Genomic DNA, 144,179 nt, shown 5'->3' with positions numbered 1-144,179 from the left:
TTACAGCACTGGTGCTCTGCAACTAATGGGGCCCAGATGGGGCCAAGAACAAACAAAATGATCTTGGTAGGACAGGACTGATTTATAGTCCTATTCATTCTCCTCCCCCTCCAAAATAAACAAACCTAGGAAAAAACAAACCCACTCAGCTGCCAGAGAAATCTTCAGCCCACATGACATGCGACCACTCTTAGAGGTCTCAAAATAGAGCAAGAAAATTAGTCTATCAGATGTTTTCTTCCTGACAGGGTAGTTTTCTTCCTGACAGGGCAGGGTAATTTGTAACTACTACAGCTGCTGTATATTTTTTTGGAGTTGTTGCCATGGAGGAACATCTGGCCTAAGATGGATAGTAGAAAGTCAGGTAAGCTGTGTGTGATATTTCAACCAAATATTATTTATTTTCTGTGTGTCTGGTAGGGCTTAGGCTCTCCAAGGACCATTGCATCTTCAAAATCTGGTATAGCAAAAGATCAAACTGTTTGTGTACTCCTGCTGGCTCGTACATATTATCTACAAAAATATTAATTCCAGTACATGATGACTTACTAGACAATGCATAAAATCAAATATTTTTCCTTTAAAATAACTCAAGTCTAGATGTAAAAATAAATCTTTCACTCATGCATGAAGCTTTTTATATTTAACGTTTGCAGATTCCACAACTCTTTTCTTTGTACAGAAAAGAGTAGATTTTGTAACTGGTAAATAAGACTCTTGTGTAAGTCACTTTTTATAGGGCATGTTTTTTTTTAATCTGGCCTTCTTCGTGTTTGTAGTGAAGTCTAGTGGTGATCCAAGAGCAATCTCCTGCAGATAAATTGTTTTATATGTTAACAAGACAGCCTGATTGCTTTTACTACATCTCCACTTACAAATTAGGATATAGGATTAAATCACACTTTAAGACTGAGCAGAATGATAAGTAATAAGGGTGGTGAGCTGTCTTGAGAAGAATTTTAAATATATTTTCATACCTCCTGACACTCCTTGATTAATCATAATAAATATTAATCTCTGGTAATCTTTAAAAGTCATCAAAAAATGGTTATGATTTGGAAATCAAATGCATATTTTAAATACTGTTTTTAGCCTCAAACACAGAACTCTGAAAATGCTGGCACCAGACCTGTTCTCTGCAAATTCCAGGAGCACGTGGTAAAACACATCTCTGATATTCTTGAAGCTGGGTATGTGGCAAGTTGGCTCTGATTTCACCAAAATAATGCCACGTAGCTCTCGGGCAGTGATGGCTGTGAAGCTTCAGCTCTGGGCTGAAGCTGGCTTCCTAATTGTTTGCAGAACCCACTGACGTGTTAGACAAGTAAGAAGTGCTTCTGAATGCACACTTGAATGTCAAGTTCAATGTGTTAACAATATTTAACTCTTTCATGTGCAATGTAATCTTGTGTCATTGATGTGCTTTAGTGTGCTGTATTCACGTTGTTTTGTTCAACTTCTTAATTTACCCATGAGTCTTTGTAACAAGCAGCAAGAACCAGCCATGGTTTCATGAACTTGCTCTTAGGAAAATGAACTTCCTCATTAGCAAGTGCAAGATTTTGGAGGAGAGGGGAACCTGGCAGGCCAGGAAATTTGTCTCTGAACATTACAAGAACAAAAAAAGAGTGCTGAGGGAAAAAGTCCCTTTTAAGCTTAATGAACAAACTAATGATTTCCTGTTTTAAAAATTACTAGCTGCTAGTTGAGTTGTTTAATAATGTTTGAGAGCAAAGAAATGTAAACATACCCTAAGGGTATTCATACTGCCCTACTATGGCAGTGGAATGACTGGTAACAAAAGAACAATTCCACTGCAGGAAGAAAGGAAGACCCATCTTCCTCAAGAATCTCTCTAGTTCCCCAAAATCATCCTGTTGAGGGTGGCATTTCATATTGCTATATGCATAAACCAGCAGTGACTATTTTGTAACTTAATTTTGCATTCTTGTCACTAAATTAGAATATGAAATCTTAGAGCTTACATTTCAATATTTTTAAAAAGGGAGAGATGCTCTTTAAATGAAAGGAAAAAACCTCACTGAAGGTAACCCTTCCACAATTGGTTCCCAGTTAAGATGCTACTAACCTTCCTAGGCTGAAGCTGCTGACAGCAAAAGGGGGACTTGAATCAGAAGCACAGCCATGTGATTGCTGCAGAGCCTGAGGAGTGCAAGAATGACCTGGGAACCAGGGAGGAAAAGAGGTTGCATATGAGACTGGGAGAGGAGAGAAAACCACAGCAGGGAGACTCACCTAACCTATGAACCACTGTGTTTTAGCCCAAAGTACATATTGATTTGAGGGCTAAGGGACAAAATAGTTAACAGCAGGTGTGTATGTCTTATAAAAGAACAGTTTACCATGTTGCATTTTTACTGACCTCATTTCCTTTACTAGGGATAATCTCACACAGAAAATCACAGCTGCCCTCCTCATTTAAAACAGCAAAGCACCGGGCTAGGGCTAAAGATGACAAAGTATTTCCTCTGCAGAAGTACCAGGATTTTTCAGCACGTGTCCCACTCTGTGGGGGATCTTTAATAATCTTTATTCTACACTGACTACTTTACAAAAGAAGACAGTGAGAGGGTCCGATGGCTTCTCTTTGCCCTTCCACATCTAAGGCCAGCAGCAGTCAGTGTAATATTTCATGTTGCCTTGAGCTGGTTCTGTTTGTGGCACAAATGTGAAACAATATCATTAAGGATGAGTGACCTAGCACGACACTGCTCATCAAAACATTTTCACACTCCGAAGGCTATAGATCTATCGATGTTACTGAGTTTTGCGAACAGTTGCTGTGGAAGTGAAGAATATCCACATAATTTTACTTGACATGCAAACTGCACTACGTGTTCCAAATCTGTCACTGCAGTGTTTAAATCCACTCTTGACACTAATTTGTACAAATAGCAGGTCACTCGAAGAGGAAAATATTTTTTTCTGGAAAGCAGTGCAGTTTGGTTTTTCAGGAGACAAATCTTTGAAGGGCTCTTTGCCAGTCATAAAGCCACGGCTGTCAGCTAAATCTGTTTCCCATGTAAATAACTCTTTCCGCAGTGTATTTTCTCCTCCTTCCAGTGTTTTGTTTGAATACTGTTTACATTCATTTGTGATTACATTTCATTAAAACAGGGGAGGAAACCTCATGAAGATTGTTAGGAAGGAGGGCTGGCTTTCAAGAATTTTGAAATTTCAGACAGAGTTTTAAAATGTTTAATAGCTGGATTTTTTTTCTTTTCTTTTAATAGGCTTTTTGGGATAGAAATGCATTGCTCTATTCACAGTATTCAGAAATAAACAAGCAGTTAAAGGCAAAGCCAACTTCAAACCTGGATAACTTCTGTGTTTTCTTAAACAGCCCATGCCACAATTCATTTCCTTAGAAAGAGACATTGGTGAAACATAATGCTTTATGCATAAAATATAACGAAGAAAACACTGTACCTTGAATAATTTTTGAGGAACTGCAAAATTCTGGAATTGCCAAACATTCTCCACACATTGATTTCTAAACCTGACAACATTAGGCCCTGAGTATTTTAAAATGGGTCCTAAGCTATCCAATAGTCTCATGTCCTGTCCTGAAGAAAACCCAGCTCACTTATGAATCAACTCAGTGCCAAGTATATCAACATCTGGAAGAGTTCCCATAAGATTTTTATTCCAAAATGCAAAGAAATGTCCTTTCTGTCATCCACACTAAGTTTTGAGTGGCAGTTCTCAAACCCTTGGCCGTGAAAATAGTGGAAAAATCTAATTTCCATATTTACAATGTTTTTAACTCTCACCCCAGGCACGCAAAGTGAGTTCGCACACTGAGCACCTCAACACTGACTCTGATTATTTTAGTGTAATTATATGGCCATGCTGGACTTTAAACAGGCCAGACAATAAGCAAAATTTTGAATCCTGCTCCCTGACTCTCTTCCTCTACCCACCCCTCCATTTTAGGCTCAAGAATATCAAACCTTTTTCCCAAATATAGTTTAAAAGTTCTCCCATCTAACTCCTTTTATTTTGTTCATAAATAGAAGTATTACTTAGCTGGGTTATACGCCTAGTTATCATTTAATTCCAAATTAAGATCATCCTTCATTACCTGTAAAGCTGGAATGTTAGTGAGACTGCCATACATGAAAAGTAGCTTATTTTTACAAGGATTGTTCCTATTATCAGGCTCTTGCTTGACTGGAATAACAACAAGCACAATCACCAGAAATCCCAAACCTCTCACTCCTTGCAAACTGCTAAAGTTCTTTGTTGTTCTTTCACAAAAAAAGCCCACCTTCTACTTTTCATCATGCTGTCACACCACAAAGTCAGTAGGAAAAAAGTCTGAAAAGCAGATAGTGTTTCATATTCAAAGACTCAGAAGTCTTACTTTCTCATAACTCCAAAACCCCGTTATGAGACACTGGACTCGTGCTAACATGGCAGAGCTGCTCAGGTCAAACATGAAGTAACAGACGTTGGTTGACAAAGCCAGTAATACTAAAAGAACTAAAAGAATTTGTTGATATTCATATTACTTGCTTAATGCACTTATTTGTGTACAGTTCCACAAATTGGATGGTAGTTATCTGTACTGAGGCTGAATCGCAGCACCTCCTCTGTGCTCTCTGGCTTATAAGTTCCCCAAACAAGTTTCTGTGTGACCTAATTTTTTACGCAAGTGTCAGTCCAAGAATACATAGAAAGCAGAAGGAAAATTACTTTAAAAGTCCCCAAGCATTACATTCTTCTGTATACAAGAAATTGCTAAGGGATATTATAAATGGCTGCTGCCTTTTGCAGTGCTGGAGCCTGGGAGACCCTATCCTGTTCTGCTCAGGCTGAGGGATGTGGCTGCCAGACAATAAAAGCCATGTTTCTCCTTAAGCTTTTAGGGAAGTCAGAGCTCCAGGGTTTCTTACAAGGACCAGACACAGGACTTGGGACCGGAATAATTAAATTAATTAATTCTTGGACCATTTGCCAACATGCTGCCCCTGACCCTAGAATTAAAAAGAGAGACTTCAAAAATTTCCATGCATTTGCTAGAGGGCTATCTTATGGTGGACTTCAATAAAGCCACTTTATTCTGAACAACAGCATTTAGAGACTGAGCAGAAAAGCAACAGCACACTACAGATGAAGCCAGCTTTTGCTCTATCTGTTCCTCCCCATGACTGCCAGAGACAACTCACTTTCTTATACCTTTCTAGAGAAAGTTCCAGAGACTGAATAAGGCAGCTGAAGGTGTTTCTCCATTCAGACTGCAGCCTCATCAGTTTATTCATTTACCTTAGATGTTCTTTTATTTCAGGAACACCCCATAAAATTCTGCTAAAGAAGATCCATGCCCTGATGGACTCTGTTGTTCATAGGCAAAATGACTGGTAGCTCACAGGTACTGGACCAGACGGCAGAAAGCTAGACATGCAGCAACCCATACTAAGCCTTTTCAGTTCTGAGAACTCACAACATAGCCATCCTACCTTACCACCATACTACAGCACTACTACTACATTCTTCTGCCTTTAAGAAATTTCTCTTGAAGGAAAATATAGTGAAGGAAGCTCTAAAATTTACTTGTATCAACAAGCACTTAGAAGTGTTATTTCAGCTAAAAGGTGTGAATATTTTTCTTCCAGTTCTTAACTTAAAAACCTGAACTAGTTGCACATTCATTTCCATAGTTATTCCAACAGCAGGACCTGCTTGTCTTACAAACGTTTAACACATCCGTTACAAAAATGTACTGTAGATCATTTCCAGATTATATGTTTTATTCATGCCACATACCCTTCTTATCCCAGATGAAGAAGACATTTATGTCTTTAAAACAGATTAATGAAAAGAAATGAAAATTAATAAACTGTGCCAATTATTGGTAAGAAGATTTAATTAATAGTACAATCAAAAGCCACAAAGTTGCAAATTCATTTAATACCAGTTAGCTGTGGGAATAATCAATATGCTTCTTCTAGAAAAAAATCTAAACAGGCATTGCAAATTAAACTAAGCTTTAGGATACCTACTTAACATAATTGTATTATAAAAATTCACTATTCTGGCAATAAGTGAGCAATAAATCCACAATCTTGTGTATCAATGAGTCTAATTTAAGTCAACTGACTAGTTACAAAAAAAGGTAACTGGCTGTTAACCTAAAATTAGTTTACTAAATCCTTCCAGTGCTCTGTTTCAACCTCGTTCTTCGTTTTCTGCTTTTAATTTATATACTGTTTTTAATTTCTTCCTCTTTAATGAAGAATTTTCCAAGCAGTTTGCTCAGCATGATAAAAGAACAAAATACAGTCCCTGATCAAAAAGCCTTCCAGTCAACAAAAGTGTATGTAATATTCATTTGTCATATTGCTTTAATTTTCTCTTCTCCCCAGAAAATAAACATAGCATCTTGACAGAGTAATTTGAAATAATATGAAGGAGGTAAGAGTAAGAAGTGCGTTCTTTTTTTCATTATCAGATAATAATCTCTGTCTTGGATGTTAAACCTGTTCATGAAGAATGCCAGGGTGAAGGACAGAAGCTTGCATATATTGTAACTTAATTTTAAAATAACACATGCTGAACTCAAATTGGCATAATCAAAGAACTTTTTTAAAAAATACTTCCCATTCAACACAGGGAATGAAATAAATTTTCCAATTTTTTTTTTTTTAAACCAGAAAACTCTGCCTCTCTCTCTATCTCTCTCTCTCTCTCTCTCCTTTTTCATCATTTTTTCTCCCTTCACTCTCATTTGGTCATCCACCAAAAAATATCAAGGCTTTTTCAGGATGTAGAATAGGTAAATTAAAAGCCTTGCTTTTCCCAAATATATTTTTTGGAAATTGATGTCTCCATGGTTGACTTTACTTTTTTGAGAAAAAAAATTAACACTGTAGCATTGGACAATTCTGTGAAAAATCTTCTGTTTCATTACATTTTTGAGTTTGTCTTCCAGTCTTTTGTGAAATACTGTAAAATTTTCTTTTCTTGGGACATTCACACAATTCCACTATCCTTCCTACAGTGCCAGAAATGGAAAAATATTGTAATTTGGTTCTTGAAATAAGATTTATAAAGAAGAAAGTTGTTCATTTGTATTTACCACTCTTTTTTGCACTTGTAGGTAGAACAGGCCTTGGGATTTCTTGATTTCCTTGGAGCAAGAAGATCATTTGATCTCGTCTTTGGTGTTTGTTTTCTGCAGGGATGCAATGAATAGTATAGCATCATCAAGAAAATCAAAGATCAAACTTGTAATCTTGCTAGCTTAAATCAATAGGTTAATAATAAATCTGTAGTGACTTAATATGTATTATAGGAAGACAGTAAAATCCTACAATTCCCCATGGAAATGTGGGAAGCAGGTTAATCAAACTGAAAAATAAAGAAGTGACTGGTTGGCTGGGCAGTTGTATAACCAGTGACTGTACTAGATAAATTAAGGCTTTTGTTTTGAAAGATATTGAGATGCTCAGCATGAACCACTTCCCATCAAGTAATGAAATATAATGGTACCCCAGAACTGCTGAAGAAGATGCTCGGTATACACCAAGTGGGTTTACTATTTCCTTCCCTGGAAAATATTACTTGAAAAAGCTGATCTCTAGCCAGTTTGGAAATAAAAGAATATTGGAAGGGAGGCAGAGGAGCAGGTCAGCCCTATGTGCTGAGCACAGGCTCTGAAGTTCTGGCTCTGCTAACTGCGAGCAGATGGTTTTTCAACAGCTCTTCTTTGAAAGGGTTGTTAGTACCATAGATTCAGCAACAGAATTGTTCATCGTGATCAAAACAGCAATAGAAAAATTTTCAGCAATAGTCGTAAAGGAGACAAGTGCAGAAAAGAAGGGGAAGTAAGTTTGCCATCACCTCTGTATAGTTCATTCAGAAGATGTGAAGTGACTTATCTCTAGCTTTACCTGCTGCACCCCTGTTTTTAATTATTACTTTAAAAAAAAATAATTTCAATATAACATTACATTGGCCAGTGACTTAAAAGAGATAGGATTTTGTCAAGTTTTCCACTGTAAGGGTCTATTTTCAGAAGTCTAAGCTAGAACTTGGTAGGGAGGAAAAATTTTCCAGGGCATAAAGGGATAAAAATTGGCTTACAAAAAGTTCAGTCCCTGAGGCTTTTTTTGCCTATATTTTCCTAACCATTTCTTAAATGCAGGGATAGGAAAAAAAAGTAGCTTAAAGACTAGATATACAGCCAATTTATTATGCCACCGTCTCAACTCTGTTAACACCTGCCAAGCAAAAGCAATAGGTTCTGGTATGATCAATAAGCATGGTTATTTGGCACATAACATGTTTTTAATGTATTTTGGGCTCAGTTTTTTGAGGTAATGGAATTTGGATTTCCCAGAGAGCTGGATTGGGATCAGATCCAACACATTCTGATTCATTAGCAGTGATTTTGTATCCCAAGGTAACTCTTTGGAAGAAAACAAATACATCTGGATTTCACATAGATTGTAATGCAAAGCTGCAAAAGGAAATGCTAAAGTAACTCTTTTGTTGTTTATGCAGTAGACCCGAAGCCTAATCAAAGTTAAATAGAGTCTGATGCAACTTGGAGAATTTAGGTAACAACCAGACTGTTCACAATATGTTACAGTGAAGAGCTTATTATTCTTCTTTAAAATATTGCTACAGATCATGAGATAATAAGAACCATACAGCCTTTTCCAGATGCATAAGTTGTGTATCTTTTCTTTAGAAATACCTTGACATTCTATCTCCCTCTCCATCTACACCCCCATCCCAAACCACAGAGAAATTTAACTGAGCTAAAAATCCTTATTTCTTATACAGAATTTCTATATTCAAAGTCAGAAATCAGTGTCTACCACAAAAAAAAACATTTAGTAACATCTTTCTGTGAAAAGGCCATGAAGTTGTGCAGCCACGTACGCAATACAAGCTTTTTAAGGAATGATTCTCGATTATCCAAATCTTTAAGTTTTCTCAGCATACTTGGGAAGAAAAACAAATACGCTTATTTCTCTTTTCTGCTGCTTTGTAAATGTGAAACCTCTAAGGTCTGTCTCCAAGGGGTGCACCTTGAAGTAACTTTCCTTTAAATTAGCCATGGTAAAATAGTCTTTTAATATTTGTGGAGGAGGCAGGAATTACTTTTTCCCTCTGTAGTATTTATTGGCATACAGCTTTGGCAGTTAAATTTTTCAGTTGCCTTGGAGCAGAGGTAACGTTTCATTTTTAATTTGGTGGATCTATAGCCAGTATAAAGTCCAGCTATCACAGCTGCTACACAGGTGTGATAGGTGAGGAGCCTGCCCAGAGTTAGCTGTCTCACTGCCACCTGTGTCTTAGAGGTGCAGGATTGATTTGGGCCATAAAGAAGACATGCCTTTCCAGCTCCTGGCAAAACCAGCACTAAGGCTCTCTGGGCATGGCAGGAAATGTGCTGTAGCCCCTAAGCATATATACACTTGTCAATGTGTAAGATCCACAAGGTCAGACAGCACACAATCTTGTATTTTGGATCTTCTCCCTCCAAACAGGCAATATAACCTAACTCCTCATCTTTGCCTGGCCGCAGTTCTATCATACAAATTCATGGATAAAGAATTATACAGCATACTCGAGCAAATACAGCATCAAACTCTCACACATTCAGAAATAGCTTAGAAAAAGAAGATAAAATATCTTAAACCCAGCCAGATTTATTTATGAAAATCTGACTTTTGGCTGTGTACCTTTTACTTAAGATATTTAAGAAATGCCTCAGCTTTTAGACCTGCTCTATGAGCAGAAGCAGCTCATAGAGCAACATTTCCTTTCTGCTTAAAGTCTTGAAACTTTTCAACTTCTATATCAAAAGTTATCTTTGGGAAGCAAAGACTTAGTGCCACTTTTTCTATTGCAACTTGCACCATCATTTTTCTGATATACTCTCTCCTCTTCTCACTATAACACATCATTGTAACTGTGGCTCGTGTCATCACTGCATCAGTTTATACGTCAGCTGTTTATCAGCATATAGCAGCCAAGACTGTAATTGGTTCATTTGTGGTCCCATTTTGCACAAGTATCAGTGAGCATGGGCATTCTTTTATCCCACCTTTTATTACATTTGCATTAAATTGCATTATATTAATAAGCAGAAAACGTTACTATTCATCATTATAATGTTAATAATTAATATTATTATAATGCACATTTAACAAGCTTCACTGCCTATATCCACAGTATTTAATAAAGTGAAATAAATTTCTTTAGCTTTTTTGTAGTTTGTAGTATATCATTTATCGTCCTGGTTTTGGATGGAATAGATTTAATTCTATTCTTTGTAGCTGCAGCATTTTGAGTTCAGTGCAAGCATAGTTTTGATAATACCTATTATTTACAGTTGTTACCAAGCTATGCTTGGCTGGGATAGACTCATTTTTTTTTCTCAGCAACTGCTGTTTCTCTAGATTTTGGTACAAGAAGAATGCTGAAAATTAACTGAAGTTTTGGATTGCTTTTTAAAGAAACCAGGGGCTTCCTCAGTCTCCCATGCTTCCTAAGTGGGCAGGTTTATAAATCTGAGAGGAGCAAAGCCAGGACAGCTGACTCAAACCAGCCAACAGCAGTACACCACATATAAGTAGGAATTCTGCCAGGGATGGTTCTTCTTCCTTCTTGGTGTTTGTCACCGCTTGGGATCTCGCTCACCCTCAGCACTCCTCAGTGTCGGCTTTCAGTGTGCTGTGAATTCAGTTTCACATTTAGTGATCTCCACGCTGGTTGTGAACATAGAATTACAGAATAGTTTAAGTTGGAATGGACATTTAAAGGTCATCTACTCTGACTCCCTGCCATGGGCAAGGATATTTTTCACTAGCTCAAGTAGCTTAAGGCACTGTCATACCTGACCTTGAACATTTCCAATGACAAGGCATTTAGAAATTCTTTAGGCAACTCATATCAATGTTCACCACCCTCAATGTAAAAAAAAATACTTCCTTATTTTTAATCTAAGTCTATCCTCTTTCAGCTCAAAACCATTGCCCCGTGGCCTGTCACTACAGGCCTTGGTAAAAAGTCTTTTTTATAAGCCCCCTTTTGAAAGGCTGCAATAAGCTCTCCTTGGAGCTTTCTCTTCTCCAGGCTGAACAACCTCAACTCTTTCAGCTTTTCTTCACAGGAGAGGTGTTTCATTCCTCTGACCAGTTTCATGGCCCTCCTTTCTACTGGCTCCAGCAGGCCCATGACATTCTTGTGCTGGAGATCTCACAGCTGGACGGTGTACTCTGGGTATGGTCTCACCAGAGCAGAGTAGAGGGGTAGAATCACCTCACTCATCCTGCTGGCCACATTTCTCTAAATGCAGCTCAGGACATGATTAGACACCTGGGCAATGAGCGCACATTGTCACCGCATGTCCAATTTTCCTTCCATCAGTATCCCCAAGCCCTTCTCAGCAAGGCTGCTCTCAAACCCTTCATCCTCGAGCCTGTATTGATACCGGGGATTGACCTGATCCATGACCTTGCACTTGGGTGTTTTGAAACTCATGAGGTTCTCAAGGGCCCACTCCTTAATCCTGTTAATGTCATGCTCCTTTATTTTGTTGCTTTTTACCTGAGCTGTAGATGCTTTGCTGATCATCACACGTGCGGCATTCACTAGGCACTCAAAATAAAGCTGAATAATGATTCCCCTCCCTTCTCCCATACTTCAATTTCACTGGCATCAGACAGTACTAAAACACATAAAACAGTAGGGAAAGACAAACTGTAAATGTATCAATTCTCAAAATTACAGCATTTCTCTTTTGAGCATTATTTTTCCTCAGCCACACGTGGTTACTAATTTGCTCCAATGCTGCAATGACCAATAGTAGCCTCCTTTAGGTAGCTAGTAGTGTCCTTTAGCAATAGTCCCTCTGCACACAGGGGAGCTCCCTCTTCTTTGGGTTCAGGCCGACTCTCACTCTCCAAGCCAAGACACAGGCTTTCAGAGCTCACTGTTTCAACTGCAGCAACTCTTCTCCAACAGCAGTACTTTTTTCCAAGAGCAGGGAGAGAACAGTCGTTTTCTGTATGCTTCCAGAACAGGGGTCCCTATTTTCACTTCTGTTTGGACAGACAAAGAGGAAAAACAGTGCTGATGCTCTGTGCCTAATAGCACATTAAGAATTATTAAGCTGATTTTAAAACTATAGGAATGCATATGAATCTGCAATTGGCTATGCATTTTCAGAGATATCAAAACCCACTTTTTTCTGGACAGTTACATATATTTGCAAAAAAACTAAAGGTCCAAATTGCAAATATATTTTTTTCATGTGCCCTTTAGCAAAGGAAGATCTATAAATCTTTTAAGCAACTCTGATGGCAGCTGTTTGTTTGTCTCGTGGCAAGAGTGTCCTATTTTGTGCCACAGAAGCAATACTCTGATGATAGATAAATCTTCTCCCTTAAGATTTTCTTTACTTCTTCCTCCTTCAGTGGCATGTACTGAGACATAAGCTAGAGAACTTAATGTAATTTTTTGCTGCCAGACTTTATTCACAATTGATTTTTTTTCTGATTCTTTAATACCTCTGAATACAACTTTAAAACTTATGATAGTCTTAATAATATATTAACTAACTTTGGTTAGGAGAATGGAAAGAACTTGCTGTGTCCTAGATCTTCATTGTCTGCCTTTATGGACAGTTATGTCACATAAAATAATAATAAAAAATAATCTCAACATATCTTTAAAGTACTAACAGGTCTCATTGCTGTGGGAAGGTTGTTCCAGAACCTACCCTCCTAAAGCCAGCTTCTAACCTTTTGTTCCTGGGAGATCATTGTCCTTAAATCAGAAATTGATTTTCACTGCCTACCTACCCAAAATATTTATAGACAGAATTTATTAATGATGCCACTCTTTGTTTCATTATCTTTATTGTAAGTTCTAGAAACATATGTGTTCTTATCACATATGATTTTTGGCCGGTTTGTAGATGGAAAGAGAAATGGTCTCATCTGGGCAAAGGAAACACAAATTGCTGGTCTAATGTGTGTAGCATTATAGAATACAGTGGAGTACACTGGTGAGGTTTAGCAAACACAGAACCATAGAACAATTCACATTCAAACACTCCTTTGCCCTCCACGTATGCCCGTCATGGAACCCCCTCACAGCTGGGCTCTAAGCATATTAAAGCTGACTCTTCTAATCCTGATCCTGAAAAGAAAATTTCCATTTAAAACATCAACCACACTTTATCTACAGACAATGATACTCAGATATAAGCATTTTCAGATCTGAATAAATAATAAAATTACCAATCTCCCACTTTTATTACGTTTAAATATCTTGCAAAGAAACAGAAAATATTGTCTTGTGCACCTTGTCTGTGTTTTTCTATAGCTGCACAGAGATTCTGCATGTTCAACTGCTAAATGAAATACCATAAAATTGAAATATTTGATGCTTTGACTAGAGTTATTCATCATTTTATATATATTTTTAAATGAAAATTCTGATGTAAACATAATTAATTGCAATAATTTGAATTAACAAAAAACCCTAGAGATCTGCATATACTATCTGTCAATTAAAATAATGAATGTGAACTCTTTAACTACTTATTTAATAACACAGACTTTTAATTATCTTTAGGTAATCAATCTTGATTATAGAATCATAGAATGATAAGTACTCTATCTTGATTATCATAAAATCTTTTTTTCACAACAGTATTGCACAGATTAGAACAATGGGTTTCCTTTTAAGAAGCAAAATACAGATGAGTGTAAACATCTGCCAATCAAATATCCTTTTTCATCATTCAAATATCCTTTTTTACTGTAAAAGATCCCAAAACTATTCATAAATATTGTTCGTGCAGGAAATACGTTATCATTCATGCATATCCTTCTAGGAATAAAGGAGGGCAGGAGTGTTATAAAACAGGTTAATACTTGCAGTACAACAAGACAGTTGAGGTTAGAGGAGGAACAGGGGGAGAATGAAAAGAGTGCTGACAAGATTACGAGGACTAACACAAATACCCATCCAAAAGGGGATGGTAGCATGCACTTGTAGTGGGCAAGTGAATGCTAAAGCACACTGACCTTGACTTCCTGCACTTCAGTTTCACCATTCAGTGAAACACCAGACCAAAGTCCAGCTTAGGGACTGCAGGAAAACTTACATTGATTTGACTCCTATAGCCACTGTACATATATATCTCAGGGCACGGTCATTTACAGTTATCAGTCAAGATTCAAAAAGGGAATAACACGCAGCTTGTGAATAAAGCACTAAATTCACATGAAAGATGCATTTAGAATACTAAAAAATATAGTCAATATTATTCATACTTGTTACCAGAGCCTATTGGCCTACTGTTGCCCGCTAGATATATCTTTGTTTCTGTTGAATTTTTGTCTGCAAGAGCCCAGTAACATATTTAAAGTGTCATCTTTAGATGTTGCACAGGCGCACACACACTATATATATACACATATCTCCTCCCCTGACCTTTGTTTGGAATTGTTGGGTCCATGGTCACAACACAAAGTGCTACATTGCCTGGGCTTTCATGAGCTTTAAGAAAATGCCAGCATCTCACCCCTACCAAACTTCATTGCCATGTTAGCCCTGGAGGCTGTGGGGGCTACCCATGGTGGGTCAGAGCAGTGTCAGGCAGCCAGGACCCATCACAGTCAGGAGCAAGGAAGTTGGGAACACCTGGGCAGCCTCAGCCCTAGGCATTGGGTATTTCCCTGGGGAAAGTCATAGGTCGAGGCTGGGACGTGTCTGTGGTTGGGTCTGGCTCAGGCAGGGCAAGGCTGTGGGGAGCTGGAGACCAGCCCTGCTGTTGCTTTGTTTGGGCAGGTGCTGATGGCCCCAGAGAGGCAATGTGAGATCCTATGCCCTGGGCAGGATAGGGGAGCCTTAGAGGGCTGACATGGGGTTCTGGGCCTTCAGCAGGGTGAGGGAAACCAAGATGACTGGGCAGGGATAGTCAGGACAATAAGAAGACTCAAAGACGTCACAGCTACAACACATCCTGTGTTCAGAGGAAAAAAAACCCTCTAATCTACTAACAGTACTATCTTTGAAAACTAATTTTTCCTTGGTTATTTTGGGAATCCTGACACACTGGCTGGGTGTGCCTGTGCCTAAGACTATACCTACCCAGTTGGGTGCAGATAAGCCCAAATGCACCCGGTCCATCCCATGCTCCAAGGCTGCTCAGCTTGAGCGAGTTTTGACCCAAATGTCGTGCAGTTTGGGACAGTTTTGAAGCTGTCCAAATTACTTGTGTTGAAGGACCATAGCCCTTCCAGAACCCACTGTCATGCTGAGGCAGCCGTCTGCCTCTGAGATGGGTTTGCGCAGCCTGGATCACAAGCAGGACAAGCTGGAATTCATTAAGCCCCGCCTAAGCACACTTGCCAAAAGTTTTGGTCTAAAGTTGGTAGCTGCTTTTTAGACGCTTCTAGACTAGTGTAATTAAGAGACAAGCTCATTTTACTAAGGGTTTTTGGTTCAATGGACATTATAAAAAGCAATGAAAGAATTCACAGCATAAGATTGCCATCCTTATCAAGTCTTTTTTCCATATATCCCCAGGTTACTAAGTGAGCACATCAGAAGCTGCAAGTATGTTGTAGCTCTGAAACAATAATGTTTAGTATTGATTTAGAAATGTCTCCTGTGCAATAAAGGATATAGTGTTTTGCTACTTGCAAGAACTACATTCTCTTGTATTGCAGCTATAAATGGATCAGGTCATGCTTTTGCTTTTAATGGATATGTCTACTCTTTTGAAACAATTCCCTTTTTTTTTAATTATATGTGCTTTCATGTACATGAGGCATCAGTTCGTATGGAGGAGTTAGGGAGCTGGCATGTACAAACTTGATTTCTTCCAGGTGAAATTTAACAGAAAGATGAATTGCAGAACAATACCTGATGTACTCCAGTAGCTCCAGCATTCAGTCTCAGGGACAAGTCTGAGGTTAGGCTGAAGTAAAGTCTCTCAAGTGTGTTGTGAGACTGTAGCACCAACTGCTTCACGCTGCAGCAGTATGTGCATTGGTTCCTTACCCCTGCTAATGTAGATAGCGCCTATACAAATTTACAGTTAGGGTTTTGACTGAACTTCAGCCTTTGTGCAAAGATACTTTTCATACAGAAACATGTAACATGATATATTTAGAATTCATATTACCACACTGATTGTTCTGGCTTGAAGTAAAGCAGAACCAATTATGTAACTTTTCAGCTAAGCCTCTTCTAAGTAACTTCAGCTTCTGAAAGATAAAATGTTCTTCAGTGTCTGCCTCTAGAATTGATAATGCCTGATATTTATTACCCAGGTAACAGGGCACTGGCATGTACAGAGGTCATTGTAGATACTTTCTCCTATGTAAATCAAGACCGTCCTAGAGCTGGTAGAATGCTGTAAGCTGAAGAGTGAAAAAAAAAGGATCATATTTGCAGGGAGGAGCAGACAGGACGGGTTACCCCAAAGTGACCAATGAAGTATTTCATTCTATATACATCATACTCAGTATAAAGCTTAGGGATCACAAGGCTTAAGTCCTGCTTCTTCAATGGCCGATGTCCAGTGAAGAGCATATCCATCCGTCTGCCTCTGATCCTGATTGGCATGTTCCTGAATCCAATTCCTGAATCCAGTTTCTGTATCCAGCACCTGTCTGCCGTCCAATACAAGACTTTCTCTGCACCTCTCCTGCAGCATCAACGGTGACATACAGTCATTGGGGAAGCCTGATTTGCTTTTATGTACTTCTGTATATTTTATTATTCTCTTAAGAATGTTATTTTCTTTTTTATTATGCTCTTATGAATGTTATTTTCTTTTTTTATTACTATTGTTCCAATAAAGCTCTTTTAGTTCTAGTTTCCAACCCACAAGTCTCTCACTCCTCTTTCCGCTGTCCCTGTTTGGCGGAACTGCCCAGTTTAGCTGCTGACCTGGCTTGGGGAGACTGAACTGGGACAACAATATTGCAGGATGTGTGTAATTTTTGCTCTTGTAAAATGGCCTTACACGATGCTGTATTCTACTGCCTGGCCATCTCATATGGCTATTTTGAAGAATACAATTCACGTTCTCTTATTTATCATTTTAGATTCTTTGCTGCATTCATCTTTTATCTCTTTCAGTATTCCTCATAGTATTTCTAGAATTACAAACAAGAAACTACCAAATGATTAGTGTATTACTTTCAGCAGTAAGGAAACAACAGATTTGGTAGGTAATTCCCTGAAGAAGGTGGGATGAATGTGCTGTAAGACCTTTGGCACCGCATACTGTCTGAGCTGAGAGTTTAAGGTGATATAATGCATATTTCCGTGTAAATGCAAGGAAGAAAGAAAACCACAAAGGAATCTAGGTCTCTTACATTCTGTCACAAAGTCTGGTAAATACATTAGCTAAGGGCAGTGATTAATTCAGCACTCATTTAAAAAAAATGTGCTGTCATTTTTAGTGTTAGTCCAAGTATAACTTTATCATCAACTGTTTGTAACATGTCACTTTCTAATTTCAGTTATTTCTCATCCTTATGCTCACTAACATATTAATTACTCTACATTCTCACAATAAGGTATCTTTTAATACAAATGTATCTGTTATTTCTTAACAAGACCAAAACATTTTCTAGTGGCAATGTATTTCTCAGATATGATCTCACAACTGAATTATTTCTGACTTGCTGCCACGTACATCCCTAGGTCATACATGTATTTTTCTTAATGGGTGAACGTAAATTCTACCATATGGAGAGAAGTAAATTACGTGTAATAGGGACGAAAACACATCGCTTGATGGGATTGAGGCAGGAAAAGGAATGTTGCTCCATTACTGCCTTCTTTCCCCTGTCTCTCATTTATCTTTGTTCTTTTTTCATATAATTATATAAGACAAACAAATGAAGTACATTTCTAAATAATGTATATTGCAACAGCATATAGGTAGAACAAAATAAGGAAAATAATTTTCATGATACTTAAAAACAAGAGCTCAATAAAAGACAACTATTGTCACAGAACAACGAATGTGAGCCATTCCAGGACTGACTTACTTGAAAGTAGGGAAAAGACAGTACACATAAGCAAGGACATCCTCGTAAGGCACAGAGGCCTCATCATGTCATTTGTTTCCATTAGCTTGGTTGAGACACAAATGACCAACTCCCTCTACCTTGTGCGCATTACCATTCTTCAAGAATCTTTGCAGAATGCACCTATTTGATTGTTAGGCTGCAAAGATATTTTTCACATCTCAAATTCAGAATGTGGCAGTTTGCAAATTGTGGGATAGCTCTCTGTGTTCTTCGTTCCAGCAAGAACATTGCTAATGTGGTGTGAGCACTCAAATGGCAAGAACAAACCTACAATTTAATGCATTCTCCTTGTTTTGCTACTGAGAACTCCTCTGGGGGTCAACATTATCTTTGGGGAAAAAAAGAACTAACAAAACAACAAAGGGATCCGAGATCTACAGTTTGATAGTTAACAAATAGTAAAGCATCTGGCAAAACACTGGCTGGAATAGTGGAACCTGTGTGGTGCGTGGGAGTATTATTTTTCTCACCAAGACTTATTTCCAGACAATGCTTCAATCAGACAAACCATTTATATGTTTTCCCTGCTAACTAGATCACGGGCTCAGACTTCCATGCAAATTTTACTTCATAGCAACATTGCTGTGATAGAAACTGCTACTTCTAAATGGGGAAGAATCAGCATATGCAAGTGTTGGTGCTATCAACAGTGTAGCAGAGGTACAGAAGGCTTGTTTTTGAAATGACATAGGGATTGTTTTGCAACATCAACACCAACTGGAGGTGCAAAAGCTCCTGACCTCTGACAACTGAACTGTTTGTTCAGTCAGGTGCCTAAAAAGAAGCAGACGTTAAGATCTGCAAGCATTTAAATTCGAGGGTTGTTTGGAGTCTCTAATAATAACCCGCCAGATACTTGCAGTCATGTGAAATGGCTCAGCATGTCAGACAGACTAATGGCTCAGTGGCATCAGTCTACATTTCTGTTTGTGCATTGAGATTTTCCCTAAGAATATACTGCATGAAACTTGCAGAAAGAAATGCTGGTTAGAGGACTCAGGGTCTGGAGGAAAGCCAAGGAATTATTTTAGCCAGTTAGACGCCTAAGTAAAGTTGCAAAATCTGGGCAAATAAGGATTAGTATAAGAACTGGATTATCATAAGAAATATGGAGTCCCTTTGTACAATGTCTTTACATCAGCACAATACATAAAGCTGTAACTGTGCTTGCATTTTATATTTGCAGATGGCTGAAAGGCAGAAAGGTTATGTCAATTTCTCTATTTACAGATACAAGTCTAGTACTCACATTGAAAATAAATGGAGGATTTAGACTTATAAGCCCTGAAAAAAATTGCATTCCACAAAAAGATCTTATTAAGAAAGTCTTAGGCTCTCAGAATTTAGGAATTCAGCAGCATCAACTATAAAGTCAGTATATCCCGTTCTTGAGTAGCCCCGAAAATCTATTGCCAAAATGATTTTTAAAAGATAACATATAACAGGATTTGCAGTTCCTATAAGGTCACACTTGAAAAGATTCACTATGATTTTCCTATGCTGGATAATATATAAAAAAAAAAATAATATAAAAGAGAGGGTAAGAAAGAAATTAGAAATTTTCTTTTAAACCAAAACTGCAGATATTTGTACTAATCTGCAGAATCAATCTTGAGGAAGGGGTAGATTTTATGAATGGAGAACAAAATATACACTGTTTTAGTAGTGAACATTTTGTATTGGCAAGAGGAATGTGGGTAATTGTTTTCTCATATGCTCAGGAAGAAGCCACAATTGACTTGACTGAAAAAAGTACAGTAAGTTGGAAGAACAAAATGAAAACTATTTCAGAAGAGCAGCAGCTTTCAATTGCTCCCTCACTAGACAACACCTTACTTGTTATTTAGAAATTATTATAAGCCTGCCAAGAGCAAACAGTCCAAGAAGGTCATTCCTTCCTTAAAGCCAGTTTGGCTTTTCTCCTGTACTGAACGACTGGGTTTTATTTTATATTGAAAAGGTGTCCTGCAAAACTGACTAAAAGCACTGTTTTGTAGTGTGTGCTCCCGTCTACACTGTCTTGGCTACACTGAACTGCCTGAACACGTTGGGTAACATCATTTTCTGAGACTCATAGAACTGTATGTCACTAGGGACCATTACATCATCTAATCTGACCTACACGATATCAAAAGACCTTACATTTTATCCACGTATTTCTGTAGTAAGCTCAATAATCTATGTGGCTAAAACTTTTTTCCAGAAAGTCATCCAAGCTTGTGCTGAACATTTTAAGAGACAAGTTTACGTGTTCTTCTATAGTTTATTCCATTCTGAAATCAAGAATGGTGGCTCATTTCCTGTTTTCAGATTCTGCTGCCAACCACTGGTATTTGTTAAGTCTTCCACCATTAATATATCAGTGACTCCAGTAGTCACGATCCCTCTCTCCTTAAGAAATCAGCATATTCGTGCGAAATCACCTCTTTAATCGGGTCTTTTTAAGCCTCTCACTGTATGTTGTGTTCTGTGACCCTAAACTTACTTTTCTGTACCTCTTCCATCATTTCAAATGTCCTTTTGAGAAACAAGATACCAGAAGAACAGCATCCTAGCACTCCACTACTCCTCCTTTGTGTGTATAAACTCAACAACCACACAATACACTCTTTATACTCCCATTCTGGCAATTCATGACAAGTTAAAAGGATACTATCAGTAGCCCCTTTTCACAGCCACTCTTTCCAGGATATACTCCCTACTTGATAGCTTGCCTTTCACAGTCCAGCATGTGAATGCCCTGGCTTTGTTGAAAGGGCCTATCTCATCAAGCAATCCAGATTCCAGACTGCCTTATTCATAATACACCAGGTAGGTTATTCTCAACCCATTTAATGCATGTTTTGTTTTACTGTGGAGTATTTACTTTTTTAAACTAGAATTCATTCTATGTTATACAAAGGATTTCAAGTCTGTAGGTAGATTGCAATCCTGCAATTACCATTACCTCCCAAACTAATAATTGCAAAGGAAAATATCAGGTTTGTTTGACAGGTAATGTTAGTGCCGCTAGCCTACATTTGCTTACGTCAGTCTTCTTGCATTTTAAACATCACCACCATATCACCATTCTCCTACTTTCTGAATTTCCCTAGTATTGCCAGTATTTATTTAAAAGTGTGGCATTAGGCCAAAGGTCTCCTTTTGACACTCAAGTATGAAGCAAATGCAGCATTCAGTTCAAGACAGACAGAAGACACGATGTCTCTGCATAGCTTTCTCATTCAGTTTGGGTAATAATTAAGCTGCCCACTTTGTAAACCACCTACAGATAAGCCCTGCTCGAGAGCTGTTAGTCCTCTAGCATTTCCCACAGTTTCAGTGTGATCTCAGAAAAGTGCACTTCCTCCACTACCACCACCCCACAACGCAAACGGATCAGTTCACGAACTGTATATCAGAGAATTAGAGGATATGTCATCTAGAGGCATAAACCCATGAAAGGGATGAAGCCAAGAACATACCATTAACGAGAAAACAGTAACTGAAGCAAAGACTAATATGTGCTCTCTGAGCTGGATGCCAGTCTCGCAAATGGTGCCTGCAGAGAACACACACCCTTCACAAGCACAGCATAGACCAAATCCTCAGCTTTTTCTGAGTCCATCTCCTTATTCACAGGCTCAGACTTCAAGGAAGCCAAAAAGACTTTTGCCTTCCTTACCAAACATCCTCTGTGTCACCCTCCTTTTCTTCATTTCCAGCAGAATTAACACACCTGGCACAGAGCAACCACTTTCTTCTAACTCTGCTTCAATGCAGCTGACTGAACCCAGTAGGTGGGAATAAACCTTTCCCCAGAGCTGCGGTAGGTTAAAGCCACCCTTTCTTCTCCAAAGCATGTAGAGCCTGGGCTCTATAAGGGTCACTAAGTGCTAGGGCAATAGGCGGGGGTCTGGCTGTAGGTAGTGCTCCGTACACAGAGGTTTGGGCTGTTAGACTTCCCTTCCCCCTCTTATCAGAGAGCCTGTGCCAAGAAGTGAGGAATAAACAGGGTTCAGACCATTTATTCACGCTGGGCCTGTGCCTGCTCCCATTTTGTTTTTCTTTGCCTCAGCTTGAGCTGAAGCAAAACTGTTGATGTGTATGGCAGAAGGCAATGAAAGGTGACTGTTTCAAGGAGGAATTCTTTACAGCAGATGTTTTTTAAATAAAAGTAGTTTTTTTCATCTAATCCTTTTAGCAAACTCTAAGGAAGTCAAAATCTGTTCTGAATGTATAAATGTATATTCAGCTTCACGAAAAAAATGTATTTATCTTCTGATTCTCTTCTATTTTACATATAATGTGGGGATATTTTTTTCTGTCTTTTCTAGCTACAGGGCTGCTTCTAAACCAGGATTTACTGGTTGCTAATGTTTCTTATCTGGGAAGACAGATAGCAGTTAAAGACTAGTGGGAAATGTTATTTTTGAGCAGATTTTACTCCACACAGAAAACAAATCAATGAAAGAAAAAAAAAAATATATCTGCAGTTACTGTATCTTACCGAAAGATAATAAATTTCTCTTGACAGCCTAATCATTTATATCTATTCTTCATTTTTAGAGTAGGTTTTCATATCTGAGGTGGTTGAGCTCCCCTGGAGTGCCTAAATCTCCTGCAGAACACTACCAGAGCATCCTACTACAAATTCTATCAGAGAGAAGTACAATGCTGCTAAACACCAGTGATGGTGACAAGTGTTCTAGCAGTAGGCTACTGCAAGTGGTGTCACTGAGAATTGTAAAGCAAAACTTATGGAATATCTGAAGTCTTTTTTTTTTTGCAAATGGTATTGCACTTCAAACTGCTTCAGGAAAGGGAATTAATTTAGTCAGAAAGTCAAGTGAGGATTTTAATTCTGCAAAATAATAATTCAAATCATAATGTACCCGGTACACCAGAATTAGTGCCCTTCCAATTGGTGAATGAACAGAAACACGTATAGATTGAAATTAAAAATCACTAATAAACCCTGAGTCTGGGGATTCCACCTAAAGATCTGTACATCATTTACTTCTCTAAAGAGTTAAGGAATCTGTTACAGTTAGAAAGATCTTCTGAGAGGCAAAGAATATACATAAACATCCCCCATTTTGTGCATTTTGTTTCTGCTGTGTAAAGTCAAAAGAAGTTGTCTTAGAATTTAATTGTCTAGTTTGTAACTTACAGGTGTTCTAATTTCAGCATGTAAACCTTCAGATAATTTTAACCAAGAAACTGAGTTTAAATTTGAGACTACAGTGATATATTGCTCCACATACCATATTTTAATTATATCAACAGATGGTTAGAAACCAACGCAACTGCATTTTAAACACCTGCCTGTTCCCAGATGTTGCATTGTTGTATACAGATAAATTCTCTCAAAGGGTTTTCACACACATGACAAAAATGCCATAACAGTTTTGGATCGAAAATTGCAAATCAGAGATACAGAGGACAAGGACTCATCAAAAATCCTTAGCCTTATGAAAAATAATCAAAAGCCTTATGAAAGTAGGCTTATTAAAATACTTGTGCACTTCAGTAAGTAGTTTAGGCTAACAAATGCATAGCGAGGCTTTAGATTTTCAGATTTAGAGAATGCTTAGGCTTGGCGTTACAAACTTTAAACTCAGGTTGAAGTGAACCCTGGTATTCAAAGGCACTGGCAGAAGATAGTTTGTGTGCAAGCAATCAAGGTAAATATATGGGTTTGAATCACCTCTTGCCTAAGAATGATATTCTGTTAACTGAACAGTTGTGTTGAAACGATGGAAGAATCTCTGGATCCTAAAAACAACAAAGTAGAGTTATTTTCTTTGTGTATCAGGTCCGTTTTACTTGCTGGCCAGTGCTGTGTTTCTATACCCTCTAGTGGTGAAACCACACTTCCAGAAAACAACTTCTGTAAGTTTTAAAAACATCACCAAGATTTTAGCCAGAAGATATTTAAGCATTTGGAAGTTCTTAATGAAAGACAAAGTTACTTTTTCTGTTGAAATGGGACATCAAAGCACTTAAGGCACCAAAATGTAGTAGGATTTCATAGGTACTGAAGTGTCCAAGTTAAAAAAACGCAACCTGGAATGAGGGCTGCAGCATGTGCATTTGTAATAGAAAATGAGGCACGACTTCAAGAACTGCTTGTTTTAACTAAGAGTTTTAACTAAGAATCTTGGGTTGAAAGTGTAACAACTTGCTAGCAAAGTCAGGAAAAGTTAAGGCTGATGCAAGGACTGTGACTTCTAACCATATCATTCAAGCATATGTTATATTTCAACCCAATAAAGGAAAAAATGCAAACTTGTTTCCTATATTAAAAGCTTGTTTCCCACAAGATTATGTATGAGGCTTTTTTCCATTCATCATCTGAAGAGTTTCAGTTTTGATGTACCAGTAGTTGGATTTATAATATATTTTGCATAATTTAAATCCCTACTGACTTTCTGGCTAAATTAAACAAACAAGCTGGGATAACTGAAATAGCTGCTATGCACATGCTGTATACCCAAAATGTGTTAAAATACTTAAAATGTATAGGATTGCAGAAATAATTTTATTTTAACAACTTTTCCATCTTCTTCGGGTGTTGCCCTATTAGATAATTTCTGCCTTAGAGTCTGCAGTGTGTTGCAATAAATGCAATAGTGTTTAGTTAATATCAGAGCTTAAAGAAGTAATAATATTTCCTTATTGGTCTGAGCATGTGGAAGCTGCCACCACATTATGGGTCACGATTGTTACATTAATGAATGCCTGAAACTTGCATATAAAAATAATGCCAAACCCTTCTCCTCAGTACAGGAAATTATTTGGCTCTGATAATAAGCATTTCTTCTTCAGATATATTTTCCATACTTATTTGCAAACTAGTTAGTTCTCTAGCATAACAAATATTCTTCTAATTACTATATCTGGACCTGTTTTCACTGCTAACAGTCTGCTTTTAATTTTCTGTGTGCATAGATAGAGAAATACTACTCATACACATATACCATAGTGAAATATATATGAAAAATAATTCACTCTCATAAACACATAAGAAATGTAAACCAGCTTAGAGCTGCAAAGATGTAATTTCCCTAATGCTGACACTGTAAAGGACAGAACTGAATAGTTGCATCATTCAAAACCCCATCTTTGCAGCCTTCTGATTGGTCTCCAGAAATTACTTGGGGAGCTGTAGACATCAGAGCTGAGTCTTCTGAAATTAGAGTGACACTTACAGTATTTTTAGGTTTGTCTACTATCTGTGGTTTTACGTCTGTCTAAAAGAAGTTGAGCTTCAAACGCCAGGACAATTCTCTTGTTTCTTAACTATACTAGAAGAGGACGGATGAAAGCAGAGAGTATCCTGCTATCTGAAACAGAAGTCCGCGTCAGGAGACATAGTGGGGTCAGATCCCACACATATTGGCAAACACTGGGACAGATCTGAGCAGGCAGCCCAAGCTGTCTGAAAGACCAAAATCTCCCCACACTGGGAAGAGAGCTCAATAAATGGCTCTATTCAGGGAGCACGTGACTCTGCAGGTTTTCTGCAGCAAAGTAAGCATTTAGGATTGGTAAAGACACTGAAACAAGGGGGCTTAGGTCAAGGTGTGCTGTGGGGCTGTGCTGGGGCCGGAGGGGGAGGGTTTGCAGGGAAAAAAAATCTGGGAAAGAAGGAAAGGCCTGGAGCCTCTTTGTTTCCTTGGTAAACCTGGAGGTAGATGTAGCCCATATTGCTGATGATGAAAAGGTAGGAGAGCCCAAGAGACAAATGTTGACTTTGGCAGAATAGCAGAAATCAAGTACCTGGTATTGCTGGTTGGAGACCAGTTAAGTTATAAAATTGCAGGGGAAACTCTTGGTTTGTTTAATATTTTGGAACTGGCCAGTGTCTGTAACACAGTATGGGAAGGAAGGAAGGAAGTCTGCATTTCATGAGAAATCTGATCTGCTTCACTGGTAATCCCGAGATGGTAAATTCCATGATAAAACTAAAAATAAAGAGACTTTTAAATGAGTGCTATAGTTCGTAAATATGTCACATGTAAAATACAAGGAAATTATATTTGTTTTTTTTGTAGAAGTATTTTACCAAGTATTAGACTTGTTCCTTTTTAAAATGAAAGGAAGGAATTCTAGATCTTCTTCTGAAAATCTGCTTAATGCAATGCCAGCTGTAAAGTCACTACTTAAAATTCTGTAACATGAAAATGAAAGAGAATTCACAATTTCAAAGACATTTCTTAATGACTCAATACACACCTAGAGAAGGAGAAAAATGTAAAACTTTCCAGTTACATTTGTGGTTATATCCTGTAGTGGCAACTTTCCCCAAGCTGCACTAGCAGTAGAATTTAATTCTCTGGCCCTTACAAAGGAGGGTTTACAGTACTTAATTACAAACCACAAAAAGCCAAGAAGGAGGGAATAGGTAGGAAAATCAGACATATTAAAATAAAATGTACACAGGGGGAAAAAGGAATTAAATATCCCTGCGATTAACTTCCATGTCTCCTTTCTGCAGTTCTGGAGCTGTTTGGGCGCTCAGCTGTTGTGACTGCAATGGGTAATTTACATGACTTTTGATTTTAAATAGGCAAGAGGACTTAGTCTCTGAAGTCCATCCTCAATTGTGAACAAGTACTCCTCTTCACGATTTGTTCTCTCTGTTGTTTTTTCAGTCGTAATGTCACAATTAGTAAGCTTGAAATCAACATGTCATGTCTTTTGAAATACTGAATGCAGAAACTGCAGTTTGTGGCAGTTGCCAGAAAAATAATGAAGATAGTTTTAAGTTGACTTGTGAACAGTAGTAATAACGAGCAAAATGACTATAAATCTAGAATAGTAACAATTACAAAAAGGTACTCCAGGGTTTCTTTTTCACTTTGCTACTGGGGTTTGCAGACAAACATTAACATAGTCCTGTCTCCTGCAAGTCACTTGCAATCTGTATTAAATACTTGTTCTATGGTAGCGGTCCCAACTTTTTAAGGACTCTCAAAACCTTTTAAGATTCCATACCTCTACAGATGCGGATCTCTACATTTTGTCTATCATGGATTTAAATGATAACTTTCCAGTAGACAGAAAAATTGACCTTATTATAGAACCCTCAATATTGTTCAGCTCTTTATTTTGCTAGAATTTTATATAATGTCCAATTATTAATACTCATTACTATTAATTGCTAATTATTAAATAATAGAAACTAATGCCTCCTTACTTCAGCTTGGAAAATTTTGATAAAATCTGTTAGCACAAAGGCATTTCCAATTTCATAGTACTTGAGTTTATAAAAACATATAAAATGTGTGACACCCTGTGCATGCCTTATTCCATCTTTATTAAGTGATACCGGTGGCTCATGGCTTTTCACTCTATGTCGTAAAATATCATGCTAGTAAAATTTTTTTGCAAGATTTTCATAATATTTTTTCCATATAGTCTCTACCTATGTGAATGTATTTAGTCTCAGCATCAGAAAACAGTCTGAAACTAAATACTGTAGATTTATAATCAGCTCCCTGTAGCTGGAACAGCACACCACATGATTGAGGCTATAGCTCTTAGTATCTGCAAGAACAGCTGCAGTGCTGGGAAATTCATAAAGCAGCAGAACATGGGATCAAGTAATACCTTTAGATCCTCATGCACTCTTGTGCTTTATCCCAGCCTCTTCTAGATTTAAGCACTTCTAAATGACAAGGGTTTTAAGAACGTTAGATAAGTGCCTCGCTTCCACAAGCTATCAAAATTTGTTTTGTGTATTTTATAGTTTTTTAGAGAAAATCCATTTTTTTTCAGATCTCCTCACTCTTTATCCATCTTGTGAAAGACTGTTTTGGTTTTTAGTACTTTCAGTGTAAATTTTCAGCTAGCAGCCTCAGTTGCCTAAAAGCTGTTCCAAATCTGATTTGCTCTTCTTTTCCATTGGGAAAAAAAAAACAAACAAAAAACCAAAACCAAACCCACCAGAAATACACACACATGTTAGGCTGTCACTATACACAGTGCAGCAGTAGAAGGACGAGAGGACAAGAAACCAGATGTCTGTGATTAAGCATTTAATTTACATGTGGCTGTTCTTATAAGTAGTATCCATACAAACTGCCATGGATGCACACACAGCCTGCATTCTCCTGAGAGGTCAACAGCAGGAGTGATAATATAGTGCTTAGAGGAGGCAGGTACCCCTCTACGGCAGCATACAGAGATGTGGCCTTTTCTGTCAGGCAACACAAGGACTGTGCAGTCCTCAGTGAGAAAGAAGTTGTAAACCTGCAATAAAAAACAGTTTATCACCGAAGGTAGCAGAAGGGCCTCAGGATTCTGGGTTAAACACCCTCTTGTACAGGTAAGCACAAGGAGAAGCCTAATTCTTTTGCATTTAAGGTCATCTACGGCAGCTTTTCCCGGGCTGGACAGGGTGGTCATAGCTCTTTTTCTTTGAACTACTTCACAGGAAGCTATAAGCTACCATTCAGAGGGCTAAGATGCATCTCTCTTGTAAAGGTGGAATTCCTGAAAGGGAAATACAGAGCCATGGTTCCTGTTGTAAATGATCTAGTATACACCTTATTCATGGCTTTTAATTAAAATAAAATAAAATAAAATAAAATAAAATAAAATAAATCACCAAAAATTATGGGAGCAAGATCCAGAAAAGAAGAGGTTTTTTAATTCCTTCTCCTAAATTCCTATCCCACTCTGCTGAAGAGTTAGATCATGTTTACATGTAAGTACCTGGCCCCTACCATTTCTACTGGCCAAAGTAGGCTGTAATACTTAGACAGCACAGCAAAACATTCTTCAAAAATGGAAACGTACTCTGATTTTTAGATTTCCTTAAGAGGTTATATAATGTGTAAGTAATCTGAATTGTTCTCTGAGACTTGTGAGAAGCAGCCATCTACGTTGGGCTTTAGGCAGGAATTGGGGTGTCTGAACTACCGCTTTACCTCAGACCAGGAACAGACTTTGAAGAGAATCTTCCACTCGCCCCCACCTACTGCACTTTGGCTAACGTTGCAGAGCAGTCCGGCAGTGCCCGGACCAGGTTTCCTTCCCAGTGTCGCAAAACTGGATTACATGCTCCAGGACAACAGGTTAGACTCTGCAACTCCTCCTGGGCATTTAGGCCTTGAAGTCCTAGTGTAAATCAGAGTTCAGAGAAATAACACCATTTTACATCACTGTGCAATGTCGTTTAGAAAGGTGGAGTGTGAATCAGATATTCTGTGGAACATAACGAGAGCTCAAAAATTAAATGAGTCGCTAGAGGGAGCCTCTTACTCATTGTATCCCAGTTTCAAACCACTGCTCACTTGGGAGTTCAGCTCTTACGTTGGAGTTACTTTAATACGGTCAGTGGGTGCTACCTCCTCCAGTACTCAATTTAAACGAGGACAAAAAATAAGAGCATGCAATGCTTCTGGAAAATTCCACATTCATCCCACATTCTGCACAAGCACAAACTTTCTAAAGATTTCCCCATAGAGAAACAGGTAGAGCCAGTTGGTGCTGTGGCCGGGAACAGAATGCGCTTTGCCTAGACCTTTTAAATGTGTTCTTTCTGCATGATATCAGTAAGAAGGCATTCACTTTCAAAATAAACAAAAGTCGTCACTGTGACAGGAAATTCTTTGGAACGCAAGCACGACTACTTCTTTACACAATTGCAGTGCCCAGGCAGTAATTCCCAGCAGCTAGGTTTCAACAAGTGCTTCTTACAGCAGTGATCTGGTCTAGATCTTTTTGTGTCGGAAGAACACTACGTATAAAACAACAGAGGTGTGTCTCTGCAGTGTAATTGCACACGTGCATTCAATTTTCTGCTATACTCTAAATTTAGTAAATAACATAGCACTTATAGTTCGTGGTTCTCTGTTACAAATATTAAAGAATTTGCAAGTCATGCAAAACCACAAGGATAATAGGACAGCTGTGGAGGAGCCCCCAGATGCAAGAGGGGATCTCCCATTCAGCAGGGCCTGTCTGGAACTGATTGCAAATTAGGCAGAAAAACTCAGCACCTCAGGAGGTCTTTTTATTTTTTAGAAAATTTACAGCAGCAGGGGGCGTCATACAATAAGAAATCCTACATATGTTAATGAATCCTGAAGTGCTAAAGGCACTGTGAAGGGAAATGAGAAATGGAAATGTACACATTGAGGTGCTATTACATAGGTGGAGATAAGGAAGCAGGCACTGAGAGAAGGAAAACCATATGCATCACTTCTGTGTATGTTTGCTATAACCATCCCAGCACAGAAATATTAGGGTGGGAGAAGGCAGGGGAGGGATCACCTGTGGTACTGTAACTTGCCTCAAAGGTGCTCCACTGGCAAACTAACCTGAGCAGTGCAATTGATTATGAATCACCACCTCATAACAACTCCCTTCTCTTTTAAGATATGAAATCACAAGGAGTTCTCAGTCAGTAAATCAAGATTGCTGTTTGATAGTACCTCATGGTCTCTCAAAATACTCAGTACAACAGGACTCAAACAAATAAAAATCAAGAAAGCAAGCATAAGCCAGCGTGTAACCTTGTCTCTTTGCGCGATGACTGGAAAACAGGCAGCACTCAGAAGTAGGCTGATTCATTTTCTGAAACAGGAAATTCGTGTTTCTTGCCAGCATTTCCTACCCACACCCTAACACTGTTTCTCACTGTGCATGAAGAGATAACTTTGTCATCACTGCAGCACTTGGGACTGCCTTAAAGTGAAGATATTCACTCAGTTTCTATCTCTACAGACAAAGAATTGCTGCCGCGTAAGTACAGCAATATTTTGTTTTCCTCAGTGTAAATGAGGAAAGCTTTTATGGGGATCTGTTATTTATAGTGCCTTTCATTGGAGTGTCTCAGACTTGAAGGAGGTCCTTTCCCTCCCCTGAGAAATATCTGCTGGAGCAGAAAGCATTTTAGCTACATTTCTGTGTTCCTTAGCTCCAGCCCTCAACATGGCCGTGGGATGTGCAGCTTCAGGGACTCCGGGATAAGTTAAACCGTTCAGCTGCTTGCAGTTTCCAGTACGGCATTCCTGTGGTGAAATGCACATAAGCAGCTAGGGCAGACTTAAAGACTGCCTTCAGAAACATATGTTAGATGCTGTGCTGTAGCAGTAGTCATTGTGCTGAACAAATTGGAATGGTTTTAAGTCAGCTGAAAATAAGCTCACACTCCAGTCTATCAGCCGCCTGTTCTGATCATAACTCGACCAGGTACTCCCTCCCTTACTATGCTGGGAAATGCACAGGAAAATTTTAATGGGCGTTTGGAAACATTTGTTGTTGTTGTTGTTGTTTCTGTAGATTAAAAAATCTTGAGAAAGTTTTCAAAAGGCATTCTCTTTACAAAAACATTCTCATACGTGCCTGTGCACACAGTGAGAACAGTCAGATGCAGGCAGCTTGTTATCATGAATCTGTCTTTTATTGTATATATATCAAGTCTAGAAAACAGGATTTTTTGGAAGACATCTTTTGGACATTTTCATAATCAAATGGAATTACCTACAAGACCTTTCTCTGAGTGTTGCCAAACTGCTGCCCTAAGTGGGTACTGGTTTTGTGAGTATCTAAAATTATGAATATATTCTTTTCTGCAAACTGGATTGAATTGGGATTTCAGTGTCTTGTGAGTAGTGTTTTTCAATATCTTTCTTGATAGAAAAGTACAGATAAATTACAAAAGTTTAATTAGTAAAGGAAAACAGTTAGCAAATATGAAATATATGCAGGCTGATATTCCTTTGAGTTAGTAAAGCGGATGAAGATGGAGGTAAAAGTTGTGATACTTTGGGGAGGTTAAGCAATGGGAGTGGAGAAGTTTTCCTTTAAGCCAAATTCAATTCAGATAGCAAAGTGGACTTTGCATGCAGCATGGTATATGTGCTACTTTGGCAAAAGTGGTCCCCAAAAAGGCATCTTCCACACTGCTGGTGGATGTTTGCTGCTGCCCCAGCTGCCAGGGGCTGAGCAAGGAGCTGCACTGCCATGCAGGGACCTGAACCCCCCCTCTGACTCCTCAGAGGGGGGAAGAACAGGACAAGCTTCTTTTACCATCCCTCTTGCTCCCACCCAAGCTGCTAAAGTTTCTCTGACCAGACTTCCATCATTTCTCACTAAGGAAATGGCTTGCGACGAATAACATCAGTCAGTACAGTAACTGTTTTCTGTATATTACTGCTATTTTACAGTGCCTTCTGAGGAAACTCAGGCTTGAGCTCCAGCCTGTACTTTAAATCAGTGCATCGATACTGTGAAGTACGGGCAGCTAGTGACAAACAATTACACAATTTTAATATTTCCAACCCTAGTTTATTTATACTGTTTTTGAGGCACTAACATGTATATTTAAAAGACGGCTGAGGTGTTCTTCAGTATCTTTCCTAGACCTACTAGGCACAAATCCAGCTGCAGGACTGCCTGTAGATAGCGATAGTGCATCAGCATTGATGCTTGTAAGTAAGTGTTTAGAGCTGTTTGGATGCCAATTTCCTAAGCATAGAAATTTTTTATTTTCCCATTGAGGCCTTTCGTGTTGGTAAATAAAAATGTAAGATCTATATATACTAACTAAGCTGCTAAATAATATTTCTAGAAAACAAAATGTGAGACCAACCTAATTTTTAAATTTGGGATTCTTGGGATAGTTCAAACAGACATGGGATAAGTTTGAAAGGAGTCTATTTTGCAGCCTTTGAACCAAGGTCATTTGACTTCAGAACCTTTAAACAGTGTGTCTTGTGCTGGCAGTGAAAGAGAAAGCCCCAGAGGGACCTTTGCAGAAAGCTGTGTAGAGATGGGGAAAAGAGCATCACACCCTGAAATTTGACATATGCAAAGGAGAGAAAGGCTCAGCTCAGAATCACACAACAGAAGGTCACAAATTCAGCGACTTCTAAGGAAATGTCATTATTGGAAGAGGATCACTAGAATTTCTACAACTAAAGATATCTCTTACAAACCTGAAAGGAAACTTGGCGCAGTACATGAAGAAGCAGCAGGCTCCTACTTTTTCTGTGATACACAGAAGTAAATGATATTGAGGACTGGATTTTAAAAAGTTCTTCTCTTCCTTTCTGGACAGTAAGTATTTTTTTGTACAGATGAGTCGTGTAACAAAGGAGAATTATTTTGCTATTTTAAGATAAACTTCTCTAGAGAAAAAAGAAAAAATCCCCTAAGAAGTGACGTGCTAGCAATAAAAATAATAACACTTTTACTCTTCTTCATTTAGGGTCTAATCTGAGGTGCACTCAAGTAAACAAAACAGAGAGAATGTTTATAGGTTTTGATGAAGATTTTTGCCTATTTTTAGTGCAACAACCACTAGGAAGATACAATTACACTAAGGCTCTTTCTCTTGGTTTTGCAGGATTTGAACATTCCAAATGCAGAAATGATTTGGCAACTGACATCTTACTGGTAAAAAAAAAGAAAAGTTATTAATGTTATATTATACTTAGATCTAAAGTGAGAGAAGTTTAATGACTTAATACTATATTATAAAAGAGTAGAGTTGTTTATCTATAAAGAATACTCACTGTGATTTTTTTTTTATTGATTAGTACTTTTTGTTCTTAACATTTTCACAACACAAAGGTCCCTGTCTGGGTGAGGAGGATTTCAGAGGAAGTTGATCACATTCTCAGTTTTCCCCAGACCAACTCATAAAAAACATTCCTAGCCACTAAAGGAAAATAACTTCTATGTCATTTGCCACCTGTAAATTCCCAAATGTGAATGATCATAAGAAGTTTGGAACAATTAGAAAAGGAGATTTTAAAGTTATGGCCCTGACATTTTCCTTTTCATGACATGTGTTTGGGTCAATGATCAAAAATTAATACACTCTCTGCATCTGCGCAGAGAGTGGTCTCTTCAGCAGCCAAACTCGCACAGCAGGGTCTTCAGCCACTTGCAGTGGGAGTAATGAATGGCCAGATCATTGGTTTCTTTCCTTCTTCTGTGTTTCAGGGCATCCCTGGTCACATCTCTGATTTTTGTTCTGCTCCTGCAGCCACCACTGACACAGCTTTCCATCATCGCACAGCCAAACCTTGTCCTGTTGATGGCTGATGACCTTGGCATAGGGGATGTAAGTTGCTATGGGAATGACACTATCAGGTAAGGAAACTAAACATAACAGTGAACTGGGCTGGTGTGTTATTTAATGAAAAACTGCAATCCTCTGCCCATTACCAGCTGTACATATTCTCTTCAAGTTCATTTCCTGGAGTAATATGAGGATTTCCCATGGATGCTTATAACATTAAATATAAAGCACTATCAGGATTATCTCACAGCCTATAGGGCATTCCCAGGGCCAGCTCTGATATCTTGAGCTGCTTAACTATGGGAATATGCCAGCTATTCCTTAATTGCCTGACGCTGAGAAATGCTGAGCTCTTACACATACCTGAGGACTGAAACATTGTCCCTTCTTTCAACGTATGAGACCTTGTTACCTCATTTAATGCTTTTTAGCCATTCTTTCCCAGTTTCACATCAAAATACAGTATAAATCACTGCAATATTATTTCAGACCCAAGGACATAGGATTTGCTTTCTCTTTGAAAATCATGCCACAGTATTTCCTGCTGGCTTCCTAGCAGCTTGACATTTGTTTGAACAAATCCAAATGTGGTATGACCACTTCCCTCACCCAACAAAGTTCACAGTTTCTTACCCTGATCAGCATTGCTGCCAAGTTTCTGATAGGTAGCTGATGAAGATAGGTAGCTGATGGGGTTCTGCATGGCCAGGCAGCCACTTCAGCATAACATCATGCCCAAAAGTATGAGTTTTCATTTGAAGAGCATGGAGTATATTTCTTCAAGGTCCTTCACAGGACTTGGGAATCAGGAAGGAATGACTGGTTTGAAATTTACCCAGGCAGTGATTGTTAATGAAGAAAGGAGAAAAAGTATTTACCCATCACTTGAGAAAAACAAAATAAAACTAAAAAATAAAATACTTCCGAGACATCTTCAAATAGAATAAACTTCCCAAAATAAGGATAATGGGGATTCCTCATCCCTATTCCCTTGAAGACACTCTGAATGATATCTGTGTTTGTTGCACTTTTAGGACACCAAACATTGACCGCCTGGCAAAGGAAGGAGTGAAATTGACCCAACACATAGCTGCAGCTCCACTTTGCACACCCAGCAGAGCAGCTTTCCTCACTGGCAGATATCCTTTCCGATCAGGTTTGCCTTGCAAAACCAAGCAGCTTTTAAACATTGTTTTATTCCTGAAAGGAACAATGCCATACAAAGGGCATGAAAAAAACAACGGTGTTCAAATAGAAGGAGTGCCACAGACATGTCATCCCTCTCTGAAGCACATAAAGACACACTATGTCTAATACCTTTGAAGTGGCACCTAGATTTATGGTATACAATGAACTGACCTCAGGCAGAGAAGATCTAAATCTCCAAAGCAGAGTGCTCCCCCTCTAGCTTGCAACTTTGGTTGCATTTTGGTGCTCTGTTACACAGATTGCAGCCAGAATGGAGTTAATGTAAATTGTTAATTTCAAACAGTCTTATAGAATCATAGAATCATAGAATCAGTAGGTTGGAAGGGACCCACTGGGTCATTGAGTCCAACCATTCCTAACAATCCCTAAACCATGCCCCTCAGCACCTCGTCCACCCATCCCTTAAACACCTCCAGGGAAGGTGACTCAACCACCTCCCTGGGCCGCCTGTGCCAGTGCCCAATGACCCTTTCCATGAATTTTTTTTTCCTGATGTCCAGCCTGAGCCTTTCCTGGTGGAGCTTAAGGACATTCCTCCTTGTCCTGTCCCCTGTCACTTGGGAGAAAAGGCCACCTCCCTCCTCTCCACACCTCTCCACAACCTCCTTTCAGGTAGTTGTAGAGAGCAAAAAGGTCTCCCCTCAGCCTCCTCTTCTCCAGGCTAAACAACCCCAGCTCTCCCAGCCACTCCTCATAAGACTTGTTCTCCAGCCGCTTCACCAGCTTCATTGCTCTTCTCTGGACACGCTCCAGAGCCTCAACATCCTTCTTGTGGTGAAGGGCCCAGAAATGAACACAGTACTCAAGGTGCGGTCTCACCAGTGCGAAGAACAGAGGGAGAATAACCTCCCTGGACCTGCTGGTTACGCCATTTCTGATACAAGCCAAGATGCCATTGGCCTTCTTGGGCACCTGGGCACTCTGCTGGCTCATGTTAAGTCAGCTCTTAACCAATACCTCCAGGTCCTTCTCCTCCAGGCAGCTTTCTAGCCAGACTTCTCCTAGTATGTAGCACTGCATAGGGTTGTTGTGCCCCAAGTGCAGGACCTGGCATTTGTCCTTGTTAAACATTGGTCTCGGCCCAGCCGTCCAGCCTGTTCAGGTCCCTTTGCAGAGCCTCCCTACCCTCCAGCAGATCCACACTTCCTCCCAGCTTAGTGTCATCTGCAAACTTGCTGAGGGTGCACTCAATGCCTTCATCCAGGTCATTGATAAAGACATTGAACAGGGCTGGAGCCAGTACTGAGCCCTGAGGAACCCCACTTGTAACTGGCCTCCAGCTGGAGTTAACTCCATTGACCATCACTCTCTGGGCCCGGCCATCCAACCAGTTTTCAACCCAGAAGAGTGTGCGCCCGTCCAGGCCAGAGGCAGACAGTTTCTAAAGCAGAATGCTGTGAGAAACTGTGTCAAAGGCTTTACTGAAGTCCAAGAAGACTACATCCACAGCCTTTCCCTCATCCAGTAGTCGAGTCACTTTGTCATAGAAGGCGATCAGGTTTGTACACAGGGGGAACAACTTCCCTTACTATTAAAGACTGAAACAAAGAAGACATTAAGTACCTCAGCCTTGTCTTCATCCTTTGTCACTGTTGTTCCTTCTACATCCAATAGGGACTGAATATTCTCCCTAGTCCTCCTTTTCTTGTTAATGTATTTGTAGAAAGATTTTTTTTTATTATCTTTCACAGACTTAGCCAGTTTGATTTCTAGTTGGGCCTTAGCCCTCCATGTTATACAGAACATGAATAATAATAACACATTTCTAAAGCACTAGCTACATTAATTTCTGTCATGGTTATCTCCTCATCAGATATGATGAGGAGAAACAGCTCAGCTCAGCCCTGCAGGGAAGGGAGTAGATCTATGCAGATGTGTATCCATTCCCTCTAGTCAAGGTGCAGAATGTGGCATTTACTGGAAAGCTTTGTTACCTGTGTGTGAGAATTAATCCATCCTATGAAATAACAGTTTGACAGCTTTTTCCCAGTTCTGTTTTTGAAGAGAAAATATTATCCTGCCAAACTGCATCCCTGGGATGAATAGGTATGAAAAGCAAATAGCTCTATGTCTTTCTAACAGCAACTCTCTAATGCTTGTTCCATTGCAAATGATCTTCAGTGCCTTCATTCCCGAGGCATTTTGAAGGCGACGTGTCATCCTGCTTTTATCATGACAGTTCCTACTGAGTTAGATAGCTTGAAAAAGCACATGAGCTTGTACAGTCTCTCTCCCACTATAACAACTGGGCCAGAGACATTCAACTCTTCCATGACAGATTGTGCTTCACGTAACGTTGTATGATGGGGTTATGCCAGTATATAATGTTAAATAACAGGGTGTAAACCTGCAAGTCAGGAGAAGATTGCAGTGCTAGATAGCTGCTCTAGGGCTGAAGTCTCCCTACCCTCCTCCCTGCCCTCACATGCACACTTGCTAAATGCACTTTAAACAGACTGGATGACACTGTGACATATAAAATTCCCTATACAACTGTTCCATTCTGAATAAAATAAAAAAAAAAAAAAGAAAACCAGCCTCAGCATGAGATTCAAAGAAGAATAGGAATAGGCGTTATATAACGGAGATACGTAACTCTTGCTTAATCTTAGCCAGAGTCCTACATTCATTTCCCCCTCTCAAAAAAACACCATTTAACACTATAATATCAAGGAAACCAGGAAAAGTGAAAATGTGTGTGGTAAAAGTACTCTACTATTTATAGTTACTAAGATTGTTTATTACTGTATTTTTAGGAATGGATGCTGTGAACAATTACCGTGTTATTTTTTGGAATGGCGGCTCAGGAGGGCTTCCTTCAAATGAAACCACTTTTGCCAAAATACTGCAGCAGCAAGGCTACAGCACAGGACTGATAGGTATGGGGACACTCCTGAAGGTGGTCTAGAATGTGTTTCACCTGCACGCCTCACTTAAACCATTTGTTTCAGTTAGCAATTCCTCATTCCTCGGTTGTAGTATTTTTATTTCCTGATTTAGAATCATAGAATCACTAAGTTGGAAAGGACCCACTGGATCATCGAGTCCAACCATTCCTAACACTCCCTAAACCATGTCCCTTAGCACTTCATCCACCCGTTCCTTAAACACCTCCAGAGAAGGTGACTCGACCACCTCCCTGGGCAGCATGTGCCAGTGCTCGATGACTCTTTCTGTCAAAAATTTTTTTCTGATATCCAGCCTGAACCTCCCCTGGAGGAGCTTCAGGCCATTCCCTCTTGTCCTGTCCCCTGTCACTTGGGAGAAGAGGCCAGCTCCCTCCTCCCCACAACCTCCTTTCAGGTAGTTGTAGAGAGCAATAAGGTCTCCCCTCAGCCTCCTCTTCTCCAGGCTAAACAACCCCAGCTCTCTCAGCCGCTCCTCGTAAGACTTGTTCTTGATTTAAGAACAGCTTGTAAGAAGAAATCCTGAATAAATAAGAATCTTTCTTAAACAAACAGGCATCTGACAAAGAATCTTTGATGTCAACCTTCTTTCAAGCACAGCTGTTAAAATATACAATGGAAGATACGTTAATATTTCTTGAGTACGGTTCTACCAGGTATATGATAATTATTCCAATGCTGTTTCACTAAAAAACAAAAACAGGAGTGTCAATTAGATGTGCATGAAAATACTTTACACAGCTCAGAGCAGATTCACAATGAAAGGGAAAAACTGCACTTAAAACAACAGAGACGGTTCATAATACCACAGGATTTGGCTTTCCAAAAATAGAAACAATAATTTTTTCTTTAATTACAGCATGCAACTATAGTCCACTAAGATTTTACTACAGCCCACAAAATATTGGCTCCTTCAGTATAAATATGAATTCCATTTTGCTTTATATTTTATAAGACTTTCTTTTTTAAATATAGTTTTTTAGCCATGATCCATTTTCCAATAATTATTCCTCTTAGATATGTCATGTAGTTCCACAAACTCATAAAAACCCAAACATTCCTGTTTGGTGGGGCTATTTGCCCCAGCTTTTCTGAGCAACTAAATGTCAAAATCCAAAATCTGTCTGACACATAAAAACACTGGCTGCACAAATGAACTGAATTTACTCATAAAAGTGTCTGCAGGAGTGGATTTTTATTCCTTCAGCAGAATAAATCTAAACTGTACAAGACAATATTCAACTAAGCCCTCCAAGCATTTTGATTACTGTTTTACTGAATCTTCTTCTCGTATTAGTTTTGTAGTGGTATTATTTTAGTTGTTTTAATCAGTTCATAAGAAAGTCCATCTCTATTAGCTACGTGCCTCAGCTCAGTTTCAGCATGTAATCACTAACAAAACAATCAGATCTGTCTCTACTTTGCCAAAGGAATTACCCTGCAGGGAGATTGTGCTGCATACCTCATAGAAGATGGGCTGGCATTTTCTCTGTGGGTACCGCAGCTAAAATTACGCTATGGACACAAAGAGTACCACTTAGTTTAACCAAATTGATAGATTCTTATTAATTGCACTGCAGGGGATGATGGAAAGCACTAGTGACATGACACGTGAAAAAAACACCCAAAATATAAGGGCAACTTTACATTCAAGTCATGAACAAAGAAATCTTACACCTCTGCCCACATATCATTACAGCTGTATAAGCACTAAATAGTCCTACCCCGTTGGTTTGTAATTGTCTTGCTCTGAGCACAACCTGTATAATTGCGAAGTTAAATCCTAACAATAACCTGCAGCTTGATGTGATAATGAGACATTTTGTTCAGGAACATTTTGCAGATTTTTTTGTATTCAGAAAGCCAATGTTGTATCACATGTGCCCACAAAGATTAATTTATCTTAATTATGCACTTAGTTCATCTTTTGGAGATTAGAGTATTTTGTACATGTCAGAGTCCTTTATGGAGCTCAGCTGGAGACTTAGGTGTTGAAGTGCATCTGACATCCAAGGATACTTTAGTTACACCTGTATTTATGACCAATACTTCTATGTATTGATTACAAACCCGCTTATTCTATAGCTGGCTCTTAATCTGTCAAGAGGTAAATGGAATAGGGATCTTAGCTGAAAGCAGTTAATCTGCCTAGAACTGAACTTTCACTCTTTCTGTATATTTATATCAAAAAAGCAGCATTTTTTTTCTCTCTAAAGCAGTTTTTTCTGCTTCTGTTGTAATGTGCAGCATTGAAACATAGTCAGGGTTAGCTGCTAGGATATGCACTGATAACATAAGGAACCTTTTGTTTAGGATAATATCCTCCTGTAAGCACACAGATTCTTATTGCACAATAAGAACTAGTTGCAAATGAGTTTTGAAGTAAAATTCTAAAAGATCTTTTTGATTTGTAGACCTGGTATCCAAGGCCTGCATTACATCAGAGATCATAAAATGCAAGTAAGTTGCATCTCTCTGATAAGAGGTAGATTTTAGTTAATAAATTCGGATATTCACAAGCCTCAGCGTATAAGCCAAATGAGGCAACTTATTATGTCTCCATGTAATTGCCTAACAAGTCTGTTCGAAGCAAAACCATGATTTGGATGTGCCATTCATTATAATAGTGGACCCAGGGTCATGGTAAAGAATAAATTGTACTGCAGGAGGTCAGGAGATGTTCCTTTTGATACATGAAGACTTCAGAATTCAAAATAACATCGCTCTGACTTTTTTAATTCAGCAAAGTTAGGCTTATACGTGCAGCTTCATGACAAATCCCGATTTCCTGAGCTTGACTTCTTTTGGATCTGGTGTTTTGTCTGCCAAACCCACTGTTGAGCTGCAAGTGACTTGACTACTTCCCTTATCAGTCCGGCACCAATATGTTGTTCAGTGTTGCCACAGTCCTGACATCAAGCCATACAAAACTTTCCAGAAAAAAAGTCTGCATCCTGAAAGTAAAAAGACAACAGGACAACAGAACAATGTTATTTTGCCTTGTGCTTACAAAACAATTTCTTCCTCCTATTTCATACTTGTTCAGTCTGCAGGAAGACGATACGTTTTAGCTCCTTTCTGATAATTTGATTTTTTCTCAGTTTCTAGTTCCCTTTATAGTCCATTTTTTTTCACCTCTGATTAAAGATACAGGGCATGAAAATGCATCCAAAGCACCAATAAGTCTGTTGGAAATCCATAATCTGTAGAGGTTTACTTTCATTAATTGTACAATATATAATATTATATCAGTACATACTTGTTATATAAACATAGAATGAAGAAGCTAAGACAAGTAGCAAAAAATAAAAACATTTTTTGAGACTTTTTTTAGAGGAGGAAGGGTCCTTTTTAAAATATTTTTTCTTTATATTTTAATCTGCCTTTTCAGGGAAGTGGCATCAAGGTGTTAACTGTGAATCCCGCAACGACCATTGTCATCACCCTTTAAACCATGGGTTTGACTATTTTTATGGGATGCCTTTTACGCTAATAAGTGACTGTCAACCAACAGAAACACCAGAGATGGACAGGGCCTTTAGAAGAAAACTCTGGCTTTCCACTCAGATGATTGCCCTTGTTACACTCACCGCTGCCCTGGGAAGACTGACTGGCTTGATTTCAGTCCACTGGAAAACTCTGACTTGCCTTGCTGTGTTTAGTCTCTTGTTCTTTGTGTCCTGGTTCTCAAGTTATGGGTTTGTACGATACTGGAACTGCATTATGATGAGAAATCATGAAGTTACTGAGCAGCCAATGGTGACAGACAGGACTACATTCCTTATCTTGAGAGAGTCCATTTCATTTATTGAAAGGTAAAGTGTGTTTCCTTCGATCACAATTTTTATGGCTCTTGCTTGTCTTACAATGTTTAAACTTAAGGTACTTTCCCTCGTAAAGTTTTCATAATATTATATAAGATAATAAGTACTAGTATGCCTATTGAATAATAATATTAATAATGATCTGGTATTGTTAAACCAAGGATGTCTTTTATTACCAGCTTCAATAAAGCTGTTAACATTTCTGAGTTTCCATGGGTTGAATTGAGTATTTCTAGGCTATTTTTAGGAAATAAATATTTCTATCAATGAGACCAACATTACAACTTTAACAGACAGCACCTGATGTCACAAATGAGTGTATGGACTGGGGAAGGAGAAGTAGGGCTGTGTTGTAGCCTTTTTGTATAGACAGATAAGTGAGCAACAGCTGGCAGGAGATGTAGATGCTGCCTTTGTTTCAGTAGCAGAGATGTGGTTTGCAATAGCAGAAAGTGAAGCTTCAATTTGGAACATTTCTATCTATGATTCAGGAAAAAAAGAGGGTCATTTATATAAGCCAGATATTATGCTATTAAGCAGACTCTAACCACTGGATTTTAATATCTTACAAAAATGTTTCTTAAGTGATTGTTGAAATATGTATATACACAAATCATAATACCATTTTCTGTTACGACTGTCCTCTGTGTTGAGCACCTTCTTCCCTGATAACAAAGTGTTGATTTATGTTTTTTCAGAAATAAACACAAGCCATTCCTGCTCTTTCTTTCCTTTTTACACTCTCACACCCCTCTTATCACCACAGAGAGGTTTCTTGGGAGGAGCAGCCATGGTTTGTATGGAGACAATGTAGAGGAGATGGACTGGATGGTGGGTAAGTTACCAAGTCAGATAAAAATATCTCCAACTACATAATACATAGGTCTTAATATATGATAAGAATGCAATTGTTATTTAAAAAAAAAAAAAAGGAAGAGAATTAAAAAAAAAAAGAGAAAAGTCCTAAGTTTGTCGTGAACATCCATCGCTCTTATATGATCGTTGTTGGCATATAGTGTTGGCTTTTTATTTTCTCCAGTCTTGGACCAAACGAATCTTTCTGTTCACTCAGTTTTTTTGGTCTAGTGTTTGCCAATTTTAACCATTTCCTCTTGGGTCCTCTCAAGGAGCTCTCCTGTTCTTGCTGAATAAGTGAGAATTATTTAATTTTCAGTGATTATTAAAGATCAGATGGACATGTCTTATCTATTTCTAAAGAGGACATACCAGAATGTAAAAGAACTGATAGGAAAATTCATTCCAGGTGTGAAGCAGCAGGCTATTTCTCTGTGCCTGCTGCATTCTCCAGAGTACTGAATATTTTTCAGCCCATTCACAAATCCAGAACTGTTCATAAATGTTAATTCGTATGCCCCTATAAATTAGACTTATGTTATTTTCAGCCTGTTTGGGGTTTTTTTTTTTTTGAGGAGAAGGAGAATCATTTATCACCCAGGCATGGCAAAGGAAAAGTAGCAACATTTGCAAAAGGGATAAGAGTCTAGTTCACATGCGGGAAGGACTGGTTTTCAAATCTACATGTCAAACACTTTTGCACCATAAATATAATTAAGAGCATCAGAAGGAGCTCAAGAATGACTTTTAAATAAAATAGAATTATAGTATTAATCCATAATACTCAGCCAGTAATCTAATGCAAATATTAACTGTGGCCTAGACAATATAAGACAAGGCCTTGGATCATGCTTTCTTTCCATGTTTTTACAACGCATTGCACTTCTACCGTTGATAATACAGGCTTCTGGTCTGTGACTGTGGTTCTTGCACTCATTTGTTGTAATACAAATAATAAAGGGTTTACAACACACCATAAATTCTTTGTGCTATTAAAGACAGTGAAATCCCAACTACAAATCTTGATCCTAAAAACCTCTTATTTTAAACAACGAATGGCCCTATGTAGATAAGAAAATACATTGATGAATGTTTATCATCAGGGGCTAAAATTTATTTAGTGTAAGCGATATTTTTGCTTTTTAATACACACCTATTCCTATGCTTGCAGGCCAAGTTCTAGATGCTGTTGACAAAGAAGGCTTGAAAAATACTACACTAGTTTACTTTACCTCTGATCATGGTGGATGGCTGGAAAGACAAGAAGACAAAAGGCAGCTGGGTGGCTGGAATGGAATATACAAAGGTAAGAGCTGTCACGGACAGTGAAAACCCAGCAACAACTAGTAAAGTACTACTCAGGACAGCCCTGCAGCTTAGATAAGACTGTAAACCTGAGGAGTAAGAGTGTTTTATCATTGAGAAGCAAATTAGTCTCATTGTTCTTAGACATAAAAAAATGCAGACAATTCTAGCCTCTACAGGTGTTCTTAATAAGCATGAATTCCCAAACTATAATTTTCTCATGAATTAATTTGTATTAATACTGTGTAACTTCTCACTAAATATTAGTTGTATCTTACATCTGAATCCTTGCCTTGACTACCACAAGGTACATTATATGACTATAAAAGAGGAAGGAGAGCTAGGCTGCGAAATCACTTTATACTTAAAAATTTTATCCACACATTTCTGATGCGGCAATGTGTTCGTAAGATAATATAAGGGAGTAAGTGTGCAAGGTTGCTTGAAGGGTCTGATATAGTGAACACACTTTCACTGATGCCGAGGAGAAGGAGTTTATCCATAAAAACATAAAGCTTATAAAGGCAACATTAGCTTATGATAATGCAATAATATTTGCATAAGATTTCTCCTTATTTTAAATGATTTTTTTTTAAATGAGATCTTATTATTTCTTTAATGAAAGGTGGAAAAGGCATGGGAGGCTGGGAAGGAGGAATCCGTGTCCCAGGGATATTTAGATGGCCAGGAGTGTTACCCTCAGGCACAGTTATCAATGAACCTACAAGTCTTATGGACATTTATCCTACAGTAGTTCATCTGGCAGGAGGGGTACTACCCCAGGACAGGTACAAATACAACCGTCTTTATTCCTCCTTCTCTCCTAAAATAATGGAAACTCTAGTTTGGAAACTCATTCTAAGAATCTGACATTTCCTTTTTCATTCCTGCTCCTTTTCTAGACACATAAATGTTACCTCAGCTCAGGCACTTCTCTGCATCTGAGATTCAGCATCCACCTGCAATTTTCTACAAGCATCTTCTTTGTTCAGAGTTGACAGTTCCAGCAAGAAGTGTGAAGAAGGAACACAGTCCTGTACAGCTTACCTTAGTCTAATGGTTTCCATTTCTTCTGCTAGGGTAATTGATGGCCGGAATCTGATGCCTTTACTGCGAGGAACAGTTGAGCACTCAGAGCACGAGTTTCTGTTCCATTACTGTGGTACTCACTTACATGCTGTGCGGTGGCACCAGAAGGATGGTGAGTACAGAATATCTTTCCCAAGAATTAGCTTCCATCTATGGTAGTGCACGTTTGTCTAATACATTTAGACTGCATCTTTCCAAGTAGTTCCAGCCTTAAGGTTGTAAAGAAGTTACTAGTGTTGTCTGTATTGCACAGCACAAACAGTTTGTTTATAGTTTCAAGGCCAGGCGAGCTACCAAAGCTCAGGACAGGCTTCATTTCTCTATCTGAATGCAGGGCCTGGGGAGTCCATACCCACCTCATCTCATGGAGAAGTCTTTTCCTCAGTCTTTTGTCTGTCCTTCTGCTATCTTAACAAACAAGCAAGTTATGGAAACCCCAAATTCCATAAAAACCAAAGTGAGAGATAACGGATAGCTGTTGAAAATTTTGGAGAAATTTCAAAATGCCAGGAATAATTTTACATTATTGGTTTAATTGTGGCACTTCATTTTAAATGAAATTACAACATTGTATAATAAATGTAGAGCTGAAGTGCAGCCAGAAAGAACTCTAGAAAAACATCCAGTCTTCTAATGCCTCGTGAAAACCACCAGTATCATTGCGAGTCTTCTCTCTTTCCTGCCAGGTGGAGCCATCTGGAAGGCTCACTATGTGACCCCTCTCTTTGACCCACCTGGGGCTGGAGCTTGTTATGGAAAAGGAGTTTGTCCATGTTTTGGGGAAGGCGTGACCCATCATGATCCTCCATTGTTGTTTGATCTCTCACGAGACCCTTCTGAAGCAAAACCTCTGACAGCTGACACCGAGCCTCTCTTCAACATTGTAATAAAGAAGATTGGAAGAGCCGTAGAAGAGCATCGCAGGACACTGGCTCCAGTCCCAGAGCAGCTCTCCTTGTACAACATTGTGTGGAAGCCATGGCTGCAACCATGCTGTGGGACATTCCCATTCTGTTGGTGTGATAAGGAAGGTGATAATAAACTTGCCAACCTATGAAGGAGAGAACCAGTTACTTTCTCAAAAGTGTTTTCAGATTAGAAGTGGGGTTTTTCGAGAGTGTTAATTGGTGGGTTTGGAGCATTTGTATGAGAATTGTCCCAGAGAGCTGCACTACATTTGTTAAAGGTGGCTTAGGATGGACTCTCTAAGGGGGGATCAAGATAGAACGATCTGAAAAGCATGCTTTCGTTGACATCTACTGACAACTGAATGAGTAGTTCAAATGCACTGAAGCAGAATGAGATTTGAACTGTACAAGTAATGATATCGTTTATGTTTTGTTGTTGATGAATATACACTTAGAAGTTTTGCTTGGGTTTTTTGTTCTGAATTTCTAAGTGATTCCTAGACTCAGGTCTCCCTTAATATTTTTAACATTACTGGAGATGCATAAGATGACCCTATAATAAATTTTTGCAGACTACAGCTTCCAAAATAATTTCACTCACAGTTCTTCACAGAATCTCCTTTAAAAGTGGCTTCCTTCTTTTCTTGTAGCTAGATTTCTGGATCAGGAGAAACTGCCTGGGTGAGGAAGACAGCTTGGAAACAGGACATTCTGGGTAAGGGCTGTATGCACTTTCTGGGAAGGATAGGACTCCTCTGACTGGAGTCAGCCTCTTTTAATGGAGGAAAAAAAAAGGGAAAGTATTTTCCCTCCCCAAAGCTGTTCCACCCAGCTCCCTAAACAGCATTGACAAAGCCATAATAGCTTCGATGGCCACAGAGGTGGCACACTGATAACCAGTTTAGTCATTTGGCCACAGAAGTGCACAAGTTACATTTCTGCCCACATCTCAGTCATAACTGGTTCCTGCTAACAGGTAGTAGGTTCAGAAAAGACCCTCTGAAATATGTCCAATACTAATTATGAAAACAAACAAACTCTAATTTACTATGAAAAACAGAAATGCAGAATGAAGGTATTTCCTGTTTCACAGGTTAAATTTTTGTCCCACCAAATAGCTAGAGTTACTTAGAACTTTGCTGCTGCTCTTTCATTTGCTTCAGTTCTTTCTTATTTGCATTTAAACAGTTGTTCCTATTAAAGTGGCTGTGCAGGCAATGCTTTTCATCGTATGACACACTATATATTTGTTTACAGACAACGTTACACTGCTATATCTAAATATGGAGGCATTTGAGAATGTAATTTGCCCATTTGCTTTATTTCACACACTTTTTACTATTTTTCTAACTATTGTGCTAAAGCCCATTTACCCTTGTTCATCTCCTTTGATAAGTGCTTGGTTTACTTTGGTATTATTTCCTCCCTTGTTTCCCACAATTCAGTCACTAGGAAATCTGAAGGTAAACAAAGCCTTACATCTTAAAAGCAAAGTTTTATTTTATGCTGTAATTTCATGCATTTTACAAGCTGTTATAATTCACCCAAGTGCTCCATCAGTGCTATTGATGAGAAAGGCACTCAGTCTTAATGTGAAAACTTCAAGAGATTATGTGAATCTACCACTTCACATGTACTGGATTGTTGCTTAATTTCCTCCATTGTTAGGAGTGTGTACTTTATTTCTCCCTTGATTTTTTTTTGTATTTCACTGGTTCTTCCTTGGCTAGTTTTAAAGGTCTTTTCATCTTCAATATGCAGTGTTTTCTTTCTTTACCAGAAATTACCGTAATCAGACTGACATTTTTCAGTTTCTCAGCCATTTCCCAAAATCTCGCTTCCATTCTCAAGCTCGTTTAGCATCTGGGATTTTAGACCCTCTCAATTTTTCAACTTTAAAAGTATGTCCACAACCCTCTCCTTAATACTGAACAATTTCTCAGGAGGAGCAGGAGAGGTTTATATGGAGGCAGTGCAGCCAAGATGGGTTGGATGGTGATTTTCTGTCTCTGTGTTGCATGACAGATTCGGGACTTGGGTCTCTATATATGGCAATAAAGACAGTGCTAATAAGGAGGTCCCTTCACAAAATGCTCTTTCTTGACATTTGCAGGCTTTTTCTGCAATTGAAAACACAGCCCCTCTAAACGCTGATGTTTAGGCTCTGTACAATTGGCCCATCCATTACATTTGGGTGACTAGGGGGCTGAATTTAAAGCTAGTCTTTTTGGTTATTCATGTATGTTTGGGATCCATATTTAGAGTGATTATGTCACTCAGCTGGCCAAATAGTTTACCTTGAAGAACTAATAAGAAAAGCCTTATTGTAAACCCCAAGATAAAGTTATTAAAGTCAACAAAATGCCAAAATAACCAACAAAGACATGACAAATAACACTGGAGAAAAAAAAAACAAATAAATAAATGTATCTAAGGGTAAAACCTGCACTCTTCAATTCTTTAATGGGGGACAGGGGGAAATAAAAGAACAGGTATGTATAATACAAGCTAACTAAAACTGGTTAAATCAACAGAAATACATACTAAAACATTAACATCAAATTAGCATGTCCAATTGGTAAGTATACTTAGACATTAATATTCAATCTATATGAAATAATTTGAAAACTCAAGAAAAAATATTCATAATCAGGAGATATTGCAGTTGCTTTATACCACCATATATAAGTCTTTCTCTGGAAGCTGAACTGAAGATATTGCTGACAAGGAGGGTTTTAAAAGCATCACATTACCTTACCTTGTCTATGATTGTGGCTAGGGAGACAAGATGGAAGACCCTTTCTGGCTGGGTAGAGTGAGATTTCCACAGGTGTGAGAGTTGGGAATGGTGTCATCAGATCTGTATTGGAGTAAAAAAGGCCAAACCAAATCCTTGCTTTTACTGTGTCTTTGCAGAATGGATCCTTTCCTTCGGTCTTGGAACTTTCTGCTGCTTCCTAGTCATACCATTTTCACCAAGTTCTTTCCAAATCAGCCAAAAAAAAGTCCCTCTTTAGTATTTCTGAAGCTTTACATTTTAATGTTTGCTCCTTGATGCATGTAAGTATCTTTCTCTCCTCAGCAGTTTCCTTGTCCTAATTTGAGCTGAAGCCTTCTTCCTTGCACTCTCATTTCTTTGTCCCACTCCATGAGTTTCTCCCAACTTCAATTACTTCTCCCAACTACTTTTTTGGGTGAAGAAGTTCTTGGTTCTTGAGGAAAATTGTGCAATTGCTACTGCTATATATAGATAAACCTTTAAGTCCCTAATGTTCTTGAGACTCATGCACTGCCCCTACTGATGATGCTATGAACTTCACTGTATCCGTACAGGTTTTTTATCAAGATCTAGTTAATAAGTTCTGATAAGCACAAGTAGCCAGTAAAAAGAGGGATCTGGTGTCCTCATGGGCCTGCAAAGTTGCATGGCAAGCCAGACTGTGCAACCTCGTGGGTGTTGTTGCTGGCACAAGAAAGAACTCACAGACTAAGGAACTATAATAACATAATGAGGAATTAGCCAGGCTGCCAAAGCACATACCAACACCGCAAGACTGATTTTCTTTGATCTCACGGGGCTAGCCAGCTCACCCTCTGCACTAGTCATGGCTATCCTGCTCCCATCTATAGGGTGGTTCTCCATATGACATAATATAGCCTATAGGCTCACTGCCCGGGATTTAAAATCTTCTACTCAGTTACTTCTAAAGGTCAGCTTTAGCTGTTATTGGAGCTATATTTCCAGCTTCTACTTCCAGCCTGAAATGAAAGTGAGAACAAAGCTCCTGCTGTAAGTGAGCATGGAGTGAAAAAAAAAAAAAAAAAAAAAAAAAAAAAAAAAAAAAAGATTAGGGTTATTTATTTATTTATTTATTTTTAAAAAGACACCGCTGTTTTTCCCTCAGGGAGGACTTGTTTTCTCCTTCCTTCACACAAAGTGGACATGTCTTTTGAGTAGGGATAAATTTGCCTTGTCTCCCCATGGGGTCCCACTGTTGTCGGGGCCCTGAGTTAGTGGGGCCAGCGTTTTCCCAGGCAGCACCCAGCACGTTTCCCGCCAGGCATTACCAGGAAGAAACATTGAACTTTGTCCCACAGAGCTGTGCTTTCCTTGGATGGCGTCCTGCCTCTGCTCTTGTTCGCATCTTCCTATGCTGACCTCCAACTGAGAGGCCAGCCCAGCCTCTGCCTTCCAGAGGAGCTGATCCACCAGGTCACAAATAGCAAAAACAACCTGTGAGCGGGGTTGGAGTATGTGTATGGGGGGAGGAGGGAGGGTTACAATAACTAACAATCTATATTTTTCTTCCCTCTTTAGTGTTTCAAACCAAACTCCAGGTTTTGGAGGGTTACGTGGTGAACGGCAGAAATTCAGTTTTTATTACTATAGCTGGCATTACTGTGGCTTTACAATCATAGAATAGTTTGGATTGGAAGGGACACTTAAAGGTACAATGATGTTCAGAAAGCATAATTTGCCTCCATATTGCTTCCATGTGATCTTCACTGCTTCTCCAGCAGCTGTACTACCAGCCACTGCTCTTGTTATCTCATTTGTTAACCTTATTTCTGTCTCCAATTTTCCACTCCTGTGTGTTGCTCTTGTCCCAGCTGTAAGGAATTCTTAGATGAGCAGTTTGAAGCCAGAAGGCACAATTAGATTATTTAGACCAGGGAGTGCTAATCCTGGTATAAAAACACGAGTGAATTTAAAGCCTAATGCCAGACCATCCCTTTCCACCCCTCTGAACGTGGGATGCTGCTGTACAGCAGCAAGGCCAGAACAGGGTACCCATAATAAAATGAAAAATTTGGGTTTCTCTCTGTGAGAGTTTTGGTTGCTGACAATGCACAACACTGAATGGTAATACAATGCTATAATCATGGTAACACAAGTATTGATATTATCCACATCAATATGACCTATATCCCCCCAGAGAACGCTGTTGCAGCTGATTCCCTAAGAGCGCAGAACAGACAGGAAAAGAAAGACAGGCCACTAAACATCTGGTTTTCGCCTTCTTTCTCTTTTGCAAGCACATCACTTGTTCTATGGTTGATGAATATCTCTTCTTCATGGCTCACCACCTACAAATGCTGAGCAAGTGACTATATTCACAGGAGCAGGGAGCTTTTTCTTCCTTGTTTCAATCAATCTTCACTTGTTGCTTCTCCCTTTCTAAACATCTACATGCCCGGAAGCTATGAAAGAGAGGGAGGAGAGGAACAACAAGGTAGGGCAACATATTGTATATGATATGTTGCATGTATTTTTCCTAGAGCTATAATGCAAGCTGAAGATAGGATTTTTTTATTACTTTCTAATTTACTGTTGAATGTGATAAACCTGCTGTATGGTATATTTTTATAGTAGACAGAAAGTGTTTGTTTTCAGCAAACAACTAAGCAGCAACATACCTCCACACATGACTTGAAAATGTTTGCCTTATTACTTATGATTCACTTTTGTTATATTTAAATAAGTGGCAAAAAGTTTGGAGGTTTGTTCAGTTTTTGCATCAGTGTGCAGATAATTTCTTCCAGTATCTAAAGTTAGACAAAGAAAGCAGGATCTTTTGCTGTGTCTGATTACTGATTTTTGGCTTATCCAACAAGAATTATTCTGAATAATTTCCAGTTGGAGCATATTTAAGAATGAGACGTTCCTCTCAGTTCTAGTGGATTTCTCAGAGTGAGTGATGGTCTTGCCAGTTTTGTGGGAACTGGGATAAAACATAACATGTACCTTTCTTCAATAAATATTTTAGCCATGGGCAGATATTTTTGAATGGAAGTGAGGGAAGAAGGGGCTAATTTTCTAGCACTTTCAGGCTTGTGGTTTGCTTTCTGTATATCAGAGCTGAAAAAAAGCAAGAAAAAACACAGGGTCTGTACAAGGCAGCCAGCTAGAGAAAGCTATATAACACTATAACACTTCTTGGAGTTGTTACAAATCTATTGGACTTGGGTCTGTCTAATTCTACTGCTTAACTAAGCAAAAGCTTCATCAAGTGACTGTTGAGGCAGCTACAGGCTTTGTGACATTCCTGCCAGGCTGAGTGACTTGTAAGTTGATTGAGACTTCCTTTCTAGCTAACAAATTTGGAGAAAGAATTGGTATGGCAGTCATGTGTAGTATTAGCTCCAGAAAACAGTAAGCTTTGGATGAGGTTTACAGACAAAATGGTTTAACTAAGGGGATTATGTCCATACAAAGTTGTGCTGGCCAGTTCCTGCTGTTCGTGACTGCAGGATTTGGCCTCTTTTTGCAGAAAAGTTTAGACTGAGTTATTATAGAGTCCTATGACATTTTGTGTGGAGGTACTAGGCTGAATAAGTGATGCTGTGTGAATAAGTAAATAAGCGATGCTGTGTCAGTGACACTGTGATGGTTGTAAATGAAGTAATAATATTTTTAGTTAATACAGACATCTAAGAACTATTCAGTTGAAGCAGTAACAGAAGTCATAAATTGCAAGAGCGTACTTGCTGTTAGCTTGGAAACAACCAGTTCTGTTAGACTTTGGGAAACCCACAGTTACCTCCAGTAATTTTTGTTTGGGGAGATTTCTATGGAGAAGAACTTGGAATCACCGCATTTATTCAGAGTCCTCTTTGTCTGTGTAAAGACTAATCAATCTGTAGAATTAGGTTTTTTAAGATTGCTTTGGGATTATATGAACCAGAATTTATATAGTGGGGAGGGGTTTTAGTGCAAGAACTAAGGACAATCTTGAAATAAAAAATGAATGTTTTGAGAAATAGCTTCTTCAAGTCAAGGGCCATTTTCTTTAGGTTATTTGAACTCTTTGGGTAAAAGTATCAAAATTAGCTTTCATTGAGCTCTATTAGGTAGCTTAGAAAAAGATATCTCATGAAATGGCTGCTGGGGAAAATACTATGTTCTTTATATCTGATTGTTATTCTTATTATGTATATATACTCGTATCATGTATATTTATCATTCATAAAGTCTTGTGGTGATAGGACAAGGTAAAATGGGTATAAACTGGAGAGGGGCAGATTTAGACATTAGGAAAAATTTCTTTACCATGAGAGTGGTGAGGCACTAAAAGAGTTTGACCAAGGAAGTTGTGGCTGCCCCATCCCTGGAGGTGTTTGAGGCCATGTTGGATGGGGCCTTGGGCAGCCTGATTTAGTGGGATGTCCCTGCCCATGGCAGGGGGGTTGGAACTACATGATCTTTAAGGTCCCTTCCAACCCTAATTATTTTATGATTCTGCGATTTTATGTTTACTCTGAACTGTTAAATTTCAGCTGACTGCCTGCTATGGGGAGTCCCGTAACTTGTGTTTATTTACTTTTCTTTCTTCAGCTTAAGGTACACAATCATGATTATATCACACTCTATTTGGAGAAATAATTGAATAACAAATTGCCTTGCTGGCAGAAAATGTGTGACCTATTTGTCTGATTTCACCTTCCAAATACTGTCTCTGTCTCGGCAAAACTGGTGACCTGTTCTTTCTCACCATAAATTTATACAGTAATTAATCTCTTGTTCTTAAGTGAACCTTTGTTCTCTCAAAATAAAACATCTTTTACCACTCTTGAACTGTCTGCTTGTGGTTTTCTACCCTTTTTAAGTTCTCAAACTTCTTTTTGAAAACAGTTCTCTTTTGGTCAGTACAAAGTTTGATTCCATCAGTGCTCCTGTCTTTGAGGTAGAACAGTCTCACTATAGAGATATAAGGATTTATCGAGCCCTTTTCTCCTTCAAACTTCGCATTCATGTCTGTGGTCAATTTGTTGCTTCCTATAAGCTTAACTTATTTTCAGGAACATGGCCTGCCAGGAGATGATTGCACTGTTACCTTGCACAGCCATTGCTGCCATTCTATTCAGGTGAACAGATACCTGTCTCATTCCTGCATGTGTTTCTGCTCTGCAGAATTAAAATTGTGTTATTTGAGTTGACACACCTGTTTTTTCCCCAAGCTTTTCTTGGGTTCAAATGAATCACTTTTCTTAATGCTTCATTTGCTTTGTCTTTTCTGTTCCCTTCCTTACCCCCACGTAAGATATTCAACTCCACTAAAAATCATATCATTTTTCTCTCCCCCTATTTTTAATTCTTCCCTGACTGCAAGCCCCGCACTGTTGGAAGTTGTCTCTCCCTTCGTACAAGCTTTTAGACGTATAGTCTAAGGTGCCAGCCTCTATAACAGATACAAGTTCCCTGTGAAATCTTATAGAAGGGATAGAATCCTTGAACAGAAGCATGCTATAATCTCATAACACTGTAATTCTTTCAGTATGCGCTGGGCAGAGTAGTTTCATCTTAGAAAATTTTAAGGCACGTACAGGCACTAAATTTTATAGTTTTATAGGTTTTTTTCAACATCTGCTTGCCTGTGCTGATGGTTTCTAAGCTGTCCTCAGAAGATCATTGTCAATAGATCTATGGGAGCTCAGCTATGCAGTAAAACCATACTAAGCCTCGTAAATAAAGGTTATATTAATAGTGGCCTGTATTTTCCTAATGTTTTGCACTTACCTGATTCATTAAGCAGATGTTGTAAAATCACTTAGCAATACTGACTGCCAAATGATTTTTAGGAACATCTTAAGTACATAATTAATGTCTTCAGGTTTTTAAACAATTAAAACTGTCTCCCAAGTGGAAGTTTCTGTCTATGCTATCAACATTATCATTTCCAGAAATAGCTTCCTAGGTAATTCTGAAAAGGTTTATATATCCTTATGTATCTACATGCATGTTTTAAGTTCTACTTTGTTTCAACTCTATTGCTTTCAAGATGTATTTGTGTTTAGTAACAAAACATTTTTACGCTCTTCCTCCATGTGTTGCTGAAAGATGATCTTTTTTTCTCTAAGCATTATTATTTTATATTATTTACAGTAATGCTACATAACAACTTAAGATAGACTTGGAATTATAAGCAGTAGGGTGCCTGAGGTGAAACTTGTCCTTGACCCTATCTTAACCCAGAAGCAGGATTAACAGGGAATCAGCAAATATCCAGCACTTATCACTTTGTTTCCTCTTGGTGTTAGTATGGGGCTGCAGACATCAGTAAAAGCAGATTTCATAATTTGCCTTTTTTTTGTTATTATTTTCCTTTTTTTTTTTAATGTAACAGAGGTTGTGAACACTACTCTTCTCTGCAACTTGGAAAGAATAATACCCGAGTACCTGAAATGAGCTGTTAGAGGCTGCTTATACCTAGGGTCTTTCAAAAGAGACCTTCCCCCTGCAGCTCTACCCAAATGTATTGGCACTCTGAAAGAATTCATCATAGCAATATAACGCCCTGTAACTCTTCAGAGATACACCATTGGTAGATAGAAAATTCTCCTTTCCTTAAAATGAGTAATCCAAGCACAGAGATAGAAATTGCCCACAGTGCTTCTAAGGTTTCACCACAACTCTGTAAATCACTGTTGTAACTTAGTAGTAGAAGTTTGGGAAAAAAATAGCTGGAACTTTGGTCTTGAATGATTAAATCCCCATAGCTACTGGTTACTTATTTACAACCGGGAGTTCACAGCCATATTTACAGAAAGTCCTATGTGTTGTGTTAGCCTGTTAGAGGTGGTGGTTACTTTTTCATTTAAAAACGTGTTCTTGTATATAAGAACTTTACACCAAAACTGCAGATCCTGGAATGGTTTGCAGGAGATTTCTCTGTGCTATAGAGTTGTGGCTATTCCACGCCCTGCAAAATTAGTACCTAGTGTGGTGATAACTCTGTTCAAGTAAAAAAATCAATCCATGACTATGTTTTAAAACCATCAATTAGCAATCCTTACTTGGATGAAATTCATATCTTCTAGGCGTATTTATATAAATGTACAGTATGTAAGTGTAAAAATGTAAATTCTATTTTCTGCAGATATTAAATATACTTTATGATGGTATGGGGGCTGGCTGACATCCTAGAATGGTATTAGAGAAGACGGCCTCAAGTTCAAAAATTTCTTGAGTTGCAGGGGAGAGTTTGTTTGGGCTTTTTCACTCCCCTTCCAAAAATAACTAAAACTGCTTTATTGAGTGGAGGCAAAATTCAGAAAATCCTAGAGTGACTTTGGAACATAACCTGGATTTTCATAGAAATTATGAAACTTAGAAACAATAATTTTTCTAAGCTTTTTGGAATTTTTTTATACATTTTGATTTCTACACAACCTATTCAAGACAGGAATTACCAAGCTGAATGAGTAAAATGACAGGCTCCACTTATGTCCTTTCTTCTTGGGCTGTAGAATGGCTACCACAGCCCCTGATTAGAGGCATTTAGGTGGCAGAGATGGAAAAAATGGAACCAGTAAAACTCTGTTGTCCTCCTTCCCCCTGAAAGTGGAGCCAGGAAACAAAGTTTCCCACTATTTTGTGTGTCGTGCTTCAGATTTGCTGTTGGGAGGGCTACCATCACTGTCTAGCCCTTACGAGTCATATGTAAGAAGTAGTTTTTCTGTCTTTCAGGATGTACCTCCTAACAGCACTGACTTCATGTTTATTCTGGAACATGTTTGGCTTGAGTGTAGCTATGGATTCTAAACCAAATATACTTCTGTTTCTGGCTGATGATCTTGGCATCGGAGATATAGGTTGCTATGGGAACAATACCATAAGGTAAAAGATCTCTCAGTACAATATATTTAACACTATAGAACATCTATCCTGGATAATTAACACTAATTATAAAATAAGAAATGTCATTAATTCAAGGCTCTAATAATTGTGTCGTTAAGTACTTATATATATTGCACATACAGCATGCAGTGAAAGGAAAAAAAATACCACATTTTAATTTTGGCTTTTAAGTTCTTTCTGGGAATTCTTCCCAATCCTGTCTGTTAGCTCTCCAGCCACTTCTTTAAGTAATAGTTATGTTTTCTCTCCTTCTTTTGCATTACTTTCTTCATTGATTTCCCTTCATAGTTAAGCCTTACTCTTTCCAACCAGTGTTTTTACCGAATCCCTCATCCACTTGCTTGCCATCTCTTCCAAAACACTCTCATCCAGACTCATGTGAACTGACCCACATAATTTATTACTTGATTACATGCCTTCAAAACTAGTCATTACAGTCCTTCAAAACTAAAAAGGCAAAGCAGAACTGAACAGGCATTGGGAGCACATTTTAAAAAGCCTCAACACATGCCCTCCAAGTGGAGCACAGACATTTTGCTGGCGTGCTCTGGATGCATTTCCCTCACATGATATTAGTGGGGTGGTGTAGAGAAAAAGGAATGTGCTTGTGGAACTCTGTTGTCCTCCTCTGCTAGTGGCGAAGATGAGGGGAGGCCTCTTTCATTCTTTGCGGTATTGTAGTCAATTATTTTGGGAAAGCTAGGCACCCATACAAATGTAACTGTGTAAAGGTATCACTATGTTATGAAATAACTAGCATGTGTTAAAAACATGGAAAAGAAAGGCTTGCTTCCAAGAGCTTCAGACACCTTGTGAGGGTCTCTGGCTCAATGAACCTTGAAATTCAGGGTCTAAATATGCTGGACAGTGATCCATTGAAAGTATTGGAATAGTAAAATAGCAATCTTTCTTAGATGATTCATTCCGCTTTGGTTCTATTTTCCAACTAAACAGTACAAACGACACATAGGTTTCTTTCCAGTGTGCCCACTGTGATCTGTGGTTGCATCCTGAGAAACTGATTCTCAAGTGGCTACAACCCACTTCACCAGCTATGGGAAACCTCACTAGATCAGTCCTGGAGTGTGCAAAGAAAAGATCTCTCTGGAGAAACTGGTCAAAAGCTCTAGTTCTTCTCGGCAATTTGTTAAAATAAATTTCAGATTATCTTGTTTCTATTAAACTTGAAAATGTTTTCTAGGACTCCAAACATTGACCGCCTGGCAAGAGAAGGAGTGAAACTTACTCAGCACATTGCTGCAGCTCCACTTTGCACTCCAAGCAGAGCAGCGTTCCTCACTGGCAGATACCCCATTAGATCAGGTTGGGCCCATTTTGAATTACAAATTACTGTGCCCCATAGTGCCTTCCCTCTGGTGTAGGGAAATGCAAATATCATCTCTCATTTTAAAGGAAAAGCAGAGAGGCTTGATTATCTGAGTTCGTCAGAAGTGCAGAAAATAAAACCAATTATATGCTGTCACCACTGATCTACTATCGGTTTGATAGTAAAACTGGTGCCAAACAGTATTTGCTTTGAATATAAATCTTAACCACCCAAAGTACCCTAAACACACTCTTGTGACTGCCCACAAGATATGCTCAGCTTGATGACTTGCGAGGAACTCTGGCTTTGGGTTGAGGTCCTGATGTGGAAGTTGACAGGAGCAGCCCAGCCTCTGCCAGCAGGAATGACTGGGGTTGTTTCTGCCAGGGATGGCATCCAGCAACAGGTACCGGGCGCTGCAGTGGAATGCTGGGTCAGGAGGGCTCCCTGCTAATGAAACAACATTTGCCAGACTGCTGCAGCAACAAGGCTATACCACTGGACTGATTGGTAAGCATGACCTTGAAGAATGTACTAGCCATATGAAGAGAATTTAGGCATTGTGTTTCCTCAAAATGTTCTGTTAGTCACAGGTACAAATCCCCTACAAAAAGCTGAAGCAGAGGGGGAATCATCATATTTGCAAGACTAGTAAAAATACTGTGATCTAAAGGGGTTTACAAAAATGGTAATGCCTGTACAGGGCACCTGAAACAGGAAGAATTGATAACTTTACCATTATTATACTGGCTGAGCATTTATTTTACTTACCTTAAGATTTTACAAAAGTTGGCCCACTGAGAGATTTTTATTTACTGTAGACACTTTTCCAAACAAAACAACACCTTTAAGTATTTCATCTGCCTTTTGGATGCAAGAGGTAGAGAAACAAAAGAGGATAGGGAAAGAAGAGCATAAAGTTTGTATCCACAGAGGAGGTGAAGCACAAGTGTCTCACAGATGAGGCTGTAAGGTCCTGAAGAGACATGATACAGCAGCTGTTTCATCAGAAAAAGCTGAAATGCAAAAGCGTTAAACACTGCCCCATAGTGCCTTCCCATCTGTGACTTTGATCAGACCCTAACAGTTTTGAGATTCATCATTCTTTTGCCGAATATCTTTGAAATCAATTGGTAAACTCCCTCTTTTCCCTTCCATTTGCTTTTATTACTATCAAGTAGAGGCACTTCTCCAATCGATCCCTTCATGTAAAGGGGTAGGTGAAGCAAGCACTGTGCCCCTTAAAGCCAGAGGAGCTGTGGCCAGCTATGCCAAATGCATCATCTTGTCCAAGTACTGGAAATAGATGTGGCTGCATTGAATCACGAGCTAAGGAACTGTAGTCTTCCTGGCTGAGTTTGTAATTACTTCGCAATCACATAACCCAGCAAACCTCATGGTCCTATAATCCAGCATATTTTCTAAGCAGACAAGAGCTTCTGTCTACTTGCTCTGTGTTGGGCAAGAATAGTAAGAAATGCTCGGTTACAGCCATTTCTCCTTTTCATATGGAGTTGACACTTGCCTGCGAAATCACCTTCCTGAGTCTGGTGGTCAAGATAACTGTTAACATTGGCCAAAATTTTACTGGATCTTCCAATAAATTTTTAAGTATGGCAAAATGAAGTTACAAGTAAGCCAAAGTTAGGAAGGAAATATATTAAAGCAGCCAGTGAGCTATAGAGTACCTTAATTCCCTGATCCTCGTTGAAAGGTAAGGAAATCCCATTCTTAAATGACCCTTAGCTGAGTAGCTGAGCATCATGCAATTTTCTCTTTCTATCCCCTGTTCATTTGGAGGTTGCCCATTACAGTATGACATTCACTTGGTAAAGCACTGGTTTCACCAAACATCTTATGCATGAGGAGAATTGCTTGATACTCTGTAGAAAACCAGAGTAACTTGCCTAATTCCCAAACAGATGATGATGATGCTACTTGGGCTCCTTTTGAGTTGTCTAATCTCCTAATTTATTTCATGCTTTAAAACTTTCAGGAAAGTGGCATCAAGGTGTAAACTGTGAATCCTTCAATGATCATTGTCATCATCCTCTCAGTCATGGGTTTGACTACTTTTATGGTATGCCTTTCACACTTTTAAGTAACTGTCAAGAAAACAAACCTCCAGAACTGGATGTAGCCCTTCAAGAAAAGCTTTGGCTTTACAGTCAGATAATTATTCTTGCTGTTCTCACTCTCACTGCTGGAAAACTGACTAATTTGATTTCCATCGACTGGAAGATAATTGTCTGTTTTACTTTGGTGGGCAGCCTTTTCTTCATTTCTTGGTACTCCAGTTACGGCTTTGTGCAGTATTGGAACTGTATCTTGATGAGGAACCATGACATCACTGAGCAGCCAATGAAGTTAGAGAGGACTGCTTCCCTCATGCTCAGAGAGGCAATATCATTTATCAAAAGGTAAATTATCTGTCTGTAGTTTTGTTTTTTTTTAAAGGGACCAGGATGTTCTGGGCACTTGGAATACTTTTCTCTGGTGACTACGGCTGTATCATGATAACTGCTTTGAAACTCATACCCAAGTTCTCTATTTAGAAGCCCAATGGACTTGGATATTATTTGAAACTGTCTCATATTGGAAGCTACAGTAAATGAGATGGATTTTAAGCAAATGATGTATGACCATCTCACTAAACCCTGTAATCTGTAATTACTGTATTTCCTCCAATATTTAGCAGGTAATTTTACACTTCATTCTACAAGCCTCGTTTGTGCTCTTTTTCATAAATACCCAGATAAAATGTGAGTGATGAACAAAATTATTTGATGTGAAAAATCTCAAAATACTTTAAGTATGTTTTTAAGGATTGAGAAGAAAAACAAGATTATTCATTTTCTAGATTCAAGTTCTGCCTGAATAACCTTCTATAACCTTTCTGTGCATCAAGTGTCTTTCTATGAAACAGGGAAAGTAACTATTCTTTCCTTAATGTTTGTGAAAACAAATATACTGAGAGTTGTGGGTGGCCATCTTAGAAAATTCACACAAATATTGAAGTAAATATGAGACTGTATCCATTTTCATTTAATTAAAAAGCATCAGTTAGGCACATGTTTAACTTAAATATTGTTCACAGGCTATGCCTGTTTACATGTTGGAATTTGAAAATATTCTGGATGGAAAGGATCTTTCTTGTCCATGTTGCATGTAAAAGGAAAACTGTCACTTGTCATCAAGGGGGATGCACTAGGTGCTGGTACAGTATAGATCCGATGTGTGTGTTTGTATATGGGTGAATATGAAACCTTTCAAAGTATTTCAAACACACAATAAATACTGTTTTTATTTTTTTTGCAATTTTTTAAGAAATAGGCACGGACCATTCCTCCTCTTTGTTTCCTTTTTACATGTTCACACACCCCTCTTTACCACGGCAAAATTTCAAGGGAAAAGCCATCATAGCTTATATGGAGACAATGTAGAAGAAATGGACTGGATGGCGGGTAAGTATTTGTTTCAGACACGTATACCTGTATATTTTAAAGCAGGAAAACTAATAAAGCCAAAATATTTACTGAAATCAAAGCTATTAAAAACTACTGATGGGGCATTGCAAAAGATTATTATTGAAAGATTATAAACATGGCTTGATCTTTCTAATTGCTTAATAGGAATCTGTTGTCTTTCTTCTTAAATTTAAGGCAAAATTCTGGATTCACTTGACAAAGAAGGTTTGACAAATCGTACATTTACATACTTTGCCTCTGATCATGGAGGACACTTGGAGGCTCAGGATGGATCTGCCCAGCTAGGTGGCTGGAATGGAATTTATAAAGGTAAGAAAAACACTATGACTCTACATCAACTTTAGAATCAGAAACATAACGAATTTTTCTGATTGAAACTATCAAGGCTGAACGAGTTGCATTTTTAGCTTGAAGCATAGGTGACCTATGTGGACACTTTAGTCTTAGTCACTTTTTCTTTCAGTAAAATGCATGCATTATAACATATCTCCTTGATAAAGGTATTGTTTAGCTTGATACCTGTAAATTTTTTGTTGTCCTCAAGTAAAAAGCACTAGAAAAAATGTGATAGTTCCCCATAATGAATTCTCTCTCTGAGGTTTTTTTTATTTTCTCCACAATAGTTTCTTGTTTCTTTTCCCATTATGTTCCAGAAATCATTGCTGTCCAGCTAGTGAAGACAGAATAGAGTAAGGACACATTAGGTCATGACTTGCAGCAACAAATTATACCCCATATGCTTTTATATTTCACCCAGAATCAGTGATAAGCATAAACCTCAAATGGCCCTGGTGGTCTAAAACATCAGTTGTTACCTACTTCTTGTCCCTCTCTGCTGTGAAACATTCTTCAACCTGCTGAGTAGTGCAATGACTTTTTTTTCAAGCCAAAAGAATATGTATTCATTGCATTTACTCCTACCTACTCTAACAGCCCTCACCTCATCCTGTGACCTGTCATGAACATGTGACAATATATGTCAGGACTTAGGCTCTGTTATTACCAATGAACCATCCACTTTTAGCCCAAACTTTCGATGTATTTATTTTCCTAAAACAGGTTTCTTCCATTTCTAATTCTTTTTTCAGCTGTTCCACAGTGCACAACAGAGGCCAAAGACATTGAATTTTGGCTCCCATGAGGTGGATGCTCTCCTGCTGAGCAATGGAGATTTCTGACCCTTATGAAAGGGAAGGGTTTTAATGTAGTCTTCTCATCCCCCATCTCGGTCCCTGCTTTTGCTTGAGAAAGTGCCTCTCTTTGTGGATAAGAGTGACTCATAAGCCTGATGGGACAATGTTTTTTTCCATATTGAATATATGAATTAAAATATGTTCCTGCTTTGGGAGCTAGGTAAATATTGTCTTCATGCAACTAGCATCAGGATGCTGTATTAGGTCCGTTTCTTTAGTAATAAGTTGGGAAAAGGTGAGAGCCTGTCTCTCAGTGTCCTGCTTTCTCGTGGTGCTCCTCATCTCAGTGTTCTATGCTCACTTCCAGGGATGGACTGAGTATAGTTTTGTTTGTTTTATTATTGTTATTACTATTCTATTAGTTGTATTAGTATCATCATTATTATTTACTCTTCTTTCACAGTTCTATTTAAAACTGTTTTTATTTCAGCCCATGAGTTTTCCTTTTCCAATTCTCCTCCCCACCCGAGAGGAGAGAGAAATCTGGGGAGTGTATTGTTTAGTTGCCAGATAAGGCCTAAACTAAGACAAGCATCTTTGGTATGATTTCATAGGGTAGATTTTTGCTTCTGAGTAAGAGATGTTGCATTAAGCATTGGGAGAGTTAGGCTGAAGTCTGAATTTCAAAAAAGGAAGAGATGCATAAGGCATATGGAAATACAAGTGTTAAGGACACGTATTTTGAAGAGAATCTTTGGCTTTAAAATGAAGACTTTTTTTTTAGTTTTTCATTAAAATAGGATACTAATTAGTAAGTCTTGTGTAGATTAAAAAAAAATATGAAATATTTCTTCAGTCTTTTGAGTTCTTTCAGTTTCCAGTTTCTTCTCTTTTCTTTTGCTGGGAAGCTCCTTGATGACCCAGGTAAATGCCGGTCATCCTTTAAATGGAGGATAGCAGAAGGTTGAAGCTCTTTTATTGTTGTGGAACATTAGTTTTTAAATGTAGATTTATTATTCCTAGCCCCACCTGTGGTCAAAGTTAAAATAGAGATTGCCCCCCCCCCGTATTTCTAGGTTTGGATGAGTTACATGTAACATTTTGAGGCCTTATAAAGTATGTGAACTCCAACACAAATGAAGAGCCAAATCTGTTGGATAAGCAGTATATTACTGCATCTTTTTCTGTGCAATCAAATGCAATGGGCCACTTAAGAGTGTTTTTCTCTCAACTACCATATGTTGATTCATTTCTCTGCAGGTGGAAAAGGCATGGGAGGCTGGGAAGGAGGGATCCGTGTGCCAGGAGTATTTAGGTGGCCAGGAGTGTTACCCGCAGGAGGAGTTATAGATGAACCTACGAGTCTTATGGATATTTATCCCACAGTTGTTCATCTGGCTGGAGGAATACTGCCACAGGACAGGTACAGTGATATTTTCAACGAGAGAAAGTGATAGGAGAGCTAACCAGTTAAAATTTACTGTATTTCTTACCCTTGGAGATTCCACAAATATTGCTTAGCGTAAAGCTTAGGTCTGAGATTTTAAACTAGTGAGCAAATTCTCCCAGATGTGCCTACAGGTGTTCTCATGGCCAGAGGGGTTGTTTCTGCCAAAGATTAGGGGCCAGTTTCAAGTCTAAGTTCAGCCTTATGCAGGAAAAAATTGATAGCTGAGGTACTGTGAGGTTTGCCCCTGCTTGAATACACTTCTCTCCATTACATTAGGGTGATTGATGGACGAAACTTGATGCCTTTGCTTCAAGGAAAATCTCAAAAGTCAGAGCATGAGTTCCTGTTTCACTATTGTGGGTCCTACTTGCATGCAGTCCGGTGGCACCAGAAGGACAGTAAGTATAAAAACGTGCTCTTTGCTAACTGCAAAACATGAGTTTCCTCATCTTGATAGCTAACTTGCTAATTGACAAATGTATTTCATGTTGGATGTTTAACAGTCCTGATCTCTGACATTCTTAAAATTGTTGTGCATGACTTAAAATTGTTGTGCATGACTTATCACTGACTTTGGCTGGTTGGACCTGTCTTATAGCAAAGAAATATTTCCAAGTAACAAACCTATTGGAAGAGGGGTAGAGGAACAGGCTGCCCTCTACTACACTGGATATTTAATGTGGTTTTCTTCATACCTTTAGTGTTTTCCATCTTCAAAATCAGTACTCCACAGAGAATCTGATTTGTAGTGATGGGGGCACCAGGGAGAAGAGGTTTTCTTAGTAAATGGCTATACTCCTATTGCTTGAAGGCACTTTCCATTTTCTTCTATTGTCTTGTAGTGGTGCCATAAGATTTCTTTCCCGACAGGTGGAGCCATCTGGAAGGCTCACTATGTGACCCCTCTCTTTCATCCACCTGGGGCTGGAGCTTGTTATGGGAAAGGAATTTGCCCATGTTTTGGGGAAGGCGTGACCCATCATGATCCTCCATTGCTGTTTGATCTCTCACGAGACCCTTCTGAAGCAAAACCTCTGACAGCTGACACCGAGCCTCTCTTCAACATTGTAATAAAGAAGATTGGAAGAGCCGTAGAAGAGCATCGCAGGACACTGGCTCCAGTCCCAGAGCAGCTCTCCTTGTACAACATCATGTGGAAGCCATGGCTGCAGCCATGCTGTGGGACATTCCCATTCTGTTGGTGTGATAAGGAAGGGGACAACACACAGAGGTTGTGAGGTGGATGTCTACTAACATGTCATGTGGCACTGAGTCGTCTGCTGACAAAGCTTTCAGAAAATAATTGTGTCCTTTCTCTCTCTGGGAAGCAAAGGGGATGAAAATAAAGAAAAGGAATACTGATCAGAGATACTTCCCTTTCATTCTTCACTACTAGCCAAAGGTCTATCTCTTTGATGTGGTAAAGTGCTTGAATGGTGACTGGTTTTGCAGATTTGCATGTGAGAGAGCTGTAGAGGTATATGCCTAAACTCTGCCTAATTTATGCCTGCTTAAGCAATAACTGGCAAACTTTGCAGGGACCCTAGCATATGGTACCGAGTAGGCAGCTGTAAGGAATACTAGATTTGAACTGAACTCTTATGTCGTGGTTGTGCCCCTATAGTTCATATGATTTCATTGTCGTCCTCTATCCAAACATAATTGTTTGTACCAGTATCGCATCCTGTACTTCTGCGTTATCTCTGCAGTAATCTCATTGAGTTGTTGAGCAACAGCTGAGACAGAGTGAATCTGATTTAGTGAGTGATCATCCTCAGGTTGTGAATAGCTTTTTGAACAGATCTGCAACTTTAGTTAGGTAACAGTAATGTATGTCAGGAACAGTACAAAATACAAAACATCCAGTATAACTCTGCAACAGTTGCAAAAGAGAGAGAAGCACTTCGTTCTTCAGAAAGAGAAGGTGCATACCAATATGGCAAACAGTAATGTTATTGAAAATAAGATTTCAATAAAAAATGTTTTGGGTTAATATTATACCTGGCACTGTTTCAATGTAAGATCCAGAAAAATAAGGTTCATTTGAGAATCGTGTTGGAATTCATGCTTGGTAAAAATGCTTGGTAGAAGTATGCTTAGGTTTACAAACTACAGCTTGTGAAAAGAAGTTTTACCAATGCTAGTTAAAAAAAAACAACAACAACTAAACAAAAGTCCTGCAGTGGTGTGAGCGTAGCCAGGCTTTCTAAGGAGGTGTGACTTTGCACTGAACTTTGCAGTGCAATTGCAGAGAATTTAGGGCTTTGAATTGTATTAACGACTGCGTGTTGAGCATGAGTGGATTAAGTCAGAGTTTTGTTATAAGAATGCTGCTAGAACTCTACAGATCTTGGCAGCTGAAGTGAGTAAATGGAAATAGATTATCTTAATTTGGGTTTTGTTATTGTTTTTGTCATCCCTGATCTGCACAATCACCCACCCCAATGCCCCACCAAAGAATACCTCTGAAAACATTTAACTTGCTCAGCCAGCTTATTTGGTTAATGATTCTCTTTTTTTATGTCTTAGTCTTTTTTCAGAAGTGTGACATAGAAACACTTTACAAATTTCTGTTCGTGTAATTTCAATATTTATGTTCATCACTAAAAGTTCACTCTGAAAGCTTGTCAAAGGTAGAAGGGACTATGTGAATGCTAGCATTTACTTTTAGTCCTTGGACATGTGCAAAAAGCCAGGTAGAAAGTAGCAAGCACACAAGGCTCAAAAAATTGAGGTTTTGCTGGCAGAGAATTAGCCTGTATGCAACTCTGAGTAAACAGCAACTTCCTGTGCACAAACACCATGAAAAACCTGTCAGCTGAAGAGGAGGAAATATTGCAGAGCTCAAAATGCAGAGATAAAAATCCTTTCCCTTCTGCTTCATTGTTACAAATCTCTTTATATATATCTATGGGAGGAGGGGCGTTTAAGAAAAAGTCTTGGTTTAAAGCTTAGTTCTGTTGAAGACAATAAGTAGTCACAGCTGTTCCCCCTGTATTAGGTCATGAAGACAGTGGTGAAGAAAAGGATGCAAAGTCTGTCCTAACAGAATGCTTCCTCCACTTCTGGATAAAGTTTTGCTGTCCATGAAAAATTTAAAGTTGGGGAGGCTTGGGTTTGTTTTCTTGGTTATTTGTTTTCTTAAGGCATGCAGGCAGCAGCACGGACAAATCTTCAATGGTGATCACATGGTGAGAAAGAAATAAGTGGTCTGGAAAGGCTGACGGAACAGTTCAGGCATAGTTTGGATCAAAAACAGAGTAATTAGTATTTATGTTATTGGCAACTTTAAAAGATCCATCTTTCCCAAGGCATGACTTAATTTTTGAGAAATATATTTTTTTCAAGAAAAATCTTTGCACCAGAAGGATTAATTAATCATACAATTTGAGTAATCATACAATGTGAGTAATATAATCAAATAGGTATAAGTAAAAGTAGCCCTATTTGAAAACACATGAAAATAACTGAATATAGTTATAAGTGCAAGAAGGTCAAAAATTAAAAACGTGCTTCCCACTATGATTATTCCTGCACTTTATTATACAAATCTGACAGTTTAAACTTCTTCATCATTCAATCTGACTCCTACTGACTTCTCTAGAACAGTGTTAAATTCATCATTCACTGTATGCAGGTAGCTCAGAGAACTGAAATATCAACAAACAAATAGATGAGAGCTCCTCTAAGTAATTGTTTAAGACCTTTTATAACAGAGTTAAGATCTGAAAGAAGCCTGTTGGGAATAGTAAACTTTCAGTCCTTGTAGGGGAAAGAAAGTGCCATTAGTATCTTCCATACAGGTAGGTCTACCTTTCCTGAAAATGCAATAATGAGGAAAAGACAGCATGACAGAAGAAAAGGGGGAGAACAAGCTAGTTCTGTTATCCTGCCTGGAAGAATGGAAAAGTAGGATGGGAGAAACAAAATCCCACAGCTCCAAGTGCTGTGTTAATATTATTTATACCATCTCTTTTGAGGCACTGAAATAGAGCAATGGCAGGCTTTATACAAATCTGCACAGAATTAACCGAATAGAGAATCTAGCAAAGGCAGTAGCCACGTAGTGGCAGTATTTCAAGAATAAGGACTTTGTACTCTGCCTGGAATTCATATAAAACATGCACATTGGTTCCAGGTTGCTGGCAGGGATCCCAGGCAGTTTCAGTGCTGGAGTCTGGGGGAAGGGAAAGTAAGAAGAAAAGAAGAAAGTCCCAGCCTCCTTCCTCCCATGCACGTCTTAGAGGATCAGCACTGCTCACCACACCAAGAAGCAAGAGGAAATTCAGAGCAAGAAGAATAATTGAGACAAGGGTTTGTTTTCTACATTGTTAAAAGGGGTTGGCCTTTTTTATTAGTCTTGATTCTTTGTTGTGGCATACTGGCTTACAGAGGGAATTGCTATCTGATATTTTCTTGGATTATTGTAAGCAATTCTGCTGATTTCTAGAGACTGATTTTCAATTTATGGATTAAGTAGTTTTTTTTCATTTAACAGCTAAGGAAACTGGACAAGCCCTAGGGCCCAGTAGTGGGTTCATGACACTCCTAGCTATGTCAGTAAGAGCTCCATTTTCAGAAGGAATCAGTTCCTAACAGAAAAGGGGGAATATGCATATTTAAATTGTTTTGGGTTGTTTTTTTAAAGCAAGTTTTATATTTCTTCTTGTCCTTAAGTAAGGTTAGTTTTCCTAAAATGTCTCTCAGTAAATCAGGAAGCATTAATTTAATCATGCCAAAGGAATTAAGACTCAAATATCTTTCAGTATTATCACTGCACCTCTATGGTTTGAAAGTCACAGCTTTCCTGAGGGGCTGTACAAAGTCTTTGTTTAAAAAACAACATGCCTGCCATCACCAGCTGGCTGTACTGCATGAACCTGTGGGGAGAAAGTGGAAGGCAGCTGAACTGCTGTATCAGCTGGGGAGCTTACTCAACATCCATGGCAAATCAAGGGATTTTTTAGATCTCCAGATGTGTCTGGTTGCTTCACTGCGCTACAGATTACAAGCGTTATGACGAACTCATCTGCTCAAGAGTAGTCTGAGAACCCTTTCGTTGCAGTAGTTTTGGCTTGATCATGTACCCCAAGCCCTGTGAATGCAATGCTGCCTATGAGTTGCTGGGAAGGCAGAGCTCTGCCTCTACTGTTAAAACATCATAAAGGACTTCCCATTATAGAAAAGGACTAGAATCATTGCTAGTTCTTCCTCTTTGCAGTTTGGTTCACTTGCCTGATCTTCACCTCAGCCCTGTCCTACAGGGCCATAGCTAATTTGGGCTCCAGGGGAATTGCTGCCAGGTTGTGATTCTGAGGAATCACTACTGTATAAATAAAAGATTTTAGCTCCTAGTAGTGAGTCCATCATATTGACACTAATACAATCAGGTTTTTTTAAAGTATGATAGTAGGCTTTTGGCATTTGCACCAAGTTCCTACTTTAAGCAGCAAATGCATCTGGTCAAATGGATCTTGCAGGTTCCCCATCAATCTATGACCCAGCCAGTGGGCAGGGAGGATGAGCTCTTGGTACTGTCTTTCAGGATCTTGCCAATAGAGGGGGGAAGCATCAACCCTATGGAAAATTCCACATCTAATAGAGATCAAGCTCTTTTTTTTAAAAAAAAAAAAAGCTATTTTTATCTCCCACGTTGTCTTAGCCATAGTCAAACAAACATCTAAATGTTACTTGGAAAAATCATCAGTGGACATCTGGTTCTGACTTTTTTTGATACTATTTTTCATGATCAGAATAACAGCATCTGCAATTTTTTTATCCTGATCTTGAAAATGCATAGAGCAGGTCTGTGCTCTGCTCTGGCCAGTTTAGCATCCTCAGATATTTGGTTGCCTCAGACGTTCAAGATAACAGTAACAATCTTACGTAACAAAAAGACAGAAAAATGATCCTCAGAGAGTGCTATATTTTCCCACTGGAGAACATACTGATTTTGGAAAAAAGCCCCACATGTGCTTCATTAGTCAAGACAGAACTTTTCAGTTCTGTGTTTGCAAGTGATTTTATACTAACAAATGTGCTTCTAGTTGTTATAGAAAGTAAATATTCTGTTACTCAACAGAGCTAAAAATGTCCTTATTCTTGTGCTGGTTTAAAATGGAAAGAAGTATGGAAAAGTAGGAGTTTCACATAGATGGGATATTTCAGATTTTTATCTTTTTCACAGTGTAGGAATTAATGTCAACCGTAATTGACTTTCGTGTGCAGCATTAAGATGAACATATGCAAGTCCTTATGGAGCCAATTTATCATGTAACTTCAGCATGACTGTTTGCATGATTCCAGTGCAGATCCCTTGGTCTGTGTCCATTCATGAAGAAAAAGGGTGCGTTTCCCGAGTCATTCTTTGTCCAAAGTGTCTAGTTATGCTCTCTGTTTCAGCAAGTACAGGAAATTGCTTCCGCTCTTAAAATTTGCCCTGCCAGAGGCAAATATATATTTAGAAACTGAAAATTTGTTTCTAAAGCCCAGGTTGACTTCATAGAGCTTGCAGGCGGAAAATCTGGCTTGTTAAATTTATAAATGGTATTAAGCTTTGAAGTCCTTTAAGGAAATAATCACAACAACTTTTATGTTTCTGGACAGTTTTTAGTAAAATTCAAACAGAAATACCCCTTTGAATGTACTAGATGGCATCCAAACCTAAGAATCTTACAGTCCCTTACCTAAGAATCACACTGCAAATATTACTTTCCAAAATGGCTTTTCTTTTTTTGAGGTATTTTTTGTGGTTTCAAAGCTCACAGTAAGGATTAGATTATTTTCCTGCACTTTAAAGACCATTTGCGTTAAAGTAAAGAGTAAGATACTAGTTTTACTTATCACGACCTCCTGTTGTGAAAATGGTGGAAACTTTCCTTTCAGTGAGCACCAACAGTTCTGTGCCTCTGTTGAGTGATTGGCACTTTTAACATTTGTTTAAAACCATGGGCATTTAGCCTCCTTGACAAGCACTTACAAGTCCTCCTGAAGTTTTTAGCAGCTGGGAAAAGACTAAGTCTTGGGGCTCTGCAAGCAGACGCTCAGGAATATATGGCCTGCGTAATCAAGCCTAGTAGTTTAGCATTCCTCCTTCATAGCCAGCCGCAGGCAGTGGCAAAATGATTGCGGTAATGCAGGGCAGTCGATGACTAACCTCACTGACAGGATCACCAGAGCTACAGGGCTCTTATTGTTGCTATTATTATTACTGTTTTTCCACCAGGATTTATACAACCAGCTATGTACCTGTTTCATACATGGAGAAGCCACAAAGTTCACTGGGCAAAACTATGGTAAGAAGACATTCACTGAGGGTGTTTTTTTCCCTGGTTTTCACATGTTGCATTGTTCATGTTCATAGAGAATCTGAGAGCAGTTCCTACAGATTGAGACCTATTGGTCGTTTCAAGGCCTTTCAGCCTGCCTTTATAGGACCTGGAGGTTTGGGAGTAAATATATGGCATAGTACATTTACTAAGCATTTATCACATTGCAATGTCTATTAATGAATTAGTGATCAGTAGCTATGTCCTAGCATATGTATTTTACTCAGGTAGACATCCATAAGATACCTCTTGTAAACACCTTGAGCACCTAAGAACTGCTGAGGTATTCTTAAGGTCTTCTAGGAAGACAAAAAAAGTTAAGTCCATTTCTACAGCCTTGATGGAGCACTTTCCAGATCCTGTGTATAGCACTGGCTGCAGTGGATGCAATAGTCAAGTTGCTGCCATCATAACTGGTGTGCCTCTACATCAACTATCTCCATTCTCCCGTCACACTCACTCCAAGGAGCATTAACAGGAGTGCCATACACACCTCTGCAGGAGTGTTTCAGGAGGCTTGCAAGCATGCAACCACTCATCCTACTAGAAATATCTGCTGGGATGAGTGCAAATATCAGTAAAGAAATGCACACACAAAATACCTGTGCAAATAAAAGAAAGAGAATACTGTTTTTTCACTCAAGAACTTTTGTATACATCCAGGAGCTCCATCTGCTGTCAGTATTTGGTAGCTGTTAGCATCTTTACTGGGTCCTCATAAAGCTTTAATAATAGTTTAAAGTCTACTGCAAAACTTATAAATACTTTCGTAGCATTACCTATTTACTTTTAATTTCAGGAGCTGCCTAAACATTTGGCTAGTTTTATGCTTGTTTTCAAAAACCTGTGTATCAAATCCTTCAAAACCCAATTTTTTACTGATACTGGCTGATGATCTTGGTATTGGAGATGTGGGTTGCTATGGCAATGATACAATAAGGTAAGAGTATATTTTATTAATTAAATTATTCCTTTCTGGTGAATTTCAATGGAAAATAATTAATGATTATACTTAGGATTAGAAAATTCACTATTAATGAATTAGTTTATCTAGAGATATTTCTCTTCAAAACATGTAAAAAATAAAGGTTCTACAGTAAATCCAAAATTCAAAAATAATTATACAGGCATGCTTGAGCAACTTTCCTGGATTTCTAATTTTCAGTATATACAGTAGAACTTTCCAAATTTGCCTCTGTACTGTATTTTTCAAGGATATCTATAATTTATAAGTTTTCACAACTCTAAATATCAAGGACTGAGATTAGGATTTAATATTTATCCCTAGTTCATTTACCGGTCAGTACATAAATAGATTGAATGATTATATATATATATATATATACACACATATACCTATATAGAGCTGTATATAGGTATATAGATATCTCTCCTGTGTTTTATCTAAGCTATTATAGTCTTGGGAATTATGTTTTTCTCTACTTTTTAATGGAAACTTTTTCACTATGCTGCATGAGCTTTTGATATGGGGTAGACCTGAAATACCTTTTTCTTAAGTTATTAATTAAAAAAATATTCATGGAAAGCTATCTCAAAAAAAAAATACATAACACAGAGCTTTCCTAGTTGCATTCTAGAAACATCAAAACTAGGAGATGCAGGACACAGCAAACTTGTGTAATGCATTTTTATCTGAGATGGGATTTTTCTCTTTAGAACCCCTAACATTGATGGCCTGGCAAAGGAAGGAGTGAGACTTACTCAGCACATTGCTGCGGCTGCTGTTTGTACTCCGAGCAGAGCAGCTTTCCTGACTGGCAGATACCCCATCAGATCAGGTTGGGTCTTTCTCTAATGGTTCACTGCAGTCTGTCTAGCCATTATTGCTATTAAAAATCCCCTTAAATAAACCATTTTAAAGACCAGTTAATCTAAGGATTTGGACTCTCGGTGAGACAGGCAAAAATAAAGATGACTAGATTTGGTGATTGATTTCTATGGAAAAATCCCCACATAAAGCACGTTTAATGTAGCTCAACAACAACACAGAACCAGGTTAAAGTCCAAACAGCACAAATCACACAGAGGTAGGAATATTAAGAAGAAAATTGTGAAAACTGGTCCTAAGATTACATTAAGTAAAGTGTAGTATTTTGAGTATCCTTGCAAACATCTTCATAGTGAAATATGTCAAAATAGTTCTCAACAACAATGTTTTCAAACAGATTTACTTCAGCTACGTAAATTCATGACAGAAAACTTCAGCCAGTGCATATGGCAGTAAAAATCATTGTAGCTTCTCTTATGTGATTCTGACTTGCTAAAGGAGAAATGTGAGCATGAAGTGTGTACACCTGACTCTAAGCCTTTTGTTCTATAAATAAGGTTTCTACCCCTGCCCCATTTTCTTTTTTAAACATTATATTTTGATAAAACTTTGTTGTAAGAAGTTACTTGATGTTCAAACATAGGCATCTTGCTGCTATTTGTAGACATACCTGGCATAGCACAAGCATCTGCATTAGACTAGCAGGACTTGACAGTGATATTTTTCTGGGGATCAATCAGAATATCCCATGGTATACCATTTAAAAGACAACACAAGGCTTAGGCAACTGAGTGCCGTTCATCACAAAGAAAAACCCTGCCTGAGAAGACTGAAAACCTGAAATATGGTTCGTTTTATTCTAAAGACTGTTATTCCTCTCTAGGCATGGCATCCAGCACTCAGCAGCGGATTCTCTTTTGGAATGGATGTTCTGGTGGGCTCCCACCAAACGAAACTACTTTTGCCAAAATACTGCTCCAGCAAGGTTATTCTACAGCACTTGTAGGTATGAGACAGCAACTTGGCATCTTTTCATTGCTTGTTGTTCAAACAAGGCTGTTTCTGTAAGTACTTTTCTGTGCCAAAATGTCTAGAATCAGTTAAATCAGAGTTTCTCCTACATATAACTTCCAAAATCAGCAGGGTTTCTGGAATGCCATCCACAAGCCCCAGCATCAGCACAGTGTATCTGATAAAGGTGTATCTGGCTGAAGTTTTGCCAGCCCAGCTGAAGTGCATTTACACCAGTGCACGCAGCATGGGCAATAACTTGGCACTTCTCCCAAGTGACAGGGGACAGGACAAGGGGGAATGGCCTCAAGCTGTGCCAGGGGAGGTTCAGGCTGGATATCAAGAAAAAATTTTTCATGGAAAGGGTCATCAGGCACTATCAGAGACTGCCCGGGGAGGTGGTTGAGTCACCTTCCCTGGAGGTGTTTAAGGGATGGGTGGATGAGGTGCTGAGGGGCATGGTTTAGGGAGTGTTAGGAATGGTTGGACTCGATGACCCAGTGGGTCCCTTCCAACCGAGTGATTCTATGTTTCTATGATTCTATGAAATTCAAAATGAGGATGTATGGAATACACAGAAGTATACTGCAAACGGAAGTAAATGTAAAAGAATCTTTTTTGTCCGGTACAGATTGCTCCAGGAAGAAACCAACAGTCAGTCACTGTTGTGAATGTCATCTGCCAGCTGGTACCCGGGCACCACAGTGACCTTAATATCTGGTGGCTAGATTTTCTGTTATTTATGCATCCTGTTTATTATCAAAGTTAAGACACTAAGGGTGCCTTCTTTCCTGCAAAAATAAATTCTGCCAAAAAAAGGCTGAAAGAGTCCCATTGACTTCAGTGGGTTTTGGATCACAAAACATGTCCAAAAAAGAAAATCTTAAAAAAAGAAAATCCTATTAACTCTTTGCTAATTTTTCCTGAACAGAGTTTAAAGGCAGTGTCTCTGAAACAGATCTCATTTTTAATCTCTTTTTTTAAATTTTTTTTTTTTTGCAGTCAAAAGTGTCATGTGCTTAATTGTAATTGCTGTGATTTTCACACATCTACTTGGCTTTGGCACACTGAGGTGTTATTTAGTTCCTAAATTGAAATGAATCTTAGTAATGTGCTGACTTTACACAAGCCTGTGCAAAGGGGTGAACTTTTACCAGATCACTGCAATGTGGTACAGATTATACACTAAACTATGTTCATACATGAGCCCAGAGCTGGATAGCAGTTCTCAGAAGTTATTTGTCTAGCTGATAGTCCCTAAGCCCATTGTTATAGATTATCTGTCCTTCAATGTCAGGATAATTACACTGCTCTGTAATATGACTTTATTAAGGTTCATTATCAGTGTATGACATTCTGATATGTTCAATGTACTGGATAATTGGAATGGCCTATTTTTGCTGCTCGTTTTAGGATGAATATAGACACACAGAGCCAATATGTACACCTTTTTCCTGAAATTTGTTCTTGAACTGTGAAGGTCAGATAGAACTTTTGTGTGAATTAGTTCATATTTTTGCACTTAGCTGTTTCTTCTGGTCCAAAAGTTTCTCCGTTTTCTCCCCATTACTACTACATGGGTTTATCCCGATGGCTACTTCATCATATGAAAAATAATAAGCACCAGCTATTGCAAACCTATTTCTTCTTATTCAGGGAGGTATCTGGGCTGGACCATTGCCCTGTGTGGAATTTTAACAGACAAGTAGAGAAAATCAGCTGTTCTAGGCAGATAAATTGCCAATGCATGGTTACTCCCTGAGAGTCTGTCCCCATTCAACATCAGCTCCTCTCTTAGCTACACTTAAATTTAAGAGTACAACCAACATATTAGAAATACAGGTAGACACACCCAAGACTAATGACATTGGGTTTAAGATATCTGCTTTATGTTTTTAGGGAAGTGGCATATGGGTGTGAACTGCAAATCCCGCCTTGATCACTGCCACCATCCCTTAAATCATGGCTTTGATTATTTTTATGGCATGCCTTCTACCCTTTTGAATGAGTGTCAAGGAACAGATGACCCTGAACTGGCCAAGTCTTTGCAAGATACATATTGGCTTTACACACAGATGATCATCTTTTCAGTGCTTACTCTTATGATTGGAAAGATTACCAATTTATTCTCATTAAAATGGAAAATAATTATATGCCTGGCCATCTGTGGTCTCCTGTATTTCATCGCCTGGTTCTCCAGCTATGGGTTCACCAAATACTGGAACTGCATCCTGATGAGAAACTACAATATCACTGAACAACCAATGAATCTAGAAAAAACTACTTCTAATATGCTGAAGGAGGCAGCTTCATTCATCAAAAGGTAACTTATAGAAGTTGTATTGCATTTTAAGGATTTTTAAAAATAATGTGATCATTGTGTGACACACCACTAGGTTAGGCAGCTGTCACGCTGAACTACCCATCCTAATGCTGACCAGTAATTTGTTGTTTTCTGGCATCACTCTACTTGTTAGCATCTAGCTGCTTTCCTGCATAGCTTGGCAGCTCCTCAGGTAAAGGAAGAAAATTTTTTTGTGTGTTTATGTTTTGTTCACCTAATACAGAAGAATCCTGGCTAAGGATTAGGCCTTCTGCCAGTAGGAACAGAAAAATAATCTTAGCCTGATTAATGGACTGTCATAGAAAGTGTCACATGAAGTTAATATTTTACAAAGATGAGGATGATAGCAAGTTGTTTTCTAAAAGTGTCCTTCATTTATAATGCTATTGGTAAACTCAGCTGTAATTAAACAAACCACCAAGTCTTTAAATGTAGTTATGTGTCAAGTCTGGGCCTGTCCCTGAACAAGATTATACTATTTTTTGTTAGGATTTAGGGGTTATTTGGTTCTTTTTTCCTAGGGGAAAATAGGGTAAATAAATCTCTTTTGTGAAGCTTTTGAGCACAGATAATCTCAGTTTCCTAGGACAGCCTGACTGGTCTGATGTTAAAGGAATATGGTTCCCCTGTGGGTGCAGTGTTGTATCTGTCTCTTCTGTGGGGATGTCTCTTATGGTCAGCGACATCCATGTTTAAGTTCAAGCAAGCGAGTTGCATTCGCCTTGCCTCTGAGAGTGTGTCAGTTTTTGGCTATGAACTTACCTAGTTATTTATTTAATATTCTACATGTTTAATTTAGAACCAGAGAAAGAAAGAGCCCATTACTATTTTGGTCTTAATATAGAACAAAAATCTTTTGAGGGCTGCTTTCATCCCTTCCAGCTCATAAAACCTCAAAAATGCAAAGATGTCAAAATCAAAAATTTTTATTTTAGAATCCAATAATAATTTCTATTGTGATAGTCATTACCTTTACACTGTTGTGTTTGGGTTGGACATTTTGCAGAGAAATTATTATTGCTTTCTTTTATTTCAGGAACAAGCATAGACCATTTCTTCTCTTTGTTTCCCTTTTACATGTCCACACACCACTCATTACCACAGAGAAGTTTCTGGGTAGAAGCAGACATGGTCTATACGGAGATAATGTAGAGGAGATGGACTGGGTGGTAGGTAAGTGGCCTTTTCCTTAGAAGGGACTTCAGCCTACTGGATGTCTGGAAATCAGTCTAGGAGGTTTTTGGAGTGTGTGGAAGAGAACTTCCTGATGCAGGTGATGGATGCCCCAGATAGGGAAAAAACCTTCCTGGATCTGTTGTTCACAAATAAAGATGATGTGATGGTTGGAAGCTGCCTTGAATGTAACGATCATGAAATAATAGTTTTTGATCCTTGTAGAAGTGAAGAGAAGGGTCAGCAGAACTACCACCTTGGACTTCTGGAGGGCAGACTTTGGTTTGTTTAGGAGACTGGTCAACAGAGAAGGGTAAAGGAGTCTAGAAAGGCTGGACATTCTTCAAGGAGGCAGTCTTAAAGATCCAGGAGTAGGCTGTCCCCATGTGCTGGAGTAAAAACTGACAGGGAAGACCAGCCTGGCTGAACAAAAAGCTTTGGCTGGAACTCAGAAGAAAAATAAAAAGGGAGTTCATGACCTTTGGAAGAAGAGACAGGGAACTCAGGAGGATTACAAAGATGTTGTGAGGCTATGTAGAGAGAAAATCAGAAGGAAAGTCCAGCTAGAACTCAATCTGACTACTGAGGTAAAGGACAATAAAAATGTTTTTACAAATACATCAACAGCAAAAGGAGAGCTAAGGAGAATCTCCAGCCTTTATTAGATGTGGCAGGAAACACAGTAACAAAGGATAAGGAAAAGTCTGAGGTACTTAATGCCTTCTTTCCCTCAGTCATTAATAGTAAGACCCATTGTTCTCCAGGTACCCACTTCCCTGAGCTAGAAGACAGGGATGAGGAGGAGACTGGAGCTCCTATAAACCAAGAGAAAATGGTTAACAACCAGCTACACCACTCAGACAGACACAAGTCTATAGGGCCACATGAGATCCACTTGAGAGTACTGAAGGAGCTGGTGGAAGTGCTCACTAAGCCACTTCCTATCACTAATCGGCAGTCCTGGCTAACTGGGGAGGTTGACTGGAGACTGGAAAATGTGGTGCCCATCTACAAGAAGGGCTGGAAGAAGGATCTGGGGAATTACAGACCTGTCAGCTTGACCTCAGTTCTGGTGAAAGTTTTGAAGCAGAACATCTTGAGTTCCACCATGCAGGATATACAAGACAACCAAGTGATCAGGCCAAGTCAGCATGCATTTATGAAATGCAAGTCCTTCTTTAACACCTGCTATCTTTCTATGACAAGATGACCCACCTAGTGGCTGAGGAGAAGGATCCATGTGTTGTCTACCTAGACTTCAGTAAAGCCTTTGACACTATATCCCACAACATTCTCCTGGAGAAACTGGGTGCTCATGACTTAAGCATATTCTTCGCTGGTTAAAAAACTGATTGAATGGCCAGACCTGAGGGGTTGTGATGAATGGAGTTAAATCCAGTTTGTGGCTGGTGGCAAGTGGTGTTCCCCAGGGCTCAGTGTTGGGGCCAGTTCTGTTTAATATCTCTGTCCATGATCTTGCCCTCAGGAAGTTTGCAGACAGCACCAAATTGAGCAGGAGTGTTGATCTGCTTACGGGGAGGAAGGTTCTACAGAGGGATCTGGACAGGCTGGATTGATGGGCAGAAGCCTAATGTGTTAGGTTCAATAAGACTAAGTGTCAGGTCCTGCACTTCAATCTCAACAATACTTTGCAAAGCTGCAGGCTTGGAGAAGAGTGGCTGGAAAGCAGTCAAGCGGAAAAGGCCTGAACAATCCCTGAACATTTTTATCTTCCAATAACCATGTTTACAAAATTGTGTTTTGAGAAGAGCCCCATTCCTTCTTATAAGCAAGCTCAACATTTGCAAGGTCCTGTTGAATCGGCCATGTTCCTCTTCCAAATTTTTGGCACCAGTCTCCTTCATACAAAGGTTAAACAAGAAGATCCAGATAGCAGAAATGTGAGGAATGTGCCTTGAACAGGCTAAGCATGATGGCAGCTACTGAGGACGAAAGTCTCCCGGGTTTGACAGCTAAATAAGAGATTTGGGATCTAATTCAGAATCAACATGTCTAGATTAAATCTAAACTCTTTTGGGGTGAAGGTGTCTATTTTTACGTAAAGTCAAAAAGTAGTTTGACCAAGGACGCACAGGAAGTGTGCAAAAGAGAAGAGATTGAGCAAACGAGCCAGTCACTGACTTACACTTTTTCCTTGCTTACTTCAGCTTTTGCTGCTACTTCTGTAGCTATGGAACTTGTTCTTAGTGAATATATTTGACACAGTATGTGATGAGGATGAGCAATCAAAGATAAATCATATTCTGTATAAACATTTGATGTTATCAGTACTGAAAACATTCCTTATGAAATTAGGCTTAAATAATAGTCTGTGAAGTTTTTACCACTGACATCAGGAGAAAATTTTGGTTGACAGTATGCAGATTGATCTCAAAGTCTCTCTTCAGCTCCTGGTGAGACACAGCAGTATACTACAATTTGGAATCTAGGCAGCACTGTTATTTAAGCTTTTCAAGATGCTTGAGGCTACATAATGGAGATAATCCTTGACTCAGAAAATTTAAAGCATAAAGCTGACAGTTTTCTGAGGAGCTTGAATAGAAGTATCATTCATTTAAATTACTTTCCAATTGGTTTTATTTTTTTATTTTTGTGTTTTTACAGACACCATAAACAAATTTGGACACATTCAGCAGCTTTCTATTTGGCTCTTATTATTTCTGTAAAGCAGAATTACTCTTTGCATTGCTTGTGGTAGCTCCATTCAAGTAAATGGAAAGACTCAGTCTTTGCTGAATTTTAAGTCAAGACCTAAAAAAATCGGACTGCATCTCTAGACATAATTATGATGTTTTGCTTTGTTTATAGGCAGGGTACTGGATGTTGTTGACAAAGAAGGCTTGAAGAACAGCACATTCGTTTATTTTGCATCTGATCATGGAGGATCCTTAGAGGCTCACAGAGGAAATGTTCAATTGGGTGGCTGGAATGGGATCTATAAAGGTAAAATTTCATAAAAGTAAGACTTCCTCTTAAAAATAAATTGGTAGAATAAAATACTGGAATGATAACCTTGGATTGTAGGTCTGGAGAAAATTCAGGGCATCAGCTATTCATCTTTCAGTCCCCAGAGAGGACCACTTTCACCAAAGCTACTCCCGACAACTATATTGTCTAGGCTGTTCTTAAAGATCTTCAGTGGTTTCCCAGATTATCTAGTTTTCACTGTCTGTACTACTGGAGTCTTTTTCCTGGCACCTACCTTGGATTTCCTTGCTGCAGTTTAAGCAACAGAGTTCATCAAACTACAGAGAAGAGATTCTTCCTTTCCTCCTTACAACAGCCTGTTATTGCAATGTCATTGTGTATTTCAATGCTGTTATGTTACCCCTTGTTAATCCTTTCTTTAGACTGCAGTACACTTGTACTTCCTTCTAGTTCCACCTTGTCTTTAAAAAGTGTAAACATATTATGCAACACATAACCCAAAGCACTACTTGAACATGTAGCATCGTAGAATATCTCAAGTTGGAAAGTACTGACTCCTTGCAGAGCTGCCTAAACCATATGACTAAGAGCATCATCCAGATGCTCCTTGAACTCTGACAGGCTTGTTGACCACTTCCCTGGGGAGTCTGTTCCAATGACCAAATACTCTCTCAAGGAAGAACATTTTCCTAATGTCCAACCTGAACTTCCTCTGACACAGATCCAGAACACACTACTTGGATTCTTGAAATATCCTTCTGTTTTTCACAGTAGACAATTTTCTACATCAACACTGGCAGACATCATGATTATTTTCTTGATATAGTTTTCCAGTTTCCCATCTATCATATACATGTTTCATCTAGACTCTTTTTCTATGACTGGCTTGCAACATAATGTCAAAACCCTATGGAAATCTATGGTCTTTACCTCTTACATGAGCCCCCTCCAAACCTTGAAAAGCCACAGCTTGGGCAACTTGGCACTTGTTGCATAATGAAGCTTGAAAAACTGCTCCCATCACTTTTTTCCCTACAGAAGATTTAGGCGCCTTGATCTTGCCTAGCATCAAAATGCATGTTGTCTAGTAGTAAGTTACTTGATGAGCCGTACAAAATGTTTGGTACAGCTGGGATCTCATCCAGGAATAGTCTTAAATGCTAAATTAGCCTTCAGTTCTGGATATGAAATTTCCATACCAGAAACAGATGCAAAAAGGCCAACGGGCTCACTTGAATAGTTCAGAACCTAACCTGCAGAATTCACTTCTACTAGCCTAAGTGTATCAGTAATAAGAGAGCCCAGAGAATGTGATTAGTCAGAGTTTTTGGTATGAGAGGACAATGATGAAATCACACTTGCTATGAGAGGAGACAAGAGGAGATAAAAGTTTAGATATTAATAACTGAAAGGTATTCCTATTTATGTCCACACACAGCAGAACAGGGGACTTCCCAGTGAAACTGTAAACTAGCAATGAATCAAAAAATATTTTAAAATATGGTTTAGTTCATAAATATCTATAGAAGTCACTGCTGCTATTACTAACAGGGTATGAAAAAGAACATAAAAAACACATGAATAATGAGAACAATTGCTAGTGAATAAGACAGCATGAAACACCAGTATCTTACATAGCCCAAAGGTTATTGCACAAACAGCTGGTTTTGCCCTGTTTATAATCCATCATGCTACCTTGTCAGCCTTTAAAACCAAGCTCTGGGACCCTTGCATCTCAGCTGTAGCTATTAGCATACCACCTCCATAACAATGTCCAGCACTAGTTAGCAAAGCCAGAGGCTATTATGAATGATCATTAGTTGAGCTAATAAATCACCTTTAAGTTTTGTTTGCCAGTTTTCCTACAACTCTTTCCAGCAATGACTTGTCATTTCTACCCTTAACAGGAGGAATAGGAGAGCAAAGGTCACACAGGTATCTGAGCATCAACATTTTGGATTTTTTTTTTCTAACTAGACTCTCAGCTTGGAGTTCTGGCTTTATAACACATTCTTTCACTAATATCCCCATCCTTGACACCTCTAATTAATATCTATAATTAATGAATGTTTCTCACTTCGAAATTAAAAATAATAAATACTTTGTCTTATAAGAGAGCCAATTGCATGGTGTAACTAGAGGATTGGGAAGAATGTGAAAGGAACCAAGTTGAGAAAAACTCTTTAGATTATCTCAAAACAACTTCAACAGAAATGTAGGTAGCAAGTCTTCACCACTGGAGCATATTCAGAGTACTCATCTATTTACTGCATGGCTTCCACACTCTTCCATTTGAGACCACCTCAGAGCATCCCTGGGACTGTAAACTCCCGAAGGGTGATCACACATTATCCTAATTTCCCTCGCTGCTTTCCAGGACTGCAAATTACTTCATAATGTTCCTTAATGCTCCTTCTGCTTCTGACTGTGAACTTACAACCAAGCTTACGTTGTTTTAGTCCTCCTTCCTTAGCCACCAAGTGAGGCTGCAACCTCTCCTTGACTCCAAGTCAGATTTTGGTGTTTATTAATAACAGAGTGTTTTCTCTTGTGCATGTTATCAGGGAGCATGGAGATTATTCTCCAACATGACATTCAAGTAAAATTATTGCTCAGAAGGTCTTCTCAGGTTTTAAAGGGTGCAATTGTTCCTCTTCTGCTAAAAATGTTACTTAGAAGGGAGCTGCCATATGTGCCACCCAAGAAAGCAGTGCAAAATAAAGTATTATTTAAAGTAATAATACTTTTTATTTTTTTAAGAATGGACTTTGCACTGTAGTCATTCTCCTGCTTTCCAGGCTTTAGTATGTTTTCATTAAAGTTATTTGAATATTCTGAAAGTTTTAAAACCTTTTATTATACGCCAATAATAAATGTCTAATATATTTCATAATTTTATCTTTTTCTGGTACTTTTTTCTCCCCCCTAACAGGTGGAAAAGGAATGGGAGGTTGGGAAGGAGGGATCCGTGTCCCAGGAATAATTAGATGGCCAGGAGTGTTGCCTGCAGGGAAAGTTATTGATGAAATGACAAGCCTTATGGACATTTTCCCAACAGTGGTTCACCTTGCTGGAGGGGCAGTGCCTCAAGACAGGTATAAAGGTGACTTCATAAACCATATATGTTCCCCTTTATTGATTCAGATAGGTGTTGACTGTGTGTAAGTCATGCATTCTTAAGGCCTCAAGTTAAATTCTGCTATTTCCTTAACGAGGCAATTCTGTGCCTTGCTTTCTGTGTAGCTTTCCCATCTTGTCTGCAGACACAGATATTTAGAAAGCTGGTTGGTCTTGTTAGAGTACTAGAACAGGCACAATCCAAGATTAGGAAGCCTGGTACTTCATGAGTAGGGAAGGTGGAGGACATGGCCTGCATTTGATTGCCAGTACCAGAGAAGTAGCTTCCTCAATAGCAAACAATTATGTGGTGTCTATTTTAGACTCCTTTAAAGAACACAAGAAAGTGTGGGTGGCTAAGCTATTTGAGCAAAAAGCATAAAAGTATTGGTGGTATGTAACTAAACCAAATGATAGTTTTGTATTTTTTTTTAATGGAGCCTCAAGCTCACAGAGCTATCAGCGACTTCCATTTCATGGAGCAAAATTAAAAGCTGTGAACCATGCCTTCACTACGGTTATCACTTATTTCCAGGAAAATTACAGTGATGATGACTTATCTCCCCAGCCAGGATATCAAAACTAGCTGTAGTTGCAAAAACTACTAGTAACTGCTCGTCACTGGTCCCCACCCATCTGCCCAATTAAAATTCTCAGTAGCTTGGTCTAGGAAGGACATTTTAAATCCTAATACTGCATACATGAAGAGTGAGTACTTCTCACATTCAAGCTACAGACTGAAATTCTTAAGCAGTCCTTAAGTGACTCCTATCCTCTCCATCAGGGTAATCGACGGGCGCACCTTACTGCCTTTACTGCAGGGGACAGTTCTGCATTCCGGCCATGAGTTCATGTTTCACTACTGTGGTGTGTTTCTGCATGCAGTGCGGTGGCACCAAAAGGACAGTGAGTATAAACAGTGCTGTTTTGCATATCAGAGATGATGTAATGACTTCTAAATTCCAATCATGTAAAAACACATGTACATATATTTGGAGTAAGTTTATTGCTTCAAATCATAGAATCAGCAGGTTGGAAAAGACCTCTTGGATCATCAAGTCCAACCATTCTTATCTGCCACGAAACCATGTCCCCCAGTACCTCACCTACCTGTCTTTTAAATACCTCCAGGGATGGGGACTCAACCATCCTCCTGGGCAGCCTCTGATAGAGCCCGATGACCCTTTCTGTGAAAAATGTTTTTCTGATGTCAAGCCTGAACCTTCCCTGGCACAGCTTGAGGCCATTCCCCCTTGTCCTGTCCCCTGCCACTTGGGAGTAGAAGCCAGTTCCCTCCTCTCTACAACCTCCTTTCAGGTAGTTGTAGAGAGCAAAAAGGTCTCCCTTCACCCTCCTCTTCTCAAGACTAAACAACACCAGTTCCCTCAGCCGCTCCTCATAAGACTTGTTCTCCAGCCCCCTCACCACCTTCGTTGCTCTTCTCTGGACATGCTCCAGAGCCTCAATATCCTTTTTCTACCAAGGGGCACAGAACTGAACATAGGATTCGAGGTGTGGTCTCACCAGTGCCGAGTACAGAGGGCAGAATAACCTCCCTGGACCTGCTGGTCACACCATTTCTGATACAAGCCAAGATGCCATTGGCCTTCTTGGCCACCTGGGCACACTGCTGGCTCATGTTCAGTCAGCTGTCAATCAACACCCCCAGGTCCGTCTCCTCCAGGCAGCTTTCTAGCTGGGGTGAGATACCCTAGACAGTCCAGCAGGACATCCTTCTTGTATCATGGTGTTACCTGGGTGATCTTCTTCCAAGCCATTTACATATCCTTTATGATACTTACTGATGCAATGACACTATCAGGTGTAGAGAGTATCAAGCCAAGAATCTACTAGCTCAGTGAACACTTGAAGACTTTGAAATTTACTTGTACTTGCAAATATTTCAAAATTGACTTCTCTCTTCCCCTAGACACACAGACACAAGTAACAGGATAACAGCTGAGAACTTTGCTGTCTTTCTTGTTGGCATGAACTAACACATACCAGAGCTGCAACACCAATATTTCAGTCGTGAAGCCAGATGAATCTCATTGTCAGTGCCCTTGTCATACCATATTTGACAGAAGCATGGCTCCTGGGCAGGAAGTTACTGTCCTGGGCTGGCAGGAAAAATGGCAGAAAGGGACTGAGGACTAAATATGAGGATATGATGCCAGGTGTCACAATGGAATTATTTTTTAGGTTCTTGATCCCCAAAGGTAAATCTGGGCACTTCATTAAAGGCAAAATGTGTAAGTTATACAAGCTACAAAGTACTTGAGGAGCTGTTCCCTTGAGGGTGAGATCCAGAGGAACCTGTACACTGCAGAAGGAGCTGTGTTGTAGAAAACGCTAGGTACAAGGGTGTTTCATAAACGTAGTTCTTCCATGGAGTGGAACATCTTCAAGTTTGGTCGGTTTTTTTGGGTTTTGTTGTTTGGGTGGTTTTTACCTTGGTAATCCCCATTCTTTATTTTCTCTGGAGATACAATACTTATAAAATTTTTGTCTAAGAGCTAGGAAAGAGATCATTTATTTTAAAAAAGATAGAAAAAGAAAACGGAAAGCGTGCTGCAACTGCTCATCTTCTGCCTTCTAGCTGAGCGGTAAAGCCTTCACAGCCCTACCGGGGCTGCTGCAGTTGGGTAGAACTGCTACAGAGCTGCTGTTTGGCACAACCACAAGCAGGTGGTCCTGCTCTTGGCAGCTCACTCTGCCTTGTTGTTTCCCCCTGGCGAGGGCATTGGATAACCTAATACCACCACGGCAATGAAACCAGGTGACCCCAGTGAAGGAACCACACTTAAAGTGCTCAAGGCTGACATTTTGGCTATCTCAACCAATTACTTGTCTAAGGAGACCAGGACTCGGTTCTTTCCTCTGTTTGGTCCAGAGTAAATCATCTCTAAGCAATCACTCTGTATCTTTGTTCTACCTATGGAAATTGGGCCACTGCAGTAACTATAAATCAAGATTAGTAGAACCAACCATATAACCCATCAATTTAAGCACTCAGTTTTGGCTAGGCGTTATCTCCCTCCATCACTGTCATGGTATCTTTTTCATTAAGCCCATTAAATCGATTAAAATATAGAAAAAAAAAAAAATCACTGGAGGAGGGACTTGTGTGCTCCTTTCCTGGCAAGCGCTGTAGTGAGCAGGCCAGCAATGGAGATCATAGAATCACAGGACGTCTTGAGCTGGAAGGGACCTACAAGGTTCATCAAGTCCAACACCTGTCCCTGCATAGGACAACCCAAACATTCAAACCATATGTCTGAGGGTATCGTCCAAATGCTTATTGAATCCTGCCAGGCTTGCAGGGGCATGCTGTAGGCGCCGTGGGTGCAGCACCCGCCTTCCAGGCAGTGAGGACCTGGGTCTGGAGGTGGTGGGGCCATTGTTGGCCGTTCTCCCTTCTCCCGCTGGCCGAGAGCCAGAGCCGCCGCCAGGTGGCAGCAGCGCACGCTCCGCCCGCCTCGAGGGAGGAAGGGGTGAAAAACAGCATCAAATCATAGGATCATAGAAGAGCTTGGGCTGGAAAGGGACCTTAAGGATCATCTAGTTCCAAACCGCCCTGCCAAACAAGAACTGCTGGGCCCCTCCACGCAGTTAGCCTCTCCGCTTTTCATTTTCACATCCCGAGGTGCGTGGAAGGTCACCCACATCCTTAGGTGTGCAGAGAGAGCGTGGCCCCTGGGCTTCCACAGAGCATCCTAGCGGGGCTCTTTGTGCTAGGAGCCTCTGCCAACCCTCCTCAGTTGGAGTGGCTTCATCTCCAAAGCGCTGTCACTACTGGTGCCCACCTGAACCACACCCTGTGCTCCAAGCCTGGGGTTTGAGCCAACATACGCCAGCAGAGCAGAGCAGAGTGCAGCCTGTGCACCACAGAGAAGAGCATTGCTGTGCCCACAACAGCCTACATTTGGCAGAAACAGAATCATAGATTCGTAGAATCATAGACTGGTTTAGGTTAGAAGGGACCTTAAAGATCCTCTGGTTCTAAATCCCCTACCATTGGCAGAGACACCTTCCACTAGATTAGATTGCTCAAAGCCTCATTTAACCTGGCCTTGAACACAACACTGAATCTTTCTGCCGATGCCTCCAGTACTCATCAGATCAGGGAGTTAGAGACTGACAATAACAATAACAGTACAGCTCTTCGGGATGCTGCTAGAGATGTAAGTGATCGGTTCACCTCATACAGACTGGTGCCCAGCCAGTCCCACACCAGAACTACCAGTAGCTCCAGGCTTGACCGCATCTAACCCCAAGCCCATTCACCTGTTCACTTTACCTAAAGCAGAGCAGTGGTCAGAAACTCAAATCTCCTGTGCCATCACTGTCCTTAGACATTCCTGTTTTTTTGCAGCGCATACTTTTTTTCTGTACAGAGAAAGCTTTTTCTGACTGCAGCAACTCTTGGAGAAAATTCCTGCTAGAAATCATGCTATACATCCCTAGTGAAAGGTTAAGTGCATATTCCATCAAGGGATGAGTCTGAAGAACTGCCTTCCAGATTAAAGGATTGCTGTTCTCTCCTCTCATCTTGTTTTCACCTAGGCTATGTGAGGTTTGTCTACATTGCAATTTTAATGCAGATCAGAAGCAGCTTTTGAAGTAAACCCATCGAGCATAGCCACTCATTGTGGAATGGGTTTGCAGACCATGACTTCAGTTTAAATGAAACTAAAACTGTAAAATAGGCTCTAACATCATACCTAACATGCTCTAATTGCTAAAAGAAGTTGTGTAGATAGGATCAGACAAGAGTTAGCCTCCAGTAAAACACCCCCAGACAAATAGCATGGACGTCAAGCCATCAATAACTGTTCTGCTATACTGATTGGTTTCTAATGGGCCACACTACTTGTAACAGAAACACAGATAAAACGTGCAGGTGCCACACGTATGTTGTGTTCATATGGAGACACATACACAGCTAGATCTACGCATGCCTTTCTACAGTTTTTCCCACTGAGCCACAACTGCTCATGGCAAGGAGGTTGAAAACAATGCAATGTTGAGCATATGAAAAATTGCCTAATTGAATAATACCATTGGGGCTCAACTTTCAGCTAAGCCAAAAATTCTGATTCTTTGCTCCAACTGCCATTACTTCTGACTGGGCTGACAGACTTTTTAGAGTCTGGTTTAGCTCATTTACAAGTATGTCACGTTCATATCACATATTTACTGTCTGTTTACTTCTATCTGTTGGACAGGCTGGATACAAAGCCATTGTGTCTTCATGTCACCCAGGCAGGACCCATTAATTAAGCCCTTCACCAAAGCCAGAAGAATCCTTTGTCTTTATGCTAAAGAGTCTTATTCTCTACCACAGCACAATAAGGGTTATTAGTGACAGTCCATTTCTTCCTGCTCGTTAAACTGACTGATTTTTACCAGATGGGTTTGAGAGATGTTTGGATTGAAGAAGCAGGTTTCCTTTCCCTTGGACATATTACATTAACACGTTGCCCTAAAATTCACACTCACCCTTCAGGTTCTGTCAGAGCTAGTTCAGTAGCAAATTACATATCCCTCTTTGCCTCTTGGAAATGACTGAAACCCCTGTTGCTTTCATCAGTGCTGATTTCTACCTTTTTTTTTTTTTTTTTATTATTTTATCCCGCTGTAACCCAACTGTCTACTGGGCTCACCGACACAGGTTAATTACAGACAGCCTCACTGTACCCTTCACATTGAACTAACAAGGACTGGGCTCTCTCCCATTCTGCAACTCCAGTAATTATTTGCATCTGTGAAAGGTGAATGTTAAAATTTTGCAGAATCAGAGCAATTCTCAGAGTGAGTCTACACTCACTTCTCCAAACTCCCCTGCAGTGTATAAGATATGAGGAATTCAGCTTAACCATTTATGGAAGAGAGTGACTACTCGGTTTGTTTTTTTTCTAAGCAATGATTACAAGTTCCTAAATATCGTTAAGTGAGTATTCCTGTCCATCTCATATTTATCCATTAAATAGAGTGAGCTGATCAGAAAAAATGCATATGGCCCAGAAAATACTTATTTAACACTTTCTAACAAGTATCTATGCTACCTGACCACAGACGTAAGACCCAAATCCCACGTTCTGGAAACCCTGACACAAGAGAGGATACTTACATTTTTGCCACTAGGCAAATGCTCTTTTAGCCACAAGATAGGGAAAAGGAGAAGGACCTGCATTACATCCCAGACAGCAGCAAAGCATACACACAAACAGAGCTAAGGAACACCTGTCCTCATAAGCAGTCAGGAAATAAGACATTTCCTTTAAGTAATCCACCTTCTGCATCCTTTCTCTCACAACTTCAGAAATGCAGACTTCTAAAATCTGTAATATTTCTAAATGTATTATGCCAAAAGATTTCAGAACAATTAAGGTATTATCCCTCCACAGCAGTGTAGAAGCCATGAGGTAGAAACAAACAGATACATAGCCACACAGCCAGCTGGAGATTTTAGTGCTTTCTGAAAGTGAGATGAGGAACAGGGGAAAAAGGAGGAGGAAGAAGGTAAATCTGTTAAACTGCATTCAGATTTAGTCCTAGTAATTTGTCATTTCTTCATTACAAGTTACAGACCTGCACTTATCCAGTGGTCAGTACAGGAGCTTGATAAAGTACAAGCTCTAAAGCTGAAAACTAATTACTTTCATGTTAACTTAAGAGCAAGACACCAGATTTTACTGTTTTCATGGTCTGCAACAATGACCCTATTTGAAAGTGTGGTGGAATGTAAACAGAAATGAGCTGCCATCAGCTTCTCCCAGATGCCGTTCTTGGCTCAGCAGAACAGACTCAACAGAAGAACCCTCTACCAGTACCTGCACCAAGAACCTGGGGGCTGTGTTCTCCATTTTTTCCCCCAAGAGGTATGTAGAGTTTTAAAGGGACACGGGAAGCTAGCAGACTCCCTCTGCATCCAAAATATTATACCTAATCATCCAGCTAGTGCATATGACCCAGAGTTCAAGTGTTCCAATGAGCCACAAAAAAATATTCTGAAACCTTGCCAGCTCCCAAAAGAGCCTTTCGGTCCTATGAGACAACGATTACATAAACTTGCTCTAGGAACAAGAAAGCAGATCACTTAAAACACAGACAAATCCTTTGGGGATCTCCCCTGATGCCTAATACCATTCAGCTGTTCAAGTGTGCTTCTTCTGTGACAGGTGGCACCATATGGAAAGCTCATTATGCTACTCCAGTATTCCAACCAGAAGCCTCTGGGGCCTGTTTTGGAAGAGGAATTTGCCCGTGTTTTGGAGATGGCGTAACCCATCATGACCCTCCACTACTGTTTGATCTCTCTCAAGATCCTTCTGAGGCAAATCCTCTATCGACCGACACTGAGCCCTTGTTCAACACTGTAACAAGGAGAATAAGAAAAGCTGTAGAAGAGCATCGCAAGACACTGACTCCAGTCCCAGAACAGCTGTCTCCTTACAGTAATATATGGAAGCCGTGGCTGCAGCCTTGCTGTGGCACATTCCCCTTCTGTTGGTGTGATGAAGAAAACAACAAAGCAGATGGCACACTTTAATACCAAAATCAAGGTTAGTTAGCTTTAAAGAAGCTGATAGTTTTCACATTCACGTGACTACAGTCATACAGACATATGGGTCAAATTACACTGGCGTAACTGAAGGGGACATTATTGAGGCTTTTTATTTAACTTTTTCTCTTTCCCACAGAAATTTAGTAAGCCGTTAGTTTAAAATAAAAATGCTCCATATTCCACCGATGGGTCACCTGTAAAATCTGTCCCTCGAGTGCACAATTCTGGATCAAAAATCCCAATAAATGAAACAAAACTTCCTTCTTCACTGATTTTCAATTCAATTAAATTATGAATTATAAGAATAGAGGTGGTTTTAGAGGAGATGTGTTTGCTAAGGCACCAGGACTGAGCCAAAGAGGGCATCTCTAGTCAGGTCTTATCTTTTTATTGAAAAAAACTGTCTTGTGTTTTAATGCACAATTATATACTTAATTTGGAAACATACCAAAACACATTGTCTTCTAAGAAATAAACACCTACTAATTTACAGCATTTTTTTGCCTCATTTGTACATTTATTTATCTATTACGGAAGAACTCCTAGGGAAAAAAAACCCAAACTGACAAGTACATTTTACAAATTAGGTAGCTAAAGCTATAACCTCATGTTCAGCAGCACAATATCTAGCTATTCTGAAATACTAAACCACAACTCCTACTGACATACAATTTCAATGTTGTTAAGTCATCTCACTTGTGAAAGCATTGAAAATCACCACCCAGCTGCCTTGACAAGATAGGTCCCAAACTTCATGATCTGAGAGACCAATTCATACGCTGCATGCCCCACTTGACTGGTAATGCTCTTGATTTCACAGAAGAGCTGTAAAGCCCCATGTAAAACGTGCTTTGGTTTGTGAGGCAGCACTTTGTTTTTTCAGTAGGTGGTATTATTAAAATTCACTTCATAGCCTAATTACTTCAGTATACAGGTCATCTTCTCCAAGCCAAACAAGTGTCAGCACTCTGTACAGTCATTAAGGAAACAGAGGGAATTAAAATATCTAATCCTCTCTTGATGCCCTCAGGTTAAATAAAATCGTTTCTCAATATATAATCCTAACCATGTTCTTGCAGAGTTTTAGTGTCAAATCCAATTTTTAAGTGGAGGCTCCTGCATTTTCTGCTTAAAAAAAAAAAAAAAAAAAAAGTAGATGATGTGCCAGAGACTCAAACACCTAAGCCTTCCCGAACACTGTGTATTCGCTCCTACCACACAGCTAAAGGTCACCAAGATTTTAAAAGTAACAAGGGACAATAAGAGCTGCACAGCAGGTGCTTCAAGTGACCTGTTTCCCTAAAGCTAGCGAACTTGCAGAGACACACCAGTGCAGCTCTGCTCAGTACCAAGGTTGTCTGCATGTCATTTTTCCCCTTTCACAAACAGGAGGAGATAAGAAGGCCCATGGCAGCTGATAATCCCAGAGCAGAGTGCTGCGCTCCCATCTCATGAGCTGCAACAGCAGGTCCCAGCCCTTTCATCAGCCTCAGGACAAAAAAGCTTGTGTGCCTGGGCTATGCACCTTTTGCAGTGTTTTCAAGCAAGCTTCTTACTTTACTTATACCCCTCAACATGGTATGTCACTGGTGTGATAAATCACTGGTATTTTGCTTTGAACAGCACAGGTTATGACCATGACGCAGCACCAAACACAAGTCTCAAAAAACCTGACCCCTCACATTCCTGCAGCTTATTTCATGTTTTATCTTTCCTCTAAAAGGACACCAAGCAAGCTATATGGAAATTATTCCACATAAATCAAAAGGCTAATCTGACAGTGAACTGATAGGACACATCAATGTCAGACTAGACAGGAGTATCTAAAAATACATTTGTTCTTACTGCTTGATAGCATTTAAATCCACATCAGCTTTGCTAAGAACCCATCAGAAGATTTGACATTTTTCTGTGGCTGATAGGGATTGAAACTAGAGCAGCTATATTTCACTGGATTTATGCAGAAAGAAAAGAGCACAAAAGACCATGCATTTTAAAGCCAGTCTGGGCAATTCAGAGATGGAGGAGAAATCTTATTGCTCGGTGGGGAACAAAGCCATAAGCTGTTCTCTAGACTTAAGCCGGTCATTTCAGCAACATCTACATTGTCAGTTAAGCATAAGGATAAGCTTTTTCTCAGTACTGCGCTCCTCACTCTCCTATCCTTCTTATACAAAAGAACATGCCCGGTCCCGGACTAGGCCACAATTAGAGTATTTATGGAGGGATGGAAAGGTGTTCAAACACCCACGCAGGATGTAAGCATAGGTCCAAGCTCCTGCTGACAGACTGGGAAGAGTCCAGTATATGAGGAAAAACCCTGAACTCCACCTCCAAAAATAGCATGCATACTTTCAACCCAAGTTTAAAGCCAAGCTAAGAGCTAGAAAAATGAGGACAGTGCATTTGGATTGGCTAATACCATGTCTATCAAGCAAGCCTGCCTTTCGTCTCACAGGGGAAAAAAAAAAAGTCACCCCACAAAAAAGTAAATACTAAATTTTCATGCAACATTTCACTCCGCTGAAAGGTAAATTTGCTAAACCGCAATATAAAGTCAAACACTAAGGACTCTCGTGAATGTACGTGCTCTCTTCCTGACATCCAAACACAGATAATTTCATTTTAGCTGGCAACTGTGGAAAGCCAGAGGGCTTTTGGGAAGGAAGTGGTGGAAAAAGGCCAGGCGACATAGAACAACTGGCTTTTGTCAAGTAACTGCTGGAGACTTCAGCCAGGCACAGGGAAATGGACTCTTCCCCCAGAAACAGAGAGAGGAAGAGGGCAGACTGTGCACAGATGTAATCTGGAGGGAACAAGGAGAAAAAAAAAAAATCAATGGGAAATCACTGAATAGGATGCACAATGTACTTCAAAAAACACAGGGGACAGCCTATTTTCAGTCCTAAATTCCTTTCATCATCTAAAGGTAAATGTATCTTAAAAGATGCAGATTTTGAAGTGGTACACAGGAACGGAGATAAATTATTTTACCTCTTTTCTCCATAGCCATGGATTGATTGGTTGCTGATCTCTTCGCCTGTATACAGTAAGTATGTATACATGTAAGTTCTGCACTAACTATTGTTCTGATCTCCTAGGAAATGTATATTCCCCAAAAAGCAGGTGAACCCAACATCGCGCTCAAGAGTTGTCCTGGTGCACACTTCCACATAAAATGCATTAATAGGTACAAAGCTGTTAAAAAAACTGTTTGCATTTGAATAATACTGAAATAAGTAAACTCAAGTTAGTTACCTAAGTTTGCCTAAAAAATCCTCTATAATGATCTTTTGCAAAATACGTGACTATAAGAACAAAAGCTAAATTATATGCTTTCTCCATTCTTTTCTCATTGTTTCTTCCTTTGTTGAAGACAGTAAGCGCCACATACAATGGCCTGTTGGGAAAAATTGAGACAATTGGCAGATCTCCAGGCCAGTGTGAGCCATAAGAGAATGCGCCTACACATGGTTAAATATAGACATCATAGAGAGGGAAACATTGCTCTGTAACAAATGAAGTCTGTTTTTATTGAAAGAGTTGCGTCTCAACTGTATAAAAGCTTGACCTTCATGTTGTATGAAGACGACTTCCTTCTAAATAGTTTGATCATTATTAAATGCCATTTGGAATCACTGCATTAGACTGACTCAACAAACTAATTGTCAAGTCTCACAGTAGTGAGACAATAAGCTTCAAAGAGTCCTCATTTCACTATGTTTAAACATTAGATGTATCGCTTTGCTCCCTGCTGAGACTCAAGGAAATGCCAGCATGCAAATCACAAGATCCCATCATTTGGAGATGCAAAATATCTGTGTAACATAAACTCAGAAAAGCAATTTGAGCTTAAAGTTTATCCATCTTGAAATTCCACAGGACTCTTAGCATATTGGAAAAGCATTTACATAAATGACCAAAAAGAAGGACTAAATATCAAAAAAACTTTTGCTCATCGCTCGATTGTACATGAAAATGCAAGAACACACATCATACATGTATTAAAATGAATAAAATATTGGTGGGGTTTTGTAGACTGTTTTGATTGCAATGTTACATCTAAACAAGTCCATAAAATCACGTTTATTAAAGAACTAGTTTCTCTTTGAATTACCATACTACTGCATTACTAAGATTTTTTTGAAAGCAAGCAAAAATATTAAAAAATAAATCCTAACCCCCAAATAAGTGGGGTTGCTACATCTTGCAAACAACCCTAGCTTCTGTTCTGCCATTTGTCTAAAAGCTGTAAGTAAAAGGTTTGGGAATACAAAGAATTTATGGAGGTTTTAAGAAAAATTCAAGTCTTTAAACTAAACAAAAAAGAAAACAGGTACCCCGCATCACATGCAATCAGTTTTGTTCCGAGTATTTAATGCTATGAGAAGGCCTTGAAAATTGTATTTCTCTAAAACAAAACAAGTTACCCGTTTCTGATATTATGCATAGAAAGGAAAACCACCCTTATATATCATGATTCAGAACACTGTACAGTAGCATAAAAGGGAACAAACACTTTTCTAATGCAGTTAATGTCATGCCATCCTGAAGTAGGAAAAGTATTAAAATAATCACAGACACAAAGGCTGTCTGTCTTGGTATTTTAATTTTTTTCTCTCCAGTCTGCTGAAGTGGAAAGGGTTCTGACAACAGTCAAAGTAAAATTCAGTAAAAATGCTTGCAACTGTATTTTTTTTCCTTTATACAGAGTATATCACTGACAATCTTTGCACAATTAGTTTTTATAATGTTTAAAATCAATTATTTATCATTGTATTTTTTTTAACTACCTTTGCTATAATTATGGCATGCTGTTATTACAAGTTGAAGTTTATACCAGGTTGTAACATACTGCTTGAGTGTCACTCTTTTTAACTGCCAGTGCCAAAGAAACTATTACTTACAAGCCAGCTGGCAGCCTACTTCAGTGACTAGTATTAACTGACATGTATTTTCGCAGGCTATTTAAGAATTGACTGCTATGCATTTAATCTCATTTATGAGACTGATAAATAAAAAACAAAACCACTGAAATAAAATCCCAAAACAATGAAGAAAAAAAAATGGGGGGAAAGCAATTAAATATACATTTTTTATTTCTATAGACTAGTCTAAATACCTTTACGTAAAGGTAAACATATTAGAGATGTGAATTACAAAAACAGGCGGATTTCATGTTATTTTCAAAGTCACGGGAATCAAAACAGTTTGCAATAGTTTAGCAAAACAAAGGAATTAGTTCTAGTAAGGAATAAATAGGCATGCTGCAGACTTATTTCTGTTGAACAAGTAGACATTTGCAGAGGCATGCACGTGTATAAAGCCACCTGCTACTAACCCGACCTGTCATTCACGGACAGAAAACTCAAGGAAAAAAAATTAAGTATTTCTTTATATACCAGCCCTACCAAACAACTGACACAAGCTGACTGAACTACAGAGACAAAGAAAACAACTTATTTCCCAAGAACAACCCAGTTGAAAAGATCCTCACAATATACCAGGCAATAATTAAAGCAGTATTTCAAGAACAACAATCTCCTTTTCCTGTACTCTAGGATATTGCACTAACCCACATGTCTAAAATTTTCAAGAATTTTCCTCGTGGCACGCCCACACTATTGCCTGCTTATACACGAAGAGCACCTAATAAATTTGTTGTACAGCAAATAAAATTACCCTCTAAGCCTAGCTGTGCATAGCACTAAGCACACTGCAGCAGAAGAATCAGCATGTTTTGTTTAAAACACAAGCTGTGCTCTTTAAGTACAGAGTCTGTCGCACAGCAATGGGTCAGAGTCTGGCCTTTCAAGATCCTCACAGCTCCTTCCCAGGTCAATAGGGCTTAAACAATGCTGACAAAACTCTTGAGTCACACACATGCACACAGACCAGCTGTAAAAGACCTTCAGCCATTTTCATTTTGCTGTGCCATTTTTTTTTCCTTTACATTTCATGGAGGTTATTATTCTACAGTGCTTCCAAATTGCTAAAGTGAGTATGTCTTGTTTAGGGAGGAATGGTGCTGCCAAAAAGCGTACATTTACCTCTCCTTTACTCTAAATGTACCTGAGGCTATATCACACTTTAACATGGAAGAACTTCTAGGTGAAGCTTGAAGTTTTATTTCCAAGCCATGTTTTGACTTAGCAAACCTCAGCCTTGTGGTTCATGGCAACATCTCCCAGACATGCTTGTGGTCCCAAGATCTCAGAACCATGTCTGCAAGAGCACAGAAAACTGCACAAAGCACAGCACTTGCAAATTCTGGATTTACTCACAAAATTCTCCCTTCTCACATCCTGGTGATACCAGTACTGTGCTAGAATGCACTACCATACTAAATTACTCTTAGCTTGTTAAATGAAGACATTACACAAAAAATTGGGCAGGATTTTAACCACATCTATACTTTTCCATAGCATCATAGAATGGTTGGAAGACACCTTAAAGATCATCTAGTTCCAACCTCCCTGACACGGACAAGGATACCTTCCACTAGATCAGGCTGCTCAAAGCTTCATCCAGCTTGGCCTTGAACACCTCCACAGATGGGGCATCCGTGACTTCTCCAGGCAACCTGATCCAGTGCCTCTCCACCCTCATAGTAAAAAACCTTCCTAATATCTAATCTAAATCTACTTTCTTTCAGTGTAAAGCCATTAACCTTCATCCTATCCCTGCACTCCCTGATACAGAGCCCCTTACCCTCTTTCTTGCAGGCCTCCTTCAGGTGCTGCAAAGTCACAGGTCTCTCTGGAGCCTTCTCCAGGCTGAACAATCCCAGCTGTCTCAGCCTTTCCTCATACCAGATGTGCTCCACCCCTCTGATCACCTCCATGGCTCTCCTCTGGGCTTCCTTTAATAGACCCTTCTTGTGCTGAGGACTCCAGAACTGAACTCAATACTCCGGGTCAGGTCTTACAAGAGCACAAGGGCAGAATCACCTTCCTTGACCTGCTGCTCACACTTCTTTTGCTGCAGCCCAGGATACGGACGGCTTTCTGGGCTGCAAGCACACACTGCCAGCTCATGCTGAGCTTCCCATCCATCAGCACATCCAAGTAGCTCTTCAGGGCTACTCTCAGTCCATTCTCCACCCGGCCTGTAATTGTGCTTTAAGTTGCCCTGACCCAGGTGTAGAATCTTGCATTTGGCTTTGTTGAACTTCATGAGGTTCACACAGGCCCACCTCTCAAGTCTCTCAAGGTCCCTCTGGATGCAATAAGCCAACTACCATTGTGCTAATTCAAGAAATGACAAATCTTGTAATTAAGTATGTCTGTAGAAATAATTATAACTCACATTTTTTAATTCTGCTGTGCTGGTAGTGCTAACATCTAAAAAACAATTAATAAAATTTAAAAGGCATATTAAAGTAACCAATCAGTCACAAATAATAGTCCCGGGCACAACAAAAACAACTTGTAACCCTGAATCATCTGGTAAGCACATGACTTCATATGTCCTTTCCATTTGTATTTTATTTCCATGACATTAACGTACTACATTTATTTGCAAAACATTGTATAATCCATACATAATCCATTTCACATACCAGCACTTTCAAATGTATTCCATGACAGCTCCTTTTACTACATTCATATGTTTATTTCAAAACCTTTCAGTTACTGATTTCATGTCAGTAATTTTTCTCCCATAATCTAATTAATGTGTCCAGTAAGATCTAATAATTACTATAAAAAGTACAGTTACCTGAAGCATGAGTTCACATTGTTGACTAGAGTTTTATACAGTCTTTAAAAACTGTTGGAAATACATTAATGATAATGTTTATAAAACAGAGAACTTTCTCTGCTATAATCTCCACACACTGCTGCACTGGGCCATACACAAGGTACAATGCAGCTACCTGTGTTAACATGTGAAGATTATCTACTCAGAAGAGTCAGGCTCTCGAGAGTCCCTTTATGATCAAGAGAGAAACCGAGAAGAATCATCTTACAGACATCTCTCTCTCTCACTTCAGAGACTCTAAACACCTAACTTGAACTACAAGCCTTGAATTCAGCAGAACCACCAAATTCCCATTTAAAGACGCTTAGAATAAATGAGAAAAAAAGAACTAGATAAAATCAAATACCCCACAAAAGTAAAAGCAAATCCACTATTGTGGATATGAGAAAGCCATTCTAAAGAACTCAAAGGATAATTTTTCTTCCTTTAAGGGACATTCTGACTCTCTTGATCCTTTACTAATTTGAGCAAGTTATTCCCTACCCCCCACCCTTTTTTGAAGGAGCAAAAAGAAACAAAAATTCCTTCCCTCCCAGCCTGCGTTTTTCTCCGGTAGCATCTATAGCAATCCCTCTGATGCATAACGCTACATCATTTTTTAAAGAGAATTCTCAAGACATTTTCTTAGGTACCAAAACTGGTGACATATTAAGACTGAAATGTGTTTCAAGTCCTGCATCAGGACTTTACAACATCAGTCCTTTACAGCTTTACAATATCAGCTCTGCAGAATTCATATTCTAATATGGAGTGGCATGAATAACTACGTCAAATCTGTTATCGTATTAGCAAGTGTGTCAAGCTTCTTTCTTTCAAAAACTGTTTCTTTTTCCATGTTTATTAAGACAAACTTTCTGAGATTAGACAAATATATATACCTAAATTCACAAAGCTATCCCCCATGAGTATACTTAATATAATGGGGTCTCATCAGCAGATTTTTTCAGGAACTACACTCACAGGTTTATTAGTTCCCACACAGCTATTGTTTAAAAGATCATCAAAGGGCTGGTTTACTAAAAGAAGTGCCAATTATGCTTTCAGTCGCACTCAAACTGCCTGCAATTTGGGACAACCCTGCTAAATGAGAAGAACACCTTAGTCAACTGCAGCTTGGGATACTGTAAACAAATTGATATATAAAGCACCAGAAGGTTTACACCATAGTGTCAGCATTGCTTCCTCTGATTACGTAACTGAATATGCAAGTAAAGCTAACAATATTTTAAAAAACCCAACAATATCCTATAGCAATAAAATAAAAGGTTAACATTACCAGTCTATCTTAAGCATTTTATACCACTCTGGTCATGAAGTTGAGCAGCTTCCTATATAGTCCCTATAGGGAGAACATCCACTAGTAATCTTGGACAAAGTCTGAATTTCCTTTACTCCCAAGTACACATTAAAAGCTTTGTTGCAGACTCCAATCAGGCCAGGATTTAATCTCCTCACTTTTTTCTTATATTGAAGTCCATGCTATGGCTGCCTCGAAAGTGTTAACTTGGTTTCAAGAACAAGGTTTTCATTTAAATAGTTTTATAGCATCTTCTAAAAATATTTTTGAAATAATCTCAACTTGTGAAATAATCTAAGCTTCCAACATGTTTCAAACTCATGGCTGTTTCTGCAGAATGCTATGGGAAGTGGCAGGGAGGAAGGATAAATATGAGAGTTAAAACTCAGAGTGTACCATTCATTATACTTGAGAAGGCACTAGAGGAGAACAATGAAGATGACATGTATAACAATAAAGATGAGGCACAAAATTAAAAAAAAAACCAAAAAGTCTGTACCTGTTAATCTTTCCCCAAAATATATGAGGATCCATATCTAGCTCTTTAACTTTGGTGTCAAATGAACTATGAAGATAGCCAAGTACTCAAGGACTGCATTTATAGAAAAAACATAGATGATGATGCGAACTACAGTACACTCCATCTTAAAGTAAAAACGCATCCAATTTCTTTTTGATATGTTCAAAAGCATCTTTCCCCATATAGTCCATGCGCCCTTCCTCCCATTTTCTCCGTTCCTCTTCTGGACTTGTTTCTTCTGGTTTGAAGTTAATGGACAGCTCCAAAATGGAATGCGTGATCTCATCCTGTGTGAAGCAGAACAGTGGGAAAACAGTCATAGGGTCATTCTCATTTTAGTGCTGTGAAGTTTAATCTTAAATGTCAAACTTCAGCTTTCTACAGTCCCAGTTAAAACAATACAACAAACTAGTCAAGTATTAATTCTTGTTTTGATAATGTGACCTCATTTTCTCATGGTTTTACTACTTGTCATGGCTTCTTTAAACATACAAACACAATGACAGTATTACAAATACAGCCTGTTTAGAAAAGAATATTTCATACAATAAAGTGTAACCATGGAGATAAAAGTTGTAGAGATACAACAGGCTTCCATGTGAACGTAAGTTCCAGGAATTTTTGGTCGTTTGTTTTATCTCATCTCCAGCAAGATTAGTAGTATTTAGCAGATGTGAGGCACATTACCAATATAAATTAAAAGTTTAACACTACTCATTATACCAGTAACTAGTGCATTTTGAATGACAGTACAAAATTGTGAAGTCTGGTGCAAGATCTAATTATCATAAGTGCACAAATGCAAGATGTATTACTAATGATAACTTCAAGCATGTGGAAGAAAAAACTGTGTCCACGATTGACCAATGCCAGTAAAACTGGAACAGATCAACAATTATAACTAGTATTAAAGATGAAAAATAAAAGGACTAACCAAGGCAGCTACTGAAAGCCTACTTGCAGTACTACTCCAAGAGGCTCCACGGCAAAGAACTCATCTCACATTATAAACAAAACTGAAATCAACCAGAATGGCCTTCCCGTTAAGTCCTCACAAATTCAATACAAAAATGTTTCAGAATAAAACTTACTGGGCAGGAATCAGTGGTTTAAACTGCCTAAGTGCCCTGGAATAGCGTTACATCTGCCAATTACAGTGGATAAGGCACAAGACTTGTGCAAGACCTGCATCTGCAGAGCAGGTACGGTATTTCAAACAGCCAAGGTAACACTGTATGCTTAGGCAACTGCATCTTTCCATATATATCTCCACCCGAGTCCCATTCTGTACACAATTTTAAACACGAATAAACACTCTGAAGAGCATGTTTGCTCCCTTTATATGCAAATATGTAACAATACTTGGTATTTAATTTTCAGGTTGCTTGTACACATACTGCAGTAATTCATAAAGATTCCTTTCTTTACCATTGGCATGACTTACGAACAGCTTCCGGTGTCATTACCAAGAAGACAAGAACCATCACGGTTTTAGAAATTAAGAATATTAGCTGCAGCTCAAATAGCCCTGGCTGCATAGGAGCTACAGTTTCACCTAGAGTTTTGTTTGAATAGAGTAAAATATTCAAATATTTTACTGTGGTGTTTCATAATCATACAAAAGGTGGCATTAGGAAAACGGCTGTGTTGTGCACCTTACCAGACACAAGTCCTTGACACCCTGTCACTCCCATCAACGCCAAGTCGGGCACTGCTGTCACATTGCCCACAGAGAAATGCAGTGGTCCGTGCCTGACTCACTCTACATTCATTTTCCACTTGGTTGGAAACATCACTTCAGTAGGTAAAAAAAAAAACCCAATACATAACAAAAAAACCCAAGCAGCTTTGCTTGTATTAGTTCTGGAGGCAAAAATTAACACCATGCATTTATTACTTGGGGGCTAGCACAGGAAAATATTCATTTAAAAACTCAGAGTTTTTAAATGAAAACTAGAACGGGATCATATCCCATTATTGGAAGTAGTTAAAGGATTACATAGCTAGAAGATTAAAGAATTTATTTGCAAATTGCACCATAATTAGTTGAGTTTTCCCAAAATGACTCTGTCAGCAAAGACATGCATGCAGTTATCAACAGATGTACAATGCAGAATGCTACATGTACCAGTTCGGAAGTTTCCTGAAACGGAGGATGAAATACGAGTTGTTCTGAAGGTCTCTCAGGCTCGGAGAGCTGGACATTAGAACTGCTTTGTTCAGCTTCACATACAGGTTGCTAAAATACAGTCACTGAGGTTTTATTAGGGGAGTATTTTTTCACAGTTTTCTTATCATGAGAATTCATACAATACAAACTGATTTCAGTGTTGGGGTAGGAAAAAGCAGTGGATTAGATGAAAAAGAACAAAACACATTATCACCAAGGACAAAATTCATCTCACCCAGCTTTAACTATCAAAAAGGCATTGAATTTAAGCTCCTGCTATAATCAATGTAGGATAAGTACCTCCGGAGGGCAGCTCATGTCATCCTAAAATAGGTTCAAGAGTGGCTGTCATTCTTCAGCGACTACAGAAAAAAAGCCTGGAAAGCTAGCTTACACCAGATGTCTACCACTCACAAGACCAAACTTCAATGAGAAAAATCTCATTTTAGAATAATAGCTGGCCCTGTAACTCATGAACTTTTATATATATAGAACAAGAACACTGTGTTCCAAAACAGAGGTAAAACAGATTGCCCGAAAATACTGCCCTAAATATTTGCCTTCACCAGATATCAAACACAAATGAGTAGACAGACCCCATTCTGAAGTCTTTTCCACCAAAACCAAAACAATTCCACAAAACTACTGAAGCTAAGTAAAAAACTGGAATGATGGTGTTCCTAAGTAAGAAGGGACTCAGACTATTAATTTCTAATTAATATGATCTTCTCATAAAACAATCCTACTGTAATGTAATTAGAAAATAAAATTTAATTTGAATGATGCTACTTTAAGCGAGCATTATGATTTTTTTTTTTACCCCAGACAAATATCTTGAAAACCTGTCCCTATTTGGTTTGAGCATTTCAAATGCAGACAGATGCATAAGGCATACAATATAAGAATACTGTACTTGAGATGTTTTAAGTTCTAGTGATGGAAAGTTTGCACTTTTCCTTCATCCCCTCCACACTCAGGGTGGAAAAGAAAGGAAGGAAAACTACAGTTATACTTTATGGAGTAAATATAGTCTAAAGGGATGAAGCACTGAACATAATAAAAACTGTCTTCATCTTACTCGAGAGTAGTCCGCAAGTTACAATAGATGGCATTAGAACATTGATTTTATTTTCAAAAGCCAGTGATTTCTACAGAGGAGTGATAGAAAGAATTCTAGTTTAACATACAATAATTCACAAGAGTATTAATACTCAAAAGATTACTTTGGTAACAGATTTTTTTTTATATTACGCTTTTTTAAGTACCTAATGACTTTCAATAAGCAGTCTCTTCGTAAAATTCAATGAAAACTTTCAGCCTCCAGACACATCATGCATGCACGACTAAAGATTAAAGAAAATAAGACTATTTCTGCTGCTAGCAAGAAAATTGAATAGCTAGAGCTAAATCAAAGATACCATCTCCCAGATCAGCAGTAAATTTAAGAATCTCAGTTTAGTATGCCATTTCACTTTGTTACTGCATATAGTAATGTACAATATACTTACAGCTTTGAAAGTGAGTTCCTCAGGTGAACATGCTGTGGGATGTATTTCATACGTCTGCTCTGGAGGCACAGGCGTTTGCAGTGAATTGGCCATGTAAGGACTGACCTTTTTCAGTGTAATTTCAACTCCATTGAAAGTGTGCTAACAAAAAAAAGAACATCTCACCACTGAAACACAGTTTTGCAGGAAATTAGTACCTCCCTTACAACAGTTTCACCTCCTTACAGGGATTTCAACATTAAAGGAATAAGTAAATAAATTTAAAAAAAAAATTGCGGTCCCAGATTCAAAGCATGTTGCTATTCAGATTTTTGCATTCATGAGTATACCAGCATTGTCAGGAGGTATATCCACCTTCATGTTACTGTAGCTGAAATATTTCTTTACTGCACAATTTCTTAAAAATTAAAACATGATAAAGTATGAGATCAAAACCAACCCATTCCCTTCCTCTGCTTTCCAATTTACAATGAGTTTAACAAATCAAATTCCTCTCTGGAGCTTTGATGGTAATTTTCCAACCGATCTTATGGGATTGTGCAATTAGCTCAATGACAGCAATAGTCTAATACTAAAAAAGTATTACTAAAGTATTTATATATGCATAAAAGCAATCTAAATTGTAATGTCTGGATACAAAATTAAAAATTTTAATTCCACACATTACTTTATGCTGCTGTTCTCCAAGTAGTCATCTATTTATCAACAGATTTTTTTATTCTATTCATGGAAGCCATACAATTCTGCACTTCCTTTTTGGGAAAAAAAAAAGCGCAAAGACACAGTAAATGCTTGTTAACATAGGAGTGCTGTATAGGACATCCTGAAATGCAATTAACTTTGGCTTTGCAAATCCAATTTCTTTGCTATGACCCTCATAAAGCAAGTTAAAATTAAAGTTCGGTTAAAATTCAGGTAAATTTTACTATAGTTGAAGAGTCAGTTTGATGGTCTACATCAGCTCAGCTTCAAAAAGTCAACAGCACTTCACAGCCAGAATATCACCTTTTCTGGTGAATTTGTACCATCCTTTGTGTTTAATTTGCAGAATCCACACACATACGTTCCCATAGAAATTCTTCATCAATTAAGAAGGGGGCTTGGGGAAAACTTTGGAAAGCCAACAGTACTAAAAATCCTTTCTAAACTGCTCATTTTAATGCTTCTGGAAGCAATCACTACTAGTACCAACCAACAGATAATATATTTCCCCATGTAATTCCTTCCTTTAGCAAAAAAATTATTTTTAGAATTTTTGTTATGATTCCAGCATATTCCCACTAACTCCTTATTAGTTACCTTGCATTCCTCAGATTCCGATTCTTCCATCTTTTGAAGTTTTTCTAACAAAGGCAATATACTGGCACTGTATATATTCCACCAGAGGGCAAGAAATGACAGCTGATGAAAAGATCCAGAAGCGGTGCCATCCTGCATAACTCTCTTTGTTTGAAGGTTGTATTTGTAGTTCCAGGGCTTTGTTGCTCCCAAGAAATGAACAACTTTGGCATCTCTACCAAAACTGTGGAAATTAAACATACAGGTCTATACATTAAATATTTTTTTAGCCCACATAAACTGCTAAAGAAATGTGCTTACTCTCACTAGTGAGGCAATTTTGGCATTTTGCAACAACGACACATTCAAAATGAGTTTTGTTTCACAGAACAAGCTAAGAAATAGTTTAAAAAAAAAAATTAACCCCCCTAACTGTTTCCCATAGAACTGACAGGGAAAAAAAAGGAACAACTTTCAAAGTAAAGTTGTCAGAACATAATTCTGAAGTAATCTACATCTTTTCAAATATGAGAAAAGCCCTTAAACAACATATACAACAGTGTAGCCAGCTCTGGGACTCTCTCTGTCCAGATGCAAGACATTCATATTGCACTTAAGTTTCTACAGTACGATTTTTACATAATACTATTTGTGACTACTGTAATTTATAATCAACAGAATATGCCATTATTATCCTCTCTTATAACAGAATGTTTGTTAACAAACTACAGAGGTTTACATTCAGTCAGAAGTGTTGCTACTTACTGATTGAAAGCAGGAACATAGGTGTACACAGCATTACTGCTTAAGTTATAGAGGAAAGGTAAGTGTTTGCCAATATCTGCTGTTGCCCAGTTGCTGAAGAAGCTGTTCAACAAGCCTTGATCACCCCCTGAAGAATATATAAAACAGTATTACCATAATCATGCACACACTCAAACTTACATCAAATTTTCACATCCAAGGATGGGAGTGAGACTGGTGCGTCCATGGGACTGCAACTTGGAGTTGACAATATGGCCACATGAGCAGGTACAAGTGAATAATACCTGATCAATTCCGATGCAAGTTCAGTATAAATGGAGTCCTATTGTAATATATGAAGAAAGGAGTAGGTAAGGGTTTGGGTCTCTCTCAGAGCAGAAGACTGAAGATCAGTTGTATTTCTCTCTCCTAAACCAGACAGCAAAATTAAAACTTACTGAGTGATACTCAGGCACAATGTCCCTTCATTGCCCTTTTCTGGGAAGCATAGTCCACAATAAGTCAATGGGTCTTAAGTACTGTGTAAGAGGCAAAGGTCTGTACCTTCACTTTTCAGAGGGGCACAATTACGTAAAGCCCAGAGAACTCCTACCTTCTTCCATTCTGCCAGATAGCATGGAAGCTACAGAAAAACAGCTTACTGAGAAGGAATCTTATGTCTTCCACTTCATCTCTTACGCCTTGCCCCTTACCATCAAAACTGCCATGTTCAGCAGCAAACTGGAGCAGTAGGTTGTAAGTGTTCAAAGAAGGTCGGAACACAAATACACCGCTATTAAAGCAGTCAGGCCACCCAGAATCAGGAGCTGCTGAAAACTCTTCTCGATCAAACAATTCATCAACATTGCAAAGCACCTTAGAGAAAGTAGGAAAAAAAAGAAAAATTGTTAGAGCAAAAGTTTTTCTAGAATATGAGTAGCCAAATCAGCACCAAGGGAGTAAACTGCTAGTTTGGGCAAATACATAGCTTGCAGAGCATAAAACAGTGGCAATGCAAAACATGCTAGGGCTAAGCACCTCCACGTTTAATATAATAAGACAGCACTAATTGTGGTTCTCTGTGATTTCTCTGATAAAAAGCACAAACCCTGTGAAATTACTTCACGAGCCTCAGAGACCCTCCACAGGGTCCCTTTAAATATTATAACACACCATATCTCCATTTTAAAACTGGCCTGCCTTTCTAACCAGAATAAGTCCAAACTGAAGTATATGACAAAGATCTATTTTAAACATCTGCCAGAAGCCCATTTGTGTAGAGTGCATTTGTGATCTCTTTTGAGGACAGCCCTGAGGCTACTCTCAACATAAGTTTTATTTCTATCCAGCCAGCAAAACTGTGAGCATTGCCAAAACACGCCAGCTGGAGCTCCTATGACCTTGTCACCGCCAGTAAATCTGGTCACTTCATAGGCCAGTAGAATGCCTGGCAAGGAAGCATCTCACACTCAAGTAGCTCTTTAAGACAGACACAAATGCTTCCATGGCTCCCACTCTACTCACCAAAGTGTCTGCATCCATGAAGACACATTTGCTATAATGAGTAAGAGTCCAACAGTGAAGCTTGGTGAAGGTTACACCCAGTTCTGGCCTCTGCATGAGAGCCAAATGGACTGAGTCAGCACTGTCAAGGACATCCACCTCAATTACTTCATCAAACACACTGCGGAGGACAGACCTACCAGAGTGAGCAGTAGAGAGAAAGAAGGGAATTTAGAGAGGTTCATCAGAGTTCACTTCTGGCATGAAAACAGTGACACACAGTACAACATTTTTCATGACAATAACAAAGACTAGATTGATTGGTTAGAAAGAGAAGTCAAAAGTGAAAAGTTCTCGTAAACACCATGATGAAGTGGCAGCTACCAATCAGACCACAAACTATCACCTCTTCCATTACAGGATCAGCAGATCTCAAAAGTGACAGGTGCTGCATGGAGTAGAAACCAATCCCTATTTTAGTTACTTAATCTCCTATAGAAACACAAACAGAATTCAAGCAGCTTTCTTGCCCCACAATCACCTCTGAAGAACAGCACCCTACTGTGTTTCCTGTGCACTGCACAGGATGTGGGACACACTGCCAGCACAGCCATTTGCACCTATTATGCACATATAAAACCAGCTTCTAAACTGCACCTTTTAAAACAGGCAATACAAACTTGCTCCCTACTAAAAAATCATCTCAAACGAAACTTCTAGGAAGACATATTTTTTCTATGCATGCCTTTCATGGGAATTTTATAAGTCATCTCGAAGTAGGTAATTCTCCTTCCAGACACCAGAAAATAAATCTTTTAAACACATTACACTATTAACTATGAAGTCCTGTATGTCAAACACAGAAAAAGAAAACCTTGTGCTGATTTTCTAGATTTCAGAGTCATTAGCTTTTACTTGACTGATCTTCAAAGGTCAGGAGTTAAATGGGAAAGAAATAAGAGTGGGTACAGATTTTTAGAAGCATAGTTCAGTGGTGTACTTTTTTGAAATACTATCCTTGATTAAAAATATATACTATAAAGGTTTTTTCCCACTGAATGGGAACAAAAATCCTGATGGACATTGTATCCATCCAGGTATAAAATGTATACAGTATGCCCACAGGAAACCTATAGTGTTCTGAGAAAATCCATACTTTAAAAAAGCCTGCAAAACCAGATTTCTGTACATCTAATCACAGCAAAAAATGGGAAAATACGTTTCTTGAGCCAGATGCGTTGCAAATACTTTCACATGACATACAGAAATCAGTAGCATGCACACTTCCTAAGCCATAGCATAACTAAGATTTTAAGTAGCTATGGCATGGCATGATTCTTCTAATAAGCAACACAGTCTTCCAAATAACAGGGCTTGAGTTCACCAGATCTAATGAGAGTTCTGTACATGAAATTCTGTAGTGACTGTAGAATCACAACTGAAATTGGAAAGTGATTAAAATAAAACAACAAAAATAAATATTTTTTTATCCTGATAGCTGTGCACCAATATTTTAAGATTAGTCATCTGAAACTGAGTTCCTAAGGTTTTTTGAGAGTTCTGATGGCACAGGTGGTTCCATTTCTTGCTCTTTCTAAAAGAGAAATACTTGGAGGGTGAGGGGAACAGTAGTGTCTTTACTCTCAAAAGCATAACACTGAAACCTTAGTTCCAAAACTTTCAGCTTATGTTCCAAATTATGAGCTTAAGACAACTTCCAGCCACAAGCTCTACATCTGCAAGTGAATTCTTACTACGCTTATGATCTTATCATGGATGTTATTTGAGACTCCTTTCAGAAATCACTAGCCAAGGGGGAGCTTCTATACATAATGCTCTGAAATCCACAGGAAGCCTACTAAAATCTTTCATGCTGTTGTTTATTCTTCCACATTATCATCCTCCAAAAATACATGAATCCTTACCTCATCCCACTGGAAACCTCTGGTGTAATTAGCACCGCCAGTTTTCTAGATGTTGTATGGTTCCTCAACGACTGTCCGAGAACCAGAGCGCCTTGACAGTACACATCATCGGTAGCAAGGGTCACAAAGGCTTGATCTGTTACTGTGAGGAAATATTCAGAAGAGTCACTACTACAGCTTTGACATAAGCTCTTTTGGCAGGTTCCTATAGTCTCCCTCCTCCAGCTAACAAACAGGCTGCAGTTTATAACAACCTGTGGTTCCTGTGATAAGCAATTTTCTTTCCCAAACTCCCCCAGAAGATTCAATTGAATAGAAAATCCAGTCAATATGAAGCATTCAGTATGCTTCTGAATTTCATTATTTTTTTGTCAGCCTGATTTACATAATAACAGGCCCAAAGTTTTTGGATTACCCTTAGACAAATAATTCCCTAAGTCCTACTGACTAAACACAATGTCAATCAAAAAAAAAAACCAGTCTATAAATATTTACATTTTACATTTAACTAACGTAGTATAGTACACCAATATGGAAAAAAAAAAAAAACAAACACGATGTCCATGACCTCACTGAATTAGCCCAACAGGCATTATTCTTTCCTCTGTCCTCTTTGTATGGGAGTAACTGGTGCTGGCTGAACAAATGCAGAGAAATTCCTACAGAGATTGTACACCTCCCAGAAGCTAAGGATCCCCACCTCAACCAACTCCAAAAAAATAAGGGAAGAGGGGAAACACGGGGAAACAAATAAAAGAGAAAGCAAGCTACACTCCTGCACAATAGCAGACATTATGTATTTTGTAGAGATACCAGGCCTGTAGCAGTATCAATAGTGGCTGATTCTTCAGCTCTGCCCTCTGACAGAACCACCACTATCAGGATTCTCAGGGGAGAGCCTGAACTTATGATTCAGAAAGGTGAACAGCATTCTCAGAGCAGAAAGAAGACCTCAGCTTTCAAGGCTGCAAAATTAACCCGAAGAAGACGAGCAGGTGGCTGGGATGAGAATTCCACTGAGCTTTACAGACTTTCATTAAATACTTGTGTTGAACTACTTGTTTAAAACCACCATCAACTTAAGGGTCAAGCAATTATGTTAAAAAAATTAAAGCCACCAAACAAAAACAGCCTGTCACACAGTTTCCAGGCTCTGTGAGAGACACAAGGAAAGAATCCCACAGAACTAGTTGCAGGGAACCCCACAAATGACCTCATGGCTGCCTCAGCCACAGGCTGCCAAAATTAACAAGTTTGAACCTCTAACCTATCATTAAGGTATACAATGAAGTATGGTTGGTACCAGTGAGAAGCTCTCAGGTACTAAGTATTTTCATTTTTCATGTTCTCCAAATCCAGAGAAAATTACAGATCCACTTGGTGTGCTGTCTTCTCCCCAACTTCTTGCCCTACCTCCCACTCATCTACTGCCAGACCTGAGTTTGAATCAAGCACGTACACCTTATGTTTGCTGACATTGCCACAGATCCCTGCACCTCAGGAGAAACCCAGTAGTGTTAAACTTGGCCAAAAAAACTGAGTCATTCATCCAAACTTAGAATAGTCACAGATCCCTCAGGTAGGCAAACTCCAATGATATTTTTAATAACAATTTCCAGAAGAAGCAAATGAAAAAAGGAGCTTTAAAATCTCTCATTGCCAAAACAGGTTAAGCAAATTATGGGCATTCTAGAAAACAACGAATAAGAAGTTGCATACACAGAGTGGTTTAGAAGGACAGTTGTGCAACAAACTGCTCCTACTGCAGTTTTCCAAAAGGTTAAACAAATAAATATAAGCATACATAAAAAACCCCAAACCAAACAAAAACCCACTGAAGGCTACTTCAGCAATGAAATTATTCTCAAAAGATGCAAAGAGTCAGCAAAGAAAAGCACTTCTGTGTTAGGCAACAGGCATTTTAGCCAAGTAGAGGCAATAAAACAACTATCAAGAGGAATGTGGGAGGTAGGTTAATACAAAAATCAAACTCTGAAATGAGTGGGAGTTTAAATCTTAAAACACTGTTTTAAATAACAACCACAAAACTGAACACATAATCTTCTTATTGCTTCTGCAGATTCTTTTAGCTACAGAAGTTGAATCTTTACATAAGTAATACATCTAAAAATAAACGAGCTGCTCATTAAATAGTTCAGTGAGTTTGTAAGGCAAATTACCCCATCCTACACATGCTTTCATGCCCTGTACCTGTCAGGATAAAGTTGTGGTTAGAACCTCAAGGAAGCAAACTACCAAACAAATACAACTTCTAAAAAACTCTTGTTAATAACTCACACAATAAAGAAATAATTGTCTGTTTCAAGAATCAGATGTGGGATACATATTATAGCCTTCTTAACAAAGTGAATCATTACAGAGATAATTAAATGGATAATCAAATATTGTCTGAAAAATGCAAAACTAAAATATTTCTTGTACAAAAAGAGAAATATGTCCTAGCTGTTTTACAACCATACTGGGGCATCACTAATCCATTAAGGACCCATAGGCTGTTTTCAATCAAAAAAAAAATAATCATCACTTGTTCTTTGATGTAATCCTTGTTTTCAGGGAAGTAGTGTACTTGACTTACATAGTTCATAATATTCTTTAGAAATCTATCCTTATAAATACGTATTTTATTTTATTTTTATAACTGAAAACTAAGGATTGGATTTTCATATAGATCTGTAAAAGTAGATTGTTTACCTGAAAATTCCCATTTAACTGAAATTAAGGACAATGCTGCATTACAGCAGCTAATGTACACAAGGTTTCACTCACTGATTTCAAACTGCAAAAGAAGATTTAATCTGCTACGTTTTAAAGCCAAAGGTTTAGATATTTATATTCATTCCAACTGGACTTTTTTAAGTGTCGAATGTAGCTTTATGGATTTCTTTCAGTTCTTTGCGCTGAATTACAATAGCATTTTTCATGGAAAACACCTAGTGTGAACAGTAGTAAGTTTTCAAGCAAATTGTTTTCAAGCTGTGGAGCCCTGTGGCTAATATAATTGAGTCTCAGTGAATTATGAGAAAAGTAAGTGTATGACTAGACTCACATTAAAACCATATCATATGAATTTACAAACCTGCTCATTTCTCTTGTCTGGGTTACCACACAGCACATGAAGATGCAAATTTAGAAATCACTATAATCAGTGGTGGCACCTAACAACAGCTTCTCAGAGCAAACCAAAGATTTTCAAGATAATAACTTTAGTGAGTATTTTAGAGCCTGCTCTGCAGCTACAGATACCAACACAGAAAAGACAGCAAAAGTAATGTGAATCACTACACTCAGGGTGATTTCATGTGAAACTTGTTACAATTCATTAAGCCAAGATTACCAGCTTCTTATGGTACTTGCTCATAGCAGTAGTACCTCTGACAACACTGCCAGAGGCAAAATTCTTTAATAGAAAACCAACTCTAGGGCAGCTAAAAGCTTTACTTAGAATCCTGACTAGCAAGCAGACAGGGTGGTGTTCACTTTGATGTTAAAAGAAAGAAAGAGAGAAAGTAAACAGGCACCAGATACCAGCTAAGAATCAGGAGTGGCTCACAACAACAAACACTGAATGAACTGAATGCACCTGACAGCTTCAAGACAAGTTTAAGTAGTATGGGGTTGGTTTTTTCCTACTAGACATAGCTTTTTAAACATATTTTAGTCTTTCTTCTGATAAAGAGAGGAAGAATGAATGTTCTCTAGCTGTGGCTCCTAGAGTAACAATTCAAATTTGCCAAGTTGCCCACTCAAAAATTGCAACAGGAGACCAGAAAGTCATATGCTACAATTTTCCTACAAGCATACTCTGAATAACACATTGGCATCCTTTGCACAAAAATAAGAGTAGATAAATGGATAGTTAAAAGCCTCCAACAGGCTGGCTGGTGCCCATGATGTACTGCCAGTCATACTACCAACACTGTCTCATTGTTTCCTTAAATTCCTTAGATTCCTCCCTGGTACCACCTGTTGTTCCTTTGTCACCTCCCCACTTCTACTTCAGTCACAATCTGCAGGACAATCACGCTGCAGTCTGGATCTGTGCCCCCTGAGCCCAAAGCACCTCTCTGAAACCCCAAGCAACATGGACACAATGCAGCCCCAAATCACACCATGTTTTCTAGTCATAATTTTGTCACTCCCCCTCCCACACACAGGTCCCTTCGCATCTTTCCCCAGAAGCACGACTCGGTGAAGACTGCTGCAAAGATAAAGATAGCAACAGGCTTTCTCACTTCTCTGACCTAGACATTCATACTAGAAGAAGCTGGAATAGAAAGCTCTGCTCCAGATGTCACCCACAACCTTAAAAGCAGTCACGAAGTATTTCAAGTAGGTACAATGAATAATGATGTCAGACAATAACTTATGTCAGACTACCAGCAGAAATTAATACGCAAGTTTTCAGCAAAGAGGCAGTTCTTGCCACAGTAAACAGATGGCAGCTGGCCATTTTAATTCCTATGCTTCCTCAGCCTGGATCCAATGGTAGAAACATTTACTAATGGCACAACCAACACCCTTACACAAATCTTTTTATAACAGAATATAAATTGACATTTAACCGCATGAAATATTTCTCTTGGTCTAACAAAGTTCTGCCTCAGCCTATATCAAATTCTCTCTTACCCTTTATTAAAAAAATACTAAATTTTAGTAGACAGGTTTGCAACCCTTAGCTTGGAAGGCTGCAGAAAGAAGACTTGTCTCTCATTTATGTACTTTTTACTATGTGTCTTTCCATTAAGAACAGATACATTCTGCTTCAAGACCCTGAAATTTTGTTATTCAACAGTCAGTAAATGATCTTTATGAAAAACCAAATGCCACAATACCATAATACGCAAATAACCATCACCTATAGCACCCAAAACTAGTTCTAAAACAGTAACAGACCAGTTCAGAAAAAAATTAGTAATAATTGCTTAAGCAATCCAAAGACAGCACAGGGACTTGGTACATTATGTTGGGTATTTCCAGTCTTTCCACCCTGCTTTCAAGAAAAAAAGCTACCCAAACAAACCCACAATCCTCTAATCCTTTGATTTGCATAGTCCTTTTCTGCATCTTCCCACAGCGCAGAGGTGCCGCATACATTAACTCAAACTCTGGTTCTACCAGGCCGAATACCTGAGGAAGTTATGCCTGCCGTACCCTTCCAATGGTTCAACAAACCCAACTTCGGGGACTGCCGCTGTGAGAAACACTCATTCACTGGTAAAACATTGAAAAGGACAAAGTGTTTGAAGCAAAGGCAATAATATTTTTATTTTGCAATTTAGCGCTGAATTGGATGCCCTTCTAAAAAAGGCATGACATCTTACAAAAGCAGTGGGTATATATACTAGTTTTAGACAAAGAACCATATAAATCTTCAAAGAATGCTCATTATTTTTTTTGTATTATCCAACCATGTCCGGTTGGATAACTCCTGGATAACTCCCTTCAAGTTATCTCCTACAACAGCTGCACCTTACAAGACAATTAAGCATATTAATAAATTCTCACAGCTCTAAGACGGGTTATCTCTTAAATTAAAATATCTACATTTTACAAGACGGATTGATATGAAGAGATAATTAAACCTACAAACCAGCTGCAGTAAAACTTATCAATTAATTGTCACACCGCCCAACTTTTTCCTCGGTTTTGAGAGGCTGTTCAATAAATGCAGCGGCACCTGTGCCCACCCGGTGCGGTCAGCCCGAAACCAATCCCTTCCAGCTTTAAAGATAACTGAAGAAGGCACAGAAGAAGGGTTTCTCTGCACCTGCTGACGCTGAGGCCCGCCGCCCCGCAGACCCACCAGGGGCCAATCTGTACGTGCAAAGCAGGACGCCTAAACGAGTTTAGCTCTTCTATCAGCCGGACGGCTTAAACCCTAATCTGAGACTGCTAATTACGGCACGCTACGGCCGCCGAGAGCGAAACGGCGGAGACCCCGGGCCGCGGCGGGGTGCGGGGAGGGACGGAGCAGCATCCCTGCCCCGGCGGAGAGGTGCGGGGCGCGCTACTCACCGGACATGGTGCGGGGGGCGCGGCGCCCACCTCCCACACCGCCTCGCCTGCTCGCGGCGGCAAATCGCCAAATGGGATTAAGCCTGCTGAAGGCAGAGGCTTCCTGCGCAGCGGCAGGGATCGCTTGGGAAGGCGGGCGGGACCCGCGGGACCCGGCGCTGGCTTCGCCGCCAGGGGAGCATCATCCTCCCCTCGCCCCCGGCTCCCGCCCCGCACGGGCGCCCCCTGGCGGCGCTGCCCCCCCATTGGCCGCCCCCGGCGGGGGAAGCGGAGGGCTGTCGGGTTTAGGGAGAGGGATGGGCTCTGCCGGGCACCCCTTGGAGGAAAACGTCGGCCCCTTTGATGGTGAAGTTTGCGGTGTGGAAAAAAAGGGCTTAGAGTACGGGCAGAATGACTCCAGCGTGGCGTATGGTCACCCAGAAAAATGGGGGTCATCGCCAGTTAACGAATCTTTGAATCATTGAATTGCAGAATCATTGAGGTTGGAACAGTCCTTCAAGACCATCAAGTCCGACCATCAGCCCAACACCACTGTGCCTATTAAACCATAGAATCATGGAATCCCCAGGCTAGAAAAGACCTCTTGGATCGAGTCCAACCATTCCTATCTGCCACTAAACCCCCTGAGCACCTCATCTACCCATCTTTTAAATACCTCCAGGGAAGGTGACTCAACCACCTCCCTGGGCTGCCCGTGCTGGTGTCCAATGACCCTTTCTGTGAAAATTTTTTTTCTGATATCCAGTCTGACCCTCCCGTGGTGGAGCTTGAGGCCATTCCCCCTTGTCCTGTCCCCTGTCACTTGGGAGAAGAGGCCAGCACTTTCCTCTCTACAACCTCCTTTCAAATAGTTGTAGAGAGCAAAAAGGTCTCCCCTCAGCCTCCTCTTCTCCAGGCTAAACAACCCCAGCTCTCTCAGCCGCTCCTCATAAGACTTCTCAGCCCCCTCACCAGCTTCGTTGCTCTTCTCTGGACACACTCCAGAGCCTCAACATCCTTCTTGTGGTGAGGGACCCAGAAGCATTTGAGGTGTGATCTCACCGGTGCCGAGTACAGGAGCAGAATAACCTCCCTGGACCTGCTGGCCATACTGTTTCTTATACAAGCCAAGATGCCATTGGCCTTCTTGGCCACTTGGGCACACTGCTGGCTCATGTTCAGTCGACTGTCAACTAACACCCACAAGTCCTTCTCCTCCAGGCAGCTTTCTAGCCAGACTTCCCCCAGTCTGTAGCACTGTGTAGGGTTGTTGTGCCCCAAGTGCAGGACCCGGCATTTGGCCTTGTTAAACCTCATGCCACTGGTCTCAGCCCATCAGTCCAGCCTGTTCAACCATGTCCCAAAGTGCCACATCTACACGTTTTTTAACACCTCCAGGGATGGTGACTCCACCACTTGCCTAGGCAGCCTGTTCCAATTTCAGTAAAAAAATTTTTTCCTGATATCCAACCTAAACTTCCGCTGGCACATCTTCAGGCCATTTCCTCTGTCCTATCACTTGTTACTTGTCAGAAGGTTCCAGCACCCACCTCACTAAAAACTCCTTTCAGGCAGTTGTAGAGAACAAAAAGGTCTTCCCTCAGCCTCCCTTTCTCCAGGCTGAACAATTGCTTTTCCCTCAGCCACTCCTCTTAAGACTTGTTCTCCAGCTGCCCCACCAGCTTCGTTGCCCTTCTTTGGACACGTCCCAATGTCTTAATGTCCCCCTTGTAATGAGAGGCCCAAAATTGAACGCAGTACCCCATAACTTCTCTGGAGCTACCATAACTCCTACAGATGCACAAAGTCTGATAGCTTGTTGCCCAGATAAATGAATAAATGTTTTCAGAGTGCTATATCTATTTTCATAAATATATATATATATCAATGTCTATGTAGTTGCACAGCATGTTTTTGCCATTAACTTAGAAATGAGGTAACTGTTGTATGTAATTCATAGAATAGTTTGGGTTGGAAGAGACCGTAAAGGTCACCTAGTTCCAACCCCCCTGATGTGGGCAGAGATACCTCCCACTAGACCAGGCTGCCCAAAGCCCCATCCAAACTGGCCTTGAACACCTCCAGGGATGGGGCATCCACAATTTCCCTTGGCAACCTGTTTCAGTGCCTCACCATTCTCATAGTGAAGAAATTCTTCCTTATATCTAGTCTAAATCTGCCCCTCTCCGGTTTATAGCCATTGCCCCTCATCCTATCACTACAAGCCTTTGTAAACAGTCCCTTTCCAGCTTTCCTGTAGCCCACTTCAGGTATTGGAAGGTTGCTCTTAGGTCTCCTTGGAGTCTTCTCTTCTCCAGGCTGAACAATCCCAACTCTCTCAGCCTGTCCTTGTATGGGAGGTGCTCCAGCCCCACAATGTCTCTGCAATGTAGTTTTATGTTGATGTGTTTCAGCTGAGGCATTTTTGTGTTAAACTGTTCTGGGAACATCAATAACTGCTTAGCAGAGGACAACAATTTAAGACAGTATGCCACTGAAGAAAATGTACATATTACTCAGCTCTTATATTTAAACCTTTATTTCTAACAGCCTGCAAGTTGTCAGTGCTGCCACTCCATGCTGCAGAGGATGTCATTGCTCTAGCCCTGGTGAGGCTTTTAAGGAAGGAAGGACATAAACGCATAGGAAATCGAGCTTTACTTGTCCCACAGAAACAAAATTCTCAGGAAATACTTTCATCATGTGCTTACATAAATAGGTCAACTAAACAATCTGCTTAGGAGTAACAAGATCACTGTTGCAGATAATTTCACTGGCAGATCTGTTTCTGTTGGAGGATTTTGTAATCAACAAAAGCATTTCCTTGGTAATAAAAGTGATGCCTACATTTGAATGACTTTCTGGTGTACATGTGTGCCGGTAACTTTTTTAAGGTATAGAATAGATTTTAAATGCCAGAGCCAAACATACAAGCTAGAGTTCCAGTGGTCTAACAGCCAGTTGGTATTCCTTCCTTCCTCTCCAGATTTAAATATGTTAGAGCTTCCCCACATAACCCTCCAATTATCTGAAATAATAGCTATTATTATTACAATGCTTATAAAATTATTATAATTATTATTATTGTCATTATCATTATCATTATTATATTAGCTAAAGTGGAAATTAACACTGAAAAGTGTGCCTGCACGCGGTTGTATTTGTCATACGTTAATGTAATACTAGAGATTCAGAGGGTTAAATACTTGAGTGGCTGGCGTTTACCAGTTCGTGGGTTTTGCTCAAATTCTCCATACTAAAATCTGCTTTTGACTAATAATAAGAAATTATTTTGAAAATACTATGAACAAATTTAAATAAACTGTAATAATATTGATAAAAAATATTAATAACACACATAGCTACTTCTGTGGACACTGCTCCTGGAAAAATAAAGATTCTTAAGCTGTTTTCCATTTTTTTCCCCAAAAGCCCTTAATTTGAAGTATTTCTTTCTCTTCCCTAGCAGGACATAGGTGAATTTATATACAAAAGATATCAGCCAGCATACGACCCAGAAAGTAACAAATAAACCAAACAAAACTCAGATCATATTAGATATTGTGTTTATTGAAAATTTTCAGGAGAAAGAAGCAAAATATGCATTTTTATTGTTAAACAAACAACTGAAGTGGCAACCCCAAAACACTTCAATATTTCATTGAGTAAAACTTTGTATGCATGGTAAAATATACATCAATCTGTTTCAACTGTTAACATGGGAAATTAGTATTGTTAGAGAAATATCAGGTGTTCTTGCAAACCATGTTAGAAATATGTTATTCATAGCTGAAAGTGACAGCCATGAAGGTGCTCATTCATTCATGAGTTGGGAAGATGTTTCCATATTTAAACCGATGTACAGTACAATTTCTTTCAGGATAGCAATAAAGACGGTAATCCCCTCAGCAACTGATATATATCCACTTCAAATATTATTTAGGTAGAAGAGTATTTTATTTTATGAAAAGAGTACTTTTTCACATGATGTCTATCCCTCAACAATTTAAGAAACACATGTTCATGCTTACCTTCATCTACATGGAATTTCAGTAAGAAAAAGAATGCTTCTCATATAGATGAAAATAAAAATAGAGAGATTTCCTCTATGCTTTAAGTAGTTCACTAAAAATGGCTATATTGCAGAGTTATGTAAGTAATCTACTAGTTTTGTCAGCTTTCATCTACATTTCATTCACTGTCTGGTATTTTGATACATTTAGCTAAATGAAAGCAAGAAGACTGGAAAAGTGTTAGTTTTTGTTCATGATTTGTCTACATGTGGACATTTGTTAGCACAGCAACATTGATAAGGAACAAAGAAAAAAGATGAAACAGCCATGCAAGCAAAAATGTATCAAGGATAACTCTATATATGTATGAAGTTTAAAAGTTGATATGACATAAATTTATAGGACAAAGTGTCACAGACTCATTTTAACTGATTCTGAAAACTTTGCAGCTATTTTCCCTGTAAAGAAATTATAAATAATATAGTTCTTAAAAAAACACTACCTGCCTTTTAAAGAAATACATAGCAATTTATAGCAAATTCCAGTTCCGAGAAGAATTAAACACCATTTCAGTAATAAATAAATAAATAAATAAAATCAGCATGTGTTCCTCTCATTTTTATTTGTTTAAACAGTAGTTTGTCAATGTACATGTTCTTTATTGTTATGTTTTGTAATTAAGAATGAATTTTCCATCTATAGCTCCTCTCACTTCACTAGAATTCAGACATAAAGAGAAAACAAAGTCATTACATTTTTAATCCTTTATACAACTTCAATTTTTCCTTAAACATTATAGATACTCAGAAATATAATAAAGAAACCAATATGTATGAATGAAAGCAGCAACTTCCTTATTCCTATTCTACCAGAAGGATTAAATATTTTTGCTAATTTTGAAAACAGGAAAAAAAAAATTGTTTGGTGACTCAAATGCTCACAAACCACATCTTTCTTTTTACCTTATAGTAAATTTGATTTCTTTGTTATTTAAAGTATCTTTTGAATCAAAATACTTTTCCAACCCTTATGAATGCAGGTCAGATAGTTCAATACTGTCTCCAGAGGTTCTAAGCACATGTTTGATGATGTAAAGCTCCAGGTGCAAGAGCAATGTCAAGTAAAAGAGAGTAGGATTGCTATGTCTGAACAAAATGTTCCTTAGAGGAAGATTTTCTTTTGTCAGAATGATAAAGTAGAAAAAAAAATTGTCAGATCTGTGGGCTGAATGTCACCAACCAAAGGAGCCTGTGCTCAGAGGACAACTCTTCTTTCTGCGGTTTACACTGCAGCCCCACCTGAAAAATGAAGATTGAACACTCAGCACACACAGGACCTTTGCCAGCTCCTCCGGGCTTTCTATGCTGCAGTCCTTTTGAGGCAGCAGATGGGAACCTCATATCCCTAGAGATATACAGACAGCCTTCCCTCTTTCTCTCACTCCCTGTTTACAGAGGGCCACGGCATTACTAACCTGATGCTTTAGTTTAATCCCGGTCATAGGAATAGAGGAAAATAAGTGACTGTCAGACCCTGAGGTCTCGAACAGCCCTCACAGCCCTGACCATCTTTCCCCTGGGCATCCTGGACCATGCTCCATCTGGATCTCCCATGTGTAACCCTGCCCAAAGCTTCTCCTGCAGGCTGCAGCTTTCTGAAGTGCCAAGGGTATCCCAGGTATCTCAGAAGTGCCTATGAAGTTTCTCCACCCATCTTCTGCGTTTTGCTCCTGTCTTAATCGTTAGTCCCATTATGGAACAAATAACAAAAATTGGAGGTTTAAATTGACCTTTGTGGCAGCTAGTGGCCAGGACGGGGCTGTTCCTGAAGAGCTAGCATCAGGCACACACAGAGGGGGGATGACGACAAACATGTCCTGTGGATGGGCCAGACATCAGCTGGCAAAGACAAGGCAACCAACCCAGTCCAGAGCCAAGCCAGGAAACCCAGCCAGACATCCAGGCTCGTGGCTGGGCCAGGGATGCAGGGGTGTGGCTGGAGGTTAATCCAGGGCAGAGTTGAAATGGGAGCCCTGGCCAAGGGGGTGCCCCAGGCAAGGCTGACCTGGGCAACACAAGCGGGTTCCCACACACTGGGCCCCGACAGCCAGTCAGGGTAGCAGAGACCTCGAGTCGTGTAATTTTCTTCATGAAATGATGTGCATCCATCAACTGGGCACTTGATGGCTTCCTGTACTTGTCTCTGACAAAGAATATTGATTACCAGTATCTCTTACAGACCAATGAGCTTGTTTAGAACCAGATTTTCAAATGCCCTTATCCCTGATCTATTTCTACCCCTGCTGAAATTGCTAATAAAATTCCCATCTACTTCAGCATTAAATCAGTTCAGAAAGTGGGAAACCAAGTTGATCTTACCCTGTGGTTTGAAACAAAGTCTCTTGTTCTTGTAAGCAGAGTAGGCCGCTATTGATCCGACAACTAATATTACCAAAGCAGAAATTAAAGGAGATGTAACTCCAGCTATTAATCCTGAATCTGTGGAAAAATAGAGGATTTTTTCAGAGGCATTGAAATTATTTGACTTAAACATCGTCTCTACTAAGGTGTGATTTTGCCAAACTAGGAGAATTGTTTAGTGAAACATTGGAGATTCATTAAATAAAATCAAGCAGAAGACTAGAAATTATATTACATTATGGCTGATGTCAAACCAGTATCCTGAGGCCTAATTTAGTATATGTACTATTAATGTTTTCTTACTGTTTTACAATGATCAGAAATAAATTATAGAATAAAATATTTACTGTACCCGTGTTTCCTCCATGATTGTAATGGTGGCTGTCTTCTCCTAGAACAGAGGATGAAGTCTCATCAAGAAATGTTTTTCATCTTGTTTTAAGAACAAAGCCTTTACCTGACGAAATGTGATTTCATACAGAATGTGAAAGGGGGCCACTTGGCAGGACTGTGAGAGAGGAGTTCCCCTTCCAGTCCTGACTGACAGCTGCGCTGGCTGGAGGAATAACCCTCCATCCTCCTGACACTTCATTTTTGGAGAGGAATATTGTCATCTAAAAAAAAGGATAATACTTAGCAGTCTACATTAAGCTTATTTCACAGGGAGTGGGAGGCCAGTATACTCTGGCTATTCTCTACTGCCAGACATGGTTTATCAATATGGTTTATCAATAATTTAATGGTTTATCAATAATTTAAGTCAAGATCATAGGCCCGATGAATCTACTTTTGGTTCTTGGCAGAAGCCCCTTGCTTTGGGACTGTCCTAGTTGAATTCAAAGGGACTAATCCTGCAAGGTTCTGACATACGCCACTAATGTTTAGGAGTATGTTTCAAATTTGAGCTTCAGGCTCAAAGCCATGGTTTGTCAAGAAGGTTAACATCTAAATTAAAATAGCAGAGTCCTGTTCCATACCTTCAGTGAAAAACAGATTACCACTAAAGCAAAAGTAGCCAGCTCTGAATTACAAGTATTAGAGAGAAGCTGCAAGGAGAATTGGCAAATACTACCTGGTACAAATGGTGGTAAGGGCTTCCCATCAATGAGATCTGAGTCATCAAAACCTCCTGCAAGATAAAGATTAGGGTTTCTGTTGCAAAATTATCGAATCAGTAGTAACTCCTTCAGTTCCCTTGTGCAGTCTTTCTGTCATGTTCTAGGGAGGGGTGAGAGACATTTGAAATCCCAGCTTTAAAATGGTGGATGGGTCAGGTGTCTTGCACTGAATATCCACCCGTTCAAATTCACTTGGAAGCTGGACTACTAAAACTGCTGGTGCCTATCCATTCTGCATCTGTATTGGCACCTGTGTGGGCTTGGGCTCTCAGTAGTACAAATTGTAATGTAGTATGGACATCTCAAATCCCAGCAATTTCTGGAGCACAAATTCAGTTGGTCCTTTCCAGGAAAGACTCCAGAAGGACTACATAAGCACCTGTCCATGGCTTACCAATGCAGTCATATCAGAAGTAAATATGGGTTACATGATAACAGCTGAGATAGATGTGTCACTTCTACTTTAACTGGGTGTCTAGGACCACACTCAAAGGCAATACAGGCTTATATCCTTCTCCCCATTCCCATCTGTTGTATGTCCCAGGGCCATCTCAGCTGCACATCTCAGTACGGATTTGAACATAGGATAATACATGCACCGTGGCTAGATGTGTTACTCTGATGCCATTTAGGAGTCAACATCCCACATTTTGGGCAGACAAGAAAGCTTTATGGTGCCAACACTAAAATTCAGAAAATCTTTCCAAACACTGGGTCAGGAACAGTGGTTACAAAAGGGAGGTGAAGGGGAGGGATCATAAAAACTGTTAAAAAAGAAATGAGAGAGTAAAGTATTCAAAATATCTGCTCGGAACAGCTCATAGTGCTAGATTTTCTTAGAAGAAAATATTCTTACCAGAGTTACTATAGCTTCCTGGTCGTGGTGGAAGAGGTGGATATAAAGGTTTGTGTGGGATGTCACCTGTTGATAATTAATATTGTTAGATGTTTGGACAGGCAAAATTGAGAGCTGCAAATAAAGAGTGTGATAACCTGAGATTTTATACCTATTGCTAATTTGATCATCTGGTGAATTAAGAACAGGAACTTGTCGCTGATTAAAAAGTCTCAAGCTCTATAGTAACAAATAGCTACTAAAATTAATCATAAAGTGAAAAGGAATATTTTCAAAATTAAAATGAGAGAAGAATTTACAAAAATGTTGAAGGAAAATATTTAATGTATTTCTGGCAAGTGCTAACAATGTTTAATGCTGACAGCTGGAAAGCACAATGTGTTGTTGTAGGTGACAGTGGTGCAGTTATGCAGAGCCAACAATGAAGCTGGTGTGCTGGTCTGGGCTGGAGGCAACACATTATCTCTGTGCCAACAGCAGGTATTACTAAGCTCTGAAAATTAGTTTCACCTAAAAGATGCTGAATTCATCTAACATGTGATGGATTTTCTGCGCTTGAACCGTGCAAAATGTACTTAGACTTCAGTTTGGTTGTTTAGTGCTGGTATTTGGCCTTAGTTTTGACAAAGTAACAAGAAGAGATGCATTGGATAGAGTGGGAGATCTGATAACTAATAGCAGTTTCCAAACTTCACATACAGTGCTGGAGTAACAAGAGCTGACTTAGGCAAAAACCTGCCACAATTAATAATTCGGGCTTCTTCTCTGCATATGTAGTGTAGACCTCCTCTTGCCATCCTTTCTATAACCAGTTCAGTCACATATTTAACTGTTTTCATAGCCGAACATTGAGTTTAGTTCTGAATAAATCAAAGTTAGGTAGCAGAAGTAAATACCAATTTCCCTTCCTCTCCTTAAACCTTTATTTCACCTTCCATACATACCATATACCCTTCTATCATGTGTTTTTCTTGCCTAGGTACTAAGTATAATGCTTCTTTTTGTGAGTAACATTTAGTTTCTGATTCAACAAATTATTTAGATATATGCTTAAATTTAAGCGAGTTTAGCCTACTGTAGTGACTGGATTTTAGGTAGAGTCTTAAATCTTTGCTAAATCACTTTGCCCAAATTGATTCTATTCAATAGAAGAAGATATTTATTCTGTTCCAGAACTGTGTGTAATGAACTAAGACTTACCGTGCAAAAAAGCAGAAAACTACCAATCCCGTTATTCATTTTTGTTACAATGCTGCACTTATTCAGTCTTCTCTAAGCATAAGAAGATATATTCTATGGCATAACTACTGGAAAAGTGTCTTCAGAACTATTGATACTGAGCTACATGTAATTGATCCCATTATACCATGTATGACTGCCAATTAAGATCCTGAAATGAGAACGGAGCAAGGTAATAATAGCTGAGGGAAACATTATTTTTCATCCTCTGAATGAAATGTGGGTCTTAGTCAAGATACTTAAGCTATTCATTAATAATTTAATCAACATACTAAACATCCTATTATAAAAGTGCCCTTTAAAAACTTGCAGGAATGAAACAATTAGTACAGACATGAAGAAATGACAGCATAAATGTGGAATTATAAACAAAACTAGATTCAGTATTATAAAGTGTGAGCTGACATGCTATTCAAACAGAATCACTAAATACCACAGGGGAAACTGTAAATGTGGAAAGCCCTGGAAACAGGAAAGAATAATGTAAAAGTTATGGTTCTCTAAGACTGAAACATTAGTAAACTAAATCACTGTGACTGGAGTCATGATTCAGAGATTCCGTGGAACAAGCTAAGAAGTAATTTTTCTTTTGTGTAGCTTTAATTCAAGTGGAATTTGATTCAAAACTACTTGCATTTTAGATAACTTCAGTGTATAGGAACCCATCTAGAGTACTTCACACCCTCAGTATACTTCTAAATACACTAAACAAAATGTGGTGCAAAAATTGACAGAGTGGATGATTTCATTTGTCTACACAGCACAGCCCATTACGATGAATACTTCCTCGGTCACGTCTGGATGTTATAGAAATACCTGGAAGTTATAGCAGGTCACAACAGCTTGATTGCTTCAAGCTTAAGCTATTTCATTCCCATCAGTGCTCATCTTTGAAACGTTTCTTCCTGCATTTCTTTGGATCAGCAGAGCTGCAATAAACTCACACCTCTCTCTATCCATTGTTACCTCTAATTCCTAATATTGGGTAAACTCATTTTGGGTAGCTGAGGGAACTACTACCATCACAGTAGTACTGTCTTCAACCTTCTGCTAGAGGCCACCACCCTGAATCATTACAGTACATCTACGACCGTGGATGGTAGCCTGACTTCATAGCTCCCTGGCAGCCAGACACAGACCATACTGCTCTCCCCACTTTCTGTGACAGCCTCTGGCAAAAGAGCTACATGTGCATGAGTTGTAATGACTCCCATTACTATAGTTCCTCCTACAGCCTTGAAATCTCTTTACAAATTAGGTAGACTTCAGAAAGACTACCAAAAAAATCCCAGCCATTACATCTGAGGAAAGAATAGAGTACTCACCCCCACCAAGAGCATCTCCTAAATGCAGATCATTGTCTAAAAATGAAAAAGAGGAAGATGTAGAGAAGTGAGTACCACACAATTCTTCAGAAAAGTGAAATGTTAGTTTGCAATAGAAAATATATAAATTAATGTTTGACAAACCACTGTTTTACAGGGAAGACCCACAAATTTAAATAAAGTATTTCACTTTTCTGGAAAACTCTAGTAGAATTTAATATTTGCCCACTAAATAATTGATAAATCATTTATTTTCCACTCAAAATACAAAGGATTTATTCCTGCATTAAATAATATTAGAATAAGTCTCATAGTAGAATCAAGATCAGTAGTTCTTCAATATATGTGGAAGTACATGCATAAAATTAGCTCTTTTAGAGTATTAAAATGTATTTATTTATTTTTAAAGTGCACTTATTAGTATTTATGTCTGTGTTTAAAAACTTTCTATGCACACTTGGCTCAAGAGTAATTTATTCAACTACAAAAATGGAACACCGATTTCAAGAACAAATACTGGAATTTGATAAACCTATTTAGGAAGAGAGAATTGTATCAACTAATTTATGTATGGGTTATGGTGACATAGAAATTTTTGCTTCAAGCGATCATATGTGCCTGTCTGAGGTTGAATGACAGTCTGGCTTTTCTTTGACTGAGCTATAAAGAATTTGAAACACACTTAGACATCTGCGTGTGCACATTATGCTGTGACTCAACAGGCTATTGACATTCTCCTGGCAGTGTACACGTCTCCCTGTATGTAGGATGGAATTTTCCATTCAATAAGCAATTTGTCAATGATCTGCAGATGCATAAACAAGAGGAACTCCATTTCAACTTGTAGTTGCGAATATGAGTACATGGTTGATATTTTGGGGTGTATATGGAATGATAGTGAGCTCTGATAGGCAGAAATATAGTTGATGGATGTTATAACTCCAAGGATCCCTTTCTCTCTCCTTATAAATATGAAGTGCTGGAACAAACCAGAAGAAAAAGGACAACAACATTTGCCTGAATTTTCATGCTGATGTTTATTAGGTAGTTAATAATAAAATATATTTTTTCATTATATTTGTGTGAGAATTCCTGAAACTCAGGAAAATCCATCCAAATGCACTATTGTGCTGAGGTCTGCTTCCATGTCTTCTTTGTATCCAGAATGAGTGGGAAGCTGCTTTTGTACAGTATCTAGTCTGATTTGTGTAATAACTCAGAAATGCTTTGATGTTACCAGGAAATCTGGTGGGAAAACAATCAAATTCATACTACATGAGTCTATCTGTTCTTGTCAAGCCTGTTGATCAAAGTGTTGATCCTGTCTGTGTATGACCAGCAGAAACTTGCATTTCAAAAATACCTTTACCTGTCAAATACTAACACTATAAGAAGCAATAAATTGCAAACTGGATTCAATTTATTATCAAGATTAAAAATTCATCTAAAATGCAGGGGTCTGTGATGGAGGGCAAAGATTTCTAAAAGAAATGTTAAGGTTGGTATGCATGAAATACAAATGAAAATGTACGTGTCAATGGGGACTAGGAGAAACAGTAGAGCAAAGGCTTAAAAGGCAGTAAAGGTCATCTTTTCCAGCAGTAAAACTGAGGAATGTGTTGTTTCTGTCAAAACCAGCAGGCCTGCACTCTGATAAGACAGCAGCACAGATGACTTGTTAGCAGATGAAAAGCAGAAGGGTGCTCTAAAGCAATGGGTTGCAATGTAGCAGCTATTCCATTACTTTTCCTCTTTGCATACCCAGAAAACAGACTGTAGACACAGTCTATGTACCCCAGACAAGCAAAACCAGTGTACAAAAACCTGCCTGGTTTCAGAGGTGCTGAAGTAAGCAAGATTACGAGGCAAAGGACCTCTCCTTAATTGCTGATGAATCCTAAAGGATATAAAAGATCTGTACATAAACTATTCTTTATTTCTGGTCAAGAAGAACCACAGAGAAAGGAAAAGGACTCAGTAGCTCGCATACCTAGTCCTGTGCTATACATGATGTTTCTCAGACCACTTGAGCACACATATCTTGGTGCTCATGAGTATGCGGGTTTGAGTTTATGGCTGAATTAAATCAATGGTAGAATGGATGTGAGTGGGTATAATCAGCTTATTTAGAGATTTTTTTAAATAAACATCACCTTCTCCTTCATTAAATTTTGTATTGAATTTTGCAAATGGGAGGTGCCTACAGGAGAGCTTCAACTCAGGCAAATGTGTTTTGGAAGTGATGCCCACAGGGCATGGCCTGTACAGTAATTGGCCTCAGCTCAACCAAAATCATAATCTCAGTCAGCCACATTTCTCAGTGATGGTTGAACGAGACATAAAGGAAACCCTGAGGTTAAGATGAAGCATTAGGCAGATGCTAGGACATAATTTTGTATTATCTTTCTGCACATTTCCATATCAAGTAATTTATTTTTAACGCAGTTTTAAAAAATTAATTTAATTGCCTTTAAACTCCTTGCAATCCCCTTCAGTGCTGGAAAAGATTCCATAATTATCTCTGGAAAGCATGGAGGACTTCATTCCCAGGAATTCAGGAGCTGATTTAGGTAAGGCAGATAGTCATTTGACTGTCATACCTCTAACATATTTAGAGTCCCTAAAGTAAAAATCCTTTTGCCTGACTGAGACAGATATTGGCATCCCTAGGTTGCCTTTAGACACAACTGAGGACACAGACGTTTAGGGCACAATTTAAGTAACCTAGTTTAAATGTCTATATTGAGAACAAATCCACATTTAGTGTGAAATGAACTGTCCCTAGATATGGTGATTTCTCTCCACTGACTTTAAAGAAAATCAGGACAGCTAGCTAAGTACAGAGCAGTGATTTAGCAGTATTTTACAGCAGAGACCTCCAATCTAGGCCAAACATGGATTATTTATTTTTTTTTTTGCAAAATGGAGTGGGAAGGAAGTACACAGTCATTACAGGATTTAGTATCTACCACATTTGCAAAATTCTGCTTTGTTTGTTCAAAGAGTGAGACAGAGAATTGTGTGGAAAATGAAACTGCTTTCATGTACCTAAAGAATTATAGTTTATCCAGGAAAAGTCTGAAAGTCATTGTGTGGGCTGATGTTATCCAGCATTTCCTGATTCGAGCATTTTGTTTGATAGCCAGAAATTTCTTTTGGTGCACTTCAGGTGAAAAATTCCTATGTTACCATACAATGTTCCGTCATAAATATATGTATGGTTTTGTTGTTGTTTGGAGTTTGGATTTTTTGATAGTACTGGTTGTTGATTGCAAACCATGATTTGTCATCCTCAGGACTACAGCTAAAACCTTTCAGTTCTCTTCACTGTTTAGAGCTTTTTTTTTTCATTTCTGACACGGGTCATTGTAGCAATCAATAGTAGATAATATTAAGTAAATAAACAGGGGAAAAAAAAGTTGTGCCAGGGAAAGTGTAGACTGGATATTTGGAAAAAATTCTTCACCAGAAGTGTTGTCAAGCACTGGAACAGGCTGCCCAGGGAAATGGTTGAGTAACCAGCCCTAGATATATTTAAAAGGCTTGTAGAAGTGGTGCCTAGGGACATGGTTTGGTGATGAACTTGGCAATGTTAGGTTTATGGTTGTGCTTGATGATCTTAAAGGTCTTTTCCAACCTAAATGTCTGATTCTATGAATATTTCTGCTAAAAGAAAATATAAAGAACAAGAAAGTAGAGGAAAAGTTACCCATTTTTTAGCAACAGTTAACAGTGGTTATACTCTCTGAGGGAATTCAGTACAAGCTGGAAAAGCATGAAGAGTATCTTCAAGAAATAAAGTGCCATAAGTGGCCAATCATGCTCTAAGGCCTTACTGGAAGCAGTAAAGACAAGTAGTTGGTAGCTGTCAAAAAATACTTTAAATACAGAAAATGGCTAGTATTCACCCAAATGATCTCAGCTAAAGTACATCAGCAAATATGATAAAGAATCTCATGGCATACAGTTTCTACATATCTAAAATCAGTTATGACCCACTGTCCTCCTTACTTACTCAGCACAGGCCTTGTAGGTCTTCTGATCACTGTAGGTCTCCTGGTAATTATGTCATCTGTGGGACACAATGACACATTGATAAACAATAACAGCTTAAAGTTTTTCAACTTAACAAAGAAAATACATGCAAATCTAGGGAGCTACATTCAACAAATCAGTGTGTCATGGCAGAAACTAAAAATGAAGGGTATGTTTTCAAAGCTGTTACTATTTTTGCTTTAAAAAAAATTTTAATTTTATGACAGAAACATTGAAATCTAGCATTTCCCAGTTCTGCATATCTTTAATTTAATTACTAGCCAATTCATATTCCAGTCCTCAAGGAAAAGGACTTAAGATCTATTACTTGGTCTAAATGCCATAGTAAAATAAGGATAGGAGATTTACCTACCTGGGTGATCAAGAGCATCAGCTAAATCAAAATCGCGTTGACCTAGAAAGAAGGTGGCAGAAGGAAAGACACTAAGTCAGTGTACAGGTTTCCATGACCACCACGTCTTAGGGCTCTGGACAAAGCCAGAACACCAGCAAGAGGCAAAAGAAAAATTCATCCAAACAGGAGCAGATGCAGAGCAAGCTGTCAGCTGTTGTGTCAGTGCTGTGCAGTCCTGAAATGACCATGCGAGACAGGCTCATTTAATTCGAAGAAGCCAGTCATTCAGGTAGCGCAAAGAGAAACTGCTGTCTCATGTTGTTCATATTCAGCCACAGTGCAAACGTGCCTTTGAAGAACACAGGTTGCCTATTACAGGGCACAAGGACTATTACCAGGAGACAACTGAAAGTAGCATTCAGCACAGTACTGGCAAGCCAGAATCATTAGGTGAGAACTTTTAATATCCTCATTATTGTTTTACTAGCTGAGCTTCAGAGAGCAGCTTTACTGGCAAGCCTGCCTTGTGATTACTTGTAATGCGAATCGACTTTTTTTTCTTCTAGTCTTCCTGTAACATGTGCCAGCAGTATAAGGTATAAAGATGTGTCTAGCTAATTTATTTTCCATTGTGCCTTAAAAAATCTGAAAGGGGACAAAAGAATTCCTGTTTTATGTTAGGTGCCAGTCATGTCATTAAATGTTACAGCAGGGAAGCTAGCATCCTGAACTTTGAAGTTAGCAGGTAAATGAAACTGGAAAATTTTTACATGTATAAGTTGAAGCATATGACTTTGAAGTGAACAAACAGTTATTCATGTCAGTTTTACTTTCCACCCTACAATCTGCCACTTTCCTTTTAATACACAGCTTTCATGAAATACCTCTTTGCAGACTATGTATGCGTAAGTTTTCATCCAGACTGAAACTTCACCATCCTTGTGTTTGCACACCAAATATAAGATCAGCCTGTATAAACCTGCAAAAAGTCATGATGTGCCATGGCTTCCCCAAGCAGAAATGTTTTACTGTGGTCTATCAAGTAAGTCTTTTAATCTGCATCTATGTATTAGCCTGTCTGAAAGGCTTATAGCTAACTCTTTGATGACGTGGTATTCTTAGTAAGTCTTGAACACTCCACAGAAAGAAAGACATTGTTATTCAAGTGGGGAAACTGAGGAACACAGAGAGGCCATCAGAGGTTCTCCAGTGCAACAGCACTCTGAGTTCAGCTCAATTCCCTCTTCTCGACAGGTGCTGTCGGTCTTTTTGGCATTCTTCCCATTATTTACTGTTCCCAAATAATAGGTCTTGCCTATGTCAAATTGGTCCTGGAAAAATTAATCATCAGTGGTACTCAGATGAAAATCTGTGCAGGAGCATAAAGTAGAGACATTTTGATTCCCATGAAGATTTTCACATAAGTCCATGAACTTAATTATAACTGCAGCTGAGGGAAAAAATAGAAAAAGAGGCGGGAAAGCGAAATAGTGAATGGCTTCTAAAACAAAATTTTCCCTATAAAATAGTATTACAAACCTGTGTTTGGAAAGGATAACAACATAAAGCTTTCCTGTTAATGCTATTAGATTAACATGTTATCCCTTATTTGAACTGGTCATGGAGTCACAACTCATCTGACCACCTCTTCTTCCCCTGTCCTGGCCACTCAGCCAAGTCTAGTAACCTTTGGACTGAGTCTTTAGATGGATAATATTGCAAGGGTTACTTCTTCTTATCAATTCATTAAAATACATAAATACATAATATTGGCAAGTGGTTTCCTTAGAAGATATTCCTTGCTGGGACCCTGAGGGCATGACCTGCCCTTACTGGCCCTGAGCCCCTACCTGCGGGCTGTTCGAGCCAAGAAGCTGCTGCTGAGCAACAAGACTGTCTTATACCAGTGCAGACGCCTTACCCACAGGCTGCCATCCGGGCATTGCCTCTACTTATATAGTCAAATTATATTTATTTGAAGCATTTATTCAGTGCCAATAACACGAGCAACTTAAGTTTGACTGTCCTTTGATTTTGCATGCTGGATAAATTTTCATTCTAGATTGGCATTCTTAGGGCTGAAGGAGGATGTCTGACCTGAGCCTTGCTGTGGCAGGATACTGCCACCAGGATTCAAACCATTTCTCATCAGAATGAGTCATCAGGAATAATTTTGTAACACCAAAGAGTTGTTGGCCAAACCAATCGCTTTCTAACGGGTCCTGACATGGAGCAACTAACAATATGGAAACAAGATACCAAGGTCATATTACCCTAAAGAGAATGTGACAAAATCACTTTGTGAAAGAAGACTCTGGAAAACTTCCAGGTACAATATTTCTTTGAAGTTAGGGAAAAGAAAAAAAAATAAAAAGAAGTAATCTAATCAAAAGACATTGTGGAATTCAAACAAGATGATGCAGATGCTTCCAATTGCATGAGAAACAAAGCAAAACATCAAACTAACATCTGCCCTTCTTGTAGACAATACCAACTTTTCCCTCTCCTATTGTCATGTCTGCTTTGTTAGTGAAAAAGTGAGAAAAGGCCAGACGTGTTCTTTTGAGACAGTAAGGGAGAAATAGAAGACAACTACAGAAATTTTAAAAAGATAAAAGAGAAGTGTGAAAATCCCTTGCAAAAATTATTCAGATTGATTTTATTTTAATTATTTCTCATGATATATGAAGTAATAATATAAACAGACACCAACACAGAATGGCTAATTGGCAGTAAGACAGGAATCTACATTGAAATCTCTTTGGCCATGTAAATATACACCTTGAGAGAAGGACAGATTGTATGTGGACATCTGTGCCGCATAGTAAACGATATTCCAACAAACTAAAAGAGTGCTTAGACTTCCATCACTATTTCCTCTGATAGTAACATCAAGTGACCACAAGAAGTAAGATTTTGTGGAGCAGAATTTTAAATTACCATTTCTGAGACTGCACCTAGATATTTTAAGAATCTAATTTGGGAGAATAACAGATGGTTAAATAGCTGAACAGCCCAGATTACATCCGCAAAATGGTGGGTCTAAAACCAAAAACGCATTAGGGACTCAATAAGAATTGCAGTCACTTCAGGGAACTCTGAAGATAAATTGCAACAGAAATAATTTAGTCAAGCTTCTTCACAGAACAAACAGACTGAAAGAAATTAATTTTCCCCATACAAAATTGGCCTTTTTTTTTGGACAAGCTTCCATAATAGAAGCAGCTGGAAATATACTGATGAAAATGAAAATGAAAGAAGTTTTAGTAGGGAGATTAAATAGTTTTGTTTCTTTAGTGTTTTTTTATTTTGTTGGGGTTTTTAGTGTGTTTTTGTTGTTTCTTTTTTTAACCTGGATGAAGTTATGAAAAGGCTTAGCTGTGCAGAAGGTATTATCTCAGCGTTATCTCTGTAATTACTGCTTTGGGCTAGTATTCCATTTCTTGGCATCACTTCTAGCCTTTCTTCTAGGAGTACCTCTGTTTTTACATAGAAATAAAATTATTGTAAGAGTGGTTTTTATTGAGTGGTCCACACAATTCATAATAGAATTTGAGAAAATGTTTGTAAGCTCCTGCCTGATACCACAGAGCAGTCCTTGCCTGCAAATGAGAAAACGCTAAACTAAGAAAGCAAGCCTTCCAGATGGACATGCAGTTTGTATCATGAAAAGACATGTTTTAATTATGTTTATACTAGCTGCTCAAACACAATAAACTACACTAACAGCAGGACTTTTGCTGGCACTTCCAGCCTTATTTGGGATGTAATTCCCTCATCTCTACTCAACACATGTGCCTGTAAAAATCTGAAGTGTAATCCTGGCCTAAACAGCTAACAGTAGACTTCTCTATCACAGGTAGATAAGAGAGAATAGACTCCATAAAGCCAAGCATCAAAATATAGTAACTTAAATTTCAAAGTTATAAATTTATATTTACAGGCATGATTCTTCTGGGTAGTTTATTTGCTTTTACTAATCCTCATGCTTTATATGAGCCTATGAAATATAATGTGTGGAAAGCCCATGATATAAAATATTTGTTAGTCTACTTGCTCTGCTATGGAGACTATTGTGGTTGCTCTTTGCCACAGTGATACTGAGCCAGCTTTTAGTAAGTTCCTTTGACTGTAAGACACATTCTGCAGAACCATCACAGAGCTGAAGTCATCTCATCACACCAAGGCAGTCCCTTGCAAAGTTGTGTCCTCAGGCACATGCATATTTAATGTTCACAAACTTTTGCCCTTATTAGTTTTCTGAAAATGTGACCCAAATATCCAGTTACTAAAATGCAGGCATCAGTGTCTTTTGCCTGCGGTTGAATTTGTGACCTAATGTTAAATACGTCATCATTGTGAGCTGGTTGATTACAAGGATCTGAAGTCCCATAGTTTTTGAGGATTTACAAGGAACAAGACTGGATTCTGCAGGTGGATGTTACCCATTTCTCATTAGGACTGTACTCAGGAGTTTTCTGACAAAAGGCTACCATGGTGCATCACTGCAATTTTTAATCTTCATAAGAAGGCTCTTTCCTGCAATGGATCTTTAGGAACATAGCTTGTAGCCATAAAAATGATGCACATTTAAATAAAACAGTATGAATATCACTAAATGAGAGTCAAGCTATGAGGCAAACGAAATTAACTTCACAGGCCTTTAATATGCATAGTCTAGAATTAAAAATGAACCTAAGATACATCGGAAAAAGTGTCTATACATGTATATACGTTTGTGGACATATATCTTAAATGAGTATATTCACAGGTGCATTAGATAAATCCTTTCGTCATTTATATGATTATATTAATGGGTTTTGAGTACATGGCTAGCAGTCATATTATTGAGATGAGACTGCCTGTGTTACAAATAAATTAGAAACACCTAAGTTAAACATGTGAGCTAGATAGGAAAGGAAAATAAGTTGATTTTACATTATTTAAAAACAAGAACAACAATTATTTCTTTAGTGTAATTAAATAAGAATTGTTTGGTGAATACAATGAGCTTAAAACATTATGAAGCTGGCAGAGGCTGAGGAAGAAGTGGCTGGCTCACAAATGAGAACAAAACTTTTCTGAAAAGGAACACTATGTTACCAAAATCACTGGTGGGACTCATCTTTTGTTCTTTTTAGCTGAAATTGTATAGTACTCTTTGTATAGATCATTACTGATTACCATACAATCATGAGGCATATTTCCCCTGTAATGACAAAATAGGATGTATTCTCCCAAGTATGTGATTCAGGACCCTTTTCCTGGTCCAACTTTATTCAGGAAGCAATTATGTTTGTTTAAAGGAAATTACTCATGTGAAAAGAGTTATGGGAAAATATAAAGGTTTACGCCCCAGAGTGGGTACTTGGGATAAAATCTCAAGAGATACTGTTTGTTTGATGCAATACTTTCATGATCCATATTTCCTGATGATTTTACTATAGCTTTTTTTTTCCATCATGGGCATTTAATTCCATAAACAACTATTGCCATTATAACCCCTTAATGTTGGGGTGGAAAATGAGTATGCCTTAAAATCTGTAATTAAGGTCTAAGTTCCGGTCTACAAACCACAGCATATGGACCTGATTATTGTCTTCATGTTTTTTCTAGGCCACTTCTGCTTGTAGTTTGGATTCAAGGGAAATGAAAAGGTCTCTCTCACTTATTCATACAAGAGCGCATTTAAATAAATAGCAGAAAATGAGACTTAGTAATAAAGCAAGAATGACTTTAGGTCCTATGCAGCATGGTCTCATCAAACATGAAAGAAAATCTTCTAGTTTGAGGACTTTGTCTTTGCTATGGGCAAACAACAGCTGTTCAAAGGTGTCATGGCCTACATATCTAAAATAAAACATACATCATTTTCTATACTTTGTTTCAGAGTGAATGCAGAAGAAGCTGGTGTGAACTGTAAAATTACAGGCAGAGCAACTGAGTTTGGATCTCCAACGAAGCAGCACCATATGTCTGTGCATCTTATTTAAACTCATATTTTCAGCTTTGTGTCACAAGGAAATGAAGCTTAGGCCATGGCTTGGGCTGCTTAGCCAAAGTTCCTCTCTGTGCTCCCTGTGTGGTTTGCGAAGCTGTCAGCCCTTTTCAACCATTTGGTCTGAGAGCATTAGGCTTAATGAGAGCTCTACACAAAGATAGGCTCAAACAAGACACCTATATGAGTGTTTCCACTGAAACTCTACAGTGCGGCACAAGCAAAAGCTGTGTTTAGCTCACTGAGTGAGTCCTCACTGCCTAAGGACCAGCTGGTAGTTTAGAGAAAATGGAGAGAGCTGAAGATAATGCAGGGGGTGCAGAAGACGCCAGGCTTTGTTATTTCTGTTGCTCACAGAGAGCCTTTTAACCTTCCTCTTCCCACCTTTATCCCAAATATACTGGTAAAATACATGCAACACATCTTTAGCTCTTCAGTATGGCAGGCACAAATCTCAGTAGCGCTATTAAATTAAACTCAAGGTAACAGTGAGTTTAATTTCTCTCAGAAATTCTGTTGTATAGCAAATCTTGTGCCCACTGAAGTCACAGTAACCAAACAGCATAATTATTTATAGTGCTTCCAAGGGGATTAGTAGTACAGCCCAGTTGAAGTGGATGATCAGAGCATTCACTGTACATTTTGTACCCATTCTTTGCTTGTGTGTTTAAGATGCAAGATAACAAAGGCACAAGGCCTCCACCTTCTCTGTTTCATGCAGCTAAGAATGTGTTTTCTGGAAAAGGATAGTGCTGTAAAGAGCTGCTGGATGTCAGCAAGCAGGTCTGTTCAGCAACAAAGTTTCTGCAGAGTCTCAACAGCCACCTTGCATCTCATTTGGACAAGATGAGAGAAGCAGCTGGGCTCCCTTTGCAGAGTTGAAGAAGGCTCTGTGTATGCTGCCAGAGTGCACAGAGAAGCCTCTCTGAATGACCCTAGGCAAAGAGTGATGGAGCATCAGTCCGCATCTGAACTTCAAAAGCAGGAAACTCAGAATAGGATCTGGTGGCTTAGCCTTCAGGGGAAAGAGATATCAAGAGATTTGGCATGCAGAATGCTCTGCAAATCTGGACTGGATTGCTGAACAAAGAGCCAGCCCTTTTTTTTCGTTTTGTTTTGTTTTGTTTCCATTATGCTTTCTGTACAATCTTTGTAAATAGAAATATCTGGTTTATGTCTCAATTGCTGTTTCTTGCAGATGGTAAATGGCAAAGTAGATTTGCAGTTTTGATGTGATATAGATTGTGATCTGGGAGGCTTTGCTGATGTTATCTCAGGACTGTTTCCAGTGTGGAGTGTATGTCCCTGGTTCCTCCATCACTGTTGGTATAAATTCTGGGCCCTAAGAAAGGACTGGGCTTTAATTTGTCTTCTAATCCTAGTTCCTAGTCTGGCCTTTGTTTTCATTTAATCTGGAGCATCGTTGTCATTTGTAAATATATTGCTGTGATCTAGCGTATTAAATCAATTCCTCGGGAATTAAAAAATTCATTGCTTACACAGTGGAAATGAGACCGTTAAATTTCCACAAACCATTCAAGCCCCACCTTTCAACTGGGATGGCCTATTTGCCTTCATGAGATATTGTACTACAGATAAGATTTTAGGTAGCATTTCCTATAATATTCATAAATACCACCCCCCCCCCCATGGAAAAGAAAGAAAGAAGCCTCAATCTGAAGCTCTCTCCTCCTAACCACAAGGCAAAATGCCACAGAAAGGCATACTTTTACTGACTTTGAATTCTGAAAGAATTATAGCATGTATTTGTTTATTTATTACCCTCAATGGTATGGAAGGAGTTTGACAGTCATTGATACAAGTGAGGGGAAAAAAAATAGACTGAAAACACAGAATTTGGACACTATGTCCAGGCTTGCAATGTGGCAGCAATGTTTGAAAAGTGAAACCAAGAAGCTGGGTAATTCTACCAGTTGTTTGTACTCCCCAACTCTGATGTCACGACAGCCCTGCTGCCAGTTCAGATATGTCTATTTATTAAGCTGCCATCACAACTCTGGATCATAGTACTGACAAGCCTACGGATGATTACAGCTCAGGTATTGGGAGTGAAATAGGTTTGGCACCAAGCAACAAGAGAATGAACTGTCTGGTATGTCCTTGCTGATACCATGAATATTTCAGCACGTGCACAGGGACCTCACATAGAGTGACGGAGAGACTGGAGCTTGATGGAGCAGTATAAGAAAAACAGGGCTGCGTTTTTCAGCTCTCCAATTCTGTCTTATAACTTCAGTGAAAATTAAGTTATCCATAAAAATAAGTCTCATAGTGTCTCAAATCCAAATAGGTCTGTAATTTTCTTGCCATAAAGGGCCTAGGTAATTAACCAAGAATGCAATTACTTCAGCTTCAGCTGGACAGTGGTACGTGGTTTGCTGGCTAGTACTAAATGCTGTTCCTTTATCTGCATCGCACACAATACATGACACAGTGAGGTTCATGTGACTTAAACATCATCAGCCTTTGCCCCTCCTTGTTACTGACTAAACGTGATCTATCAGTTGCTTTTAAAAAGCAACCATGGATTTGTAGATTACATCTATACTCGGAACCTTAGGAGCATTTCTGAGCAGTCAGGTGTGAGTGAGTCTCAGCTGCTTTCCAGCATCATATAGGAGAGAGCCCTCAAGCTGCACTGCTTCCCCACTGCAGGTACACGTACAGGTGTATGGCCCAAATGGGAACTGCAATATGTTTCTAACAAGTGCCTGATCTCACTTACTGGGGGACTGGGACCTAAACTGTGTCTTACCACACCCTAAGTGTGGAACGTAGGCACAGCCAAAGCTGAATTACCACAGGTCAGCCAAGACACAGTAACTGATGTGGGACGTTACCGTGATCTGGTAGTGGAAGAAGCTTCTATGAAGTTTCTTTCATTTGGATTGGGCTAAAAGCCACTCAAACAATTAGTTGTTGCAGCTCAGTTTATATGGGAGGCCTCACGTAACCTGTGTAAGCTTGGAAATTACAAAAGCGAAGAAGTGCTGAGAGCATGTAAGATTCTGAACTATAACAGGTCTCACTTTCCTCATGCAATATGGTCCTTGGTTGTGCCACACTTCTGTTGAGATGTGTCCATCAAGGTAGTCTAACTAACTGAAGATACCCAGACATAAAAGAAATGCTAGATGGTAAGAGGAATGATGTGATCTGGACTGGCCATGGTGACACAGTGGTTCAGTAGTTCCTGGAATCAATCACAGATGATTAGAGCTTAGATAAGAATTAAGGCTGCAGACAAAAAGGTGAATCATATCATAGACGTTCCTATCATAAGGATTTAGACCAGCTTTTAACCAGCAAGGCTAAGCCTTTCTCATTTCATGTCTTGATTAGGACTGAGAAGTGATTCCTGTATATGTCACCTTAAACATGGTAAATCCTTTGATGTTAAAATTCAGTGGTTGCTGCCATAGACTTACGATAATTAAGTTTGCTTTTCAAAGTGGATTAAATAGTTTGCATCATCGTAAGACTGTGCACAAAGCCCACAGAAACTTTCGGCAATGACTTCTTCCCCAAAGCAGGGCCCAAATTGGCTCAAAATTAGCACTTGCGTAAAGCACAAATGGTTAGGCTGACTATCCTTGTAATTAAAGTGATAGATTATATAGAAATCGGCTTGCCTATGCTTAGATTGTTTGAACAGAAATATTCAACATAAGGGAGTCCTCTAGAACAAGAAAGTCTGCATACCAGTGATGAGAAACAGCATGAATCATTGCTGTTCACAAAATACAGGGCAGGCCAGCACAGAGCACTACTGCTCTGCTGCTTTTATGCCATGTTACTCACTGGAGACCTCCAAATAGTTCCTCCTTTGTTAAAATGGAACTATGGCACTAACTCAAGGAAAGGTTTTTTTACTGTCCATCACTGCAAGATCTCCTAAGGACTCCATTTAAATCAGGGGTGGTGGGAGGATGAGCAGCAGCTGTTTTTTGTGAATTAATTGTTAATGACTGGTTCCTTCCTGTAGTCAAACACCACACTACAACTTTTTGAAGGAACACTAATACGCAAAAAATAAAAGGTTTCAAGTACACTACATGGCAGATGCACACAAGCATGATCTTATTTGGTTTCATATCAAAAAAAGATTTACACGGTTTTTTGCTAAATGAAAATTATGTTAGAATATAGAAAAAAAACCACAATATGAAAGGACTACATTTTCCCAACTGCTATTCATTCTTAAAAAAATATGCATAAAATGTATTCAATGCTTCCGTAATCCTATAAGAAAAAGAAAAAAATCCCATACCTATGGTCATGTGTGGATTTTAAGGATTCAGGGATGTGTTGGCTAAGATTAATAAACTATTAATTTACAATTATAAAAGCACGTTCACTGATACAAAAGCATAAGCATCTTTAAAATTAATCAAAATTTGTTTTTACAATATAACTATTGTGTTTCAAAATATCAATAACCAAGAAAAGCTCTAAAAACATGAAGTTAATATTTGACTAAGGACTTATTTGGAAAATCTGGGTTCTCCTGGGAGCTCTTATTTTATTGCTTACGTTTAAAAAAGTTTATACTGAAGTCCAAGCTTGTGAATAATTTTAGGGCAGTAATACCAAAGAGTTTCTCTTTAGAGGAAATAAGGAACTATAACAAAAAAACTCCAACTAGCTTGGCTGTTATGAGCTATCATCCAAAAGATGTATATCTCTGTAGAAACTGCAGAAGTCCTTGTCTAAACAGTCTTGAATGGTTCTTATGAAACAGCAGCAATAAAAATAACACAGACAAGGATTTCCAAATAAACAAACGTTTCTTTAGGGACTGGTGTTTAGATTTTTGGTTTTATTTTCTTTTTTAATAATCTTACCCTAGAAATAAGCCAAGGCAAAGATCACTTACCTCTTACATGGACTAGAAGAAATCCAAGGCACAAAAGAAGGATACTTCTCAATTTCCCCATGGTCTTCTATGTCGTGCCTTGATTGCACCGGTTGTTTTTTTTCAAATGATGACAATAGATGTTGCAACTGCTGTGCCACAGTTTGAGGGAGATGTTGAAATCAGCAGCTGTGTCCAAAGAGTTCCCTCACCATCACACTCAAGTACCAACGAAAAGAGGGAAGTCCTTGAAACCTTCTCCTAGCACAAGACAAGTAACAAGAGCAGATGACCCTTCTACGGCCAAGCTGTAGACACACTTGCCCTGTAAGAAACCTATTTATTGCCCAGGCAGGATGCATGGAGAGCCAGAGAAGCAGTGGCAGCACCCAATGGGGAGGGAGCCAGCACACATTGAATCCGCCTCCTTTCTGGAGAGAAAGCTAACCTGTTTGACATCCTTGCCTTCAAAGCAGGGTGTGGTGCTGTGTGAGTTCAAGTTGTTTCTGAGAGGAGACCAGACTTCTCTGAAGCTTACTTGGAAAAACAATCTCTCAGATATATTCTCTCCTCAAAGTGCTGCTTCCCTGCTCAGTTTTTAGCTGAGCAATAACTACTGATAAAGGCAATCCTGTTAGAGTCCTAACTGCTAACTTAACCCACTAAGTGAGGGAAGTGGGAGCCAAGAATCTGCTTTGCAGAGACTTAGGAATTGTCTGCAGGGGGGTGACATCCCCTCCCCCCTCCATTTTATAAACTTAAATTGTGATGTCGGACTACTGAACTGAAGCATGCTCAGCTCCCTGGCAGAAGCTTATCTTCACAAGGTAAAAGTTGTCTGTCATGATTTTTTTTCCTTTGATCTAGATATATTTTTAAATAGATATATCTATACATATCCTAAATGGAGGGAGAAGCTCAGTGCCAAGCATGAAATCACAAAGCTTTGAAAAACGAACAAAACCTTCACATCCACCTATCCTTGAACATACATTAAAATCACTGATGTGATTTAAAACCAATTTTGCCATAGCATCTCTCTAGTAAGTGCATACCAGTGCACTTGTCTGTTGACCTGGACTGCCACTATCACACCGGCGCCCGACGCTAGCAAGAAGATTGGTGTATGTCCTCCCTTGTGCTGGGGGATAAGCTACAGGAGGTTTTGTCAGCACTGTTTTGACGAGGGCAGCACATACTACACTCTGCTGCCATGAATGGCTGATCTGTATGGTCAGGGTGTTGCTGGGTAATCCAGTTTGATGTGGGGCACAGGCTGGCCCCAAGCGTGTTTCTGTTGAGTTACTTAGAGCATACTACAGAGCGCACTGAATTAATGTTTTCATACAAACTACAAGAAAACTGATGAAACAACACAAACTGGACTGATAAAACCTGGTGATGCTGCATCTTCAAGCAGTTTGATGTTCAGTAGGTCACTTCTTTCTGCTGCCCACCCCCATCCCAAACTGGAAACAGTAGGATGCCTTCTAAAGGCCTGCATTATTGTATCACATGGCTTAACTGTTTTTAAGCTAGTATTAGAAGCTCTAAAGTTCAATTTCTGTATCATCATTCTCCTTGTTAGGTTCAATTGTTCAGTCTCAGAAGAGCTAAGGACAGTTAGATTTAGGATGTGACTTTGTCAGCCAATGAAAATAAGAATTATACC

The 144,179-nt window shown here is 39.0% G+C and overlaps 5 protein-coding genes across 12 annotated transcripts; 3 read left to right on the top strand and 2 right to left on the bottom strand.

The window, feature by feature from the left end:
* The first annotated feature begins 30,702 nt into the window (after positions 1 to 30,702).
* Positions 30,703 to 56,774, top strand: LOC104063729 (arylsulfatase D). 5 transcript variants are annotated; one of them, XM_054073298.1, is made up of 13 exons: positions 30,703 to 30,848; positions 33,457 to 33,506; positions 34,059 to 34,208; positions 35,172 to 35,293; positions 38,103 to 38,225; positions 41,644 to 42,067; positions 42,775 to 42,911; positions 44,103 to 44,237; positions 44,862 to 45,024; positions 45,316 to 45,437; positions 46,012 to 46,356; positions 46,884 to 46,948; positions 56,702 to 56,774. In XM_054073298.1, exons 2-12 carry the CDS (start codon positions 33,481 to 33,483, stop codon positions 46,916 to 46,918), a joined length of 1,782 nt encoding a protein of 593 aa, XP_053929273.1. In that variant the 5' UTR covers positions 30,703 to 30,848; positions 33,457 to 33,480; the 3' UTR covers positions 46,919 to 46,948; positions 56,702 to 56,774. The 5 variants fall into 5 exon arrangements, with proteins under 5 accessions (XP_053929273.1, XP_009564275.2, XP_053929294.1 ...); XM_054073301.1 differs by lacking the exon at positions 56,702 to 56,774 and adding an exon at positions 32,835 to 33,167 and having other exon boundaries at positions 30,708 to 30,848; positions 46,884 to 48,917; XM_054073310.1 differs by lacking the exons at positions 30,703 to 30,848; positions 56,702 to 56,774 and adding exons at positions 30,895 to 31,646; positions 32,835 to 33,167 and having other exon boundaries at positions 46,884 to 48,917.
* On the top strand, positions 50,195 to 66,505 carry LOC104063748 (arylsulfatase D). Of its 3 annotated transcripts, XM_054073339.1 has the most exons (11): positions 50,195 to 50,446; positions 50,552 to 50,682; positions 56,702 to 56,851; positions 58,074 to 58,195; positions 58,587 to 58,709; positions 60,196 to 60,619; positions 61,527 to 61,663; positions 61,862 to 61,996; positions 64,081 to 64,243; positions 64,547 to 64,668; positions 65,141 to 66,504. In XM_054073339.1, exons 3-11 carry the CDS (start codon positions 56,703 to 56,705, stop codon positions 65,506 to 65,508), a joined length of 1,743 nt encoding a protein of 580 aa, XP_053929314.1. In that variant the 5' UTR covers positions 50,195 to 50,446; positions 50,552 to 50,682; position 56,702; the 3' UTR covers positions 65,509 to 66,504. The 3 variants fall into 3 exon arrangements, with proteins under 3 accessions (XP_053929314.1, XP_053929317.1, XP_053929309.1); XM_054073342.1 differs by lacking the exon at positions 50,552 to 50,682 and having other exon boundaries at positions 50,195 to 50,469; positions 65,141 to 66,505; XM_054073334.1 differs by lacking the exon at positions 50,552 to 50,682 and having other exon boundaries at positions 50,196 to 50,446; positions 65,141 to 66,503.
* Positions 66,506 to 68,422: 1,917 nt separating this feature from the next.
* On the top strand, positions 68,423 to 92,046 carry LOC104063747 (arylsulfatase D). The gene is made up of 11 exons (XM_009566003.2): positions 68,423 to 68,584; positions 71,496 to 71,565; positions 72,398 to 72,538; positions 73,276 to 73,397; positions 74,271 to 74,393; positions 76,298 to 76,721; positions 77,779 to 77,915; positions 80,745 to 80,879; positions 83,797 to 83,959; positions 84,766 to 84,887; positions 91,166 to 92,046. Exons 2-11 carry the CDS (start codon positions 71,513 to 71,515, stop codon positions 91,534 to 91,536), a joined length of 1,791 nt encoding a protein of 596 aa, XP_009564298.2. The 5' UTR covers positions 68,423 to 68,584; positions 71,496 to 71,512; the 3' UTR covers positions 91,537 to 92,046.
* Positions 92,047 to 92,737: 691 nt separating this feature from the next.
* Positions 92,738 to 116,489, bottom strand: GYG2 (glycogenin 2). Of its 2 annotated transcripts, XM_054082331.1 has the most exons (9): positions 116,294 to 116,489; positions 110,258 to 110,399; positions 108,354 to 108,528; positions 107,543 to 107,705; positions 106,851 to 106,977; positions 106,107 to 106,329; positions 104,808 to 104,948; positions 103,258 to 103,368; positions 92,738 to 101,416 (listed from the first exon to the last, which is right to left on the bottom strand). In XM_054082331.1, the coding sequence occupies exons 1-9, from the start codon at positions 116,298 to 116,300 to the stop codon at positions 101,255 to 101,257; spliced, it is 1,251 nt and encodes a 416-aa protein (XP_053938306.1). In that variant the 5' UTR covers positions 116,301 to 116,489; the 3' UTR covers positions 92,738 to 101,254. The 2 variants fall into 2 exon arrangements, with proteins under 2 accessions (XP_053938306.1, XP_053938314.1); XM_054082339.1 differs by lacking the exon at positions 103,258 to 103,368.
* A 4,399-nt stretch (positions 116,490 to 120,888) lies between these two features.
* XG (Xg glycoprotein (Xg blood group)) lies at positions 120,889 to 142,886 on the bottom strand. The gene is made up of 9 exons (XM_054056755.1): positions 142,529 to 142,886; positions 131,652 to 131,693; positions 131,259 to 131,315; positions 127,244 to 127,279; positions 124,680 to 124,745; positions 123,778 to 123,834; positions 123,058 to 123,096; positions 122,664 to 122,783; positions 120,889 to 121,583 (listed from the first exon to the last, which is right to left on the bottom strand). The coding sequence occupies exons 1-9, from the start codon at positions 142,587 to 142,589 to the stop codon at positions 121,567 to 121,569; spliced, it is 495 nt and encodes a 164-aa protein (XP_053912730.1). The 5' UTR covers positions 142,590 to 142,886; the 3' UTR covers positions 120,889 to 121,566.
* Positions 142,887 to 144,179: the final 1,293 nt, after the last annotated feature.

The sequence above is a fragment of the Cuculus canorus genome, chromosome 1 (assembly GCF_017976375.1).
Source record: "Cuculus canorus isolate bCucCan1 chromosome 1, bCucCan1.pri, whole genome shotgun sequence".
Classification (NCBI taxonomy): domain Eukaryota; kingdom Metazoa; phylum Chordata; class Aves; order Cuculiformes; family Cuculidae; genus Cuculus; species Cuculus canorus.
Note: the sequence above shows the minus strand (reverse complement) of the source record. Positions and strands in the feature narration are given on the sequence as shown.

What these genes read in the sequence shown, in the direction of transcription:
- LOC104063729 (XM_054073298.1), top strand. Translation starts at nt 33,481, where the DNA reads ATGATTTGGCAACTGACATCTTACTG. An exon ending in GGAGATGGACTGGATGGTGG is followed by an intron (nt 42,912 to 44,102) that starts GTAAGTTACCAA and finishes CTATGCTTGCAG; the next exon opens with GCCAAGTTCTAGATGCTGTT. An exon ending in CTGTTGGTGTGATAAGGAAG is followed by an intron (nt 46,357 to 46,883) that starts GTGATAATAAAC and finishes CTTTTCTTGTAG; the next exon opens with CTAGATTTCTGGATCAGGAG.
- LOC104063747 (XM_009566003.2), top strand. Translation starts at nt 71,513, where the DNA reads ATGTACCTGTTTCATACATGGAGAAGCCACAAAGTTCACTGGGCAAAA. An exon ending in GTTCACTGGGCAAAACTATG is followed by an intron (nt 71,566 to 72,397) that starts GTAAGAAGACAT and finishes TTTTAATTTCAG; the next exon opens with GAGCTGCCTAAACATTTGGC. An exon ending in TTATTCTACAGCACTTGTAG is followed by an intron (nt 74,394 to 76,297) that starts GTATGAGACAGC and finishes TTATGTTTTTAG; the next exon opens with GGAAGTGGCATATGGGTGTG.
- XG (XM_054056755.1), bottom strand. Translation starts at nt 142,589, where the DNA reads ATGGGGAAATTGAGAAGTATCCTTCTTTTGTGCCTTGGATTTCTTCTA. An exon ending in ACCTACAAGGCCTGTGCTGA is followed by an intron (nt 127,280 to 131,258) that starts GTAAGTAAGGAG and finishes TTTCATTTTTAG; the next exon opens with ACAATGATCTGCATTTAGGA. An exon ending in AGGAAGCTATAGTAACTCTG is followed by an intron (nt 123,835 to 124,679) that starts GTAAGAATATTT and finishes TTTATCTTGCAG; the next exon opens with GAGGTTTTGATGACTCAGAT.
- LOC104063748 (XM_054073342.1), top strand. Translation starts at nt 56,703, where the DNA reads ATGTACCTCCTAACAGCACTGACTTCATGTTTATTCTGGAACATGTTT. An exon ending in CAGATACCCCATTAGATCAG is followed by an intron (nt 58,196 to 58,586) that starts GTTGGGCCCATT and finishes TGTTTCTGCCAG; the next exon opens with GGATGGCATCCAGCAACAGG. An exon ending in CTGGAATGGAATTTATAAAG is followed by an intron (nt 61,997 to 64,080) that starts GTAAGAAAAACA and finishes ATTTCTCTGCAG; the next exon opens with GTGGAAAAGGCATGGGAGGC.
- GYG2 (XM_054082331.1), bottom strand. An exon ending in TGAACATGGCAGTTTTGATG is followed by an intron (nt 106,978 to 107,542) that starts GTAAGGGGCAAG and finishes TATATTCTTCAG; the next exon opens with GGGGTGATCAAGGCTTGTTG. An exon ending in TTCAGGAAACTTCCGAACTG is followed by an intron (nt 101,417 to 103,257) that starts GTACATGTAGCA and finishes TGCTTCACACAG; the next exon opens with GATGAGATCACGCATTCCAT.